The sequence below is a fragment of the Colias eurytheme genome, chromosome 3 (assembly GCF_061535395.1).
Source record: "Colias eurytheme isolate Ceu_HAF_F1 chromosome 3, ilColEury1 Martin Lab GWU primary, whole genome shotgun sequence".
Taxonomy (NCBI): Eukaryota; Metazoa; Arthropoda; class Insecta; order Lepidoptera; family Pieridae; genus Colias; species Colias eurytheme.
The window spans coordinates 3,444,174-3,588,352 of NC_142982.1; the positions used below are offsets into that span (position 1 = coordinate 3,444,174).

Consider the following 144,179-nt stretch of genomic DNA (forward strand, 5'->3'; position numbering starts at 1 on the left):
CTTATTCTCTACAATTTGACATTTGAGATTTATATTGAAGCTCACGTTATTATAAGATTATTTTTTAAATTCTAATTAATTTAATATGCTGGTATTTAGAGGTCGAGAGGAAATATTTATTGTTGTTGGTTTTGTGTTATTTATTGTTATTTATTTAACTTGCTACGGTTTCGGTTTAGTGAAAGAGGAAAATCATCACAGAAATCGCTTTATAAGTTATTTTTTTTTATAATTAAACAAATATTATATTCCAAGCTCGATAGATAACAAATAGGTACAAGAGTAAAGAAAAATAATATCTTACAAAGATCGTATATCACAAAAAGCGTCATACAACCTCTAAACACCACTTTTTGTGTGGTAAGCACATTTTTTCCCAGTCATTATAATAATATTAATTACAATCTTATCCATCGAACCTTCGTTAGGCGTTCTTCCTTTTAAGATGTTGGCATACAAGGTGAATTGAGGGTCAATGATTAAATCCATATAAGATGACTTGATTTCAGAATATTTACAGCTCTTTTTTGGAAGATGCACTGTCTGCAGTTTATTTATTGGGCAGGTCTGTCAATGTATGATAAAGCCTTGTATGAAATTGATGACATGCCTTTTCAGTTCCGTGACATCGATTTAGTGTTATGGCGATCGATTATTATGAACACTTCATCAATAATAATTTATTGTTATTGCTCCTTGCGTTTTCAATTTACTATTATAAAAATAAAAATATTTTTTGCGTAAAGTCGAAAATGATTTTTTGTGAAAACTTTTTTGTTTTTTTTTTGCACTTTTAGATAATGTGATGCGCGTACAACGAAATATTGATTGAATAATATATTTCCAAAGGATAGAGGCGTGCGGACGGGAGCTCGGCGCGCCGACGCAGGCACGATGCCACTTTTCACCGTCAGAACGTGTACGCAGCACACCTTCCCAATATAAAAGCGTCTACCGCCCATTCACCCGCCCGCAGTGTGTGCTTGAACGTTATAGTGTCCACTACTCCTGTGCAAGGACTTTGTTAAATCATGAATACACGGTGTTTATTAGTGCTAGCAGCCGCCCTCGGCGTGGGTACGTAGAATTTAAAATATTTAGGGTGCGGCGAACCGCGGAGTGACCGATCGAAAGTGAATGAGATGATTAGTTTTTTGGTTTGCCATTTTTCATGCCAATAAATTGGAAAGGAATTGATTTATTGTGAAAAAATTATTTTCCCATCGACGGTTTTTTCAGTGATTTTTTTTATTAATATAATAGAATGAGATGTCATCACAACAATTTTAAGTACCAAATTTACATTTGACATGTTAAAAAAATCAGTACCTAAATATTTGGTTACTGCATATTATAATTGTGTATGCAAGAGCTGTCCAAGTGAGATCAGTTTGTTACCTCATTGGAATTGTTGCACTGTGGTATTATGCAGGAAAGGGACTTAATTCAGCCTTGCCTTGATTTCATAATATTAACTGATTAATTTGAATGTGTTTTGTTTTTAATTGTGTAAACCTATAATTTTATTTGTTTTGGAAAATTTCAAGAAATCCTGGAAAACTCTTTCAAGAAAACTTTTTTCATTCTATTTTTTTCCTTTTCATTCTAGTTTCAATTAAACTGTCCTGGCTTTGAACAATAATTGAAAACTTTCAATAGATTATGATTTTATAACAATATAACTTTGTAAATCCAAAGGGTTGGAAAATAAAAAAAAGCTTTTAAGTTCACAAAGCGTCTGCGCTGTTTGTAAATATTTTTCTCTTGTATCGTTTCGTTTCTGATTATAATTATACTTTAAACTTAAATTAGATTCATCTACAGTCAAATATATGACTAGAAAAAACATTAAAATATACGTAATAGCGAGATGAATGAGGTAATTAGGCTCACGCCCTCATTAAACTTTCTAACCTTACGCTTAATGTTGCATAAGTGCAAATTGGCCCAGAAACATGCGTTCTCTCTTTTGTCTTACATATTTTAGGGGACGGAGTAATTAAAAAATTTATGCATTTGCATAATACGTACTCCTTCTATAGACAATTGCCTTTAACAATACTGTTGTAAAGTTTCTCTGCATTGCCATTCGTAACTGCGAAAAATTTCGGCAAATAATAAGTAGTACGTGAACTTTTGTATTTTGTGTACTTAGTCCTCTTTTATTATCTTAGGATTTTTTTATCGTAAATTTAATTAAAATCATAATTTTACGAAAGCTTTTTCATCTAAATCTCTTCTTCTTCTCGGAAGGCTTTCCTAAATTATAAAATATTTATTAGCGACAAATAGCTGAATTCATTGAAGCCTTACATATGCGAACATTTTTTTTCACACAGTAAATCATGACAATACATTTTTTCAATCATCACACTCAAGAAATAACACTTCCAACAAGGCCAATAAATACAAAAAAGAATACGCAATTTATGCACATTAGTGTATATTTTTAATGAGCTCATTAAAATAATAAAGGCATTATGAAATCTAGAATTGTTTTCTCCAGCCACGTTAGGACATCCTTCCCCCTATTCTTGCGAGGCGCCTCATTGTTTCATATTTTCAACACGTATTTTGTTCTCACGAGCCTAACTTGCATATTGCGTAAGCGTTTGAATATACTGATATAAAACCTAACATTATTTAAATCAAAGATACTAAATGTCATTTAGTTTTTATTACAAGGAGTGAAAAAAACTTATACGAAGTTTGAATATTGTAACTGTTATTTTTAAACGTCTTTACGGATCAACAAATAATAAATATACAATGGCATAGACCTAAACTATTTAAAAAAATATTATGAACTTCATTCGAAGTTTGTTGAAGAATGCGTTACATTATTGCTTCGCTTGAAAAGAAAGTGTCATCGCAAAGGCTGCCAAATACAAATAAATTATTAATATATAAAGAAAATATTTTTTCATATATATAGCACTCACATATTCATAATGTAATTGCGTGAAGGCATTCAATTATCCCGAGTCGTGGTGCGTGCGCAAATTTCACGAGAAGAAAATCCGGTGAAAATGATTTAACTGCTCGAGTGCGTGGCTGTGATCACTTTTGTGTTCGTTATTTATTATAGAATGGATTTAATAGGCAAGGACACTGAACTAGTACACGACTTTATACGATTAGAGATTTTGATTTCATTTCGCTCATGAATATCTGTAGCGTTCAGTTCAATGAATCCAAATTCATTTCGCTTTTTATTCTTCCTTTCACGGCTAACGGCTAAAGATGATCGATGTTCGATTCTAGAATAATCTAGAACATTCGAGCGATTATAATATTTTCACTAACTGTTTATATCTGCTTTGCGTATCAACTTCCATAACTGTCGCGCCTTCACCAGCTAAGGCATTGCTCCTAGGTAACGGCAATTCGTAGTAATTAGCATTATACTTAAACAATAAAACGGAAGTTTCTTTTTATGAGCATAGCACTTTTACAATTACGTCCCATGCCTAACAATACGTCGGGATTCCTACCGCATCCGTTTGCGTTCATATCTGAAGGCTAGATACGAGAATTCATACAAATTGATATAAAACACTTTTATTTATTTCCTGATGTTAATACTTAATTAAAAACAAGCAAATTTGATTTGTGATTTCGTGCAATAAATATTTTATTAGATACCGAAAGTAGGAAGTATAAACATATAAGATAATTATATGTACAAGTTCCGTTAATTAATTATTCTCTAATTCCATAAAATTTACCCTATTGTTTGATTGTACAAGACAAATCCGCGTAACAGTGATTTCATAATTATGTTTGAACTCTGATACATGAATCTTCTTATATATAAAAATGAATCGCAAAATGTGTTGGTAAGCGCATAACTCGAGAACGGGTGGACCGATTTCGATAATTCTTTTTTTCCTTGAAGTACGAGGATGGTTTTTATGTAGAGAAAACGTAAATATGCACCACGGGCGAAGCCGGGGCGGACCGCGAGTTAGATATAAACACACTCATCCTACAAAACGATCGTTTACGGTATTCAATCACAAATAATAACTGATGGAAACCGATTTGGTACTTAGTACTGACATTATACGATGCAGTGATTGTCTGTCCTTCGCAACGAGACATAAATAACTTCTCGGTGGCCCTATGTATCGTATTGTCTCGTTTTTATTCATACGAGTCTTCTAAAGTTACAACACACGCGTTTCGGGTACAATGAGGACGATTTATTTTCTCCATTCAGTTTATTTTATGTCCTTTTGTGAGACGTATTCGGGTATTGTATGAATTGTATTGAGGTCAATTTTATATACTTTTCAGTTGGATGTACATAGAGTATGTGTGCAACTGCATTAAGAGAGAATAAACTATTACTTGAATTATTCTGAATTTTCCATCAGGAATCAGGATATGAACTTTTTTCAAAATCGATTTCGCTCGCGTTGTGTACTTTTTTCGTAATTCGGTAAAATTTTAAACGTGAAAATTATTTAAAACAATTCAAGTATTAATGTCTCGTGCTAACTATTAACAGCTATTAGATCATTAATTGTAGTTTTATGTAACTTTGCTCTGAATTTGACTTTCTCTAGACACACTGCTTAAAAACGTTACCTAATAACATTTTTAATGTCATAATATAATCATAGCATTCGTGAACTCGTTTCAAGTGCACTAAAAAACTGTGTATTCTTTTTATTTCAATAATCGGCTTTTAAAAGTATTGGCCAATACGTAAGTATACTGCATTATTTCGGTTTTTCGAGACGATGAATATTATTTTTGCGATATCTTTATCATTTTATTTTCAAAACATGCTTTTTTTAAGTCTAGAAGAAAAACAAGAGACATTAAAATACCAATAAGAATTTATCGATAATCAATATATTTTGATCGACAATAAATAATATCGTAACCGTTATTTACGGCATAGTAACAGACGATAATCTAATGATCAACAAGATGCGCGGGCGCATGTTAACGAAATGGAAAGTACATAGTATCTCTCGTCGGTAGGTCAACTTTGGGCTTTCACCTGTATTACTTCACGGATTTTGACCTTTGTATTGAATAATGTTTATGTAACCGACTATGTTATAACATACTATAACGCATTATTTATCACCGACCCCATTGTGTTAAAATTTTTGTTTGTTGATAAAATTATACTGTATTATGTAATTTATTGCTACGAAAGTAGAATTAAATATATACATAATGGAATTAAAAAGAGAAGGAATTTCAAGAATTCCGTTAAGAAATAATTAGTTACTAAAATGAATATTTCCTTTGTAAAAAATGTTGCAGTAGTAACCTTAACTCTATTACGGTCTATAGGAAGTACAGAGAAGGATAATATATTATGTAATTTATACGAAATGTTTCATTTAAAATACTTCAAGAAAAGTTTAAATACATAGCTTAAACTTTTTCGCAAAGTTGCCCTAAATTCGGCAGTATTTAAAATAAATGACGAAATGTGAGCGACCTTACGTGTTTTATCAAATTAAACGTTGCACTAAAAAGTAATCAATTGAGGTTTTTTCACGAACGCAACCACGATCGATATCTTTTATTATTTGCGAGATTTAGTAACATGGTTCCACAAAAGTGGTTCACCTCGACTTCATTAAATGAAAGGTTGTCTCGATTATGCAGATGAGTTCATATTTACATGATTAATAAAAATTTATATGCAAAAATATTTTAACATAATTTTTATTACATTCTTAATATAAACCTGACATAGTTTACATTTAAATTGTATAATCGTTTTGCTTTTTACACAAATTCTTAGATAAATATGGCTCACGAATACTTTGTTAAAACTATCGTACTAACTACGTTTATACGCAAAAGCTTTGTATAAATGACAAACTTTCCAAGCTTATCTCGCCGTGAAAGCTGACAGTTCTCGAAGCAAATAGACGCAAGGAGAAAATCTAGAATAACTAGATATTTCGTTACACTAGCCGTAAGAGCAGTATCGATAACAAACGCGAAGATGCGAGTTGTATTGTGAAACCAGGATGCTGGCTCATGCTGGCTCGTTTTCAAATGTCAACCGGTACCGACATGACATAATCAAACGTGGAAGCGTATGCGTAAGACGAGTTGGCTTTGTGAAACAACCTATTGACATTACCGTTTCATGACCGGTTTTTCAAGCTTGCACATCACTAATCGCTCTGAAAATTGACAATGCCTTTGTTTGTGTATGTAGGATACATATTTCTGGGTCACTTTGTAAACCACGTTAAACCTTCATAGTAACGGAATAGATGTATTTTTAGAAAAATCGCGGTGTACTGTAGAGTTATTGATAACAATATTATTGATTGGTTAATACTAGTGCAAACAATGAGTAGGTTGATAGAACTAGTTGCAACTCACATTGCCTAACACAAGTTTGTCGCGTAGCATTCCATAGAGAAAGAGCGGCCCTGCTCGAGCAAGGGTGGTTGCGAAACTGTTGCGTGCTGTTGCCTATAACTGCCGCTTTGCAAACCCTGTGATGGTTTTGAAATTATAATCAAATTAATTAAGGCTGTCAAAACTGTATATTACATTAATCACCCACGCGTGAGGTGTTAGGGTGTAGGTATTCGTAGGCAAGGTTTTTCAAGCTCTAGAATGTTACTTTGATGTTATATTTTTAGGGTTTCCTTCGATTAAAAAAGATTTACTATTGTTATAAAAATATTTAGGTTTTAGGTTAATTAGTTCATGTTTTACGTAGCCGTATACTGTTTTAACTTAGTCTCTGTCATGTAAGGAAACACGACGATCGGTCATTACTTCATATTTTGTTAACAGTTATTTTATATTCAAAGAGTTTATAACTAAATGCCAATTTTATTTCCAGCGGTCGCACAGGAGTCGTTCAAGTGCCCAGATGACTTCGGCTTCTACCCCCACCACATCTCCTGTGACAAGTACTGGAAGTGTGACAACGGTGTCGCTGAACTGAAGACCTGCGGCAACGGTCTCGCCTTCGACGCCACTGACTCCAAATACCTGACAGAGAACTGTGACTACCTCCACAACGTTGAGTGCGGTGAAAGAACACAGCTTGGTAAGATACAGCTTTATGTAATAAACTGTGTTATTATTATCAATCGGATTAAATTTTAAAATATTCATAATGATATTTAATAATGTAGATTAAATAAATAAGGAAGTATATGCTAAAATTAAATGCGAATAAATTAACATAAAGGTTCCAAAATATTTAAATTATGCGAGGATGTCGTACAGACGAACGATTTGCGGTCAAGGTTGAAGGTTTCGCATAATAATATGCGTATAAGCTGTCGGTTTACTCTCGATCAGGATGTAAACCAAGGTCACCTAGCTTGTGCCTGACCACAGATATACCAAGAATACATGTCATTTTTACAATTGCAATTTTATAAAATTATATTATTATCCTTTGGTATAATTGATCATTCAATTATATTGGACTTGGTAAAGTTACTTTCGAATATAATCTCAAATAGATAATAATATTCTTCATTTTTCTTTAACAGAGCCACCAATTTCCACTCCTCACTGCTCAAGATTGTACGGTATCTTCGCTGATGAAGCTAAATGCGACGTTTTCTGGAACTGCTGGAACGGAGAAGCCTCTCGCTACCAGTGCAGCCCCGGACTTGCCTACGACAGAGAAGCGCGCGTGTGCATGTGGGCTGACCAAGTCCCAGAGTGCAGAAACGAAGGTACCTTTAACTTTAAAACACGCTTTTAAAATAAAATGGACAAGTTGAACCTCAAATATCCAAGCACATCACGAGTCATTTCTTATCTTATCTTATCTATCATAACTGTTTTCGTTTAGTCTTCCAAAACCGTAACTAACGCAACCATTTTCGGTGTTCCCCAGAGGTAGCCAACGGTTTCGCTTGCCCCAACCCCGGTGAAGTGTCCAACCTCGGATCCTTCAGCCGTCACGCCCACCCAGAAGACTGCCGTAAATACTACATCTGTCTCGAGGGAGTCGCCCGTGAATACGGTTGCCCCATCGGTACCGTCTTCAAAATCGGAGATGCTGACGGCACAGGCAACTGCGAAGACCCCGAAGATGTTCCCGGATGGTAAGACATACTTTACATTGCCATTTATATTAATATATGACGACTTTCCTTCAGTTCAAGTAAAACTATCTTGACTGAGTAACTTGAACTCTATTTCTATACTCACTGGTTGAATTAATCAGTAAATAACAATCTTTAATAATTTAAACCTGATAACACAAACGTCTTTTTCCTGTGACTAACCAATGCACTTTTAAAACTATTTACGAGGATATTACTGTACGTAATCGATACAGTTATAAGAAACGTTATGTAACGAGGTATGTAGGGCTCAGGAAGTTCGTTCGCTTAAATTCTTAGCATTAATGTGGCTAAGCGCAAACGCCAACACATTAGAGAATAGTTAGTTAATATGATGGAAACAAATTTTAAAAAGTTATGCATCATATGCAAGCAAAATTATAAAAAAAATCTGTGGAATCTGTGACATTCATTTGTATAATTCTTGGTCATTGCTATCTTTGTAAAGTTATTTCAATAAGTTTTTTGTATCCAGCCGAAAAATTGATAAAATTAAGTCATTTTAAAGCACTGAATTCTATTTAATTCTATTAATATCTATTTATATTATGAAAAAAAATGCATACTGTAACATAGTTAATTATACAAAACAATTTATAAATTAGAGCAAATATTTTTAGATCATATTGCAACATTCGTAGCTGTGAAAAACAGTATCAAACATAGCTTTGAATTAGAAAAGCGAGCGTTTATGTTTAATATTCTCATAGTCAATTCAAGGTAGTTCACTCGATATCTAATGTTTGAGCAAGCTCTTGTTACACAATTTTCGATTCTTAGTCACAACTAGTAGTGAGTAAAAGTTGCTAGGTATTAAGCCAGCCTTTTATGTCGACTCATGGAAGAACCCACACCGTAGAGTCTGTAGTAGAGTTAAGAACATTTAGATGTAGTCTTCAGCCAGTAAGGTTAGCGTCCATTTTCAGCGAGGACTACTACGGAGATTTGGACCTGAAGGCTATCCGCAAGAGCGAGCTGCTCGCCGGGATCAAGAGCAACGGTCAGGCCAGCTCCAACACGCCCAAGCAGCTCAAACCCCGCCCCCCAAAAGAAAACTAAACTAAATCTCCTTCGACTATACCTATAAATACTCACACGTAATTAGTTTGTACACATCGCGGGCTCTCTGTATTCACATTGAATGAATCCAATCGCCTTTTTATTTAAATCGCTCGCGATGTCTGCAGATGTACTTAATTCCAGTTTCAAATTGTTGTATAAGTGAGTGATACTAAATTGTTTTGTATTCATGTACAGTTGCCAAATACTCGTTGTAGCCTTAAACAGTTTCCAGCGACGATAAGTTAGTAAAATCATTCAGCGATAGAAATATTTATTTGTATACTGTTTGTTGTAAATAACGGCACTGACTTATTTCATCCGTGTAGATATTGAAATCGTTGATGAGTAACTTTACGTATGAATATATATGTTTTGCATTTATGAGATTAGGATCTGAAGGAACATTAAATACGTACATAATATGGAATCCGTTTAAACCCATGACTTTGTAAATATCTTACGTACTGAATTATTTGCTGCGACTGAGTGTTGTTGTTTGATATAGAAACTGTAATACTTAAGTTTTATTTTTAGTGATAAAATAAACAAAATATATAAAAATTACAATGTTGTGTTTATTGATCTGGCGTAGTACAGCACTGAGCACCTCCCTTCAACTATACTTTCACAAGCACTGTCTACTATTTCGATTGCATTCACTTTCTAATAACATTTTAATAACTTCTCTTACAGTATCTATCTTGTTTCTTGATCTATTTATACAAAACTAGTAACTATAACCAGGCAGCTCCTTTCTACAATATAGCATTGACCTCGATCTGTTTTCTGGTAAGTTTTATTTATTAAGAGATTTCAACATGCTGCGCAAAAATTTTAAGAATTTATTTGCACAAAAATGGTATTTATTTTCATTTGTTCAAGAAAATTGCTAAAGTTCATTTGTATCATAAATAATGCATAGAATCGTAAAAATCTAGATACTGAAATGGGTGGCGTTATTGTTTCTTTTAGATACTATTTCATAAGCTTCTGAGTCACATTTTAAGAGCATGCTTCATATCATTATATGTTTATCATTTCTTTAATATACATTTTCATTTTACAGCGAGGACTACTACGGAGACGTGGACCTCAAGGCGTTGAAGAAGCTGGGATTCTGAATGTCAAGGAGCGACTCAAAAGATAGACTGAAGTTCAATCTTTTTGATTTAGTATAATTTTGAGCATCTTCAGAGCGTTAGAGCTTTTTTAATATTATACGAAAAGAATATTGAACATTTTTAATGCCAGTATACTACAGAATTGGGTGTCACCCATTTATAAATAGTCATACCACTGAAAATATTTATTGTTTAAAGTTTAGTTCTTTCAAGAATTAAGATTTGGTAGCTAACGGAAAGTCTGTCTGAAGAGGCGCTCAGGGTGGCTCCAAATAAGATTTTCTCATATATTAAGTTACAATTTTTTGACAAAGAATTAAATATCGAAATGATAATTTAATTGTTGCCAAAAAATTGTTGGAATCTATACGTCTTTGACATGGTACCGTTTTCTCTGGTGCTTTGTTGAAACAAATTTAGTCATACTCAATAGATATAAGTTAGATTTAGTTACCGTCTTTATTACTTTTGTAAATAAAGTAATGACAAATCAATATTTGTTTTCTTCAACCTTTTTACTTGGGAAGTTGGGCAGCATGTTTGCATGTGAAATAAAATACAAATATACATAAGCTTTAAGTTTATTAATACTGACACAATATTCGAAAGAGTTTACATCTCCTTGGTAGTGTATTATAAAATTTTAAACATAATCAGATAAAGATTATGTTGATACCTTAGTATACACTGAGTTTTACACTGGTATCATTCATCATTGATATAAATACATACAGCGCATATAATAAACTGGTTAAATGCATTCTAGACCAACCTTTTTTTATTGGAAACGTAAGAGAAAGATCCAGGTTAATCAAATAAGGCGTGGTATACACTTCCTTGTAAACATGCTACCAAGTATGGAGATTGTGTACTACTGTTGAGAATAACCAGTGTTAATGTGTGCTATTTGCCCGAGTTGGAGTTGTTTTATAGCTTCTTGGCGAGACATCGCTACTTGTAGGGATTTCCAACCTGAAAGAGATTTTTCTTGAGTTAATGTTTTGTCAATGAATATACAACTTTCATTTAATAAAAATAGAAATTTCATGAGGGAGGATGTACCCGTAGATTGTAGTCTGGATGTAAAGCTTTAAAAAATAGAACATTGTGTGACGAGTTTAAAGCGACGTTTGACGCAATTACGTTGGGCTTTCTTAAATTGATTATTTGTTAAATGAGAAAATCATAATTAAATCCCTAATAATATACCCTGTTCTCGGTATGTTTATCTCAGATTCTTGGGCAAGTTGTTAGGTATCAGTTTCAGTTTGACACAAGGAAAATGAACTATGAATTTCAAACCACCTGGTGTTGGTATGACCCGGATTTTTTCTATTTCCACTAACAAAAATATATCAAATAAATATCGAATGTAAACTGCAGTCACAGATAACATAATACAACTAGTATAGTATTATATTATTTGTGATAATACTATTGCTACAGTCTACGTATTACATTAGGCGTTACATATTAGGTTTTATACTCACTGTGGCTATTAAATTCCGTGTGGCTGATCACCATATTCTTGTCAGGAGTAGATGTGGTGGTACTGGTTGGAATGTTCAGTTCATTGGATGTTGGTACTGTGGTCAGCTCGATAGGTGCAGTGGTTGGTACCTCAGCGCTTATATGTGTGGTACAGTTCACTTTGGATGGATAGTCGCATACACCCAGTTCCTGGAATTAAGTTTTAAACACGCTTTTATTAGTTTTATCTATAAATTTGTATATAACCGACGCGACCTCATTTTGAAACACTTAAAACGAACAGATTTCATTCAATCTTGGTATCAAGGATCGGTGGTAATACAATAATTACATGAGTTTAAGCGTGTTTTTTCAGTTTGCTTTAAAACTATAGGTATTAATTAATTTTATATCTAAGAGCGAGCAATCATAGTATTATGTTAAAAAACAAATCAAGAAAGAATAAGCATTTAGTATAAAATACCTAAATACTACGGTTAACTTGCAAATTTTAAACTTCCTTGTCATTACATTGTAAAGGTACGTTGACCTTTTCAAGAAATCCTTTACACATACGTCAACGGTGCTCAACACAAAAAAATAAACACAATGTACCTACATATTGAAAGGAGTGTGGATCATAAGTAAAATGCATAAAAATAAAATTAATATCATGTCATTACGAAGCATTTCTCATATCGCATCAATTGAAATATGATGTTCCCATCAAAATCAAACATAACAAGAACATTGGTCATTGAATGATAACAAGAGCAAAACTTCGAATGAATAGGTAATTTTTTTTGTTAATTTTTTTGTTAATATTATTTTCTGTGATAGATGTGATAGAAAGGGCAAACTGAATAGCGGTAAACTTTGATATTATTTTGATAATTTAAAAGTAAATAAAACGAATACCTCATTATAAGCAAGTTCGGCTGGACACTGGAACCTCACAGGATATCTGTGCACGCAGACGAAAAATTCATTGCAATTTGCATTATTTTTAAATGCCTCAAAGTCTTTGTTACACGCAGGTTGGGGTTCTGAAAAATGAAAATAAAAATTGTCTTTTAATATTAGGTACATTACGTTTTTATTAGGGCTCTTAGTACAATATATTTTTAAATGTAATTCATATATTATATTAGTAAGAAGATCTAGAGTTGTTTATTCAATTAATTTATTAAACTAATCATGACTGTCTTGATCATGTAATTAGTAATGACTAGTAACATACTATGCTCTACAAGTCTTTTATGATCTCGATACGTCCTTAAGAAGTGGATACATCCAAATTTGATGATCTACGATCTAAGAATGAACTAAGTTTCCGCAAGTTCTACATATTATAGACACTGCGAAACTTATCACAAAAATGGTTATTACATTTTTTGACATAAACGAAGTTACATTTAATTGCACATAATATTTTCAACGTATCGTGCAAACTGACGCGGTTTTAGTAAATTCTATCTATCTAGTACTATCAGTCACATATGTATAATATAATGATATCTTCATTCGAATCTACAAGATACTCAAAACACTATTCGATTGTGCAACACTATTTTACATAATATCCTATTTGACATTTGAGACATGTCAACACGTCGCAAGCTGCGGGCTAAATTACTTGTGAAAGAGTCGTAAAATAAAACCTTTACTGCTAATTAGTTAAATTAAACGTTTGTTATTAAATTAAATGTTAAACAAATAGTTACAGTTTACGACTAAGTGGAGCGTGATTAAATCAAATGTAGTTAGTAAAATAAATAATAACTATATATAGGTATGTTTGGTAAATTAGTGTTTTGTTTATTATGTTTATGGTGTTCAGTTTATTTTGATTACCCTATATTATATAATTGATTATTTAGTTAAAAGATTAGTAAGGTCAGTCGTATTTACGATGGATTGTGACAATAACTTTGTTTTATGTTTAATTGACGTCATATACTTAACGAGAAAGTGCAAGTTATAAGTATGACAGATCATAATATTAATTAATAAGTGCTTATTATTATTATTTATATAGTATTTAATTTTAATAAAAATAACTACGTTAAAAACAACCGACTTCAATTTTTTATTATTTAATACTTTTTAGTGAATCAAAGTTACGTTATCAAAGTTAAGTCATCGAGATCAGACAAAATGCTCATAAAATAAAAACTACTGGGCCTATCCGAATAAAATTTTTATGGGACCAATTCGACACTATGCCACATCAAACAAAAAAAGAATCACGTAAATCGGTTCAGAAACCTCGGAGTAATCGGTGTACATACATAAAAAAAGCATACCGGCCGAATTGATAACCTCCTCTTTTTATGAGATCGGTTTATAAACCATTAAAATTATGAAGATATAAAACATAAATCTAAATAAAGTCCAAAGTTGAGTGAGATTGTCATGGTTAGATAGGCGTTTAAAGACGTACGTACCATTTTTAGATAAACAATGTCACTTAATTTCATGAGCATGCAATGCCTAATAAGTAGCTCTATAAAAAGCAGTCTTTAACACAACCATTAAACGTAAAAGGTAAATAGGATCATATTATGTGGTCAATAGTCTCTGACCTTTAGTATTTAAAATAACTTTATGTACCTACCTTTATCCATACATTACATATGTGATTACATATCAGTTATCACATACTTACTGATATTAATATAATTCATAAAAACTACTAATTTTAAAAGGATTAAGGACAGGTTAAATGATATCAAATATTAATATGCCTTATATTTAAATCCCATAATTTTTTATATATTTTGTGCTCAATAAGTATTAAAAATAGAGACTTTAGAACTTGAGACAAATAACAAGTAAGCAAATATTGAAGAAAAAAAAACATTACAGAAATACATTCCGAAATTTTTCTAAAATAGGTTTAATATTAAACTTACCTTTCATAAGTCGGCTGCTACAATCCACGTTGTAAGCGTAGTCGCAATAACCTTCCTTTGAAAACAGCAAGCCAGCAGGACACTCCTGCTCAAAGGCCCAGCCATCCCAACAGTTTAGGAAGTTACTACACAACTTTGGAGAAGGTATTTGAGTCCGTCTTCCAGCACATAAAGGAGAGGATTCAACGACGGGGTGGTGGGTTGATAGAATAATTAGTTTGTTGTGATACAATGGGTCTATGTGGATCTGATGGAGAACTGCCTCAGATACGGGTATAGCATAGGCGATGGTTGATCCGAATAGGTTAGGCTGAAAATGACGTATTCTTATTAATAATTTTAAGTATAAAAGGATCGATAAGTTAAAGTTTTTTCGTAAGACACAGCTAAAAATATTTTAAAGATTGTATAATAGTCGTGTCTTAAATAGATTGTTAATTTGTGAGTAATATATAATATGATATAGTATTAAATCAATGAACTTACTTGTAAAACGCTGTAGAAAGGATTTAAAAAGTTCAACAGGAGCGGGTTCTTTTCTTCTATCGAATTTCCGTATTGATATGGGGTAGAGTAGGTTTTAACCAAAGTTCCTTGTTCATCAAAAACTGAAGAAAATTATAAAAAATACATTTTAAATATATATCCTATACAGGTACATTTTTAACATAACAATGCAGATAATATTAAACAATTTTTTAAAGGCATTAAAAATGAAATCCTTTAATAAACTAGACCATGTAAATAACTATATTATAAGTTCAACATTGTTATATTTAGGAAATTCTTCGAAATCGCTGGTTGAACCATCGGTGTTATTAATAAAATAAATAAGAATAAAATAAAATAAATTTAATACCGATTGTATCGAACATAAGGCATCAAACTGTCATATCAGTACAGTCTACACACTTTTAATTCCCAATAAGAAACATGAAGTGTAAGTGCTATTCATTTTCCATGTTATCATGCAGATTAATCGATTACAATGATTTACAGGTTCGATGTACATCGGACTTTCAATAGAGCCGCGGCAATTATTTACAGATTGCTGACACGCAATGCATATCGAAATTGCAAAGTGAACATGACAGAGCTTAATCCGTTCATTACGAAGCAGTAAATCTCTGAAGGACTTGAATATCGTGGTGCGGTCAGGAACCCCTTTGAGTTCGTTGTATCAAATACATCAATAGAATACATAATTTTCAATTACGTGTTAAACGTATTTTGAGGAAGTAATCTTGATTAGTCTGAAATCTGAATTAATTTCACCGTAAAAATTTGAGCGTTAGAGTAGAGAATAATGAAGATTTATGGTGTAATCAAGCCTACCGTTTTAATAATATTATAATACGTAAAGATGAAATAAGCGATATTTATTCCAAAATCTAAATGTATAATAAAAATGAATCGCCAAATGTGTTGGCAAGCGCAAATCTCGAGAACGGCTGAACCGATTTCCTTGTCTTGATACTTCAAGGATTTTATTTCAACGGGCGAAGCCGGGCCGTACTGCTAGGTAGTTATACGAATGTTATAAAATACCTATCACATGCGTATATGTAACTATGTTTGAAAAAACAAACTATAAAAAACTTTTATGACTTTATTTTTCAAATTCTTTTTTAGGTTCTTTTTGAGGTTGATAACATAACTATTGTTAAAATACCTAATTAGTAATAAGTAATAATGTACGTAAGGAAAAATATATATTTCAGTTTGCGATTACTTAATATTTAATCTAAGAAATATTTTCTGTGTTTATCTATGTTTTACGGGGTTTTGTCCTTTACTAATTAATGTATAATAAAATATGTATGAAAAGTAAAACTGACTTACTGACTGAATGGAATATAGACTGAGCCCAAATAACTATTTTTTGGTAACAGTAGAGAGCTATATTTTTGGTAGAGATTAGAATCCAACCATTTAAACTACATGACATACATGATACAATATACGCATTTAATAGAATGTAATAATAAATTACTCACACAATAGCCTTTTCTGTCTTCCATTAGTCAGCTTTTCCAAAAGCGGGTTCAGCTCAGCGCCGCAAAGCGAGATCAAAGCAAGAATCGCGAACTTCCACATCCTGCGAACCGAGTGAGACCGGCCAATGTCAGGGCTACAGTTCAATCCTAGCTTTTATAGCCGCACTTGAAAATATACCTATATACGGATCTATGTATGCTTCTACATCGTAAGGAACACTAAACTATATGGTCTATGTATGCTTCTACATAGTAAGGAACGCCAAAGGATGCGTTTGTTCTTCAATAAGGTAAGGAATGGGATTGATTGGGAGATGGAATGTTAGAATGCGCATATAAAATAGGGCGAAGAAACTAGGAAGTTTTCGTTATTTCATAGATTTTTGGTAACATAGACAAAAATTCTCTTTATAAAAAATTTTCTAATTATTTTCTCTTAATCTTATACTAACTTATTAAAAGCAAATTATAAAGATATTGTGATATAATGGCTATTTAGATACGTATTTGGTAATTGAAAATTAGTTCTAATGGCGTAAATTACGTAAATCAATGTCAATAATGATTGAATGTAATTGACTAACTGATACTCCTATACCTAATTGTATAATTTACAAATTACATGTCACCATTTACATACATTTAATGTGATTTACAAAACATATCTATTAGCACAGAATTTAATTAACAATATTTTTTATTTTGGTGTAAAACGTAATCACACTAAATTAAAATAATGTTATTATTTTTCATATTTTGAAAATTATAATCTTCAACTCTTTCAAAAGTAAGTAACAAATATAATACATGTCATATTCATTTTCTTATGTTTTGTCTTTTTATTGAATTGTAAACATGTCTATTGATAATTAAAATTAGGTAGAGCAATTTACCCAATGAAATATGCTTACTTTGCTAGAAAGTTTTATTTTTGTTGTCTTATAAGGTGTCTTCATTTACTTTATTTGACGACGCGGTTGGCGCAGTGGTAAAGTAACTGCCTACTGAGCCGACGGTCCCGGGTTCGATCCCCGGTCAGGGCAAATATTTGTGTGATGAACTCAATTATTTGTTCTTGGGTCTGGGTGTTATTATCTATATATGTATTTATTAAATATTATATTTGTCGTCGCCTAGTACCCACAACACAAGCCTTAATTGAGCTTACTGTGGGTCTAGGTCGATTTGTGTAATAATGTCCTATAATACAATAATATTCATTTAATCCATTCTTCTCGCACTAATATACTAAATTGATCGTAAAGCACCCTAAACTATGAAATCTCATATTATAGTTTTCGCATTAAATACGATTAGGATCCTCATACAACAAGTAAGAAATAGAATAGACCTATAAATTTAATATTAATAGCTCTATTATATTTATTAATTAGTAATAAAGATGTAATTGATCTAGATCGAATTATAACTATTTTTTTATCCCGATGTGATACTGGTTAAAATTAATCAAGCTTGAAGGAAAACCTTGGTGGTTAACACATGTATTTATTAAATGAAAAATATTATTTACAGTATAATTGATAAATAGAGAATATTTAATATCACATACATTACTACTAAATTTATACTACTTAAGCTTGACATAATGTTATCAGACAAAAATAATCCTTCTGGAAAAATGCAGGATATCTATTGAAAGGAAAACTACACAACACATAACTTATTACTCTATCTTGCTTTTCATCATGTAGACATGCATAAACGTTTATTTTCTGAATTCGAATCGGTAGTTTAATCTAAAAGCTATGCATCTCCGTCAAAGACAGGCATCGATTGTATTGAGATCTAATCTTCCAACATTACATTATATGAACGCATCAAAACTTGTTTGAATCGAATGCTTCCTTGCGCTGCATCGTAGCATGAAATGTCAATCACTCCTAGATAATAAGAAAAATAAGAAAACTAAGACGTGATATGAAATTCTATAACATCATCTAAGTGCACACAAAGGAATGTTAATTCTTATCTTCAATTTAGATGTGAAATTGCACGCGAATGTATCGTTGTTTAATACGTTAAAATGATTCATGATTATGCAGAAGCGTCAGTTAAGAGTTTATAATATAAGAGCTTTTGAGAATTTGAAAATCATCCATTCAACTAGGATAAGTCCACTACTGAAAATAGCCTTCCAAAAATGTGCAATTTGGTAATCTTTGGTTTTCTTAATCTGTCCGCCTGCAGATGTCATTCAAAATCCAGTTGTGGAATAACATACTAAAATTTGATTTCCTACTAAGACTTAACGTGTAAGGGAGCACATTAACATTTCAGTACTCCAAATGTCTTCACGTGGTACATCCTGATAAACAACGGACGAGGCTTTGACGAATGACGGAGGCTCTGAAGGATGGTCTCGCATAAGAAAATAATTTACCCTGACAAGATTAAGCCCAAAATTGACCATCGCTTATTTTATTTATTTCCTCATACTATAACCTGCAATTTGTACAAACAAATTATTATTAATATTATATAATGAAAACTTTAAATCTCTTAAAATGCAAACATTGTGGCATGCGCTAGTAGGTGGGCATCAGCATCAACGCCTTTTTGTTTCTACTCACGTTAACTTAATTATTTAAGGACAACACGCCAACGTCTTTCGCTAAACAATTTAAATCACGTAATCCATTTGCATATGCAGCTAACTAACACTCTTTTTGTATCTTTAGTTAACTTGAGCCTACGCAGTACCTTACAAACAAGTATCGATAAATTAGTCGCCAAGTTTATTAATATAGTCTACTGAAACGAGTATAATAAATTTCACGTTACAAACATTTTGTTGTTTAGAGTCCATTGAACTGAAAGTATAGTTTAATTTTTAGTTTGTTTATTTTATGTCATATGTGTAGTTCGTACGAAATGAGTTCTATGATTTTATTATTGTTTTCAGACTCTGCGTAGAATGCAATAGCAATTTTAGAGTCTTGTTTTGTACTCCTTATTGCTATAAGCAACTAAATTTATAAATGAATTTTCTTTGAATGAAGTTTGATATTGGAGTTGATTGATATTGGTTGGATTTTATCTGCTTGGATTGGAATAGGTTACAAGTATTACAAATTTGGAAAACTTGCAAAAAAAGACCATCCGGGCGGAGCCAGGGCAGTGTATAAATGAAAACTATTTTCCACCTTGGCACGCTTAACAATTATTATTCAGTTAACACACGTACTTAAATAATTTCTGTTAAGCGATTGTTTAAATATATATAACTTTACATTACATAATGTTAGAGTTACATAGATCTAGTGCAAAAAATGTATCTGACTGTAAGTTACTTTCTACCGAATGCGGATGAAGAAAGTATTTATATTATCACTTATTAATATTTGTATTATATAAGTGACACACTCTTAAATTTAATAAAAAGCATAGATATAGCCAGTACGACTTAAAATATATTTTATTAATGTGAGTCATAAGTTTGAGCAACGTTTTGAGATTTTTCCTTTACCACATGATAATAATGTTGATAAAGGTAATTTTTAAGCTTTATAAGTACATTGTATACAGAGTAACCAAACCTTCTCGTCAATATTTTTAGTTTCCTCACATCGTTTGCTATCAGAATATACCCCCATATATTATATCAGCCGATTTTTCCTAGTTTTAGAGTTATGATCTTATAAAGTATTCTTCGCGAAGAACTTCGGAGGTGAAGCAATTTACTTGTTAAATAAACGTTGATTTTTTAATGTTCCGTTTTGTAACATGATCCTGGAAAGTTCCAAAATAACTGTTTCTTATTATAAATACAGTTCATTCATAAGTTTCTTTAGAATATTTTTAGGGTAGCGCGCTGCATCTTAGGCCACTTCTCAGCCTACCATCAGGCGAGATCCTGGTCATGCGCTTACTTATCGTACAATAAAAAAAATTGTTCGATTGGATTCGTCGCGAAGGTCATTTTGTTATAATAATTAAAACAGAAAAATATGTCTGGACTGGTAATCATTTTATTATTTCCCTGAAATTATACGATTATTTCATTATGTAGTAGGAAATACATGGTTCTCAATTGATATAGATATTAGTACATAATCAATTAATTGGGTATTATATAAAAATTGAATAACGCCTCGAAAGTTATATACAGGGTGGAAATTTTCGATGGGCCCTGGAGGGAAAGTACTTGAAATATTGGAGTTATCAAGTGCAACGACAGCTTTCAAAAAAAGAAATAAACAAAATGCAATCTAAGATACAATCATTCTAAAAAGATTCCTCCTTTTTAGAATGATGCTAGATATAGAGAGATATAGATATATAGAGATATATATACACACGGATACATACAATTTCGTTGACCTTATTATATTTTCTTTCATCTATAAATAGTACAAAAAAAAAATTATAGATATTTATTAATATTATCTTCTTATGTTGTGTACCATGAGGAGCATGAATTACTAATCTATTATAAGGGTTCATGTTACAAGCAAGTACGATTAGCCAAAAGCCTTTCTGAGGTAGGTTCCGTTCAGAGCCAGAGATACCAAACCATTAAAGATGGGCTAAATGTGGGAAGTCAAAATACGACTTTTAGAATACTTCTTTCTTGACCTTAGAATGTTAAGAAACTAGATTTGGATTAAAATCATTAGAGATTATATAAAATAATAATAATAATCGACTGAAAAATGAATATTCTTTCAAGAGAATTTCTCGGAAAACTTTCTAGGAAATGGACCGATCATAAATTTTTAACTGCGCAACTGAATTCATTTCCTTATAACATTCTAAGAATTCACAAAAAAAATTCATTGGAATCTAATTATATCAATATTAGTGATAGATTAACAGTCATTATCATTAGGCTAATTCTTTTGCAGAACGCGTAAACCCATAACAGGATCCAAATGTTCGGAGAACTCGTGAGTGAGAAGTACGGCTGTATACTGATGTTCATTAGTGGGACAGAGATGGCGAAAGTAGTGTAGCCTTTCGCTTAAGTACTCAGCAGCTAAGAACAACGGACAAAAAGTGTTATTGTCAGTGCGCTATAGAGCGCAGTGCGAGTGGCAAGTTCCGATAAGTCACAGAGGTGACGAAAGTTGTGTAGTTCGGGAAAATAGCAGAAGATGGCGTTCAAGTGCAAGTTCATAGCTTTCGCGTGTTTAATCGGTGAGCTATTTACAAAACAGATTGATAATACCGTTATCTATTCATGATAGAGACATTGCATGAATTAATTCAATTGTTTTGTTTGTCTCTACATAAAGTTTGGATTAGACATTCATTTATTTAACATTTATAATGGGGCAACTGCCTGCTTCAAGTAACTAGAATTTCAACATATCTCACTATGTCCTTGACTTTTAAAGAACTTTATTATTTATTCAATTTAAATATTTTAATGTTTTAAACATTGCTTAACATTCGACTGCTTAAAATTTTATTTACGATAGTTGCTTAAGACTTAATTTTCCTTTTAAGCATTTTTCAGTTTATTAAATTTTCCTTCTATACTAACATGGATTGTTTTCTACATCTCTTACAAATAGTTATTATAAAAACCGTTCACTCGTAACAAAGTGCATGTGAAATTAATTAACTCATGACAGGTTTGTTTCATTGTAAGCAACCGCTGATACTTCAAGGAGAAATATGAAATTAGAGTGTTAAGTGGCGCTTGTGTTTGGCAAAAACTTTCGTATGCTACACTCGATTAGGTAACGGAGAAACTGGCACATTGCCAAACTTATGAAGGTTTAGCATCTTGTGATGACTTCATATTAGTAAACACAAAGCTCCATTTTTCGTGGCAAACAACAGAATTACGCAATGGTCACCTTCCTATATATACAGTATTATCTATGGGTCACCTTTCAAACTTTGTATGACCATAATACGTCGATTATCCACTTCATAATACCTCACTTAAACATATTGTTCATTGTAGTTTTGTTGAAAAATAAAAATATATAGTCAGATGGACAATTTAAGCAACAAAAAGATTGCATAAACATGCTTAAAATAACTAAGAAAGCTCCATTGACACGACCTTAAATATCGCATAAAAATAGGAAGTCCACGCCGGTCTCAAAGTGAACGACTTAATTATGTGCATACACACATTATGCAGGAAATGTACCGTATATGTCTGTTTAGTTTTAATTAAATTTTAACTTTGACCTTCTATACATATAAAACAAGCGAATATTTTGTTTTGATCAGGATATGTAAATGTACTGTTTTATTTCTGAATTGTTTCGTACACAATGCGGATTAGAAAGGTGACCAGTCGCTACCAAGAATAATAATACATACACATTATTATTCTTGCATAAACTACACAAGAAATCCATTTAATTCAATGAAATAAAAAGTAAGCGTTCCAGTTGGCATTAATTAGAATCGTAAATGTCGACAATGTTTATAACAATTATTTTAGAACAAGAATGTAATGAAAATAATTGATTATTTCAGCGTTAGCAACAGCAGCAGGTCCAAAGAACAGGAAAGCAGCGAGTACAGCAGCGCCAGCTCGCGTGGCCAGTTCAGATCCGGACACAGAAATCACAAGTTCCTGTCCTGAAGATGGCTTCTTCGCTGATGCCGAACAATGCGACAAATACTACGAGTGCAGGTTAATAAACTGCTTAATTATTCAAATACAAACAAGAAGATTAAATATTTACATATAAAGTTAGCAATAACCAGTACTATCAGCAAAACAAATATTTGACCTTCGGCGCCATATCTTTTTCGATCGGCTAATCACATATCCCATACATTTTTATTTATAAATCAAATCATCTTATTTTCTTATTTTATACATTCCAGAAACGGTGAAATAATTGAAAAGCTCTGCCCCGATGGTATGGTGTTCAACGATTACAACCCTAATGATGAGAAGTGCGACTTGCCATTCAACATCGACTGCTCTCAGCGCCCCAAATTACGTAAGTTATTTTTATTCTAGTTATGTTGTAAAGCTAGTAAATATCACTTGTAGCAAGCACTGTTATAATACTGGATAAAATCAAACAATGCAAAATTTCTGGCAAGAAAAGCTGTTCTGGATTTCGGCTTTTGATGGAACATTCTCGAGTCTTCTTCATAATTTATGATAAGCACACGATGGGAATGCTAAAGGTCAGGTTACACGTGAACGATGGCTGCACGTGCTTGCCATTTTAGTGTGACTGGTTGGTCGCATCAATTTAATCATTATTCAGAGCTAAAGGTTAACTTTGCTCAGAACAACTTTCCATTCTCAAGGGAACCGCGGCCTTGATGGCGCGCTGGAGGAATTTATTGATAACAGCTTTTGTAATCAATATAAAGTAGGGTTTTTACACAACACAGAATAGTGCCAATTTCCTGCCCTATTAAATTGTCATACATAACTAGACGTTGGAATTTAATTTCTTACAATTAACAAATAACCAGAAATTCTAGTTACTGACCTACGATGGATTTGGAGAGTTCAATCATTGAATTGGATTTAATAATATAAAAGCTTAGTCTATGAGACATGTTTTATTCCTTTATATTTTTACTCATTACTAATTTTAACATTACAGAAACACCCATCCCATCTCTACACTGTGTCCGCCAAAATGGTTACTTCTCGCACGAGGAACCTAGCGAATGTGGCAAATTCTACTTCTGCGTGGACGGCAAGTTCAACATGATCACCTGTCCCGAAGGCTTGGTGTACAACGAGAAGACTGGTATCTGCACATGGGCTGATGAAGCTAAAAAGAAGGGATGCGGTGCCGGTGGTGAGATATTTTCCGATTCAGAATATAGGAGGAGTAAAGTAAAGAAGCTTTAAGAAAGGCTGATCGTTTCTCCACATAACTCCATGTTCAATACTATTAACACAAAGCTTCCTAGAATTGAAATACTTACTGCATGAGTCCCAGTATAATAAAACCCAACATTAAACTCATTTAATCATCTCTTCCACAGACATATTCCAGTTCGACTGCCCACAAGTGAACGAAACCTTCGGTCTCACCCACCCACGTTACGCCGACCCTGAAGACTGCCAATTCTTCTACGTGTGCATCAACGGTAACACACCACGTCGCTCAGGATGCAAGCTCGGTCAGGCCTTCGACGATGTACAGAAGAAGTGTGAGTGGGCGAGGAAGGTCCCAGAATGGTAAGCATTCGAATAGATAATAATAATTATCATCAATACGATATTATGATCTAAATAATTTATATAAATTTATAAAGAATAGAAAAAATTCGATCACGAAATAATTTAGTAAAGTCAACTTATATTTGTAATTATACATAGAAAAGTATATTTTTGCTGAAATGGAAAATTTTCAGTAAAATTCTTTTACTACAAGTAAGTCGTAACAAGTAAGATAAAGTACACAAATTACAAGCGAACTCCTTTCAAAATCGTCAATCTGCAAAAAAAAAAAATCTCTAACAGTTTCCATAAACCTTTTACCCAATTTATGAAGAAATAAAGCCTATATACTCTTTTACTTTTTTACTAATCAACAAATATTTTTACAGCAAAGACTGGTACAAGGACCGTCTCACCGATGCTGAATTAGAGGCCCTAGAAAACCCCCCAGTAGCCAAGCCCAAACCCTCTGGTGCCCCATCTCGCCGTAAGCCACAGCGACCCAAAGGCAAAGTAGCTGAAGTCGTAGTAGAAGAAATTGTAGATTAGAAACATAGTATAAGTTAATTAAGTAGTCATTTAATAAATATTTTTTTACACATTTATTCAACGTTTTTAATTTTACCACAGTTTACAAGTTACTTTTATGAATCAAAATTATTTAAAGACTGTTGCACGTTAATAACTGAAGTGCTATTTTAAACTATAAGGAGATAATAAAGTGTTTGAAATTGCATTTTTTTTTTTCGACGAATTAGATGTAAGTTAAACGATAGTATTCAATAAACATATTCACAAATCATCGAATTTTTTAAAAATAGCATTTACTTCTCATAAGCATCTTAGTTATTTTTGTATTTCGTAGTAAATTTTATAATTTGAATCAAATTCGAATATGCATAGTATTTGTATAACTTGCCATATTCAGTAAAATATTTAATAAAATACTTTTACTACTTACCTTAGGGGTAAAAATGAAAAAGATTTTTCTCGTCGGAAATTTTTTACGCTAATTTCTATTTCAAGTAAAGTTATGCATCGTCCGACAAACGTCTTTTGTCTATCATTTTTAGGGTTCCGTACCCAAAGGATAAAACTTGTGCTGTGTGTTTGTCTCCAGGCTGTATCTCATAAACCGTGATAGCTAGAATGCTGAAATTTTCACAAATGATGTATTTCCGTTGCCGCTATAACAAAAAATACAAAAAAATATTTAGGGGGGTCCCCAACCACTTGGCCGGTTTTTTTGGTTCTCAACATTATGTTTTTATTTAACTTATATACTTTCTACGTATCACGTATATGTCCCAAGCTGCATGACTAGACTCATCGAATTTTCTTTTCACCAACATTTGGCATCAGTTCAAAAATGATTAGAAGATAATATTTTCATGATCAATATAAAATTATTTCAATCATAAAATCAGATTCTGGATTTCGCAAACTCAAATTACAATCTTTATCTAATAGTATTGTTATAAAATCAATCTACAAGGATTGCAAGTTGTTATTGCAAGAATATACGAGGGCTTATAATATACTTAGTTAAATTATAAATGCTGAGTAAATTTTAAAACATTTTATTTTTTCTCATATACAATATTTATCTATTTACATTTCAATCATTCTTTATTTACACTGAGTATTATGAAAATATATACACAAAGACTTTAATATAAACAATATAATATAATATATTGTTGAACTACGGTAACTAATATCACGCACAAATGAAAATATATTTGTTGTCATTTATTTTGTTTGAGAATTATATATTAGATTTCAGTGAATAGATTATTGATAAAATATATTAGATTTTATAAATAAATAGTAGGATTCGGTGGAAATATATTCCAATCGATGTTATATTACAAAACGAAAACGAAATTATCGACTGAATATATATTATAAAAGATACAAAAATCGAAGTTGTAGTATTTCTCTTGTACTTTATTGCTAAGTTAATTTTTTGGACTATATTTGAGTTTTAGTAAAGTCAAGTCAAATAATAATTAATCAGGAAATTATGTTTACATAGGTATTTGGGATAAATATGATAAGTAATTCTGAATCAGGGCGATCTCAGTCACTTATATCCAATTCTTGCGAGATTTTCAGAAGAATTTTCATTAGAATTATGGAGTAACAGCTTCATAGCGTTATTCTGTTATGTAAGAAGCATAACAGGATAACATGACCTATCTTAACCTATAAATTTGAAATAAAGTTCCACACTCATTCCAAAACTATGATTCGTTTTCGTTTTGTATAAAGGTGAACATTTACGCGTGACCACAGTGTGGCACGAGCTCAGGGTCTTCGCAGGTGAGGTTCTGGTCGTCAAAGACCTTGCCTTCCTCGCAGGTGATGAGACGAGGGTTGCCTTCGACGCAGGTGATCAGTCGGTGGCAGTCGCCGGGGACGGGGAAGCGGGGGAAAGGCCAGAACTTGGCTGACTGCGTGTTTGCGGGCACTTTGGTTGGGCATTTGAAACCGACGACCGCTGTAAAGACAGACAAACGATGATTAAAACTTAGTTAGCCTGTTAAATATGAGAATATAAAGTGATAAAATAATACTATAAATGATAAGACATAAAATACCGATACAATTAAAAATTGACATGTTGAAGGTAGGTACCATATCGTGTATTTTATACAAATCAAGGTTTTGCATCTTTTCAAATTTGAAAATAACTTCAATCAAATGTTTTTGAAATTAATATGTAAGATTCATGATTGTAAGTAAGTGTTAATTTTCATTTAGCTTTTAGCCACTATTTAAGTAGGTACATTATTTTTAATGTTAGATGCGTGTTAAATATTAACGTTCTAAAAACGGATAGTTATTTAAGCAACATTGTATGTAAAAATTAAGCTTATTCACCTTCAGGGTTACAGAAAGGTTGCAGCAGATCTGGCCAGTTGCAACCGTGGATCCTCTCGTCGTACACCAGTCCGGGGGTGCACGGCTCCTGGTTGGGGATCCCGAAGGCGCACTTCACATAGCTGGTGGAACACTCCGCGCTGTCTGGGTAGATGCCGAACTGATATTCGCAACCGGGCGTCGAGTAGGGCGTCACTGGAATATTAATATAGCAAAACTTACTAACTGTATATTTTTTGTAACTTTTTTACACTAAATAAGCCGTGATACTCTTACTCGTAACTTTATTTTTTCTACAACGAACAGAAATGAGCATACAGCATTTTCTATAAGGCATTTTCATTTGTGTAACAAGTATATTTTAAAAGAAATAATGCTTCATCTGATTAAATTTCGGTCATTCCCTAGATTAAGTATATCTACTGCAAAATATCATAAGCAAAAATAAGTGTACTTCTTATTTCTGCAAACAGATATCTTTTCAATAGATAGTATAAAGCTTGAAACTCACGGTCAGCTTTCCTCTCCCCACAGTCGACAGCCCAGTGGTAGTTGCAGTGGTTGTGCACAGCGCCCTTGCCGTCGAACAGCAGGCCGTTCTCACAGGTCTCCACCGTCAATGTGCCGTTCGTGCACAAGAAGAACTGGTCACACAATTCGGGGTGCGCGTACGCCTGTGGATTATAAGGATATAGTTTAGACAGATTTTTATATGACTGTGTTTCTTGATATAATATCAAGAGAAGAGGATATTCTATTCACGACTTTTCTCCTAACTTTTTATCATTATTGGAAATCATATAATGGAATAGGCTACTTGAATTTAATCTTTTTAAAAATGACTATATGGAAATGAGTCTATGATTATATTATGACTTCGACTCCAACACTGAGAAAGTATATGTGTGTAAACACAGAACATTAAATAAGGCGTAGTGTTGACGTGTTTTTTCATAAGTAAAGTCTATCTATGTAATTTTAATAAAGTCTTTACTGTCGATAATAACGTAATGTTTCTCTAATAGAATGTTACAGGTGTTATGTTTAAGTTGTATAATTAGATCAACTGATGGATTGGTTGTTTAGCATAGCACGAAATATACGGCACGAATTGGGTCGTGAGATGGTAAGTACTGCACGTAACATACTGATGAAGCGACACATAAATATATATCTTTACAAATATATAGGTATTCAATTTATTATTGAATTATATTTTAATCTTAACTAGGTACATTGCTTGCCCGCACAGAGTAGCATCGTTAATATTCTACGAATATTATTTAAATATTATATTAAAAACTAAAGTAGGTATAAAAAATGTAAAAGTTATGATTCGCTCCAACTCCGAAATAAAGCATGCCATTCAATTCAATAGTTTTTATTTAAACATTATATAATGTAAGTAATTTTTAATGTTTAATTATGGCCTACATTTTATTGCAAAAATTAAATAAATAATTACCTGTACGCCGTATTGCTCTGGACAAGCAGGTGCATTTTGTAATAATATGCCCGCGTTCACTGTAATCAAAAAATAATTTCATATGAATATTGAATTTTAAAAAAATCATACACATGCATAGGATCTATTTTGTCATTCTATTTATTATATTCAGCGTATTTTGTATCTAGTTAGATTTCTTTATTCTTTATTATTTTGGTCCATTCAACAAATAGATCTTCATTATCATTTTTATGTATTATGAGTAATCAAATTCATACTGCTTTTATCGTTTAAAAATGTTATATGCCACTTAAACACCCCATTTACAATTAAAACCGTGAAATCTTTTTTGAAACCGCGCAAAAACTTGATTGCAGGATAAATCAGGGCTAAACAATAATTAAAGATAACTTTCATGATAATAAACGACATTTACGTGAGGAGCTGAAGCGTGTCGGTTGCGCAAGCGCATATGAGGTCGGCTCCAACCAATCAGCTGTTGGGGTTACTTTTGATTATTAGCTGATTGATTGCAGTTAAACAGGCGTATGAAAGATGAAATAATTGACGCATTTTTGCGTTATTTATTTGCAAGTAGATAATGTATTTATTTTTTAGTAATTAAATAAATAAATTTATGCCTTTTTATAACATTTTTAGTAATAAATGTAGTGTAGAAGTAATTGCATCTTTCAATTATTTTGTAGTTATCTTAAAACTTTATACCTAATACTTGAATAAACGTTAAAACTGTTTTAAATGTTAAACGAAAACAAGATCAGATTGCAAAATAACCGTAACGTTGTTAAGATGGTATAATTATAGTATGATCACGATTTCGTGTGACGTTAAATAATAGAACCGTTTCTTATTACGTGTACGTATTCTAAGATAATCACGGTTACGTAAGTTTTCATTTACACGAAGTAATTTCACGACAGTACTTCACAATATTTCAGTAATGTAAACAAATATTTTAGTGAATTTCATAGAAAATGGAAAATATATTAATTGGTAATCGCTATTCGCTAAATATATTAATTTGTAATGAGTTTGATGGCAAGTTTGAGGGAGAAAATTTGTTAAAAGGGATTTTGTATGTGAAGGTTTAAATGAAAAAAATATAAGAATCAATTTCATGTAGCTTGGAAATCGATAAATACATTAAGTAGTCATTGAACTTGTTAGTAGATAAGTGATAAATATGAGGATATCAAATTAATAAAAACTGAGTAAATACCAGTGAAATTATTAATTACTACACTTATTATAATTATAGTCAGAGATAATTCTTCTGTGGATAGTGATAGTGAATACAGTTATATGTGTGTGTTAGCATTTTACATCTTTCGCTACCTATTTTCTTAAGCAAAAATAAAAATGTTTAAAGAAAGTATTAATTCGTTAAAGCATCGTTTAAAACGTTTCTAAGAAAGGGGCAGTATTTACCATATCCTTTTCCTTATTTTAATTCTGGCTATTATTGAATGGACAATGCGTTAAATGAATATGTATGCGGAAATTAATAATCATGATTGAAACGCAATTTTACGCGTGTTAACTGAACTTGAATTAAACTGGGTTATAATTCGATATAGCAATAATGACAATATCTATGTGAGTTTTTAAGGTCTTGAAGTGCTGTATTACAAAACATTATATGATGAAAAGTTCTGTACGGTTGAGTAATTTCCGCGACCTTGTGACATTTATTTAATGTTCTGAAATGTGTTCATTGTCGGTAATTATGAATGTTGAGGTAAAATGCTGCTGGTATTTTATAAATTGAAGGGGTGTTTTATAAGAAAGGAACAATCTATATGAATAATAAGGTAATTGGTAGAATTTAAACACAGTAAGAATAGGAGTTAGGAGTAAAAGCGATCTCTTGTATTTAGGATGGTTTTTATTAATCTATGCTATTAATGATAGTTTAGCCTGCTATTGACATTATTACCCCGGTCATTTCTGGATTAAAAAAGAATTCAGTCATCATTATATCATACTCATGGTTATTTGCAAGACGTGACGAGCAGAAAACTTGCATACCTCTTCAATGGGAATTTTGGAAACTATTTGCTATGGAACAAATACGTTTTAGTACTGCCAATTGCATTGAAAATAATCAAGAATAAGAGCAAACATTTTAGTGGCACATGTAGCGAGCGAAAGTCGTACGAGCGAGTGGTCAGCCTTGACGCGTATGCAACCGATAGCGGCTTGATTAGATCATTGATACTAGCATTACAATGGTCATTCTAGCGTTTTTTTATTTATTCGTTGTAACAAGATCATCGTACAACAGAGAATTTGGGCATGAAGTATGGCAACTGGACATTGGACAATTATTTGTATATCTATACTAATATTATAAAGCTGAAGAGTCTGTTTGTTTGAACGCGCTAATCTCAGGAACTAGTGGTCAGATTTGAAAAAATATTTCGGTGCTAGATAGCCCATTTATCGAAGAAGGCTATATAATATCATCATCCTAAGACCAACACGAGTGGAGCAAAGCGGATGAAACCGCGGAGCACAGCTAGGTACCTAATAAAGACCTAATATAAAGTAATAAATTCCAACTAGAGTGTTGTCAAGTAATAATTAAAAAAAACTAAACCGACTTCAAACTGTTGAATTGAAATGGGATCAGCCAGAAAGTTAACCCTTCCGGCTAATAGATAAAATAAAAAATAAATCATCAAAATTAGCCAGTCTTAAGTTTCGAAGAAACAAACCAAAAATATACAGACGAATTGAGGACCTCCTTTTTATAATGTCGGTTGAAAATATTATTGATATAATTAAAACGTTTCATCTGATACAACTAGTATTTTAATCTAAAGGATACCGCGTTAATAAAAACGATCAATCAGCATTATACATAGAAATTCGACCACCGAATAAAGAACTGTCAGTCATACCATAAATGAAGATTTATTGCTCAAGCGGAAACAGAACCTGTTCATCTCGCGACCCTTATGTAACACCATGCGCATGTTACATACGTGATTTATCCATTTATTTAAAACAAGATACAACTGATTCTTACGACTGTATGTATATAACGCATAATGAGAGTTTATCGAATACATAACTAGCGTGAGATAAACGTCATTAAAGTGATATATGGCTAAGCTATATCTTTTCAGGGCATCGAGCTTATCCAAATTTGGATGACGGTTCTGTTAGTATTCAACGAAGCAGTTAATACTTTAGTTACTGTTAAATAATTAATTCAAGCACCAGTTTTAGCTTCACTTAGCTTTATTAGAGAAAATAACAGTTTACACTTTTACATAATTAACATTGCTAACCGGCATCTGCCATCTTGCCTACTCGAATACAATACAGTGTTGCCAATATAAATGTACACATATTCTAAAAGTTACATTCATATTTTACAAATGAGAACTTACTTTTTTTGCGTTAGTTACTTAATTATTACATATTTATATACATTTAATATACACGGATATTTAATATTACAGACATTGTTAAATAAATAAATTTCTTCTTAATTGTATTTAACACTAGTTTCCGCCCACGACTTTGTACGTGCATCCCCTTTTTCTCCGTTCCCGCAAGAATTTCGGGAAATCCTTTCTTAGCGGATGCCTACGTCCTAACATCTACCTGCATGTCAAATTTCAGCCCGATACGTCCAGTGGTTTGGGCTGTGCGTTGATAGATCACTATATCAGTCACCTTTGAATTTTATATATATAGATTATTACTTAGAACAAATGCATTTAATGCGGATATCCTTAAAGTTTCTTGTATTTAATGTGAGAATGTTTTGAATTAAAGCTAGATTTAAGAGGAAGCGAATTGATAAAGTTAATCGTACCGCGGAAGAAGAGGCTTGTTACGTAAGTATTTGCTATTCTAGTCAGAGATGGAAGTGAAATTCTCAGTTTGTGGTCAGAGGCGTTAACCCCAGGGTGCATCCTTCAGTGCTCTGTGAATATTAATGTTGTTTAAGGTTATATAAAATTTAAATGTTTTGGTGAGAAGATTTTAGGTAATAATCCTACATGAACTATTGAATTATTATTTATACTTATTTTATTAAAGTCAGTCCTGAGTTATTAAAAATATCATGGTTAGAGAGCTCACTAGAATCGGAATAAGCTTATTCCGATTCTTTTTTATCGTTGTTTTTAAAAATGCGTCTTTAATTCATGTATAAAGTACGTAATCGAAAGTGTATTGATTTAGAGTTCTTGACTAAATATTTATTATTTGACGGATCATAGTAATATCAATACAATATCGATATTACAAGATAATATCGCATTTGATAGTTTATTCAAATTAAAAAAAAATCATTTACCTTGAAATGTCAAGAAATATTTTTTTTATAATACAAATCATAAGGAAGCAACAATATAGTACACACGGGAACAATGTACGGAATAAAGTATGACTAAATATTATACAATATAAACTTAAATTAATCAAGGTATTATTTAAAGTTTTTCATGCATAAGTTTATGAGCGACAGCACATTAATTTATTGTGTAGAGAATATTATAACGTTATATACAGACAAAACAATACTTGAATTTGATAGTTTTACGGCATTCAAATGTTCTATAAATATAAATTTATAAAGACTACAAAAAAATACGAACAGTAAGAACAATAGTTTTATTCCGCAGATATTATCAAATACAAATATTACGTGGAGTGATCACAACATGCGTAACATGACAACTTTCGCCACACAATAGCCACAAATATCTCCGGAGTCCACGACATCTGAATGGATATTATGTATAAATGATCTTTTATTCTTTTCAGTGTTGCTTCAATCAATCATTTTCAGTTGAATGGTAATGTAGAACCATTATAATTATTGTTTATATGATTTTGTTGATAAAAGATAACGTTATTATATTAAAATTATCGTCGCATTTAAGTTAGAATAAATATGTAGATCAGAAATAAAATTATAATGATATACAAAGTACATTGGGTAATATATGAGTATGAACTCAAGTCTCTAAATGTCATATATCTCTGGTATTAAACACGAATAAATATAAAAATGTACATCGCCACACTTTACATTTTTTATTGATTCATATATTAGAAACGATTCATATAATATTAACGCCAAAGAACTAATAACTATCACGATGTGCGATGTGTGACTATTACGCGCGTTTAACTCCCGCGCGTTGAACTCTTTCGTATGAATGATGGTATCGTCATAATTGTGGATGGCGCGTGCGCAGAGATCACGTCACATATCATACGATTTTTATGACAGACTTCCTGGCTTAATTCTCATGATATAGATTAATTAATTTATTTATCGTTGATGTCTCATTAGATTATAGATTTTCAAAATATGACCATTCATTTAACTATACTAGTACCTTTAAAATTATTTAGGTCATTCATTATTTTGGTAACATCAGTTAAATCAGTTTAATCTTACTATATTATTCGTATGAGCTACAAGTAGTCGCTTCTCCGTTTTAAATTTTCTACACATTACTCAATGAAAAATTAACAGATATTTCGATGTCTGTATAAGTAGAATAAATAAAAATTTAAGAATTATCAACGAACTGTTACTCTGAATACTTAACCTCTAAATGAATGAAACCTTTTCATTTACCAAGCAGTGAAAGTGCCAGCAATTATGTGGCAATTTCTGTACTCACAGTACTAAAGGTTATACTGTCTTGAATGATTAATATGATTTACGTGTTTCAACGTAAATTAGCACAAAACGATTTCATTTATATTGATAATTAATTATTATAATTAAACCAGAATTACTTGTATATAACGAGTAATATTAAATTAGAACTAGAAAAAATATGTCCGATGACAGGAATTTTGTTGGCCAAAGCCAATTTAGTATATAGGGTGTTAAGTGTGCACAGACGATTATCCGTAACTATAACAGATATCAAAAAACTGTAATCTGATATCGAAAGTACTATACCTAATGAGTAAAATAACAATAATAACTTTTTTTAAATAAAACGAGAAATATATATGAAGTACGGTTATTATCTAGAGTAAAGTCAGTCATTATATTTATATCTATCGATATACATACTTAAATAAAACTATATATAGTGATCTATCAACGCACAGCCCAAACCACTGGTCGTATCGGGTCTTTCTTGTGGGAACGGGGAAAAACTGGGATGCACGTACAAAGTCGTGGTTGGAAGTTAGTTACTTAATATGATTGAATAAAAAAAAATCACCCTTTTCTTAAACTGCTATGTAAAAGGAGATTGATATATGGAAAGCTTGGGTATCGAAATATACTCTATGTAAAGAGATAAATTGTATGAAATTTCCAACAATTTTTAACCGATATTAGTTGCTAACACCTGGTCACAATAATATAGAATTTGTAGTTTTTATAAATGTTCAACAACCACGAGCGTAAAAGCCTTGAATTTAACAAACGTTACGTTCCTTTCCAATGGCCGTTGGGCAACGCTCCACCAAATTGGCTCCAGTTATAATTCACCAAAACCACTTATGATATAAGAATATTAATTTAAACACAAAAAATCTTGGATATCGAGTTTTGCTATTTTGGCGCTATACAACTTATTTATGAAACTAATGTACTACAATCGTATAACACTACCAAAATGTCGTGTCCTTGCAATTTAAAAAATATTTCCTTAGAAATGAGTTTTTTGAACTAACTAATCTCAGACTAGTTTGAATTTAAAATTATGTTTGAATTGGTCCATTTATCTCGAGGAAAATATGACCAGTAAAAACTGACCGGCAATGTGGTATCAAAAATGGAGAAAAATATGCCTGTTGTGGACAGACGACGTTGCCCGATCGCTAGATCTTTGAATTGAGCAGCAAAAAGGACATTTCCATTTCTTATTTAACATTCATTTGCGTGGTAATCTTGTTATCATTTCCAGCTAAAATTCCAATCAATAATTTCGTAAATATCCTTAGTCTCAGAATACGCAATACTGTATTAAATATTGCGCAGTTGAAAACCTGTATACCAAAACATACCCAGGACCTTTCTAATCTTTTAGGTCTTAAGCAACTGTTTTAAAGTTGTTATATCCAGTTCCTTTGTCATAAATACCTGAGTTAATTGTAACATAATTTATTATTAAGTAGTCTGTGAAAACAAATCCACTTCGATATATGAATTTATCAAAGATAAAACAAGTCTAATTGAATAAATAGATACTTTAGTTTGAATTTAAGTATGAGGTAATCGGTCCAATGTCAATGTCCAGACGACGACTCAAAAATATAATAAAATTCGATTTTAAATCAATATAAAAACTTAATTCCTCACAGAGATGTTTCTCATACTTATGCAAATAAGGTATATTAATAATCACTTTATCTTGGAGTAATTATGCACTATGTAATGTTCTCATGTGTACAATAATGTGACAATATTGACTAGTTGATGATTCTATTAAAGAACTAAATTATTCACATTTCAATGAAAGGAACAACACTGATACACAAGTAGGTACTAACTTCTGTAAATTCATAATATATTAACGAATAATGGAATTAATTTTAAACGATAAATAATAAGAAAAGGACTATGAACAACAATGGATAGTAAAATATATCCCAACTACTACTATGGTTCAAAGGAGTACGTAGTATATTATGTATTGTATCTACTTTTATATAATTGAGATGCATCATGTAATTATCGTTTATTTACTGTGTATTAGAACTCGGATTCATAATTAACCTGACAGACATCTTTTGCATTAATAAACACTGTTAAGATAGTATTAATCAATTTTATGGATTTTAAAATGTCAGATTAAGGACGCTGTCACAAATCTGCGTTACTCAAATTTAGGTATCTAACGACGTAACTTTGTTCGCGGCAATATCACGCTCACGTAAACATAGCGCATTCCATTTTATAGACCATCTTCATACTTGATATTATTTTTAATTTTTGATATTATGTATTTTTATTGAAATTGATTCCAGAAGATTACTAGGAACTTTAAAAATTCATTTTGTTACTTTTATTGGTAGGTACGATCCTAATAAGTATGTTAGTATATTCAAACAACTTAAAAAAGTGTGACTATTTTACATCATTATTTCATTGAATAATAATCTATGAATTGTATACAATATCAAAGCTTTTTAGGAAATGTAGAATTATTATCATACATATGATGTTACCGGCACTGTATTAAATCCGGCATTGTATACAATTCTTAGTAAATGTATGTTATTCCGAAAAATAGTCGGAATGAAATAAATTATAGGTATTCGTCACATAACACATTACGCTAGGATACTCTTAAATCTGAACTTTTCCTACGTAGCAAACACATTTGCAAGTGTGGGTAGTTTTTGGGGTAGCTATTAACCAATATGAGGTCAAAACTAAAATCCAAGATGGCGCCGACGAAAATTTTACATCTTTTCGTCATGGGTGTCATTTTCAAGGTTTTGGAGTAGCTCTTAACAAATATGAGGTCAAAACTAAAATCCAAGATGGCGCCGACGAAAATTTGACTTTTTTCGTGATGGGTGTCATTTTCATGGTTTTTGGGGTAGCTATTAACGAATATGAGGTTAAAACCAAAATCCAAGATGGCGCCGACGAAAATTTGACATCTTTTCGTCATAGGTGTAATTTTCTTAATAATAAAGAAGTAAACTAAAATAAAATAACAAAGATTTTCGTCGGCGCCATCTTGGATTTTATTTTTGACCTCATATTGGTTAATAGCTACCCCAAAAACCATGAAAATGACACCCATGACGAAAATATGTAAAATTTTCGTCCACGCCATCTTGGATTTTAGTTTTGACCTCATATTGGTTAATAGCTACCCCAAAAACCATGAAAATGACACCCATGAAATGAAATGAAATGAAATGAAATGAAATAATTATGAAATAATTTATTTGCAGGAATTGTGGTTAATTACAAGGTTTACAATATATTACAATAAAGTCCGCACAATTCGCCATCAACTGGCATACAAATATTTTATGTGTATTTAACTAACTAAAATGCAATATATTTTTAGATTAATTTTAACATTTTACATTACAAATATTATTATTATCTACCTTTCCTATCTTTAATGTTTACAAGCAAAGAACTCATTTATATTAGAAAAGCAATGAGATTGCAGCCACTTTTTTAATTTAAGTTTAAACAATTGCATGGGCAATTCCTTAAATGCCATCGGGATTTTATTATATATCTTCGCACTCATAAAATGACTGTTTTTGCTACATAAAGCAGTGCGACAAATTGGAAGTTGCAATCTGTGAGGATCCCTGGTTGGGTACTGACTATTTTGACAACTTCTAATGTATATATAGGGATGCTGTTTCACAAATATTCCAACCTCCAAGATGTATAAGGAAGTAAGTGTTAAAAGTCCGAGTCGCTTAAATAAATCTCGACAACTTTCCAAGGGCCCTACTCCACATATTGCTCTGACACACCTTTTCTGAGCTATAAAAACTTTTTTTACGTTTGTAGAGTTGCCCCATAAAATAAGACCAAACCGAAGCAACGATGAAACATAACCATGATATGCAATGATTGCCGCTCTCTCATCAATAATCTGTTTAATTCTTCTGAGGGCAAATACAAACTTATTTACACGGGTACAAACAGAATCCGTGTGAGCTTTCCAATTTAAGTGGTTGTCTAATGTGATACCTAAAAATACCGTTTCAGTAACTTCGTCAATACGTTGTCCATTATAAGTTATGTCAAGGTTATGTCTAATGTTATGATAATTACAGAATTGCATTAGTTTTGTCTTTGTAATGTTAGGAGTTAAATTATTATATTTTAGCCATTCTGTTACATTTTTGATAGTCAAATAAATGTCTTCTTTGTAGGTGGTCAATTTGTTACGAGGTATGGTGATGGATACATCATCCGCGAACAGAGTACATTTATGTTCTGTAACGTTAGGATGAAATGATGTCAAATTTTCATTTAATTTTCACCCATGACGAAATGATGTCAAATTTTCGTCGGCGCCATTTTGGATTTTAGATTTGACCTCATATTGTTTAATAGCTACTCCAACTCCTTGAAAATGACACCCATGACGAAAAGATTTCAAATTTTCGTCGGCGCCATCTTGGATTTTAGTTTTGACCTCATATTGGTTAATAGATACCCCAATAACCATGAAAATGACACCCATGACGAAAATATGTAAAATTTTCGTCCACGCCATCTTGGATTTTAGTTTTGACCTCATATTGGTTAATAGCTACCCCAAAAACCATGAAAATGACACCCATGACGAAATGATGTCAAATTTTCGTCGGCGCCATTTTGGATTTTAGATTTGACCTCATATTGTTTAATAGCTACTCCAACTCCTTGAAAATGACACCCATGACGAAAAGATTTCAAATTTTCGTCGGCGCCATCTTGGATTTTAGTTTTGACCTCATATTGGTTAATAGCTACCCCAAAAACCATGAAAATGACACCCATGACGAAAAGATGTAAAATTTTCGTCGGCGCCATCTTGGATTTTAGTTTTGACCTCATATTAGTTAATAGCTACCCCAAAAACCATGAAAATGACACCCATGATGAAAAGATGTAAAATTTTCGTCGGCGCCATCTTGGATTTTATTTTTGACCTCATATTGGTTAATAGCTACCCCAAAAACCATGAAAATGACACCCATGACGAAAAGATGGCAAATTTTCGTCGGCGCCATTTTGGATTTAAGTTTTGTCAAATTGCTTTACCCCACCAATCCGTTCAACAACCCATAAAAAAAGAGGATCTCAGTCAACATAATTTTTAAAACATAATTTTAAATTACAAATAATTGGAATATGAAACTTATACAGTTTACTCTTATAAAGTATCAAATATTTCAAATCACGAAAACGACAGTATACGCACAATAATCTTTTTCTAATTCGTTTTTATTTTTGGGACGAGGAGCGATACACCCGTCCTTCCAAGAGCGCTTCTGAGCGCGGTCTGACGACCCGCGAGAGCAAAATGTATGAAGAAATCGACAAGTATTTTTAATTTAGCTTATAATTGAAATAAAATTTTGATTTAGATACAAAAAAATTATCACAATCTATAAAGGACTATATATCCCTCAATAATTTATAGGTAAGAAGATAGATTAGGCTTTTAATTTTCTTAAAAGTGTACCGGTTTAGACCCCATTTTTTTGCATTTTATGCCATCATTGTGCTGGGAAAATCGTATTTCAGTGACAATTTTGTATGACGTCGTACAATTTTTATAAGATGATCGTAGAACTGAATATATTATCTTTAAATTAAGATATTACTTTGTTCTCACGTGTAAGTGCTTTGGGTTAAAATTGTACCGTAAAATAGCGGTTTTTGTTAAAAATCTGTTATAGCACCCTTAAGTATTGTGATTTCTTAAAATCTCAAGCTACTATATTTGAGTTTATGTTTATAAAATAAATTCAGCATGTTTTTCTTGTTTTCTCTCATCTTTGTTTGTTTATACATATTGGAATATATTATTATGCGATTGATATTTCTCAACATACTTTTTCTACTAAAAAGCTACATTACTATTGACTGAAATTGTGATTTAGCTGTTCAGACACTGCTATGTATCGAAAGTAAGATATTTTAATGTGTAAACTTACTTATACTTTTACGAATTGTAAACGTTATGTTTTTTAGTTAAATTGTGTTTTTGTGTGTTAGGAATAAAATGATACATTATCCATTAAATAAATATTTAAACATGTAATAAATATTGAATCACTTGTTATTTTTTACACTGACGATTAAATATATGTATATCCTGTTCCAACCTCAATAATTTATTTGTCGAAACTCTAAAGGTCACCGTCATTTAAAGTGGGTTTAAAAATTAAATTAAAACTAGTTCGCATGAGCTGCGATAAATAATGATCGCAAAGTTTAGTAAATAAATTTAGTGAAGAATTTAGTGAACGTACTTATATTTCCTATTACTACTATAAGCATATAATATACCACCACTACCTATGACATTTTATTCTAATTGAAGAACCTTCCTGCAGTTGCAAAAAATAAATAATTGCAAAAAATAAATAATGTAGTATCTATGATAACTCTTTGATATTCTAAATAACGATGTAGTGCTTCCAATTAAAAGCATCTACTTAATATTCATCTACATTAGGTGTCCCTTACTTGTCCGCATTGTTTTGTTTTCATTGACACATTAGTCATATTGTATTTCTTTATCCTATTACTTCCGAATGTTTACGTTTCTGCCATCATAATAGTTATGAAGTAGGTACCTATTTGGGACAATATATTAAAGTGTAAAAAAAACACTTGTCATTTTTCAGTTTACATAATCACACTTGACCGTTATATTTATTCCTTATATGCCAGATATTATCATAAATACAAGCTTTGGGAATTGAAATTCCGGTTTTCAAAAATGGCGGTTAAATTGTTCCAAATTCAACTTTAAATTCGGTACCATTTTTTGTGGAAATTCGCGATAATGCGTATCACGTGTTATGTATTAGGTAAAAGAAAACAATATAAACGCTTACCATACGCGATGCAAGCAAAAAACGCGAACTGTGCACAAATCCTCATGTTGTATGTTTGACGTCCGCGCGTTACCTCAGCCCGGCAGAACTGTGCGCGACGGCCAGCGGCCACCGCTACCACCCTCCAGCGTATGTATAGTGCAGACTTTCAATTTGAAGTTTGGTTAAGACTTTGGGTGATGTATGCTTTTTATCAGAAAAATTACAAGAAATTGATTATAAAAAATAACATAATATATATGGTGAAGCTTATGTACTTAGTTGTTATAATGAGTGATTATAATGAGTGAGAGCAATTTGGAAATGTAGTATTTAATTCCAAATTGTGATATTTAGCGGATTATATTATAATGTTATTATATGAAATATACCGAATATTAGATCCCAAAAAATTCGATAAATACAAAAATATTTACATTAATATTTGCACAATTCGTGCTCTGCACAAACCTGGCTCTTAAAATATTTGTTAAGTACTTTAATGTAAAGGAACCTTATATGTTATTTGAAATAAAAAAACTATATTTTCCAAGTTAGTCATAAAAATAAATACATTCACTTAAAAGTAAACAGTCGCACACTTACAACTTTTAAATCTTATTTTTATTTGAGGTCTGGTCTATAACCTTACCATATGTCACATTCGAGTCACCTATTACGAAAACGGGCGCAACCTCGCATCGTGTTATGTGTGACAAATGACAATACAAACACGGACTGCAGTCTGGACAATACTAGATGAAGTTAAAAATGAATTAATAATAATTAGAACCTATAATTTTATGTAAATTATAAAACTATTGCTGTTTCAAAACATAATTAAAATAGCTAAAGATAAATAGATTAAATATTTTTTTCAATATTAAGTTTAAAATAATTATATACTAACGTTTATCCGCTATATGTATAAATAACGGATAATGCTTAAGTATAATAATAATAGTATAATATCCTTCATAGTGAAAAATACTGTCGGGTATTTATTTGTGTTATTCTGTGAATATGTTTTACTTGGTACTTAGGGGAAAAAAATCTTAATTTAAAAAAATATTTTGCCGCTACCACCGAATATTCGTTAATTAATAGGTGTGCCCGGATTTATCCGAAGGTGGCTATACCTACTTTGAGCTGACTAAGCATTGAAGTAGCGTAATATAAACAAACTTTTATAATAATATTAATATTAAAGAGTATAAGTTGCCACAGCCATTAATATATAGTGGGGGTCCTATATTTTCTATGTTGATTTTAAAATACATAATATATAGAGCCTAACCTACCATACTTTTGGCATAGAATACTTAATAGTAGCTAATGCTACTTTGGGTAAAGTAGCATAAGGGATAACCTGGGACATAAGCGATGCAAGAGTTATTATATAAAACTTATTCAGATTAAAATTGAATAAGGAACCATAATATCTAAAATTTACAACAGAAAATTAAATAATAAGGTATAAACAAACACTTTTAATTTCCTAAAGTGTTAGGTATAATTCACACACTCTTTTCTTATAACGCCTGCTCGTTTACAATTCAAACATAATACGCAATAGCTATAATCAATAAATTGTGCTGATGAAATTGTTTCATATAATTCCTTATAGCTTAGTGCGTATTCAGAATTGTGTCCAACAAATCGATACAACTCTTACGTTGTAATTACGTAACTGTTACAATTATTTGTAATTAGCTCACAATCGACGCACTTTTGATATCTTTTGAGATAAGGACATAATAAATAATAGCCACTAATTACTACAAAGTACTAAAGTAATACTTTCATTCGCTTTATAATCATATAGATTTAACAATTTAGCAATAAATATCGTTATAAGTTGCTGATTTAATTTTAATATCAATTTTAACTACGCCTGGCTTTTTTATAATCACCCGTATAAGCAAATGGAATTATACTTTGAACAAGGCGAGGGAAATTTACAAGATCTGATTCAACAAAATTATCTAAAAATAAATAGGTATACTAAATTTAAAAAACGCAAAAAACCCAAAATAAAGTCATGAAATTATAGCATTGTTACTGATCATTAATAAGTATAATCGGTCAAAATGGAAACTAAAGGAGTAAATAATGTACATAAAAATATACAATAAAATATACAATTAAATTTTTCTTTTACTAAACGCATACTAAGTAAATAAAGAACTAAGTATAATTACATATCAGTAAATACAATAATATGAGAATAAAGTTAAATTTCATCCAGAGGAATAAATGTTGTAATAATATAATGTTGTCCTTACATTTTAATTATCTTTTCAGACCCGGACTAAAAGTTTAGCCCAAAATCAACGTTGTGACAAGGTGACACATGCTTAGAACTTTTGCCTTTAATTACAATAAATTACTGTAGCTTGTACTTTTACATTTTATTTTGTGATGACGTTGATTAATTAATATGGTATATTATCTATCTTTTTACGTATAATATCTTAATACAACTTAATTGATTATTATATATTATGTAAATCAACCTATACGTTATAAAAATATGTAATAAATTGCTAACTATAGGACGAATTTAAACGACATGTACTGTGTCAGCTTATATGTTGTATTAAAGGTCATCTTAAAGCCGTAGCATATGTGTAATCGTTCTAGTTATAATACGAGATTTCATTAAATTCTTAACATGACGACCTAGTCAGTGCCGGAAATATTTTAATTTCTAACGCACATTGTTACTTTTGACATTGCTTTCAAGGTTTTTTTAACTACCGTTTAGAAATAGCCTGTAGGGGTTTATGCATTTTAGGCATAAAGCAAACTTGTTTTAATTCCTCAAATAAGCTTCCGTATAATATTTAGGACTGTAAACCTGATTTACTTAAATAGAACTCTTCAAAATCCAAGCGTCGCAAAAAATTTTCGTAGAGTCTCTCTATAGTTATGTATTTTCAGATGCTCTTTATAAGAAGAATACTTTAGTTAGTTGTGTACATTTAAGTGATATTACTAAGCGATATGCCTGTTTTGTATCGACATTTTACACTTATATTATACAAGCGGTCCGCCCCGGCTTCGCCCGTGGTACATAATTATTACGTTTTCTCTACAACCATCCTCGTACTTCAAGGAATATAATAAAAAAAGAATTATCGAAATCGGTTCAGCCGTTCTCGAGTTAACTGTGACTTAAATATTACCATCTAGGTATACCTCTGAGGTTTACTGTAATTTTAATTTATCTGTATTATTTAAAGGATAATAATAGGTAAATACAAGGAAATAAAACAATCACTTATTATTATTTATTTAATTTAAATACTAAATATACTTAATAGGACGTTCTTAACGACTACGAATTACGCTTTCTTCGGCAGTTTGTTCTTTTCTAATGGCTGGCCTTCGTAGTAGTTTTCACTGAAATAAAAAAATGTCAATTAAGAACAGGAAACAATGGCCACTAAATTATTTTCGAGAAAAAACTCAAACTAATTATTTTTAAACTTAACTTTTACTGTATATTTTCGTAATCACAGCAGTATTTAGTTAACAAGATCTCACTTAGTTTGGGAAATTTCTAATGTATGTTCATAATATATTACAACTGTTCTGATTTTGAATATTCCCTAGTAGAAAAATACATTATTCCTCTGTTCATCGGGTCCTAATAAAACATATAATTTATATTTATGATTGCCTTCATTAACTGGGGTTTAGTAAAGAGGACACTAATATATATTCTTACCATCCAGCCACTTTCTCGGGATCGTCGCACATGAAAGTATCCTCATTGTATACTTTCCCAGAAGGACAGCTGCCCTTCTGCGGCTGTACTCCGTTGCGACAGATGTAGAACTTCTGGCAGTCCTCTGGGTGAGGGAAGGTGGGGTGGGGGAGAGCGCGGCCGTTGGGGCCTTGGACCTCGCCGTCGGGGCAGGAGAATCCATCGTCGAGTACGTCTGGAGAGAGTAAATAGGTATAAGCTAGGATCTTTAAATAGGAGTAATGTAAACGTATAAAAAACTGGCTGAATAGAGCAATGGCTATGTGCTTATCCAGACTATTATTTATCTCTGTGCCAAAAATCATACAGATCTGCTGATCTGACTAGTTGCTTTTGCGTGGGGGTGTCGGACTTTGAAAAATTAACTATGTATTATAATATTTGTTTGATTATTTTACTTCAAAACAAAGGATTTAAAGTTTAAGCTATGCTTATAGATTTTGTTTAAGGATGTCGAATTTGCCAAATTTCGGAACTAATTACTAAAATATATCGAAATATCTTGTTATATTGAAACCTCGTTAGGTTAATTTAATTAACGGATATTTAGTAAAACTTGTCCAGAATATTTCATTTATTTGAACATTCGTTCGTCAGTTAATTAGTTAATTAGCGCGTAATTAAACAATTCTATTTCGTTAATTCAAGACATGCACACCCTGGATTACATTTAAAGAAGGAACCAACATTTCAAATTTAGACTGCTGCATTTTTTTTAGTTTAGACCAGAGACTAGAGAATATAAGTTGCTTGTAAAATTATGCTTCTTTTTAATTGGCGTGTCCAAGGAGGTTTTAGTTGGATTATATTTATTTATTTTGTTGTTCTATAATGACACGATAGCTCCGTGGGATATTTTTACCGGTTTTCAACCGATTGACGTGATTTTTTTTGTGTTTGATAGGAAATTATTCTCATTTGGTCCTAAAATCTGGGATGATACCTCACCAGAAAAGTTACCTCTTCGTAGATAATAATTACCTTTAGTGATTCTATCACACTGTCTCTGTACTACGTCTTTCCAGTCGCAGTTGGAGGTCTCCTCGTCGAAGTAAAGGCCGGGTGGGCAAGGGTGTTCGTTGGGGACACCGTCTGAGCAGAAGTAGAATTTGTCGCACGCTTGCGGGTCGGGGTGCTTGAAGTAGCCGTTTTGGCGCGGGCATCCCTTTGACGGTTTTGGCTCCTCTGTAAGTTGATTGTAGGTTAAATGATTACATTTTATATTATTATCCGTGTTCTGCTAGTGGTAAAATATATGTACGACTGCGATTCGATAAATTTTGTTGTGATATGAGAAATGGTTGTTCAAAGTTTATTTTAATTAATAATTAGCTATAATATAAAAAACACAAGTTTGATAGAATTTAATGAATATAAAAATTATGTAGAAGTTTTTGAAATACAAATAATACGTTACTACTACATAATTCGCTTAAATATAAATGAACTTACGCAATTCCTTTCTGTCACCACAGTCTACATTAGAGGGAATGTCGCACAATTCTTTGTTGGGGTTTTCATCAGCGAATACCAGACCATCTGGGCACAGCCTCGCTTCCGCCTTCCCTGTAAATATTTTGTTTATAAGCTTATATAATGTTTTGTATTCTTATAATATACACGCGCTATTTTAATAATAAAGAAACAATGAAAATATTTCTAATTAAATCACACTTGAGTACAATGCGTCATAAATACTTAATTATATAAGTTTAAGGATATGTATAGAATATATTTATATTAAAAGTTGTAGCTGTTTACATAATATTGCGATATATTAAAGGTATCAACGATAAATATTAAGTTTATCTTTAATTTATTTAAAAATTACGCAACCCTTAAACATTTATTGAATACTATTTATTTGTGTAACATGTGAATAAATTTCGCAAATACGATTTATGTTAACTTCCTTGTACGTGGGCTTTCGATAAACTTTCCTCTCGCATATATTATTTACTAAAATGTTGAAAATGTTTTTACAATTTCAAGCACTATTCTTTTGTTATACCATTTAAAATGCATTAAAAGCACCGTAAGTAATTTCAAATTGTTGTTATTACGAAACAGTCGAAAAGTAAAAGGAGCTCTAAGCCGTGAAAACATAAGTGTTGAATACTAATCAGCACCTTGTATCTCATGTACGATTTAAGAGACAACAAGATTTTAATGGGTTGCTTACGCATACATGTTTTTCTCAAGGTATGTTTATATTATACGATAGATCGTCACAGCTTTCGCTTCTAATGTTTGAGGTTGTTATGTGATTTTAAAAATATTTCCTTGACATAATATGTGAACAGAACTATTTTGTCAATATGTTGGTATGAATTAGAGTACAATAAAAGTATCCTAATTTTGTGCAAAATTTGTTACAAATCCGTGTTTACGTTTTTACGTGATCAAGAAACAAACGTATAAACTTTCACATTTATTTATAGCATATATTAAGTTTCGTTTGCTTTCTCAAGCATAACATATAGAGTTGCAAGATGAGCGAAAAAGCTACTCTAAGCAAAATGTCACCAAGATTCTAAAGTTTAGTTACGTCCGGGCTTATGCAAGCGCAAGGTTGACCTATTGAGTTTGCAAATGAGCATAGGTTATTGACGGAAAATTTTGATAGATAACATATGGCTACAGCATTAGAATAACAGCTATTAATCTATGTCGATTTTTTATTTTTATGCATCGAGAATTTGTTTATTTTCTATCTATGGATGGATTACTAGCTTATCCCGGCTTAGCCCTGGTTTAATCGGAATAAAAACTAAAAAAGGCTTGAGTCGCCCTGAAAGCTTTCTACTAGAGATAGTTGAATTCCTATTTTTTTTATTTCTAAACAAAAATCTTATCTGCCTCTTATAACATTAGTGTAGGGCGTAGGTGAACATGTTTATATGAAAAAATAATGTAAATATATATAAATGATATTCAAATGATATTCTAATAAGTTGTAAACATGATACAACATTAAGAATGAACAACGTGAAAACAATATGTAAAATTTAATTACTGTAGGTATGTGTGTTTAATGAGAACATAATACTTAAATTATACAGTGCGTGAAGGCAAGTGACATATTGCGTGACACTTCAAAGGAAACATGTCGACCTTTGGCACACGATACTGACCTTTGGTACATTTGTAATAAAGGTCACACTGGTAGGGATCAGCGTAGAAGCCACTCTTCTCTGGACAGTCGAAGTCCTGGCCGGCAACTGAAAGAAAAAGGTTGTATGATCTTTACTAGTCCTATATATTTGAATCTACTACACTACAAAGACGATTATTACTATAACTAATTACATCTACAGTATCTAATGTATTTTATGAGAATTTAAAGTTTTCACTTTTAATAGACTGGTTTGACAAATACAATTAATGAAAGTAACTCTAGCAATTTAAGTACCTCAACTAATGATATTGTCATTGTTCAAGTAATTATTATAATACATATGAGATCTTTCTAAGACAATAAAAAAACTGCAATTTGTATGCTCATTATGTTACTTTCTCAAATATCTACATAACACAATAAGAGAAACCCGTAAACAATGGTAATGTGCATTTAAGAGCAATTAAATAATAATTAAGTACGCATAACTTGTGCTATTTCCTATATTTTGATTGCAGTAATAAAAACGGATATCCATATTACAGCATGTTTTGAGTATTTCCCTCTGTTTTCTGAGAAACATTTAAATTCTCGGTGTCATCAACTTCCTTACGTGTACTAACTGAACTAACTAAACTGAACAGCTATTTTAGATTTTAATTATGATACCAAACATTATAATGATGTAGGTATGTTCAAAGGCTTGGCTCTATACTATAAATATACACATTTTATTAAGTCAATTAGTACTTGATCATTATTATTATGAAAATTTCACTTTGAAAATCTTATTTATTATCTTATACGGAAGAAGGTAGTAGCAGAGAGCGCATAGAGATATTTCCTCACTTTCTCCACTCTACCTTTTTATACAATGTTATGCCAGTTTGCAGTTTGGGTTTTATTCATAAAAGCAATTAAAGAGCGATTGCTGAATTTGCTCTATTTTACGGTTACACACTCCACTTAGCCATTAGCGTCGAGTTATAGGTTTCGAAAAACCGATATACCGTAACAGAGTTGAATAGTAAAATTGCCCTTGCAAAACATGTATTAGGCAATTACTGGAGCACCGAACTTTGTACGGTGAAAGGAGGACGAACGATTTGTTGATATGTTATGATTTATGACACGCGAGTTCATTTCAGTTTTTTACAATTTACAGTAATTAGATGTGAAAAAAAAATCGCGAAGCGTAGACAAGGCGTTGATAAACTCGGTCGACTGTGGTAGCGGTAGTGTATAATACTCGCGTAAAACCAAACACTAGAAAATACTATGTCGTATCTCAATTAGATATCTGATTTTTTGATATTTCATTGTTATTTGTATTTATAAGAATAGACGCATTGAATGATGAGAAAGTATCTAGACATTGGAACTCTTTAAATAATACGAAGTTACAGTGAGAGATATTATAATTTACAATTGAGTAATTTAATCAAGATTGATGATAAAGATTAATTTGCATTCTATATTAAGTACTCAATTATTCATGACTGAAAGATTAATTAATAATTTAAAGGTTGTAGGTGAACCTCTGCTTTTACTTTCTATTATCAGATGTTATTTTTCAAATTATAATAACTAATTATGCAACCAATAACCTATGTCAATAAGGAAGTGATGCAAGATAATAAATGAATAAATTGAATGGCATAAACTTAAAAAAAAATTGAATAAAAAGTTGTTTTTCACTTAGCCAAATCATCGAATGAGCACAGCGGAAAATTCCATATCCTTCAAACCGGATTTTTTGAAAACTGGATTGGAGACCAATAAATAACAATAATAATAAATTATCTAGTTGGTATTTAAGTACTTACACGAGAAGAGAAAACATTTATGTTACATAATATGACCAAAATCTACTTATGCTGTTTTGGAATTTTGCAATTAAATACCTAACATATTATGCATTAACAGGACTAAATGAAAATGTATTACTGTTACAGTACAAGTTTGATAATCATTAAAAAGAAAATTATAAATTTAAATTAGATTTTACATACATAATATTTCCATAAATAATGTTCTAAATTGTCTTTTGATTCAGTAAGGAAAAATTAAGAGTATTAACTTCACGGAGTATTTCTCTCGTTTGTAAATATACTTACCTATCAAAACCTACGTTAAAACTATATACTATGTTTACATTGTGGAAATTCTACGAAAGCTACGTAGCTAAGTATTGCGTAGTCTAGATACTGGTATATTTGCTCAGATTAGGCCACGAAGCCTTCCGCATTTGGTATAGCCGGTAATAGCTTGACAAAGGTGCAACTTGCTTACGCTATTGACAAATTTGTATCTCTAGTTTAAGAGAGGTAGGGCCTAGTAGGTCATATATCATACTGTAGTAATGACTTATAACTGTCATAACAGTCATTTATAATATCCTTTTAGGGCAATTATTTAAAAGTAGTATCTTGCTGTTTTTAAGTTACAAGAAAGATAAATATTTATATAATTTTCTAAGGATATGTTTAGTCCTTAAATATCTATGGAAAGTACATTATAATATGAATTTAAAGTACATAATATAGAAAATAACCTGCAAATAAAAATTTGTAACACAATTTGTTTTATTGTAAAGTGACAGTAACCACAATCCAATGGAATTTGTAATGTGTCCTTGAAAACCCTACCTTTACTTTCATAATCCTTAAATGTAACGTTTTACGTACTAAAGGGTTATGCAAAAATACCGAGAAGTTGATGTAAGAGAAAAATGCAGCGGCATATTCCAGTTTGCCGGCAATTTTAAATTACACCGTGAACTGTGATAATTTACGAAATTTTAAGGAATATGATACACTATTATTTTATTAAGTATGATATTGATATATTTCCAGCTATTTTAAGTTTTGTATTATTAATTACACAGCATTATTTAAACACACTATTATGAAATGTTTCTTTTTAAATAAGGGAGCTTTTATAAAAATCTGCAGCCCGACAATATAATTATTAAAAAATAATAAGTTTACGCTATTTAATACAATTAAACTAAAATATAACAATTTAAACATCAATCAATATAACAAATAATAAATATAAAATGTACTCACCAAAGCAAACAGCGAAACCGAATAGTATTAAAATTTTCATTTTGACAAACAAAACTTATACTAAATTAAAAATAAGTTTTTAAATGAAAGTACACGTGCGCCTCCCCTGAAAGGTTGTTCTGTATTGCCAAGTTAGTTACGAGAGCCGTGAACGACGCATGCGCGGAGCGAGTGTTGCAGGCTCATAGGAAAAGAGTGCAACTTTGAATTAAACAGCATGTTTTATTTACGGTGGTCACCATTAACGGTACATTAAATGTGGTACTTGGTATATGGTAATTAGTATGCCGTAGTTGTTAAACATAGAAAATTATGCTTTAATTAATATAGGTTTATTAGCATTAATCACTTCAAAAGAATTAGTGTCAGTGTTGGATTTACTTTTTTTCTTACAATATATAACTTGATGATGGTTTAAATAATTGCATTAAGTTTCTATTGTGTTATTGTCATTATTTTGTTAGATCTATTTTGTATTTTTCATATAATATTAGAAAACAACGTAAACAAAAGTGTAATAAAGCTAAGACATTCTATCTTACATCGGTGATGCTTTGGTCTAAATGAGTTTTTTAACAGTAATAATTGTAAAATAAACGACTTTACTTCTCGTTAAGACAACAATAGCCAGACTTCCTTATATTTTAATGTAAATAAAATTTTATTTTATTGCAAACATCGCAGTCATTCCTGTAGAATGAACCATTATAGTCGTGTGTACAATGAAGAGAAAAAGCCATAATACTTATAACTCTACATCTTAATAGCATTGAATACATTTTTCGTACCCGAAGCAGTCAGCCTCGAATACCAGGACATCATGGTCAGTCTCATGGATACGGTCAAATGTCGTATCCAATTTAACAGGCACTAAATATGGTTTAATGTCATCTTTCGTTATGTATCTTTTTGCTTCGAGCGTCTTCTTTTAACCTTTAAGAGGTACTTGGGGACTTATATCACAGAATGAATAAGTACTTTTTAAGTTCACTGTACATGTGGAATAAAACCAACCATATGTTATCTAACGGAAGTAATCTTATTGAAAATAATGTTACCAGATAAAATTGTTATATTATATTGTAAGTTCCTAACTGTCTTACTGTTTACATGGACTATTATTTAATTGATTGATTCATGCTTCAAATAAAAAGAAAAATGTATGTTTAAATAATGTACGATTGTGAAGCTTTTAAATTGTGTTTGTTTTCCGTTTACAAAATATCTCGTTGACATGAACTTTACAGTAACAGACCTACGTAGGTACTTATCGGAGTTAATCATTTAAATTTAAAAACTACATATTTACAAACATTTCTAATTTTTACGTTATATTTGGATATATGCTATATTTTTTAAATGAACACATAACTGCACGAACTTTTGCCGTTTACGCTTTGGCCGTTTGAATATTCCAAAAGGATACATAAACAGTGCACATTGTGAATATACTTTATTATTTGAGTCACGCGACCAATCAATGGCGCTTTCTTCTAAATCAGCATTGGAACAATATTTATTAGTTTCCTAGGACAATTCATGAAACACGTGCGTCGATTTACAATGAGTCATTCCGGGACACAGAGCCTACTCGCTATTGTTTCATCATGTCTTTGGTTCACTTCGGTTCTTGAACCCGTCTTACTTCCTAGTAAAAGTTCTATCGTGTTATATTGGTTTGTTTTTTTTTTATTCAAATCAATTGTACACTGAAGTCGGAAAACTATAGTCATGCTTACGGTATGCACCTAGGAGTAAGTTTAAGTGTGTAAGTTGTGTAAGTTGTGTTTTGGAAGCCTTACAAAAAAAGGTACTCACTATTAAAACTCTAAAAAATAAACTTACAAGAATCTTATTCGATTTTTTATAGCAAGATAAATTAAACTGTGAGGTTTAATGAGATTTTCATACTTACGACGATGTTTTTAACCAAAAATAGAAAAGTACGAAAAGTACGAAGTAGAAACGATATTTATTAAATTATAGGTGAACATTGAAATAAGTGAAAAAAATATATTTTGATTCACGTCGCAGTGAGTGAATTGAGGAATTTTAAGATTAAAGGAAGTGCTGTGTTTTTCAGAACCTTGTTGAATTATATTTTTATTATTCCAAGAATATATTGTAATAACGAAGATTTTGTGTAAAACTTTAAATAGCTGAATTAATATATCCTTAACGTTGTTTTTTGCCCGAAGTAATATTAAGTAGAAAATTCTGTTATATTTTTTCATAATTACATAAATGATATAATATGACACTTCAAAATCTTCAAATAGAAAGTAGTTTGACGAATGAAATACGCAACATTTCTTTTAGAAGTGGCATGCTAATGCGCAAGAATAAATTAAAAATAATTAGTAAATTCAATTAGAAATACCGATGAATCCTTTCACAAAAATTTTTGAAGGCTTAATATGACATTAGATTTAATATAATTATTGCAAAATTAGAATTTTTTAAAGTTTTTGTTGATGTAAACTAAGGTCATTTAAATCTAGCACGCATTATTTTTTTTCCACTGTAGAGTATTAAATATGCTAATTTTAGTGCTACTAACAAATTGTAATTCAATCGTTCTCATTTTTACAAATGGCTTTACTTGAAGTATAGCGGTTTGGTACGTTTTGTACTCTTCATGGATACGAAGAGATACTAATAACTATTTTGATTTTAAATTATATATTCAGACATCAAGATATTTTGAAGATTATAATTCCAAAACGAAAAAAGCTCCCCTCTTGCCAAATTGCTCTTAAAAAAAAAACTCCGTTTTCATGTGATTGCTGTAAGTACTACGAAATAACCGTAGCTACTGTTTTCAAGCTTCATTTTTCCCATAACTGTTACCAAGCATTATCTATTAGTATTCTAATCAGACAGCTATGGGATGCAACGTGCCTCTATTAATAGATAATAATAATAATAATAAGGGCGTAGGGATGTGACGACCCCATCGCCCGCGGTTGGAATATCTATTGTCTATGTGACAACAGATATTCCACCCGTGCAATCAGTCAACCCGCAGGACACCTTGTGGCGGGGTGTCGGGGAGTAGCGACCCCGCGGGAACCGAGTGCTCCCGGGGGAGGCCCCTGTCTTCATCTCCGGCTCGCCTTCACCGGCCGGTCGGAGTGAAGCCTGACGAGGACAGGACCCCCGCCTCTGGCTTGCCTTAACCGGCCGGCCAGAGTGGAGTCGCGAGAGCTTTTAGCTCGAAGGGTGGATGCGAAGCGTAAGTGGCGAGTGGGCACGTGATGCTGGACCCTCAGAGAGCGCGTGATCGTAGTTTAAAGTCCAGGGACGCCTCTCCACCCTTAGCTGCTCACAATATGTTGCCCCCTTGTCGCACTATTGCAGCGACTTATTTCGGGGGCCCATACAGTGAGAGGGCGAGTCACCACCTGCCAACATATTTTTACTTTATTTTAGTAGAAAGGCAGGTGCCATAGTTTCCAATAGTCCCCAAATACCGGCCCATTTAACATCCCACTCCATAGCCCAGTTTATTTTGTTTTTCCATATCTTGAAATAGTCCTACATCGGCCGCGGACTGCCCAGGATTGTATCTCTATAGTGCAGTCATGGGCAGGCTGCGGCTGGTGTCCCACAACACAGTAAAGTTCTCTAAAGGGCCTCTGCGTGTTGGATCCGTGTCCCCACGTAAGCCTTCCAAAGGACCGGGTGCCTTCCTTATGATGGTACCCGAGTATTATGGAAGTGAGATACACATAATAATAAAAATCTTTATTTATCCATACCTTCAATTACACTGTGTATTCCACTCAATTTATATAAACACAATACTTAAAACTATGGACATTATCGTCTAAACTAGGCCGAGCCTGTATCTTAGACGATAATATCTTCCCACTATGTAATATAAACTAATTATTCACAATAATACAAGCGTTCACAAAGTTACAAAAATTATCATAACAAAGACGGTGATTTGACATTTGCGTACTTAATAATTCTAAGAATAATGTACCTTATTAACCGATCGTTGATGACGAGTAAAACAACAACGAAAGTTATGGACTTAAGCTCAATTTAACACATTTAAGTTTTAAAAAAAATGTATATTATATGTATTATATTTATTTTGTTTGTAGCGATTGTGATTAGATTTTTTTTTATGTATTGTTATTAAAATTTGCATAAAAAAAAAATATATATAATATGTTAAAATTAAAATCACTTATGTTAAAATTAAATTCAGTAAAAATTTATGTTGATTACATAATATTATTTTATTTGTTTGAAGATAAGTAGATCGTTGTAATAATGTACTTATTCCAAGGTTTTGAATAAATTTTCAATTTGTGTATAATTTTGTGATTTTAGCCAATTATGTATTTTATTTTTGCATTGAGTATATGTGGTACGATATATATCAATTTGTTTATTTATTTTATTATATAACATGGGACCGAGAAAGCATTGGAATTTTCGAATAGAATATGACTTGAATTTATTCGTGGGACAAACATTACGTTGACGTCCTAAGAGCGAGCGCCCACGAGCAACTTAGTTGCCCGGCAACTATTTTGTCTCTGTCGCTGTCTCCTCGCAAAGTTTTGAACGATGCGCTCACGAAAGCGACAGCAACGCAACTTTTTCTTTAAAATTTTCTGCATTTATCAACATGGTTTTCGAAGAGACGGTTGTGGTCTGTGCTCTTGTCCCGCATAGTTCCCATTCCCGTGGGATTTCCGGGATAAAACCTATCCTATGTGTTAATCCAAGTTATCCTCTATATGTGTGCTAAATTTCATTGTAATCGGTTCAGAAGTTTATGCGTGAAAACTGAAAAACCTTTTTATAATATTAGTATAGATATGTAATTGTAATTGAAAAAAGTTCAGTAAATGTGCAGTTCTAACAAAACGAAATAACATATTTTTTATGGCGTCGTTACTAGATTACGTTGCTGAATTTTGTTGAACTGTCAATGTTTCCTATTAAAATGGCTCTACTATAGACAGAAAAACTACTAATAATAACAATAACTTCATTAAAAACAATATTATTAATTATTATTAATTTATTACATAGGTTTGAAGTCGGTGCCAAGCACTAAGCACTTAGTAAAGCCCGTGCACCGACATCAAACCTTTGTAGTAAATAACACATCTAGGTAAATAATATGTAGTAATTAATAATATCAAATCTTTTTTATTTTTTACTTTTCCGTCTTTGAGGTCGGTTGTTTTTAACGAAGTTATTTTTATTTAATATTTTTTAGTGTATTTTTCAACACGAATCAAACGAGCCCAAACTCGATAAAGCTGAGACAATATATTATTACTAAGCCACCTTCCGATTCCATCATCAAATCAGCTCTACGTCATAATAATGTTTCATCGCTATCCAATTTACATACGTATACAAAATTTCAGCTCAATCGGTTACTTGGAAATGAATCAAAGTTACTTGAAATGTACATTTCAATTAAGTCATCGAGATCAGACAAAAATGCTCACAAAATAAAAACTACTGGGCTTATCCGAATAAAATTTATGGGACCAATTCCACACCATTCCGCATCAAACTAAAAAAGAATCACGTAAACCGGTTCAAAAACCTCCGAGTAATCGGTGTACATACATAAAAAATATACTGGCAGAATTGATAACCTCCTCCTTTTTTTTGAAGTCGGTTAAAAACTACCGAGTACGAGAATAAATACGATGACACAAATACGTACTATCGCTACGCCGGTTACGCGGCAACTGGCCGGCGGCCGCCGACAGGCAACATTTTTGTCGCCGTGCGCGCACTTGCATTGAAACCAATAGATAGGGCGACAGTTGCGTCGCGGGCTTGTCTCCGAACCCGCGGACAAAAAAGTCTCCCGGGAGTTGCGTCGCTACGTACGCGCACTTTCATACTAGCCCATGGCTGGAGAGACAAAATAGTTGCGGAGACAAAATAGTTGCGGAGACAAAGTTGCTCGTGGGCGCTCGCTCTAAGGTTTTTTGATGATCAATATTTGTATGTTGCTCCATGATACAGGCTTTAATGAATAGCTGTCTGATAGTCAATACGTCACAATCAGTATAGATGTCGGATGTAGGGTATAATATAGGTTTGAAACGCATCACTTTGAGCAGAGCTCGCTGTGCTCTTTCTAGACTTATTATGTGAGACTTTTTTGCACCGCCCCATGAAGTAATACAGTATGTCAAAATAGATTGCGCGAGAGCATAGTACACTTGTTTTAAGAGAGGGTAGTCTGCAACGTGTCTTAGCTTTTTAAAAATATATATCATCTTTCTTGTTCTTTGTGTTAGTTGGTTAATATGTGGTATCCATGTCATTTTATGGTCAATAATAACACCTAGATATTTAATTTCTTGGGTTAAATCTATAGTGGGACAGTCACAAGTGTTGTCGCTGGTGGTTTTGCACGTGTGTAATTTTATATCAAGCGGTTCTTTTGGGAATGATCTTATATTGTTCGCAAAAAGCATAGCTTTCGTTTTAGTTACATTAAGAGTGAGTAAATTACGGAGCAGCCAGCGTGCAACTATTTTTAGACCATCTTCGGCATATAATTTTGCTTGTTTCCAATCTTTGCCATAGAAAATAAGTGCTGTATCGTCAGCAAATGCAAACAACTTACAATTTTTTAGTTTGATTTTACAGAGATTATTTAAATAGATTAGAAAAAGTGAAGGAGCCAAGACACTTCCTTGCGGGAGCCCATATGTAATTGGGACTTCTCTACTATAGGTGCCGCTGATTACGACGGTTTGTGATCTATCGGTTAAATAATCATGGAATAACTCCAAGGGTTCTCCTCTTATACCGATATCCGACATTGACTGTAGTAAAATAGGAACGGAGACTGTGTCAAACGCTTTGGCCAAGTCTAAAAAGACTCCAATACATTTATTTTTACTGTCAACCTGCTTCGCAACGAGATTTGTAAGGTCTAAAACAGCTTGAGATGTTGATTTGCCTTTTCTGAAACCGTATTGATTGTCTGCGAGAATACCAAATTTTTCCAAGTATGAGAGTAGTCTACTGTTCAAAATTTTTTCAACTATTTTGGAAAGCGCTGGTAGCACCGAGATAGGTCTATAGTTGCCTACACAGTCTCTATCCCCTGACTTAAAAATTGGGTGAACGACAGATCTCTTGAATATACGGGGGAAGACCCTTGATTGAATGCAGAGGTTTATAATATGACACATTAGGGGCGAAATTATACTTTTTGACAATTTAATAAGTTTCATAGGTATATTATCCAGTCCGGTGGAGGAATCGGTTTTTAGGTTATTTATTATGGAGTCTACTTCAAGTACTGTTGTTTCTAGAATTACCATTGAGTTCGCAGGTGAATGTAGTTGTAGAGAATCAATGGTATTTGGATCATTTATGACGGGGAATTTTTTTGCCAGGTTTTCTGCAACGTTCACAAAGTAATTGTTAACTACGTCAAGAGCATCTTCTTTCGTATCTCCTAATTTAAACAAGGCCTCAGTAGATGGTTTTGATTTATGCCTATCAGTAATTGAATTTATAATTTTCCATTTCATTTTAGGGTTATTTGCATATTTTTCTAGTTCGGACTTTTCGTGATTTCTTTTTAGACGTTTTAACAAGTTATTGCAGTGATTTTTATATCTATTGTATGTTATTTTCATAATTTCATTCAAGGGTTCTTTTTTACATTTTAAATGCATGCGGTCTCGATTTCGTATACATCGAATGAGACCGGGCGTAATCCAAGGCTTTAAACAACGTATTCTTCTTGGTGTCATTACTTTGAGTGTGTTACTAAGAATTAAATTATTTAATATTGACACTAATTGTTCGGCAGACCAGTTTGCGTCAGAAGATTCAAGTATGTCTTTAAAATCAACATTTTTTAACTCGGAAACAATTGAGTCATATTTTATTAATTTATTAGTGGTGTTATTTTTTGGTTGTATTTTATTTTCTAGAACAATACAAGTAAGAACTAGTGCATGATCAGTCAACGGGGCGTCCAAGACTATTGTTTTTGACTGGTATATTGATTTAATCATAACGTGGTCCAGACAGTTGCTATCTCTTGTCGGGTACAAATGTCCGGGTAAAAGACCATGACTAAATAATAAATTTAAGTATTCGCTAGCGCTGGTGTCAATACTATATTGGCTTATATTTATATTTAAATCCCCTATAAGAACTATATTACTAAATGTTTTTGCACCTATTAGAAAATTATGTAAAGATTTTAAGAAGTTGTTTGTGTTTTTAAAGGATGGAGACCTGTATATACCCAGAATAGCAATGTCGTTTTTTATAGTTATAAGTATGCTTGTTGCATCCGAAATGTTTACTTCTTCAACTGTGCAGTTTATGCCTTGCTTAACATATGCAACTATTCCGTCATTTTGATTCAAGTTATTCTTGGTGTAATGAGTGTCATAAGACTTTAATTTTGGGGGGTATTCCGTTTTAATATTCCAGGTTTCGGTAAGTACAAGAATTTCAGTATCAATAGCTAATCTCGAGAGTAATATTTCAAAGTCTGCGAAGTTTTTGCTAATGCTTCTTATATTTTGTGTGAGGATTTTTAAATTTTTGTTTTCTGATAGTTCGGATGATAAGATTTTTTTACAGGATTCTGGATTGCACAAAAAAGAGGGCCCTGATGCAATTTAAAACAATTTAATGCATTTAGATTAATTTATCTACATCAGCATATCAGATCGAATGCAACAAACACTGGAGCTTGCCTTTATTCAAGGACTCTCCGACCACGACAAGATGGGCCTTTTACTTTTACGACTAGTATGATTTATCTGCTGTATGTTAAAAGCGACTACAAAGCCTTATTTGGGAATGTGTTTGAATAGCAGCAGGGTATATACCATACATAAATATTTTTTGTGTCACGCTATTACTTACGCAGTTTTTGAGTAATAAGGATCTTGTCAATATATAAAAAGTATTACGTAATCATCATTGTGTAACTAACTTGTACTGAATAATAAAAGCTCATTATTTAATGATAGAAAGTATTTCGCTGTAAAATATACAAATGACAATAAATTCGTAATAATTAACGTATTACTTCATTTGATTTTGTGCCATTATATTATATTACTTGTGATTGAATAATTTCAGTCTTTAGAATATTATACATAATAATAATATCTTGTTTATATTTATAGGTCTCTGTAAGACAATGCGCTTTCTTTTAGTCTGACAGACGATGAAATATTCAAACTGCACGTCTATAGATTTAAATGTCTGATATCAGCAATTAAGCAATTTAAGCAACAATATAGGTTGGGTAACGGAATGACTATCGAAAACTGGTCTTATAAGTTGTAATACCTAGTGTCTAGTACTCTGGGTCAGCTGGGTGACGAAAATTGACATAGCATAATTAGACAAGCCTACGCAAAACTGATTGCAAAAATTGTCTTACATACTCTCACTTGAGACAATGGGTATTTATTAACGTCAATCTCAAAACGGTTCACATCTCCAATTATGAACGGCGCCTTTTGTCGTAACAAATATTTTGCTAATAGGCGAGAGGTATTCCAATCTTATCTGTGCAATACTAATAGTGTATGAATCACCTTATTAGAGTTAAATTATGTTCAAATAAGGCGCACTTGATATTGCTATTTATAATAATTTTAGCATCTTTTATTACTTTATTATCTCCCTAGTATAATGAAACCTATGTTATTTTTAATTGGGGCGTCGGAATTGTAAAAATAAATATTTTAATTATATTATTTCGACGTGATGACGTAAGTTGTGGTATGCAGTTTCGTTTTTTGCATTCTATAATAAATCTTATTTATAGTCTTATAAATTCTACCTTGGGAATTATTATAAATCACTTTCCGTATTCAGTTTGGATAATGAATGGCTTGTCCTGTAATAAATCAAAACTACTAAAAATATTCTTATGACAGGAATTCAAAGCTTTTCAATTTTCAAAACGTTTTTAATAAAATAAAGTTTGTTGTGAAAACAAGAAATACGCAATAGGTTTAACACCTTTTCATTGCAAATTCGAAATCGACAGTTAAAAAACTTGATCAATAATATTCATATTTGATAATACCCTTCACAGTTAGTCATTGTTCAGGACAATAGATCTATTGTTTGTAAATAATACAATGAGTGCATTTTCGATGAGAATTTTGATAAATCTTTATCAATATTTAGAATCATAAACGTGAGTGTAACAGACTGTAGTGTGACCGAATAAAAAAGGGTTTTAATTTGTTTCATTGGGGAGATTTTTTTTAGAAACGTCTGAAATTGTTCTGAGAAATCTGTCACAAAACAGATCACGAGACAAGAAGAGCTCTAGTATTTAAAACCAATGAAATAATACAGAAAAATGCGATGATTATAATAATTAAATTTAAAATTTTCAAGTGTCTATTCTTGAGATGAATCCTATCTAGTAGTGTACCTAATATGTATTGATTGAGTTCAATGTTAAATCATTATACTAAATTTTATGGGGAATATTTTATCTAAAATCGTAAATACAAAATATATTTTCATTGTGCTAAATTAAAATATATGCTTCAATTATTTGTACCTATATTCATAACAATATCGACAGATATTTGTTATTTAATAAACATTCACTAAGTTATTAATATAATATTTAGAGCAGTGCGCTCGTTGAATACAATTATTAACATACTTTAATATTATGTACAAGGACGGAGTTTTTAATGATATAGAATGAACACGTCATATATTGTCTTGTATACTAGTTTGTATACAGAAAATAAAAGATTAACGTCAGACTAGCAGAACAATACGCACACCATAAAAGCTCAGCGTAGCAACAAGCTTTCAAGAATAACCATAAATTTTGGTTCGTTAGCATTCATATTTAAAACATTTGGATAAAGACAATATCAGATTATTGCATTCTATGTATTCTTATAAATAAATGGAGACGTTGCAAAGATTTCAAAACTTATATGTTAATTCGGTATATATAGCTACAAAACTGCCAAGAGTCATAAAAATATGTTCTGTAGTTTTGGCGATATTGAGAAACAAATATCCAAAAATCCAAAGTTTCGCATATATTTTAATAATAAATTCAAGTTGGCTAAGATGCTGTTAATGTTATTTATGTTGCCTAAATTCCAATTAAGTACACGTTAAGCAATGATAGAGGATCGAATGTCAAGGGAAATGCCTTATTTAATGCACGTCGTTAATATGCGATTAACCTTACGAAGTATGTGTCTAACTGGCTACTTTTTTACATTCTATGAATATTTGAAATTCGTTAATAATATATTAACGTAATTATATACTTATATGGGCATATGTTAGCTGCATGGGCATATTGTCTATTGATATAAAATGGTAACGTAAAAAGTAATGATTAAGCTCTCTGGTGATCGGCCTTAAGAGTAAATATATTGTGTCTAACAACTTTTCTTAAAATAAAGTTGTCTATTATGATTTATTATGAAAGTATAATATAAGATGTTTATCGTGATGTTTTGGAAATGTTTACTTTAGCAGGTAAAACTCTTGTTTGCGTTTTTGTACCTTATAAGAGCTTTTTGCATTGGCAAACATCAACGATTTGAAAATAGTCGTTTTACTTGTGTGAAAAGTGAGCAAACTGATTTACGTTTTTGAATTGATAATAGCATACTTATTATGTGTGTCCTATTTTAACTATGAAATCATTGAATTTATAAAAAAGTATGTATAATATTATAGGAGGAGGTAAATAAAAGATCACACATCCGTGGTTTATCTTAAAGTATATTTAACTTATCAAGTCTTAGGTGTAACTTATATTATATCACTCAAAGCTTAAGACCTTCCCTTGGGGCTGGGGGCGGCTTCTTCCGCATCCTTGTACCAGTCCTCGCTGCAAAGAAAATATTATTATTATCTATTACAAAGTCAATAGTCATATATGTATGTACCTATTACATGAATCATAGTATGGTTCTAATTAAATGAGTGATTCACGAAGCGAAGGTAGAGCAAGGTTAATATTTTCTTCGCCAATGTAGAGTTCAATGATGTTGTCGTATTTCAACGTAATGGGATTTAAAATAACAGCTTTTTATATGCAATTTAAATGATTTTCTTGGAAGAGGCTTTAAAGAAAACAAGCATTGCAAATTATTTACGGAACTAATGCATGCACTATAAATAAAACTCAAGCATTCTTTATTGGGAATGCGACAAATTGTGTCACAAAGTTAAATAGTACGGTACGTTTTAACGTTTTTTATTGAACTTACCATCCACGGACGTTCTCAGGGGCGTCACACTTTTGTGTCTCTTCGTTGTAGACCTCTCCGACTTGGCAGCCGAGGTCACGGGGTTCGATACCGTTGAGGCACACGTAGAAACGTTGGCAGTCGTTGGGGTGGGGGAATTTGGGGTGAGCCACGGTTTGACCTTGAGGGTCTACTAACTGGTCTTTGGGGCACTCGAAACCGTCCTTGAGTTTCTCTGGAGAAAGAAATTGTGGTTAGATCTTACAGTAACTGCATATTATGTCTAAGCGTATAGAAGCTCGTTAATAATCCTGATTGACATGCTTTTCAATTAGTCAGTAAATGTGGATATTATGAGGAAATGCTTGGGAAGTTACAATTAAGTGTCAATAAAGTGAGCACAATAGTTCATAACCAGAAACAGCAAGAATTCCAAAAATGGCAGTGAACGCAAGGAACATGAGTCCGTGGAAGGGCATATCGATCACCGAACCTCTCACTGTATACATTACACACGACTAAAACTTGCTCTTTGTGTTATCTGTGCCACTGACCGGTTAAGTGAGAGGGCTAGTTGCCACGCCAATCTACATCAATATCATTAACAAATTCTTGACGTATTGACCTTCAAATTACTCCATATTAATTCAGCTAAAAGACTATTTGCGATTAAGGAACTGCGATCGTGGTAGTAAATGTCCACTCGCTGGAGTTATTCGAGCGATCTTGTTACAAATTAAGCAGTCAATTACCAATTTTAGCGCTGTTTTATCATGTTTTACACTCAATTTTAGCGTGTTCTGGTCCTAACACATTTATAACAAGTGGAAGTATGAAATAACTTGTAAATTAGGTTGTAATTGGTTAAGTCACACGTAATATTTATTACCTAGGCATCATCTTTTAAAGTTGTACTTACTGTCTTGTGTGGCGCATCCTTGTCTTCCAATGGAGTCGGGCCAGACACAGGTACCGGAGTACTCGTCGAAGTGGAGTCCGGCTGTGCACTTGACCTCGATGGCGTCACCCTCGATACAGTTGAAGAAAGCGTTGCACACTGTTGGGTCGGGGTGGGCGAAGAAACCGTTTCTACGGGGGCATTGTGCGTTGGGCTTGGGGGGTTCTGTAAAGGGACAGCTTGTTAGATCTGGAGGTATTGGTTTTAATATTGAGCATCACTGAAACACAATATGACTGGTAAATCAAAGAGGTTTAATAGATGAAATTCCTTAAAATTCTACGTTTAACAATAGGTCCTATTTGTTTGTGCACTGAGTCAGATATATTTTTGCGTAGTCTAGAACGGAATCTAGTTATGTAATTACGGATAGTATTCATTCATATCTGAAACTCTGACTTTCTATATAAACATTACATTTAAATTAAACAAAAATTCTATGTTAGTAGCCCATTTATTTACAAACTTACATTTTATTGATTGATTCCAATCTTTATTATCAATATTTCCATAAGCGATAAGTGCCATAATTACATCATTTCAGAGTTATATACAAATATATTGCCCGTAAAATACAAGTTTTACTACGAAATGTTATTTGCTGTTAAAAGAAACTGAATTACGTATAAAAATAAAAGCGTCAAGGTGAATTGTCGAAAGTTACTTTTGAAATCGAATTATTAAATAAAACGAACACATTGCATCACACTAGAAATGGGAATTATATATAAGTAAAATGTTGAAATCCTTGAAAATTCTTGATTATTCGTAAGGCTGATTTCTAGGAAACAGTTCTCTTTATTCTACAAAACAGGAAGTTAGATTTCTCTTGGGTTAATAGACTTTAACATTATATATATACTTCTTGTTCCGGCGTAGAAATAATATCTTCGTATTTAGCACATTCTTTTAAATTAATTAAATTTGATAAAATCTAGATGAGTGCTAGATAAACATTTACTTCATATCAAATTAAATTTAAAGTTATTTTAATCTGCTATGGATGCTAATAATTTAATATGTGGCATCCTTTTAATATTGGTGTTCAATTCAGTAGCGTGACCTAGGCGGTCAAAGGTAGACAGGATACTTTCATGTCTGGCACAGAAAAACGACCTTGGGACATTCATTGTGCATATATGCATTAAAGATATATATGAAATTGTAAGTATATAAAATTTAATGATTTCGCTGGACCTATTAAAAACACTAACTAATGGACATTGATTTATTGTTTGCGTTTACGTTCACATTGGTATATTTTATTATTTCCTATGAAATAATAACTTTTATTAAAACAACTAGTGTGGTACAGTGTAAATACTACCTGTGTAAATACTAAATACTACACGTTGAACATTTATACTTCCATGTTTTTTATTCGCGTTCAATTCCTATCGTTACGTACTCTCATAAATTATCTAATTAAAATACTACTTACGAAGTTCAGTCCTGTCTCCACAGTCGACGTTGAAGGGCTGGTCACATTTGTTGATCTTCCTGATAGTAGGGTCGAAAACTAAACCGTCTGGGCAGAGCTTGGTGGTGGCGACACCATCTACACATTCGTAGAATTTGTCGCACTGCCTATCATCTTCGTATTGACCGTCCTTGTTGGGGCATTTGAATTGGGCATCTAGAAGAAACAAACGAACAATTAGAATATAGCTGAGGTTGGGATTATGTTTGGATTATGTCGTTTGTTCGTTATTAATTTAGTGGATGTAGATCTTGTATTGTTAAGAGACGTAATGGAAAGATAATTTATACCGTTTTTTCTTCATATTAAATGAATATAACTACAATATTAAAATATTGTATTCGAAGTAATTTGTACCTGCTCTACCTCCTCTATTTGGAATAGATCGTGGTGACAAAGAGTGTGAAAGCGAATCAATCAAACCGAGAAGTAGAACAGTTGTATTTGTTACTTTAAAGAACGGGTCAGCATTATATAACAACGCACTATTATGTAAGCCCAGTGAACGTCAGCGACACATTATTGGTTTACAATACTTGCTCTTACGATTGCTTCGGTTAGCAATAGGTACTTAATTGATTGACAACGTGTTAGGGTCGTGTTGCACTGCATGTTGTAACAGAGTTGCATATCAGACTTTGACGCACGCAAATAACAATATAAAGGTCTAAATATTTGCCTGCGAAATTGCTAGAAGTGTATTGCATTTATAGCTTAGCTGTATTGATAGTGCGGTTTGAGATACAGTTAATCTCGGGCCTATTGCATGAGATATTACGACAAGACACGCGGCTCTATTGCATATAATACGAATGAATAGATATAATAGAAAAATATTTACAAAGAAGAAACTCAGTCACGTCGTCACGTGTAAATAACACGTTTTGTTTGCAAAATCTTTGAAGAGCGACATTTGATTTAATTAAAAAATATTTAGCATTTTGCAATTCAAATTTTAGCGAATTGTCAAGGCCGTGGCACGTGAACTAGTAAACTTTACGTTTATTTTTTAAATATTTTAATTTCTATCAATATATTTAAAATAGCGTATGTATAATTAGTCATCCTATCAGATTTATACAAAACACATCTCTATTACGACACTATTGGGTCCTCATTGTATAACTTAACATTAGATTTGTATCTTGCTAATAATTACATATGTAAATGAATTGCCGGAATGAGTGGGCAGCCGGTCTTGTGTTACCTAATGACCTTTTAGATGCCTCTCATGGAGGGGTTACATTCTCAACCTACTTCTGCTACTATGAGGAAGAACATTAACAATTATGTCTCTATCTTCTATTTTTAATTTCATATTAAGCTTTAGATCAGTGTAAAAGACGATAAAACGTATTTTGACGTTATTATACTGAACCAATGTAGTGTAAGAAATTAATTTTGTAACTACTAATAAAATTGTCACCTTCCGACACTAAAAAAAAAGTACAAAACAATACAAGAACGACTCAATCAGCATCTAATCCGTCTATTGTTTACGAAGATCCACGGCCGTGCACGTGGGATACAAGATGGCATGCGACGCCCGCGCACCGTACCGCGACGAGCGGGGGCGGGTGACGCAACAAGTGAAAGTGAGGTGACGGTTACAACATCTTGGTGCATCGCTTGGATGCATCAGGGGTCGTGGGCTGACCCACAGATTCTGTTGAGCTGTGGAATCTTCTCGTGTTAGAATTTATAGGTAATTTTCCGATGTTTATCTTGTTTTCAGAATGTAGAGTTTATTGAATGATAGACCCTTTTCATATTAGAATTTATTGTAACGTAAAAATGGTGAACATATTTTTTCTGAATTCACATTCAATGAATACCCACGAGTATACAAATAGTAAAGCTGTCAGTTGAATATAAATAAAAGGAAAAAGGACCATTCAACCAAAAAGTGTACTTTCTTTGATTATTTATTATTAATAATAATAAATACATACAACATTGCGTTTATTATGTTATTATAATTACGCAAGTTTTTAATAAATCAGGACACTAAGCTAATTTGATACAATAAAACAACATTAATTTAAATTATTATGTTTAAATTAATAATTAATTATAATTAATGTATTCAAATAAACTATTAACAACACGTCGTATCATGTAGAGCAAATCAGGATATTTTATTTTAAACAGTAACTGCAAAAATTACTTACTATTTAACAGCTAATGATCTTATATCCGAAATAATAAATTTTATAATGTTTGTTTTTTATTCCTAAATGTAAAAAATAAAGCTCGTTTTCCTATTAGCTTTTAAAAAACACAGACTTAGTCTTGTGAAAGAATTATTAGTAGCCATAATGTATTCTTATTGCCTCATCTTTCGAAGTAGAACTATTACAGCTATGGCATGTTCCGGCCTATATTTGATCCAAGGGTAAATATTTAAACTTGAAGATATCTTGCTTAATGGTCATAACCTTTCATGGAACAACCTGTTGTTTCGATACTACATATTCTGTGTAATTAATTCAGTTTCTTTCTCTAGTTTGAGTTTTCATGAAATTATACAAACGGTATAATTATGTGGATTTGTTAAAATGAATTCAAAGCTTATTTGTCAATAAACGAAAGAAAGTGTATGTGATGACAAGGAAAAATTAATTAAATTTTCATATTAACGTCGAATTAACGATAATTACCGATATTGAAATTTTAATCGCATTAACACTGTAAAGAATTTGTTTGCAATTGCTGTAAAATACTATTCGTGACTTGTGTAAAGTATTGCAAAAGATAATCAAGAATTTGCGTAAATTTTAATATTATGGTGTGTCAAAACATTATTTGCGTAATAAGTGGAAAAATTGAGTGAACACTACCGGTGAATGTCAATGTCATACCTTTAGAAACGCAGTGAAGAGTATACTCGGAATTAATGTGTTTTTTTATTAACTAATGCAATAATAAATTAGCATTAAATTAAGGAAAGGTTGTTAGAGACATTATGAAATTATAGAAATCACTATTACGATAAATTATGCCCACTTTTAATGAGCCTTCCAATCGGCTAAAGAGCAAAGGGTGACGTGTGAACTGTGAACTATATAGAAAGACATAGAGCTTATTTTTAAAGAAAGATTAATCTTATTTTATATAAAAGCTTTTGTGACATTTACATTATGTAATTACATTATGTATAAATAGGTATATACATTTTTAACACTTATAAATTTTTTTTCACTTCTTTCGAATTAAATTTTTTAAAATAAACTTTATACTGATCGATTATTTCTATTCTAAACTATCAATTTTTAAATGGAATCTTATTAGACTATAAAATATATTTAATTATAACCTTCAGATTTCGAAATATCCTAAACAAGTGTAAAAAAAGAGACAATTTCAATATATTTAGTACAGATAAACAACTTTTGAATACTAATCGGAAAAGTTGGCTCTACTGAATACAAATTTTTACGTGTTTAGTGGTGAAAATGCATACTTGTGGATTCGCCCTCGGTTGTGAATAGAATTTATTATTAATCTTAGTATTTTTTCACACGATCAAAGTGAACTGATTTTTGATCCGGGTTCTTTTCTTATCTTTTGTATTTTGGACATTCCAAATAAGTCAAGGAAAGTAGAGAAGGCAAAAGTTACCGTACGTAACTTTTTCAGTTCAAAATTAATTTGTTTTATTGTCTCTTTTTGGACACTTGTACTAGTCTATGACCAATATTAATTCACTATTATATTTAATAATATAATATATTACTTAAATCTGAAGGCACTAAAGTTTAATATAAATTTTCCTTACTTGCAAGAGCGGCAACCGCTGCCAACACGATGAACACTTTCATGATGACCTTTTGATAATCGATTTTTATAAAAATTTAAATTACTATGACTAGATTGATGTCCGACCCCACTGGCAACCCTGGTGCAACTGACAGATTCAAGCAACGCGCGCGCCTTTTCTTCACCCGACCTGCGTATGCGCATAAACCGGTACGAAGTCTTAGGTGTAATTTTAAAAGTCTCCTATCTGTAAAACAATTGTGATTCTAATAAGAAAGAATAGCCTTCTTAACATGTAAAATATGTGACGCATTGAGCTGTCATCAGCTAAGACTAAGATCGCACGCAGTTATTTCATAATTTGAGGACAAATGGATAACACTTGGATTTAACGCCATAGAAGGGTAACTTTAGTGAAGGGAGAAGAATTTGATTTATTTCCAGTTAATAATTATTTTTGTATTGTTCTAGTTTATCTAGAAATAAGAGTTACAGAAACGTTCGCATGAAATTGGATAATTTTCCTCAACATGAAATTTACGGATTATTTGTGTTTTAGGAACATACAACATTACACAACTTTATGAGTTTCTTGTTAAAATGAAGACATCACTGGGGAAATGGTATTAATGTCTTAAATGTAAACGGCATTTAAAATAGTATTTGTACCAGCTTGTTAAACGCGATTAAAGCTTTCGAGTGAGCATAAGCTAGCAAGCAAATATGTTTCGATCTTTCAGTTTATTGTCTTAACATCGTGCGTGAGAATTAAAGCGTAAGAGCACCTACATAATATGTACATCGATATAAATCTTTGGAAAATCTTCTTTACAGCGAAGGCATATTGTTTTTCTTGGTCCAATTATTTATTCAATTTTAATAATTTTGCTTTATTACATATAACATTTCTAAACATCACAAAACGGTAAATTCTTAATAGGCATGCGGCACTTTCTGTATGCAGGTCGGACTTATACGCTACTATGAAACAATGATAATAATTGAACTTAAAACTTAAACTACATACACATATAAGTATTTAACTGTACATTCCATAGAACTCAGACGGTCAACGATATGATGTGCATATTAAATAGTCACCTGTTTTTGTTTAAGACCTTTTTTTGTGATAAATGTAACATGAACAAACCACAATTCACTTTAGCAAGTTTCGATTATTAATTGCATGATATTCAATATTCGATTGGCCATACATTTTTGTCTTGCTACGAATAATAGAGTAGGTATATTTATTTTGTCACCTTAATATTAGGCAGTTATAGGTATGTTATTTTTAAATGATCATAATATGAAATCATACGGGATAGTGATATAATACAGTGCCGGTGTAAGGGCCATTGACACCCCGGGCGAAAATATTGTGGCGCCCACTTGAGGTGTTCTGAAGGTTTGCACCAGGAGAGGCTCCAACTTCAGACTTTGGCGCCCCCCAGAATTTGTCGCCCTGGGCCATCGCCCCCTCTCGCCCCCCCCCCCCCCCCCCCCAACGCCGGCACTGCGTGTGATTATAATATTTGCATACATTATTGTACATAATATTATTTCTACAGTACATGACCTTTATAATATGATCGCTACAATTTACAAATATTATCTATTGATTTATACCCCAAACTATCATTCATACGCCTTAAAATTCTGGGCCAGGGCCATGCTTAAAAGATGTTTATTTATATAGAAACACATTAAAAACTATGAATATTAACACAGAATCTTTTATTCGTAGCTTTCAAGTGATAATATGAAGAATAATTTACATAATAATATTAGTTATGTGCATCTGGCAAAAACATCAATTTTTATTTTTTACTTAAGTATGTGTTATGTTGAATGTTTCATAATATGTATATTGTGTCTGTCACTTCCCATGAATTCAAGATGACCCACTTTTCCTACCGTTATCTAAAGTTTAGGTTCCACATTATATCACGGCATTACATATGATATATTATTGTTATCTATAGAAGTTCAAAAGAACATAATTATTACAAAATTGACCTTTGCACAACATTTGCAACCGGAACCTAAAAATAAAAAATCGCATAACATTATCACTCTTGATTATATTATAACTTTCATATTGTATAATTCTATAGCCGCTTAAATGTACAATGTACATTGCTCTTGCTATTGTCCCGTTTAAAAGATAAAAAAATGAATCAAAAACTATGATGCCTTTTGTATATACCTATCCCTACCGTGAATAAAATAATAGTACCCTTATAGTCCCCATTTAGTTTGTTAGCCACTCTCTCACCCTTACAATAGTAGCGATACATAGAGCTATAGTAGCGATATCCAGACAGAGTATAGAGACATACCATATCTCATAGTAGCGATACCCAGTCAGAGTATAGAGACATACCATATCTCATAGTAGCGATACCCAGTCAGAGTATAGAGACATACCATATCTCATAGTAGCGATACCCAGTCAGAGTATAGAGACATACCATATCTCATAGTAGCGATACCTAGTCAGAGTATTGAGCCATGACGTCGTTGATAGAGACTTTAGCGTGCTTTAGCATTGTCATACTCGTACATGTAGTTAGGGCTATTTCTTATCACGAGATGTTTTAGTTTAAATGTGTGCAAATATAAAAAAAAAATAATGTAAAGAAAAGCATTTGTTGCGTTAAATTTGTGAGATTATTAAATTTAACACTTTTACCATTAAAAGTTATATTATATAGGTTTTTATTTGTATCTAGTATAAGGTACTTACTTGCGTAAACTTATTAATTAGAATCCCAAATATTAATTTCGTAACTGCTAAATGTATTAAATAATTAGCAGTTAAGTACTTAACGCTTATAACATTAACTTATTGCTCTAAGCCTTAACGTCATCGTTAGCTAAACTCTATAATAGAGCCACCGCAAATTAGGACTAATCAGGGTGCTGTATGCCGCAATGCAAAAATTTGCAATTCCCGCAATAATATTATACCTAATAATTAACTGCAGTTACAAGTGCGACGTCATATTAATATCAATTTGTCTTCAAAATATATTTTTTACTATAAAAAATATCACCAATGTTCCTGAACCTATAAGTTAAAACAACTCACACAATTTTGCAGAATAAATCGGCTTTATAGAGTTCTTTTATCACATTAACAGAAGAAGTAAGCGCGTAGAGAAAAATGCGATATGATTTAGAAACATATAGGTCATTTAAAATGACTCATTTTCTTTATTTTGCTTACCAAATTAATAGATATACCCATGGACCTTCCATGGACGTATAAAAAAAGACGGACGGTATATCGCCTAAACCTTAGCCTAAACATTGAGTGAAGCATAGTAATGGCGGCGACACATCTATGTGTGTGTGACATGTTGCCATGGCAACACTATGGCAACAGCTGTCCATGACAATGGCGGCTGTATTTTTTTTCTATAAATTTTGCCATTAATGAAATAACTTGCTTCCCTGTGGAATGTGATCCATTGTGTTTTGTTATTTAAAATTGTACCTTTGCGACACCATTTAACTACGCAAGACGGCATTTTAAATATTTTTTGTGAAACAGTGACGCAGTTAATCGGTCGGTAGTTCACGACGTAATGGCGGCCGACTAGCTTACTATGGTGAGAGTGTGTGCGTGTTCATTGTCTTTACACGATCGCTAGCTTACTATGGTGGCTTCACGTTGTTTGTTCATAATACGACGTCCGTCTTTTTTTATACGTCCATGGATATACCTAATATCTAACGACTAGGTACCCTGTAACCAACTTTTGTTTAGTATTCAACATAATCGAACCCGTTAGATGACCATGATCCAGATTACATTGAGATACATCACAGATAATAATGCTGCCATAATGGCTTCTATTTATATTTGGCAATATTAAACTTTCGCTAGTTACTTTGTCAAAGGAAGCATAATGTTAATTATTATCGTTCCGCGTACCGACACTATCGTTGTCGCATTAATTTATTTCCGTAGAGCAAGTCTGGTACAGCTGCAATGTTGAGTCAGCTTAGGAATATAATTTATAGTTGTCTGCATGAATAATAAAGATGATTAGGTATAATATCAATTTATTTTAAGTATCTTGACTTATCCAAGCCTTCAAGTATTTTTTTTTTTCACCCCACACAGTTCAATTTACAATACTATGATAGCTAGGACATAATATAATAAGATACGTCTCTCGCACATTATAATATTATCTCTCGCATGTTTTGTATGCGCAAAAACCTAGATCTGCGGAGCCATTTCCACCAGAGCTGTGCTGAGCGAGGCGAGGTAAATGAAGCGATACTATTGGTTCTTTAAAAAACATTCCTCGCCTCGTTACACAATATTATCTTCGCACATTATTGGTGGATTGATGTGTGATTCTAACATTGATGTACGTAAAAGAGCCATCTGGTTGATTTTTGAACTAAGTAATCTATCTATTTACAGCACTTACTAATGCTGGTTAATTTAATATCGAAATATTGGCGACATTCACACAATATACTTAGATCAACGACTTAGATCGGTACCTGACATAAAATGGATCAGACAAAATATAATAATTATTATATCTATAACATGATTTTTTATATTTTTTTTTTCCATTTACATAATACATGATGGTTTATATTTTATAAAATCTATTATCTCTTAGTAAACCTACGATAGGAATTATTGATTACAATTTTGGTTTATCTTATTATAGTATTATATAAATCTCGTGTCACAATGTTTATCCTCAATGGACTCCTAGTTCTAAACCACTTAACCACTCAAGTGCTGAACGACCGGGAGCCGGTCGATCCACATTCAGGGGCTTGTGCGTTGCGACCGGCTCCCGGTCGATCAACAGTCGTGGGTTTTGCGTTCGCTTTATAAAACGGTCTAATAACCTTCCTCTTTCTAACTTATATGACATGTTAAGGAAAGAACAGGCTAGCTATAAATCAAGATAACAACATAACCACATGATTTAAGTGGCCCACTTTTCATGACACATTGAGTAGGTAGTTTTTTGTACAAAAAAATAAACAAGGAATGTGTAAAAAAAATGTATGGGAGGGTATGATGTTTTTATTTTCTCGTAAGAAGAGTGTAACAAAGGATCAATAAATATTAAAATCTCACTGAACAGCTGTTTTAATTTTTTATTAGCAGACAAAATGTAACAAAAATTACAAGGGTACATTTGCTTTGACTTACAAGTTGTTTTTATTTATTTAAATGTTACCATGTTTTGACAAGGCATAGACTATTTTATTATCTATGAATATACATATATACTTGCAAATGTGCTAGATAAAGGAATCTGAGATAATCGACTTTAAAAAAATATTGGACCGCCAAAAACCCCAACTGCGGCGGCACCGGGAACCGGTTCCGCACAAGACCCGATTTTTGCAAAATGGCTCCCGCACTTGAGTGGTTAACCGATTATAATAAAATTCGCACACCATGTGCAGTTCGACCCAACTTGAGAGATAGGATAGTTTATACATGTAGGTACCACGGGCGAAGCCGGGGCGGACCACTAGTATTGATATAAGGTACTTTTTAGATCATAGGTAAATTCATTTCTGTGCAGTAAATAATAAAATTAATTTACATATGTTTTAATAGTACTGAGTTACGAAGAAAGGAGAATTATCTCGTATTTCTATTAGGGGGCAACTTGAACAAGTTCCAAGTTTCATCTGGTGGTTATTCCTGTTATAAATTGATCCATGAGTGGAGATATAGGTCTACCAGAATCTGATGGCATATTTATATTTAAAAAATAAAAGATTTTCATGTGGCAACTTTATTTGACAATTCTATCAAATTGGTTTTCAAATTATTTGTGTTGATGATTAATTTTTAGGATTTTGTCTTCAAAATCTTCAAAATGTCGATAAAACCGCTGCGATCACAAGCAGCAAGCAAGAGGTGTTGTTTACAATGTGTATAGAAAAATATTCGATGAAGAAGGGTCAAACACATCACAATTTTCAATTTTTATGCGCGTGAAAGATTTTATTGCTAAGTTGGACTTACCCGTTTTGAGACTTTAAATTAAAATTGTTATAAATAGGTATATAATATTGTTTGTTGATTAAAATATAATTTTATGAAAACTTATAACAGGAGTTTCCAATTTGGCTATTTGTCAAATCCCAGGTGTACATTTCAATTTTATAATGTGTTAATACTAACGAAAATAAACATGATTCTATTTTATTATTGTTTTATTTTATAAAAAAATATAAACAATCATTAAATAAAGTAACTAAGTTTTGATCTGCATTATCATTACATCCATATTTTCACATGCCATAATGATATTATATATTCAAATATAGGTATGTGTAAATACATAATATTATGTATTCAAAATACCTTTAGAAAAGTAATATACGTATATTAAACATGTAATAAGTACCTACATAATATTACGTGGATATCTCATTATTAAATACAGTATTATCCACTTGTGTAATATAACTAATGATATTGAGGACAAAATAAAAAATACGCAGTATCAAGATCGTTCAGTCCATTTTCCCTAGGGTTGCACACTCAAAATTTTGATTTCCCTAATTGCCATCAGATTCTGGTTTACCTATAACAGATAACTGCAACAAAAGATATACATTTATCTGTAAGTGAAAATTAAAAAATAACAATAAAATCAAAGAATAGACTATAAGTTTTCTTGTTTACGGCCACAACGGCATTTCTCGCGGTATTTACTGAATGTGACGATTCTGGCGGGAATTTGAAAAAGCGCGGTTCATAGTTTTGAAATTTAAATTAAATTAAATACAATTTCTTCATAAATAAGTGTAAATAAGTTAAAAATTAGAACATTAATATAGCGTATTCATAAAAAATGGATGGAAATGAGGGGGGCGGCGATAACCCGCCCAAATCAAAGAAGAGGCCACGACATCCAGAAGATCGAGATGTTTCGGGTACTGGCGGCGGTGGTGAGAGTGACTCCTCTTTTCTACCTTTCCGTAAACCAAATTATAAAAGACTCTATCCGGACAGTAACATAAACATGCAATACAAAGTATTTGTGGAAAGTAAAAACAAAGAAGAAAGAATAGGAAATAAAAGTCCAGTCTATTTAAATCATATATTTAGTAATATTAAAGGTGTGACGGCACTGAGGCGTATTAGCGCGAATAAAATAGTTGTGATCTTCAACCAGCACAATACAGCTAATAATTTTCTCAACCACGGCAACTTCCTGGAAAAATACAATATAAAAGCATACATTCCAGCAGCACAAATAGAAAAGACTGGTATAATCAGATTTGTACCAACTAATCTATCAAATAAAGAATTGTTTACAAAGTTAACCTCAGTATATGAAATAATTGCAGTTAGGCGATTTATGAAAAAAGTAGGACATGAGTTAGTAGGAACACAAACTGTCAGTATCACATTTCTGACAAATTCCTTACCGGAGAACGTACAATATGATTTATTCTCATATAGAGTTTTTGATTATATTCCTCCTCTTCAACAATGTTACAAATGTTTTAAATTTAATCATTCTGCTAATATATGTAATGGCAAACAGCGGTGTTCAATCTGTTCAGGTGATCACTCATATAAAGAATGCAATAGACCAGATGAGATTTGCTGTGTGAATTGCAGTGGACCTCATTTAGCTATTTCTAAAGTATGTCCCATTAAAATGAATAAAATATTAGAGAAGAAAAATAAAATTACCTATGCTAGTGTTGCTAAGACAAAAGAAAGTACTGACTTCCCTTCTCTGCCATCACGTGGCATCCCTGTAAATAAAAATGTAAATATTGTACAAAAACCTGTAAATAAGTCTGTAAATATTAAACCTGTATTAAAGAATGTAAATATTCACGATATAAAATCACAAATCATTGGAAACAGTGATGTACTTATGGCCCTGGTACACACACTGGTCCAAATAGGCAATAAAAGTGATAACGAACCAATTACTTCTTCATTAATTAAAGATGTCCTCATCAAAAATTTGTCAACATAATGGATACACAAACTCATAGAACTCCCTCTTTACGTATTGCGCAATTCAATGTCCAAGGTGCAAATCACAAAAAACCTCTTCTTACAAAATTTTTAAATGAAAAAGATATTGATATATGTTTATTAAATGAGACATGGTTGAAAGATCATCAATCATTTCATATTCCTAATTACAATTTTTACAACAGAAATTCTAAAAATGCTCGTAATGGTGTGGGAATATTAGTTAAGGAACATTTGAAATACAACGTTTTAAATACCTCTTTTTATGAAGATATACAAAATATAGCAATAAGTTTATATACAGAAAATACTACACTATCTATTCTTTGTGTGTATTGCCCTCCCTCAAGCGGACATATAAGAATGAATAGATTGCGCAATATTATAAGAGATTTACCAAAACCTCTTTTTGTGAGTGGTGATTTCAATGCACATCATATTGCTTTTGGATGTCTATCTACTAAAGCTCGTGGTCAAAACTTGTATGATATAATTGATGAATATGATTTATGTATTTTGAATAATGGTAGCTTCACTACTGTAAATTATCCTACACGCAATCCTTCAGCAATAGATGTCAGTTTTATTAGCCCCGAATTGACCCCACTTTGTGAGTGGTCTGTGTATGATGATCCTATGGGTAGTTATCATTACCCAACCATCACAGACATTACTATGTGCATTGAAAGATACACAATCAATAAACATGTTGACAAATTTTTATATAACAAAACTGATTGGACTCATTATGCAGAAACCTCATATTCAGTCTTCCAAGACATGAGAGTCAGTGCAGAGAACCCGATGAAATCTTATGAGGAGTTCTGTAATCGGCTTGATAAACTCAAAGAAATTGTGATTCCTAGATTCACCAGGACCAACTTCAGGAGTAGACCACCAGCTCCCTGGTGGAACAGCATCTGTGAACAATCTGTTATTAAATCTTATGAAGCATTGAAATTGTACAGAAATGATCCAACCATTAATAATTACATTAACTATAAAAAATTAGATGCTTTAAAAAAAAGGACTATCAAGGAGCAAAAAAGAATTAGCTGGAATAGTTTCTGTAACAGTTTCAATAGAACTACTCCCATCAGTCAAATCTGGAATCTGATTAAAAGATTTAAGAATATCAGAATTAGTAATAAGTCATATAAAGATGAATTTGTGCAACCACTACTGGATAGACTATCAGATAGCACCAATTTGACTGACCGGGTTCAATTAGACGATTATTTTAATATTAATAATGAAAATCCGCAATCACGGTTTTTATTGGATCCTTTTTCATGGTCTGAATTCCTAATGAGTTTACAATCTAGGAGAAATACTAGTCCTGGTTTAGATGGTTTTCCATATTTATTGATTAAACATCTACCTGAATCAATACAAAATTTATTTTTGAATATTCTTAATAATCTTTGGCATAAAAAGTTAATACCAAGTTCATGGAAAACTCAATGTGTTCTACCTATACTTAAAAAAGATAAACCACCTGAACAGGCTAGTTCCTATCGTCCAATTTCACTGTCGTCATGTCTTGGAAAGATATTTGAAAACATGGTGAAAACTCGCCTTGATTGGTATGCAGAATCGAACAGTGTTATCCCTTATGTTCAATATGGATTCCGCAGAGGACGAAGTTGTGCTGACAGTTTCGTTTCTCTTATAAGTGATCTGAAAAATGCAAAAGACAAGAGATTACACACAGTTTGTGTATTTCTAGATGTGCAAGGTGCATTTGATAATGTAGATCCTGGCATACTGGTCAAGGTTTTAAGCAATGCAGGTGTACCTGGACAATTGTGTAAATGGATTTATGATTTTCTTAGTAATAGAATATTATATGTTAAGCATAACAATATCTTACATGGACCCAAAACTGTCTCAAAGGGTACTATGCAGGGTGCAACTTTATCACCCTTATTATATAATTTGTATACTTGTGAGATATGTAAATATGTAAATACTAAAAATGTAAATATACTTCAGTTTGCAGATGATTTAGCATTGTACAGTTCAGATGTGAATTTAACCGTAGCCATTAGTAATGTTAACATTGCTCTAAGGCAGTTGAGTAACTACTATCACCACAAATTAAATTTAAAAATAAATGTTGCTAAAAGTAGTGTAATGATATTTGGTAAGGATTCACCACTAATCAATGTTGTTTTTAATGGTGAAATTATTCCAAGAGTAATGTCCCACAAATTCTTAGGTATCGTAATTGATCACAAGCTTTCATTTGAAGAACATATTAAACATATATCTAGAAATGCATTAAATGGTGTTAACATTTTGAGATGTCTAGCAGGTGTAGCATGGGGTGCTGATCCCAAAATACTTTCAATTTTATATAAATCCATAGTCAGAAGTCATTTTGACTATAGTTCCTTGGCATATTTAAATAGCACTCATACTCATAAACTGGATATAATACAGAACAAAGCTTTGAGGATCATATCAGGGGCAATGTGTTCGACTCCCATAAGGGCCATGGAAGTTGAAACAAATATTATGCCTCTGTTATTGAGACGAATCAAACTTGCAAAAAGATATTGTTTAAAACTACTATCATCAAATAATCTCCTTATTATAAATAAAATCACCTCACCTCATTTAATAAGCACAGATGGTCCACTGACTTCACCTAATGATCTGCTAAAAGGTATATGCCCAACTTTGTGCCATATTTTCCTGGAAATAAAATCTCAATGTTCAAATATCAAAAAACAATCTCACTGGTCATGTTACACTCATTCATTCAATAGTATTATACATCCAATGTCAATTTTATCTAGGACAATTGATAACAACTCTGATTTTCTAGCATTCTTAGAAGAGAACCAAAACTATTATACAGTCTACACTGATGGTAGTAAAGGTACAGGTTATGTGAGAAGTGCAGTGTATGATCCCCAAAGGGGTACTGCTCAAAGCTTTGTTCTACATCAACAGTGCTCTATTTATACAGCAGAGGCATATGCAGTTTTTGAAGCTTTAAGATTGATTAGTTGTGTAAATAATTGTAAATATTTTCTAATCTTAACAGATTCTTTAAGTCTTATAAATAGTCTGAAACTTGTAAATCTTAATTTTAAAAGTAATTATATTATCTATTTTATTAAGGATTTTGTATGGCGGTTACATAATAAAGGAGCTACAGTTGCCTTTATGTGGGTTCCTTCACATAAAGGTATTTTGGGCAATGAAATAGCGGACAAAACTGCTTATGTAGGGGTCGATGCTATTGACGTCAGAAATGTGGTACATGTTCCTATGACTGATTATTATTATGATGTAAATGTTTCATTAAATAGTATATGGTTAGAATTCTGGAAGGAGGATCAGAAATTTAAAGGAAAATGGTATGGAAATATTCAAGAGGATTTACAGAGAAGGCCTTGGTATGATGAGCTGGATATAGCTAGTCGTGAGTTTATCACCACAATCAATAGACTAAGATTTGGCCACAATAAAACACCCTCACACCTTGCAAGACTGAACATAATTAATAGCAATATATGCACTTTTTGTAATGAGAGGATTGCCGATATGAACCATATATTTTTCAACTGTCAAAACCATATGTTCATATTTCATAGACTAGTATTGGCAAGTGAAATAGTAGAAGTAAGTGATTCCTCCCGCCGCCAGTTGAGTGATTTATTGAAAAACAAGAAGTGTTATAGGGCATTGTACAGATACATTAAAGGCACTGTCGGAGCGATCTGATTACGGACAAGCATGAAAAATATCTCGAACATTATTGATAGATAAATAAGAATTGGCTTAAAGGTCTAGTAACCAGGCCATTAAATATTAAAAAAAAAAAAAAAAAAAAAAAAAAACTGAATGTGACATTGACATAGGATATGTCAAATATTTATGACAATAACATGACATTTGTGAAAAACAAAACAAAAACACCGGCGTCGGACAACGAAAACAAACATGTGAACATCATGAATGTCGGTGTTCCTTCCCATTGCGATATGAACTGAGTCACTTTTGAAATCCTCAGTTTTATTTATGTAAAATGATAATTGCACTGCAAACTCTTATTTTCTTTCGAGAAGCGCTGGTACGAGTGCTGGACAGCTTTCTAAGACCATACTACAAAAACTTCCGATTGACTTTCAATGGCAATGAAGATCTGTCTGACGATGAAGATTCTGAGGAACAGGTATTTGCAGAATATCATGATGAGAAGGGCGTTGTTTTCTTTCCTCCTGTGTACGTCCAAAGATATGCCGCAGTCAGTGACTGTCTAATGGACGAAAAATGGAGTGGAAAACTAGAAAAGGTACACTTACTTATAATATTTAAAAAATCTGACACTATATAAACTAAATGATTCAATTTTTGCTATCAAACAACTCCTACATACTTTTAAAATTCTTATAAATATATTGCTATTCCTTTGTGTATACTTCATAATATTATCACCTTAATTTACAGGTTGTGGACTTCGGTTATCATGATATGAGCTTCATCAAATACCTGAAAGAAGTTCCTGGTATCAAGCACATCTTGGGTGTTGATATAGAGACAATACCGTTGCAGTGCTCATCTGATCTTTTTAGATGTGATGATTACATACCAAAGAGGGAAAATCCACTTAAAGTTACAGTAAGTTTAATTTTTCGTTTAATATACATACCTAAGTATCATTTTATCTTTATTTTAAAATTAATAGATGTAATGGTATTCTTTTTAAAAATTTTATGAAATATGTAGATCTGAAATACACAAATATTTTATATAACATAAATTAGATTGACCAATTACATACTGCATTACTAAAAACTAATATTCATCTTGATTATAAAATCCTGTTATGGTGTTTTAGCTATTCCAAGGTAATGCAGCCGATCCAGACTATAGGCTAATAGGCTGTGACGCAGTGGTAGCCATAGAGATGATTGAACATATGCTCCCACATGACCTTGAAAGATTCATTCACACAGTGTTTGGTTTTATCAAGCCCTGGGTTGTAATTCTCACTACACCTAATGGAGATTTCAATGTTCTGTTCAAATCTTTAGAGAAAAATGGCCTGAGACGATTGGATCATTTCTTTGAATGGAGCAGAGAGCAGTTTAATGACTGGTGTGTGACTGTAAAATTTGTTAGTTTTATTATTAACAGTATTAAACCTTTATTATAAATTTTTATATACCTAAATATATAAAAAAAGTTTCATTAATGAAGTTAATAGCTTTCATACAATTCATACTTAAATAACATTTTTAAAATAATACTTCTATACCATCAAAATAAAATCAAAGTATAAATAGAGTAAGCTATTTTTTAAAGTTATCCATATCTATATTTATCATAAGTAATTCTAATATTTTCATATTTTTGTGTCCAGGTGCAGTAACATAGTGGTAAGGTATCCACAATACACTGTGTCCTGTAAAGGGATAGGGCCTGGTCCACCAGACACACTGCATCTGGGTTGTTGCAGTCAAATGGCAGTGTTTGTCGCTAAGGACTATGAGAAACAGAGAGACTTGAATATTAATAGCTTGGCTTTGGTTGCTAGTCAAGGTAATTGTTAATGTTTTTTGCTAGAACGGTCTCTGTAAGTGTTCTTACAGACGAACGGCAAGTTGTGAATGGCAGAGGCTACTTCAGCCGTCGCCACCTGACGTCGTCAACGCAAACTGCAAGCGTCGCCACCTGTTGACTGCAGCCGTCGTCATGCTTCCCCCGCGTTTTCAAGGAAAAACCCGCATAGTTCCCGTTCCTGTGGGATTTCCGGGATAGAAAGTAGCCTATATCTTATTCTGCATCTTAAGCTACCTAATTTCATTGTAATTTCTTTAGTAGTATTTTTGTGAAAGAGTAACAAACATTCATCCATCTATCCATTCATCCTCATAAACTTTCGCATTTATAATATTAGTAGGATAGGATAGGATGACTTAACATTAATTTAAAACAGCTTTAAAATAAATTAAATATGATTAAACATTGTGAAATGTTGAAATTAATTTATATAAAATGAATTATGTTGTAATTGTATTATTTCAGATGTACCAAATAATACCAACTTTGAAGATATGTCATCGAGTTATGAGTGTATACCCGATAACAACATGCTGTACTTAACAAATGAGTAAGTCAAACATCTTAAGGCTGCAGTCTAGCAAAATTGCGTTTTCAACAAGTTATTTGACAATTTTTTCCCGGCTAATGAAATGATAAACTGAATTTTTTTTTCTTGTTTATCAATTAGTGTTATATACGCAATGCGCGTGAATTTTTTCACATTTATAAAGTTACTTTATGTTACCTTAATCAGGCCTTCAAGATAAGTCTCTTTCCCCCAAAATCATTTCGAGCTAAGTTTGTGCACTCACTACGTTGCAACCGATTACAATTTACATAATCTGATCAGCGCATTATTATCCTTATATAGTCGTTATTAAAAACTGCTGAATACAATTGCCGAAAAACTTATGATTTTCTTAATTAGAGCGTTATAAATTCATTAAATTTCCCATTTTTTGCCTTACAAAATCGATTGATAAATACTGCTAAAAGTTATTTTTTCCATTAATGTTTTCGAGTTGGTTGAAGACCAATGAGTATTAATCCTTTAAAAAAATTTTTTTTTGAATTTTGATAATTTTTTAAATATTAAAAAAATATTTAAAATAATAAGGAAAAATCCTAGCGAATTTCTTTAGTCGCGCTCCTTGGGCCGGAGCGTTCTGACGTGTGCTCTACGCTCGATTTTCCTTCATACCGAAGTGAAAGTTGCTCTACTTCATTAAATTTAATATTTTTGTTAATTGATTATTTTTATCTTAGTTTTGTGCAAATATTCGTATTTATAAACATTTGATTTCGATATGGAAAATAAACGAAAAAAATACGCGTGTAACTATGTACTTACTAGAAAAAAAATTATCTTCGAACATAAAGTTAATGAAACCAAATAGATTGCAAAGGTGATTGGCAACAATTTCTTTATTTTACGGGGTGTCAGTAAAGGGATGTATATTTCTTTAAAACTAAAGTAAGCTCATAAATTTTCTTATAATATAATTTTTTTGAAGTTCCAAAAATGTTTATTTTTCGTTTGAGAAATACGAAATATAATATTAACTTGTATTGAGAACTTGAACTTCCCAAGTTCATCCGGGGAAATCCCCATACGGGGAAAATGATTTGTTTACTCCAAAATTGATCCGAGGTGTTTTAATTTTTTCTTCTAGTCATTTTCAACGTAGCGGCATGTTGTTTGATTATTAATTTTGTAACTTAAATACAGGATGTTGGTTTTATATTCTGATCTTACAGACGCGCTGACAAATTTAGTCCACCATTTCTAGTTTAGTCTAACTACAAAACTACCAAAAAACTCTAAGTACCAACTAGTTGAGAACTAAACAAACAGAAGTAACAGAGACGCGAAGAATAAAAAAAGAGGACGAAAACGATAATTCGTTGATGCTTTCCCTTTTCGACGTATTGTTAGGGTACATCACCAATCTGCAAAAAACAAAACTGATGATTCCCAATTGCTGATTAAAAATAAAAAAACAAATAATCGACAACAGTGGTGAAAATTTGCTGATCACAATGAAACATCCTTCAGTGGTAGCAGATTTACTCATTTAAAATGTATCGGTGAACAGCGTTAAGGAGAGGAGGACAGGAAAACATTATGAATGTGGATGGTGGATTGTATACAGGGTGTAATCGATAAGTATGTGCAGGCGATTATGACGTTATTATTGCAGGTATCAAAAAACTTAAAACTGATATCGAAATTACTTTACCTAATGAGCAAAATGACAATAATAACTTTTTAAAAGTATAACGAGAAATATCTAAAAAATTTACTTTATACACTCCCATATCAAAAAGGGAAAATGGGACTAGTAGAAGTTAAATGTCTAATTCCGGCAAAAGACATGAATGCGGAAGATGCGGTTAAAAAAAAATTTAACATTTGAAATACAATGCAAAAAATAACACTTTTGTCATAGATAAGAATCATGACTATTTTTTCCAAATTCAGGGACAACTAAACGTTGCAGAAGCAGAAGTCTGCTTATTTGCTGTTTGGACTGGAGTGAATCATTCGTTAAAAATAGAATATATAAAATAGAATATATAAAAAAGTATGTAACGTAAAAGTATGCAAAATAAAATGATGGACCATTATTGGATTTTACATAAATTGCCTACTGTCAGAATTGATTGATTCGAGACTTCAGCATTCGATGCCCATCAAGGACCCATCCTATATCATTCAAGCGATTGAAAAAAAAGAGATAAATCCAGTGCAACCGATAAAGCATCAGAATGCTAGCAAAAGATTTATTAGGTTTATCAATATAAATCTATATATTATACATAATATAATAAATCTGTAGAAGACGCGAAGACTGACATCCGCGCGGACGGAGTCGCGGGCGGAAGCTAGTCAGAAATCTTTTGTTTTCATTTGCGTATTTTTCTATTTTATAATTTTTTAACACAAACATTACATTTTTTTTATTAAATACAAAATTTGTTTATCCGTTTTATTAGTTAAACTGAACAACTTTCACTAAGAAACTTAGGTCGAAAAAAATGTATAGAGTTATGCATTTTGTATGGAAAGCTTATTTTTTTTATATTTCGTCCAAATTTCTTTGTAAAAGATGATCAGTTATATAAACATGAAGTTGAAGATATCAATAGAAAGTATTCGCAAATTTTGTGTACTTACTGATAAAAAAAAATCACCCGGTGTAATTTTCACGAAAATTGTTTCAAATTGTCATTTTTGGTACTTATTACGAATATTAAATTATACGAATGATTTAATTTTTAAAAATTAAGTGGAGCAACTATCCCTTAGTACATTTGTATTATTTACATATAGGATGACAGGATGCATTTGTTTGCACTACTAGACCAAGCCCTTAATTGTTAGCAATTTGAATTCATTCATTTGCATTAATTTTCATAATTTAGTTGTTCTTATTATCAAACCTTAATAGTTATATTGTATAACAAGCCTCATTTGAACTTTCCCTAACTTTCTAACGCACTCATTTAAGTGACTAAAATCTTTTTTTTACTTCTTAGACTGTGCATTTTAATTAAACTATTCAAGTTCTGTAATTACATGTTCTTATCTTGTCTTGCATAATCAAACAAGATGTAGAGAGATTAAAGAGTATCTACTAGTTGGTAGTTGCTCACTGGTTCTTAGTTAGTTTCAGTTTCAAAATCGGTTTATAGTTTTAAGTTTATACAAAATTCAGTTACAGTGTCTGTAAACAAACTCCTTTAAAAGGATGTGACTGATATTTTTATAATGCTTTTTGGTGTATATTATCTAGTTGCGAGAGAAATAAACTATTTTTATACTCTTAAAACATAAGGGTGTTGATAGAACAACTCGGTCATAGAAATCAAGAGATTTCATTGCGAAATTATCAGATAAACCTACTACAATTCAAAAAATGCTTTAAAAAACCTTTTTTCCATATTACCCAGGCCCGAAACATATTCCGAAAATCCCTCCATCAAACAATCCTGTGTGACCATCATCCTGTCTTCCCCTATGTATTCCTATCATTCAATCGATTATCAAGACAAAACATTTCAATGTAATCTAGAGACAGAGTGGGGAAAAGACTTCCTCTTTGAACAAGAATCTTGCAATATTTTGGAACCGAGGAGGAAGAAACTGTATAGGATATATGAATTTGAAGATGTTAATAACAGGTTTAATTATAATGTTCACTGAAGTATTATTAATTTTAAATAAGAAGTAACTTTTTTTTATTTTTTAACAGTGAGTAATTTATTCTTTAGGGTATGATATTATAATGAATTTTCGGAGTAAGTATTTAATGATATGGTTAGTACTCAGTAGTATGTAGTAGTAGTATCTAGTGTTATCAATTTATTATATTTTTAGGTCATCCTTTATATCCAACGCTTTTCCTTTATCCAAATATTCCCACAAGCCTATTGTAGATCATAATTAGTAGAAATTCACTTCATTAAATTTACCTTTTTAACAATTTTAGGTTAAACTGTTCCACACTACAAGTGAAGAAGTTCTCAAAAACAACCCAAAACTTGATGGCCAAGAACAAAGGGGACGCTCTCGTACACACGCGCGAAGTGGTCGACGAAATTAGGCATTTGACGAAAATGCTTAACTTTAATAAGGGAAGCTGCACCCAGTATGGAGGGGATCATATTTGGTGTAATATCAATTGGGGGGATAATGCGCCGTATTGGAATCAGTACTATAAAGTTGTTAGGGACTATAGTTATCCGTTTGAGGTGAGATATTTTTATATTCTAACGCGAAAATCATATATTGCATCTGTATGCGTATCATAGATTTAGTGTACTATGATCAAAGAGACGTGTTTTTCATACTCTGATAGTAGAAATCCCCGACGCTTCATTTTCTATTTGTGAAATTCTATAAGTTCCAATGATCACAGTACACTTTTTGTTGGACATCCTTTATAAATTGAACTAACAAAATGATATTTTTTATAGACTAAATCAGACGACTGTCGCATTCTAGACCTTATTTCTGAGGAAATAAACCGTCTAATAGACAATCAGTGGGAAGAAGATTTAACGGCTGATGTGAACAAACTCGAGATACCGATTCAGCAATTGATGCACGTCGTGCAACATATCACACAAGATGTTGAAAAAGTCAAGTAAGTACGAATATTTTTGATTTGTTATAAGTTGTCTCACTTACTTGTTGGTGATAGGTTATAATATGCTATTTCACTTTAGCTTTGACGGTTAAATATGGGTTTATGAAAATGTTTGTTTATGTTAAAAAAATATTATTACTAGAAATATTAACAACTAGCGGTCCGCCCCGGCTTCGCCCGTGGTAGTCCGGGATACATCGCCCATTTTTGCAAGTGATTACTATCAAGCTAATTTTTCGTGAGTAGCTTTATTTTGATGAGATGCCCAATAATTTCATGTACGAAACTCTCGATTGTGGTAGCTTACAGAGGTAACAAGGATAAAAATTTTTGATTTGACGGTTCTCAAATATTTATTACGCAATTTGTAGGACAATATGTCTGTTGAATTATATAAGTATTAAATAAGTGAAAATAAAAAAATCTGCTGGCATCATTTATGATGACTTCGTTATCGATACACATTGGAAAGGGGGACTCTTTGATCAAACCATAGATTTTGTAGGACAAATATTTTTTCGAATAATTTAGATAATTATCTTGAGATTGAACAAAAAAAAAACATTCAGTTAGTAATTAATATTTGAGAACCATCAAATCAAAATATTTTATCCTTGTTTCCTCTGGTAGCTACCACAATCGAGAGTTTTGTACATGAAATTAATGGGCATCTCATCAAAATAAAGCTACTCACGAAAAATTAGCTTGATAGTAATCACTTGCAAAAATGGGCGATGTATCCCGGACTATGGTACATATTTCGCAATAATAGGTAGCCTATGTTCCTTCTCAGGGTCTAAAGATTGTCTGTGCCAAATTTCATCAAAATCGGTCGAGAGGTTTAAGCGGGAAAGCGTAACAGACAAACAGACAGACAGACTTTCGCATTTATAATATTATATAATATAACTAGCGGTCCGCCCCGGCTTCGCCCGTGGTACCTACATGTTTAAACTATCCTATCTCTCAAGTTGGATCGAACTGCACATGGTGTGCGAATTTTATTATAATCGGTTAAGTGGTTTAGGAGTCCATTGAGGACAAACATTGTGACACGAGATTTTGTATATTAAGATAGATTAGTAGGGATTCATTTTCAACGTCACTTGCTAACTTTTTTTCGTTTCTTGGAAATGGAAAATTGTGTTTACACTTTGGCCGATCTTTGGGCTCTGTGTATTGTGACTTATTATTCTTCTAGCATTCAAGTTTCTCACAAATAATAATTTGTTCCAGGGAGCTATTAGAATGGAACGGGTATCAAATAGTAGACGACGTAGTGATACATTCCCGTCTAGTAGTTGATACTACCTCAGTGGTTACGCAAGAGGACGACTGGCTAGATAACGATACTATTTCTGATGTACATAAAGATTTTGTTCATTTGTAGTGTCCGTATTCTCTCATTGTATATAGTTTTAATGTTTAACTATCGTTTGTAGGTCACAGTATTGAAGACTGACGTGTTATACGTATTACATGTATTGTTTGCTTCTTACCTACATAGAGGTACATCTATTATTTAGTTATTCTTTGATAGAAACACATTTGTTGGTCTTTTTTGTCGTTTCTTTATTTAAAAGTGTATTGATGTGTTTGTGTTTGTTTAATTATTATAACTGAAATTGTTTAAATAAGAAATATTTTGTTTCGTTAGTATTAATATACTAGAGTAGATAATTTTTGAAACAAAAAAAAATCGCAGTCGGATGAAACCCATTAGAAAAGGAGGGGAATATGATAAAAATGTAAGGAAAAATAAATTACGGTCAATCCGAGTTCGGGAAGCGGGAGGGGGGAGCTTTTAAGAGAAAAAAATGGTTTCTCTCGATTTCCGACAAAACTACAAGTCCTATAGAAAAAAGTTCAATGGCAAAGTTATAGGTAATGAAAAGTTCTACAACTTTTGTATTCACAATTTTTTCACATAACCTAAAAATTTAGGTGAAAAATTCAAAAAACCAAGTTTTTGGTCTTTTATTTCTATCAACTTCAAAATTTATTTTTTTTCTACGAAATTTGGTGGAAACTTACTTTATTATGTCCCAAATACACTGTAATTTATTTGATTGAAAATATTTATTTTTTCGCCTTATTTTGAATGGAATACCAAAAAAACAACCTAATTTTCAATCGAAAAGTCACCCGTCAAAATATCAGCTTTTTTCAAAAACTTGGGGTGCCTTTTATTCATTGAAATCTCTACTTTCATATGGTGTAAAAAAAATAAACACCACCATAGTAAATGTTCTCAGGAAATGCATACAAACAGTCTGAAAATTAGCTTTTACTAAATCAGGCACACTTCTCGAACTACCTGAAATGTTTTTATCGACATCATTTTGCTTTTGAATATGCTGTAAAATATTAAACTTAGAACAGATAATTATTTTTCTTTTGAAATATTACCGAAAAGCCGATACAAGAGAAGATATAGAGTTCAAGAAGTGTGCCTGATTTATTAAAAGCTCATTATCACACTGTTTGTATGCATTTCCTGAGAACATTTACTATGGTGGTGTTTATTTTTTTTACACCATATGAAAGTAGAGATTTCAATGAATAAAAGGCACCCCAAGTTTTTGAAAAAAACTGATATTTTGACGGGTGACTTTTCGATTGAAAATTAGGTTGTTTTTTTGGTATAATTTCAAAATAAGGCGAAAAAATAAATATTTTCAATCAAATAAATTACAGTGTATTTGGGACATAATAAAGTAAGTTTCCACCAAATTTCGTAGAAAAAAAATAAATTTTGAAGTAGATACAAATAAAAGACCAAAAACTTGGTTTTTTGAATTTTTCACCTAAATTTTTAGGTTATGTGAAAAAATTGTGAATACAAAAGTTGTAGAACTTTTAATTACCTATAACTTTGCCATTGAACTTTTTTCTATAGGACTTGTAGTTTTGTCGGAAATCGAGAGAAACCATTTTTTTCTCTTAAAAGCTCCCCCCTCCCGCTTCCCGAACTCGGATTGACCGTAATTTATTTTTCTTTACATTTTTATCATATTCCCCTCCTTTTCTAATAGGTTTCATCCGACTGCGATTTTTTTTATCTTTTCATTATTTTCAAAGGCTTCTACCCCAGTCTATAAGTCCAGTAAGTTAAGTATAAGTAGCGTAAGAATAAATTGTATTTTTTAAATAGTTGTTTGTATCATTTTCTCATCTCATTAGATTCCTACCATTTTCCGTATCGTAAAGTTTCATAAATCTTTACCAAAATTTCTAGTGAACTATGCACTGTATGAACTGTGGGTAATCAGATAATCACTACTATCAAAGGGTTCGTCTGTTTAAAAAGCATTATTTATTACGTTTTGCATAAATGAAGTTGGATTAAAAATTGTCAAGCTAACTTGACAGACGGAGTAAAAATAAAATAAATATACAATAAATAATATTTCAGTGGGACACGTCGGATCTGCGTTCAACGTCGCTTTCTGATGGAAGCACGAACGTACCGGAATTTTACGGTTTGAGTCCTTTGCATTTATTAATATGCATAATACCAATATAGTCGACTAGATTTCCGCCCGCGGCTTCGCCCGCGTTTTCAAAGGAAAACCCGCATAGTTCCCGTTCCCGTGGGATTTCCGGGATAAAACCTATCCTATGTGTTAATCCAAGTTACCCTCTATATGTGTGCTAAATTTCATTGTAATCGGTTTAGTAGTTTTTACGTGAAAGAGTAACAAACATCCATACATCCATACATCCATACAAACTTTCGCCTTTATAATAGTATTAAGATATAACATATTCGTGTACAGCAAGACTGTTTGTCTTGGTTCACGTTTCATATAGATATTACCATGTCCAGTACTTTCACATAATGCATTTAAATCGTTACTAGTAATCCCTCTAGGTCGGTGTTTACGACGTGCTTTAGACCAAAAGGTTCGAAAGTTGCGCAAATTGCTATCAGCGGACGAAGATATAACAAGTGAATTGGATCGAGTGGTCTGTCGTCTCATGAAACTGGCTCTCCACACGAGTAGAAACAGACAGACTCCAGTACCAGCTACCTGGATGCAATGCAAGCTATACGATCTATTAGCTTTGACCGAGAAAGCGATTGAAAGAAGGAAGAAACACTATTTAGAAGAATATACGATGAGAGCTATCGAGTATGGTAATTTTAGACACTTAATGATCAACGTTCTAGAATATCTACACATATCTATGAACTTATAGGCCAACGAAGACTGTTTTTCAGTGTACGAACATTATTTCAGATAAAGGAGACAATGATAGTCAGGGTAAGCTAGCATTATGCAATATAGAAGAGGATAATAGAATCACGTAAGTATATAATTTAATAAATTGACTCGAGCCTTCCCTGTGTTACCCCACCAATTTTTTTTCAGAGATAAAATTATGCACGAGTACCAAGATTTAGTACAGCCATTGGGTTAGTAAAATGCTTATAATATAGGTAATTATTGATCATTCTAAAATACTAATTAAAATTGTACTTTACACAGACGAGGAAACGTATAATCTTCAGTCTGAATCTTATGTGAAGTTACAGGTAGAAGATGAAAATGAAAATGATTTTTATCATGGTATGCCTTAAATAATTAATTTTATTGTGTTTGAATCGAACATAATATGTCAATATCCAATTGAGTTCCAGGCGATACCAAGGAAACAAGTTTAGATCGAGTAAGACATGAAGAAATTTATCCACAATGCGAAAGTTTTACCCAGAAAACTAAGCTAGAAATTGTTCGAGAGTGGGTAGATGACGAATATGGATCTTTTCCGTATAACGCAGATAAAAATCACCAGGAACATACAGATGTTCCGAGCAGTGTAAATAATTATAAAAATAAAGACAATAAATCGGAATTATCTTCAAGGTCCAGTTCTGCTTCTCATAAAAGTATGAAATCTAAAAGCAAACATTTAATAATTCCAAAAAGCGAAATAAAAATTACTAAAAAGGCCTCGAGGAAAAAACTAAACTTTAGTATCTTACTCAAAAATTATTTTATCAAAAGTGGTTTATTAGATACGAAACCTAAAAAGAAAACGAAAGGGCAAAAAAAGTTGCAATCTTCTGTAGCTCCAGTGAGTATGACTTTTTTGAGTAATTTTATAAATTTTTCGTGATATTCACTAATTATATATTCACTCTTTTAGATTCCTGATAGTTTAATCGAACTTTGTCAAACTAATGCAGCTGACCAAAACAAATCGAAAGAGATAAATCACAACATGGACAAAATTAAAAGCATAGAATATAGCTTAGCAGTTTGTGATGTTCAAGATGATAAGTTTGAAAACGTGGCAGCTACACAAAATAGTTGCATAATTAGTATTGTTACTCACGACGCAGAGGAACAAGTAGCTCTCAAACGTTCTATTGCAACCGAACCCGATCTGAATATCATAGACCAAGAAGCTATTGTTGAACAAGTTATTAGTATTACAAAAGAAGACAGTCTCAATTTCTCGAAAGTAAACGATAACGAAGATGAACAATCGCAAACAATATTTCTCACTGGTACATTAAATAGATTTAAATAATTAATTAAATTGGTTTGGTTTAATTTCTCTCACTATTACATTATTAATTTCTAGATATTAATGAACCGAGTACATCAAAAGGAATTCGCCATACAAGATTAGATGTTCAATGTGGTCCTGATGAAATACAGGATTGTGCTGAACTTTCCGCAAGTACTTCTTTCACAAAGTTACCAAAACTTTTTTCAAAGGGTATAAAAATAGGACGATCGCATACAAATTTATTAAGGAAAACTACTTTTGAAACGGGTACATCTCCTGACTGTCCGGCTTGTTGCAATGATATACCCAAGATTAAGAGTCCCGGCATATGGATTCACGATTCAGATACAAATACGGAGCTTACAAATCATAGAAAACCTGAATGTTCTACTACGACATCATGTGACACAAAGGAAATAGTTTGCTCTGAAATCATCTATAGCGAGGTAGAATCAAAGACTGAATCGACTTTAATTAAACCGATAACTACCGCTGTGAAACTCGATTGCTGTGGATCAGAACTCGGTTGTAGCATAAGTACTATGAAAATAAAATCTCCCCAGCGGCTTACATCTCCTATAAAGAATACGAGTAGTGTTCAGATTCAATCTTGTTCCAGTAAAAGCGACTTACAAAATTCGTCTCCAACCAGACACGTAAAGCCGAAATTGAGTTGTGGCGGAATTTGTGTTCATAGTTTTAGAGATAGAGAAGTATCGCAAGATGTCGTTTTTCAAGGCGGATGGAATGAAATAATTCCTAAAACAGCACCTAAAAAAACTTTTAGAAAAGCTCCCTTTAAAAAGGGAGGCTTGATATCTAGAAAATTGAAAAGGAGTTCCAGTACATCGGTTCGTAACACGTTGAATAAAAAAGAAATTAACAACGTGAATAGAAGAACAACTTATAAGAGATCGGTGAAGCAAAAAGTGGATAAGGAACAACCGAATAAAACTTCAAAAACTGCAACTATGAAAAAACCAGATTCATCTTTAAAAAATAAATATAACAAAACTAATAAACCCACCAAAGAGGTGCGTATTTTAAACCACGACTAGCGATATCGTAATATTAGGTAGGTACATATATTATTTACATAACAATGCGATTTTAAAATATTATTATTTCAGGTTCTACCCAAGGACACTTTAAGGTAAAAAAACACTTTGAGCTAATATGCTCACTAATATTATTATGTATTCGTTCATAGTCCTGTACATAAAAAAAAAAAAAAAACACTGGAGTCAAATTTTGGTGGAGACCGTGGGTTCCCTATAGGTTCCCTGTAGGTATAGGGGGGTGCAATATAATATTTAAACTTCATCTTTGCATCACATGTAGACATTGTTCCTAAAACGATAGAGGAAAATGCAATCCATTCGGCCCTATGACATTGGCTTAAAACAAGTCTATTAAAACACTTGTATAGCAGGATGCAGCGAAGCACTTGTGCGGAGTTTTGATTATGATAGTGAATCACAAATATAAATTATCAAACAAAGTAGATGTCATATTATAGATCTATATTATTTTTTGTTAAATTGAATAAGTATAATATTACTGTACTCAGTACTGTCCTGGCGTACATAAAGTATAATAACATTTCAGGTTAATTGTATTTGTTTTGATGGTCATTATACTATTATACTAATACTAATCTAAATAAGTTAATCAATACTTCCATCTTACACAGTTTTAAATGGGGGGACGGCGCGTACGCAGTCCCCACTACCAAAAATTACGCGTCCGAGTTATCCACATTAGGGATAATCGCAGAGGTCAACCCCGCCGCAGTGCAATGGAGGGGCCTCGCTCTGGGGGAACCGCCTTCCTGATCACGGTGTCCCCTACGCCAGGTAAGTATGCTTTGGCACGGTTAACCCGAACTATATATGTGTTCAGAAAAAAATTTCTCTAGCGCGATTTAAGAAAAAAGTAGCGACATCTGGTTACTCTGCGCGTATGAAATGTGATGTATATGATAATAGGGGAAAACCGGTACGCCGCGCCGCGCTGGTATTATTATCGTTAGGTGACTTGACGCATACTCCGATTGCGTTAGTTTCATATGCATTTAAAAGATGGCGCTTTAGACAGTATTTGAAATTGACTACTATTAAAACTGCAATAATGCTATTTTAATAAGGTTCTGATCTCTCTTGATCTACTTATTTCTAATTTTTATCTACTTACCATTCAGATAATAGTAACGATTAATAATTATGACCAGGATTGGCAGGTGTAGAAATACAATTAATTATATGCAGTTTGGGTGGCAAGGCTGACAGATTTTGCTTATGAAAACCTGTTTAAGAATTTAAGTTTTATTGTTATGTATAGACTGTTCTAAAATGTGGGGTATATGACGTCTGAGAAGTCTTATTTGTCAAAGATTACTTATGGTATTATGGAGCAATAGGGACATCTATGAATTTAAATCTTCAATATGCAGAACGACGCTCTTTCAAAATTTTGAATCATTGTAATATTTCAAGAGAAAGTGATTTTGAAAAAATAGTAAAAATATAATTAGGTTTCCGTAGTCCGACAAGGAATCCAAATAATTTTTGTAGCACACTCAGGATCGCAAGGGACTTTTGACACTTCATAGTTCATACCCAAGATCTCCACCAAAATATGGGTCTCTATTTTTTTTTATATTTCAAAGTCTATTTTACCGGACTATTCATTCCTCCATAAATTTCATGATTTTATATATTTTTATAGCGCTAAGAGTGCTAAATGTATGAGGGAAAGACATAATATATCACCAAATCCATTGGGAAAAGAAAATTTCTTTGAAAGGCCCAGTATACAAAACTACTTACCTCCCTATCTAAAAAGAAAACCTCATAAAAGTGGAAGTATAAAAAATAATTTGTCTAAAAGTATTGACTCGGCCAAACCATTAAGCAGCTTGAAACCTGCATTAGTGAGATCAAACACTGAAGAAATAAAAACACATGCATTTAAAGAAAACCCCCGAATGTTTGTGAGTTATCAAGTTTTCCGAAACGAAATCGAAAACAAAAACTACACTGATAATGTTGGTCATGTAGATTATAACGATGTTAGTAGCAATAGCATGCAACGAAGGAGTTCTAGCCCTATATCTCAACAAAGTTCATGTTCTACTCCCAATAGTATTGCAACCATTCGTGCTATGACATCTACAAATAAACTTGAAGCTAGTAGAATGTCGTCATCGAATAGATGCGGAATTACAAAGAGCACAATGACTACGTTTGGAAGTTCTTTGGGATCAAAAGTTAAAAATTCCATTATAAAAAATATAAATATAAAAAGAAATGAAAATAAAGAAAACATTCCAACTGCTAAAGAATGGAAAAATCCTAATTGTGGAATCGTTGGATCGACGAATTCTATTTTAAAACCACATACTCCAAGTATTAAAAACTCGTATGTACACTCAAAGCCTTTGAATATATCCAAAAGTAAAATGATTTGCAAGAAATCGACTGTAAAATTACCAAGTATAAAAAGTACTCATAGGCTGGCATTAAAAACTTCAAGTTCAATGCTTCTAAGGAAATCACCCACAGAGAGCGGGTCTTCAACTGAAAAATATAGTTTCCAAAGCAGCCCGTCCGATACGGTCATCGTTTTAGAACCTTACAAAGATGAACTTTTAAAAGGATTGAACGAAATTTCTCTAGCAACTAAATTAGAAAACAATGAAAATGAAGGCGAAAAACTTAATGACACTACACAAAGTACAACAAGTGATTGCACGGAATCAAAAAGTATTGATAGTAATTTGGAGGAATCGTTAAGAAAACTTTTTGATGAAAACATCGAATTTGCAAGCACACCAAAGAGCAATCAAGAGTATTTGAATTCTGATGTTATTGGATTTCTAAATCCTGATAGTGAAAGTAATATTTTCAATACAACATCTTCGCCGGCAAGCTTTAAAACTGTTATTGAGAACAAAAATTCATGTACTTTTAAAAATGAGTTAAATGCTGCTTTGAATAATTCGTTAAATAGGGAATCTAGTTCAGTAGATGAAGTAAACAGTAACGTCACCATAAATTTAACAGAGTATTCACGAGCAGTAGAATTTACATCATTAGAATCTATGGGTTCTTTATCCAAACCCTCGGAATACTTTTTAGCTGATAACCAAGTAGTAGATCTATCTGAAGATATTATAAATAAGGAACCCAGTGATGTGTCCGTGAAAGGTTTATTTGAAAGAAAGGATCTCAATACTGCAACGGTAATAAGCAAGCACTGCTATTTCAATATATATGACGGTTTTGATTATTTATTTATGTGATTAAAATCTTTATAGAATGTTGTGGGACCCATAACTTTGCAAGCATTTAGTGGTTACTCTATGAACTTGGTACCTCTAGCGGGCGATCAACCAGAGTACATTAACCTAGTTGATCCAGAAACTGGTAGCCTTCGCCAGGAAGTTAACAGACAAGCTGTAAGTTTCAGTACTAGCGCATAGCTAATGACCTACTGTTTTTGTATTAAAATAAAAACTTTCAGACTTCCGAAGAGATACTGGTATCAGGACGATCATCGGATACCTACGAATCGTGTTATGTAGAAGATGATTCTTTTGTACCTAGCTGGTTGTTTCATATAATCAGTCAACAACAATCGGTAAGATAATTCTTTATTGCAGTAATTGCTGAGTATTACTTAATTTATTAATTACTAATTTTCTTTTAAAGATGGATGAATCAGAAGAAGATGACGAAGATCGACTCCCTCTTCCAATGCCAATAGTTGAGCCAATTTTTGACCTAAATGGTGATGTTGGGGAGCCTGGCGTAGGGGCAGGCGCTGGAGCGGGTGATGGCAGAGGCATGCACAGTGATCAATCGCAAGACAGCTCAGGTCGTGGAACTTCTTTAAGTTCGAGTGATACTTCATCAGATGAGCATAGTGAGGTATATAACATGAATTTAATGCTTATATGTTAAAGTTAATGCAATCTAAGATAAATAACAAAAACTCTAAATGTACAAGCAGCTAGCAGTGGTTAATTTTTTACCACTTCAGATTTTGCACCTCACCTCACCTCAGTCAAGGATTTAGCGAGCTTGCTATTAAATATAAATTTTAAGTTTTTCTGTATATCATTGAATAAAATATCAATGAAGCTATTCATTATAAATTACAGGCAATATTGATCGACCCGTCTGCATATGTGGCTCAATTTGAATTTGCACGGGAGAATGCTGCTGCCTCAAATGTGGATAGACCCAATGAATCGCCTGATACTTCCTTCACCACAGCTGAAGGTAAGGCTTTTAACAGAAAACTTTAAATTTTCCAGATAGAGACATTCGTTTATTACGTGCATTCTAGATTAAGATTTATGAATAGTGATAAAAGGTAAATGAGAAATAAAACTCAAGAAAGTTTCTTTAATTTTTATTATTGTATTTCCATACACATGACACATTGATATAGATATTCTAAGAGTTCTGTTTCTTTGTCGTCCAAGCGCAGTTCATTTCGCAGCCTCTTCATTATTCGAACCTTAGGAATTGTTCTAGAACAATCGATGTAGGTTTCATAGAAATCCTTTGTTTCAGCGGATAACGGTTTCGATAATCGTCCCAGACCAATTAGTAGGACTATGGCTAGTGATATTGACGCTGATGTTAGCTCTTTGGACACCGACGTAGCTGATTCGGACGCTTAATATTTATTTCAAGTTAAAATGGAAAGTTTGGTCTTTAAGAATGAAATTCAAAATGATGAAGCTCAAATGTTTTTTGAAAATTGAGTCGTATTTGATGTGTAGATAAATATGGTTTTGAATAAATTATTGTTTGTTTGGAAAATTTTTTGTTATTTATTCAAACGACTATCAAATATCATTGAAATCTTAAATTATCTTATTATTCGGCATTAAGCTTATAAAGACAATTATCGTACGAAATAAAACTTGTTAAATAAATTCTTATTTTATACCATTTTATTAAAGTGGGATCGTAAATCAAAGTGAACACAAAGTATCGAGGAAATGTCTTCTTGCATTTATTCATATTGTACAATTCTTATAATATGATCCATTCTGCAAAATTTTACAGGCGAGCAAGAATTCATATATAAAACATTAGCTCCTTTGTATTGTACATAACCATTTTTACCAGTATAGTGAAAACATGCGTATAGTTTTTTTTAGTTTTAGGATAATAAATTACTTAAATACTAATTTAAATTTGGTTCTTTATTAATACAATATCATTAGGATGCACTATCCTGCAAAGTTATTTGAAACGTACCAAAAACATACTATGGTGCTCTCGACGCCGATGAACTTTCTATGCTAAATATATAATTTTATAAATGTAATACAAAATACAATTGAAACGACAATCATATAAACAGCCGAGCGAGATCGAGCCGACAGGGCGTAACTCGCTTTGCTTTCCTTTCAAATAAATATTCAAGTATTTCATCTAGTCTCATTTCATTATTTCCTGTAAGCATACATGCGTGTACAACGAAATACAAGGTTTATATATAATTAATTAGTAAAAACATTCGTATTTTTTAAAGATACGCGTAGCACAATAGCCTGAACACGATTATTTATTTGCCATATTATACATAATTTACATTTTTTATAATCTAGCTCAACTAGCGTTATCTCCGAAACGAAATGAGATAAAACAGTCCATTTAACGTGTTATTTGTTAAACGATATAACAAATGAACGTCACTTAATCGATAAATTAAGGAATAATATCAAAAATAACCAAAGAAAACGCTAATACATTGAAAATGATAAACTTATACAGACAATCGATGCGTAATCAAATAGAATGATAAAAAAGTATAAGAATATTGTATTGAAATGTCACTTATCTGTAGTAGTTAAGGTAACTATTACATTCATCATAATTATTTTAAGGCAGTGAAACACCCAACTTAAACTCAAGGACAGTTGGGAACGAGTTTACCTAGCTAACATTAATATTAACTAGTACATATCACTAGACATTTTCACATGCGACCTTCTACATCGGCCGCGTTATATATTACAATATTTACATGTCTTAAACACGTATGCTGCGACGTAGAAACAAGGATTCACGAACACTAAAGCGGGACGCACTCTGCAACTCTAACCAGTAACCACTCAGTCATCGAAAGTCCATCGGCTTATTGTATCCTAACACCCCAAACGCAAATGTCCAAATTAAACTCCGTACGTCTATACAGTAACGATATAAATATTCTTTGTGAGACAATCGTGATAAATGATAAACCTACGTAGAAGAAATCTAACATCTTTATATATGGAATAACGAGATAAAAATGTGGCATCAACTATCACAAAACAAAATAAAATATAAAATTACTAACAATTTAATTATTACTACTAATATCAGAGTCGATTCGATCAGCGATTGGAGCATCTTTTCTATTCAAATATAAAGCATATAAACAATTGAATAGTGATTCACATATTAAATAACAATAGCATAATTTAACAAAATCACCTTTGAATTTTCTACTATAAACAATACAAGTATACTATGAAGGGGAAACAACACATATAGAATATCAATTGGACTAAACAAATTGAGAGAGTAGAACAGTAGAGCCTAATAATTGAAGGTTTTCACAAAGTATAGGAGTAGCTTTAGGTTATTGGTCCTCTCTCTACAAAATAATTACAACAAATCCAAACATTTACAATAATTGCACGGTAAATCATTTTAGATCTTAAAAAAAGTTGGAAAGTTATAAAATATCGTTAATCGAAATCATCAGAAAAACGTGATTCGTATTTAGTCACAAGACATGCGTGATTTTAATTAGTCGATACATCACAATATAAATATTGAATTAACATTAAAAAGTTTACACAAGCAGTAATAAACACTTGAAAGTGAATATATTTCATTCTTAACACAGCGTCTCTGCGAAATAAATAACTTTTCTATGCAATCACACAGTTCTAATAATAATTTTTATATCATGTTATCACAGAAAATTATTTATTTACAATTTTGTAATACGTAACCTACAGCATGCCTCGCAACAATGTTCGATGGTGATTAACGATTCCTTCAAACATTCACTATTTTCTATAACATTTTCCAAGAACTCTGTTCTCAGCGTCTCGCTCGATGGACTTGGAAAATTGTAAATTAAAGACAATAGCAACGTCTAAGGGGAGACTCGAATGTGTAGGCAAATGTGACGATTATTGAACGCTTTAAAGGACGATGATTTATTAACATTGGGAGATAAACTTTTGCTCCTATGACTATTTTAAATATGAACATTGAACGTATTTGAAATGGAAGTTTAGTTGTAAACCAATTCAAGAGTCATAAGATTATGCACCTGGTTAAACATCACGTTCGGCGTTAATTGCCGCTGGGAACTAAGTTATATGAAACATTACTGAATTATCTTATACCAGGCGACAGAATCATTTTGCATAATACTTAGCCAACTGTTGGTAGAGTCACTCTTGTCACATTTGGTTTTGACCTTTTTATAAAATATTATTTGTAATACGTATTTTTCCATATCCAACTCCGTACAAACATTTTTGTTGTATCCTCAATTAAACATCTCACATATTTATGTTACAATCGATCTGTTATAATATATTTATTTCAATATTATTCAGTTACAAAAGTGAACGAACAATGCTATCGAATTGTTAAAAACGAATGGACGTGGCATCTATACATTAGAATATAACGGGTTTTATTAAAAATCTGTTTACAGTTTCTTTCGCTAAATTACAACCTTCATCACCAAATGTAACAAAACACTAGGTACAGCTATCGACCGGCCTACACACGATTTAACAATTTAGGTATTAATATGCAGAAATATATCATCAAAGTTTACATACGATCCGTATTATTTATTTAATTGTATTTAAATTTAAATAACGTAGATATAAAGCACTTGGGGGAAGGACAGCAAATTCAATAAAAATTTAATTATTTATTTAGTACATATTATTAACTAAGTAAAAATTATTTTGCTATGTAAATATATCATACAATACTAGTATCAATCTGTCTGACGATGAAACGCTAGATCTTCCAACGTCTAACTGGAACGTGAAGCGAGTAGAGCGAGGTCTTGGCGCGCCGGACCTCGCTCCGCGCGCTTCGGCAGGCGGTATATGATGTAAATTTTAGTGCAAATTTAATATAGAAAGTTACTTTTACAATACAGACTAATAACTTTTTTATGTAAAAATCCTAGCACAAACGAGTTGCCTGGCACTGTTTTATACTTCGATTACCTTAACCGTAATATAAATCAAAGAGTAAAATTTTAGCGAATTAAAAATTAAATTTTCCAAAACTTTGTAAATACTAGAATTTGGATAGTCGCAGCTCGCGAACGCCCTCCGCGGACGGGGGCCGGCCGGGCGCCGAGCGACGAGAGTCGTCTATCTATACATCACACGCGTCGACACACGAGAGAACGTCCGCGCGGCGCGTCAGTAGGTGTGCGCGTGCGCGGCGCGGCTGCGGGCGGCGGGGGCGGGGGCGGGGGCGGGGGCGGGCGCGCGCACGTCCCGCTGCGAGCGCGCGCGGCGCGAGCGCTAGCACCAGTCGTCCTCGTCCGAGTCGGAGTGCCGCGCGCGCGGCTTGTACCCGTTGGGCAGCCGCGGCGCCGCGCCCGCCGCGCCCGCGCTGCCGCCGCGCCCCATCGCCAGCGCCGCCTCGTAGCTCAGCGGCGCCTCATAGCTCCGCGCTCCACGCTCCGCTTCGTAGCCCCAACCGCGCCTACAATCATACGCGCCCCTTTAATCGATCCCCTCGGACGCAAGGTTACGCCCTCGTAGCGAGCGGAAACTAGGCGCCCTGGCGGCGAATTGCAGCTACGCTAATGTCTATCTCGGTTAAGCTTCTAATCTTACCTCTCCCTAGATCTATAATCTCGGTGTATCAGTCTTTCAACTTCCCGGCCATATTCGTACTCATCGTGTAAAGGCTCTAAAGGTTCTCGCACAGTGGGCCTTAACGATAACTGTCAAAGAAATTCAATCGATAGGTAAATGCGTCGCGTAGATAGGAAAAAGTGGAGAGAGAGATGCGGGGGTGACTTACGTGCGACGGGCTGTGGCTAATTCTGGTGAACGGCGGCTGCTGCTTGACCTGTAAGGTGGACGGCTTGGTGGGCGTGGGCGGCAGCTGGCGGCCGCGACCGCGGCGCGCGCCCTCGCGCTCCCACGAGCGGTCGCGCCACTCGCGCCACTCGCGCTCGCGGTCCCGCTCCCGGTCGCCACCTATGGGTGCCCAGACTGTCCTTTGAATAATTGGGTTGTTCCGAGCCCGACTGCGGGCGTTCGAACCGAGCGCGAGTCGTACGTGAACGTTGAATTCGAACGTGATGATCGAAAAGCGAGGAAAATAAACATTGTAATGAAAAATATATAGCGAGGTTAACAATAAACAGATGTGCAAACAATTTTCTTATGATAACAACACACGATTTAATTTGCACGTATCTCACAATAGTAGCGCACGGATATCGACGCGTTGACAAGTAATCGTGCAAATATGGGTATGTTGGTTTACGCAGCAAAAGGTCCTTCGAGTGAATGTTATTATTGCCAATTTCAGCTGTTGAATTGGACCTTTTGCTTTACAAATTTTCCATTATTCAATATCGGGACTTACAGGTAAGGGAACATATCGACCAGGGTGAATAGTGCCAAGTTTTATTCTGGTTATGAGTATCCTATCTCATGAATAGTTTGCGTGTGTTTCGTTGCAAAGTTTTAATGACTTCGATTGTGAAATGCAATGAAAGTTTATTTGAAGAGCCAGGACTGAACGCATGTTTTGACATGGTGTTTGACATTGTCATTCAGTGCCCGCTCTGGAGTTGTTGTACTGATAGCTCAAGCGCAGCATATACGGTAGATGCTATGTGGTCCGGTGTGTGTGGCGAGTGGATCTCACCGTAGGTGTGGTGTGGCGGGCTGGGCGACCGCGAGGGCAGGCTCAGGCTGGTCGTAGGATAGGGCGCCCTCCACTCCTTCCCTGCTGTCAGGAATACCTTCATGTACCTTTCACCACGCTTTACCCTAAGCCCGTCGGTTTACCGACCCATATCACATTTAACAATTTTTACTTTTGCTCATGAAAGTGACGCTAAAAGTTTTGGATTAAGGACAGGAGTTCTTGTTTCTACTTTCGAAATCATCTTATGCTGATTCGCTAATTAAATCTGTGTGTTAAATATTTGTCGTCATTCTACAATCAATACAATAAATCGATTAAATATAAAATTCTACTTTAAAGTATATAACATGTCAATTTGTTTAAACTAAAATTTATCTATTAAGCGTTTGCATGCTGCATGATACAGTTGCAGTCGATGTGCATGCGATCGAGGCATCTTTTGAGAGCTTATCGACGAAGCGTAATATAACTGTGCAGCCGATGCAAACTCCGATGTAATATTTATGTGAACATGCAGCAGGCAAATCAATTCATTTTTACAAAATATCTATATTACAAAATTATCACAAACCAATTATTTCAACTCGTGTCTAAACAGGCCCTGATTATATATAGCCGGTTACATGTTACTTATTCTAGTCTATATATTTTATATAATATAGCCTGATAAACTGGATAATGGTTTCACTAAATGAGCAACAGGGAGACAAAGTTTATTAAAGGAATTAATTAGCTACTCATTGTACAAATCTAGTTGATTATCATGGGTCTTCGATATAACTAAGGTACAATTGTTTACTAAATGTACTAACTTAATATTAAATAGCTTTGCTGTATAAATCTTATAGCTACATCTACAAGTTATGGAAATCTACGACTACTTGTAAGCTAAAATTCCAATCTTCTCACAAAACTTTCAGAGTAACTTCATGAGAAGAAAAATGTTTGCAAAACTGTTGGGTCACAAAAACTGAATCTAAATGAAATATAATATTATGATTATGATAAAACAATATTATTATGTGTGAATACTATTATGATATAATTGATAAATAAATTAAACGACAGAAGATAGAAGTGGAACCTCGGAAAATATATTCAATTCGATTGTATGTTGTTAAAACGCTCGAGAGTTAAGAATATTTGCTTTAGCAACAAGCCAGAATGAATCTGTCGATGTAACAAGTTTAGCGACTTAGTTATGGTAACTTTAATATTTTTTCTAAATTCATCAATTATAACTGCAATGCAATGTGCATTAGACCGACATACTACCGTCAGATTCATGTGAACTATACTGGGATATATTTCAATGGATTTCAGTACCACTTAGCATTTAGCTGGAAGAGACATGAAAACGGCACCTACCATGTGGATGGTAATGATGTGGAGCCCTATGTGGACGTCCGTGCCTGTGGTGTTCGTGTTTCACTATTTCCACGACATTATTCACTGTGTCGGAGAAGCCGATTTCGTGATGGTAGCCCCCGTAATGCCGCCTTCTCGGACTTGGTGTACGTCTAAATATACAAACATTATTTCAATCAAGAACATCTTCAAAATTATCCAAAGTTACCATAGTCATGCTAACGGTAGGTATCATGCAAAAGAAGGTTAGTAGAGATACATTTAGTATATGAATAAAATTAGTCGACAAATCTCTGCATAGGTAACATACCCCCTTCTACTACGATTAATTTCAGAGCAATGACCTCTTCGACGGCTCTACAAATAAAAGAAAATAAAAATAAAATCATAAAATAAAAGTGAAATAAATTGGCAACACTTGTTGTGTTGAGATTGAGCTGAAAACGGAATATTTGGGTCTTACTGATATGATTTCCAAAGGGTAAAACGCGCCTACGAGTAAATTAATAGTATAATGGATAATTTAACATTACCTTAAACTAGATGATCTGCCGTGGTGACCATTTTGATACGCATGAGGTGCTTGTAACCTGCCCTCATCTAGAGATTCCATTGAGGCGTGGTGTGATCCCACATCCTGCAACTCCAAGACCTAGAGGATTTATAAAATATAATTAGATAATATTCAACGAGTCTAGTACTAACGAATAATGGCAAAAATTGTATGATACATGGAAAAAATTCTGTCCCATATTTACAAAATGTTGTAGGGAAGCAACATTCATAGGTTCTGTTAAAAATTAAAATTTTGAACCTAAGTTGCTAATCATGCAATCGTGCTCGTGCATTAAATTGAAAATTCACGTACTTACCGGTATTTCTGTAAAGTTACTACCTTAGAGCTCTAAAGAAAGGAAAAGCTAAGATATTTAAGAGAGTGGCATGCAGTTGTATTACTGTATATCTATTTGTCATGCACAGATCACGCATCATGTTTAGAATTTATTGTTTTTGTTGGTTTGCGTATGAAATGCATGTCATGTCAGATTTGTAAGTACTGGTTGTTATGAGTGTTGTGTCTAACAAACAATATTACAGTTAATTTATTTTTAATTACAGTAAAACATTTACCATCCACTAATTAACAAATACAAAATCATAGTTTATAGACATTCAAAGTCCACTACTTTAAAAATCCTATCATACTGAAAATATTACCTAAACATGAATAACCATCTGTAAAAATTCAAATTAAAATTAATATCAGACAACACAATCTATCTCGATATCATTACTGAAACACTTAACGGGCCTAAGGCCTTAAATAGGTTTATTACACAATTAACCTAAAGTAACAAATGTTAATGGACACAACAAATAAACATCGATTTATGATAAAATATTATCCATCAAATTCAATACCGCAACAGAGATCTAACAAAGTTACAACATCAACTATCTATAACAAAGTGCATCAATATGATTTTCTATAGCACACCAAAACTATATTTATACATTGCCACAAATTTTCTGTAATTCATATAGAACCTTCACTGCTTAATGCAAACAAATTAGGGACACTTATCCATAGCCATCTTACACAACAATTATGCGTTTTTTATTATCTATTCATCCTTTACGAAAGGTATTCACCTTTTTGTTGTTTCTGAAACAAAATAAACTCAATTTAGAAGACTTTTCAAGGTTCATGAAATTATAAATTTTAATCATGGGCTTAATGCCTTTCAGAGAATTAAGAAAAGATTATTATTCTATTGAAAGCACTGGTCTTGATTTTTCATTTTCATGAAAAAGCCTCCCTGATGAAAAGCTACATTTCTAACACAAATTCAGACTATAAACGTTTCCTTACTTGTGAGACTTCCGTGTGCTGCGTCTTGCGAGGTCAGCTAAAGTGTGCGGATCATCTATATGACCTTCAGTGGTCGGTACAGTGATAGCCTGTCCCTCTTGACTTAGCGAGCCTGTCCTGGAGCCGTGGTTCAGGCCCGTCGCAGCCACATCCAGCAAGCAGTTAAAGAAGGACGCCTTCTGTACCAGCCATTTAACTTCACGTTCTCCCTCCGTTATTCACTTGCGCAATCTCATGTTTTCGCCAAAGTTACTCTTTGGCATCAACAGATCTTAAATTATACTAAACTACCATGAGCCTGCGCAAATGATTCACATAACGCCGGCACAAAACCTCACTAACAAATCTCATTTTAACGCTAATTGCCAACACTCTAAAATGGGCGCATGTCGACTGTTGTTATGTTCATGGCGTTTATGTGATGTAGGTATGCTGCTAGATATCTGGGGAAATACTAATTAGAATATCATGTTAGTTGTAGGCGTGTTACGCATGTAGTTGATACTTGTTGAGTGTCCGATATATATCCAGTATGCTGAAAGTAAATGTTGAGAGTCTTTGTGAAGAATGCAGAGCTTTAAAGTAAAAGCGACTGTGAGATATTTATTACAGCTGATTAGTTTAGGTGCAATATAAGTTTGAAGCCAGAGGCAGTTTGTTTGAAGACCAACATGAATTTATTACATGTATTTATGTAGTACACATATATTACATATTTAGTATATAATTTATGTCTGTCTTTATATTGTTAGTATATGCATGCACAATATTTTATTGTGACTTCATGACCAAAATGCAAATGTTAAGTTAGGGGTAAATGCAGCAGATCATAGAAAGCATTTAATCATATCACATATCACATACGGCTTCTATAATGAATGAACAAATATTGAGCCAAAATGTAATTTAAAACACTAAATGTGAAAGTGTGTATATCAAAACTGGACACAGAAACTCTCAAATCAAACTCCATGCAAAATTCATAAAATAATTATTAATTAAAACTATGTAAAAATCATTCCAAAGAAAATTTAAAGTGTGTAGCAAAAACGTCACAAAATAGAAAACAAAATCTACAAAGGACACATTAATCTAACTCTACCAAAAATTCAAAACACTGCTTAACACGGACACAAATCTCTAGATGCTGCTATTTATGTATTTTGCAACTATAGGACAGGTTACTAGGTACATTTCTGATAGAAGCCTGGACCGGCTATAGAACTGATCATTACATGGACAAAATTGTGCACTCATCTAGCACAGGTTTGTCCAAGCTACCAGTGAGGTGCGATTTTATGTAACTAAATCTTATGGGTTATTAGAACAACTAAATGTGTCATTTACGGGAAGTGAGACTATAAATTATCGACCATCGTGTCCGTGGATTCATTTAATTTACTTTTATATAAAATTATTAATCAAACACGATGCGGAAGAAATTCATGATAAACAAAAACCAAAATCTAAATAGTGCAAGAAAAAGGTAGTTAAAACTTTCGTTCCGTAAAATATTTAATACTACCGGCTGATTGGCCGTAGGGCTATTCTCGCTGAATGCCTGAAAAGTAAACCACCAATGTAGTCGACTCGTAAGAGTCGATTTCAACTAAGTGATCCTGTATTGTTGTACTTGTTCCGATAATGGAATAGCTAACACAAAGCCAATCAGTGCTCATGAAACACTTTCAACACGAATATATACATACATGGTAATTTAAATGGAACATCAATATTCACAACAATACATCCACAAAACAACACAACGCTAGGTTGCTAACTATAACGTGTCAGTCATCATCTAAATATAAAGGAGATAAGGGATATTTAACAGTCACTACATCTTTAAACAGTGTAATTATACCTATTCATCAAATTTTACATTTGGCTCAAAGTTACAATTGCTATGAAAAATATAATATTATCTTTATTAAGCATACTATTTATATCTCTGGCTTCATTTGGGGCCTACGTACCTCAATAGAATATAAAACATTTATATCATTTCAAATTAATAACAGAATTGTGCAGATATATTATATTCAAAAAATGATTTCTTACCGGAACGCCCTGTGGTTCAGTCTGGCCAAACCTAGTCGATCTCCAACTCTCCAGGATCAGAAGTCCTGCGTATATTTTGCCCACAGTAAGTTTTCCAGCATTGAGAACATCACTACGAGGCACCAGCAAGTCAAGCATTTTCTTCGCTTGGAGCGGCCAAATGCGGGTTATTGTTTCCCTAAGTTCTTCGTCGGCTTGGTCCATTTCTTCCGCTATTTTATTTATTTTATCAATATTTGAAAACTATCCGTTACCTTTACTAATTTCAATAGTTAATATAATCCGAAACTTACCTGATCTCATTTTTATACTCAAATTTTCGCGAATCAACGCGAAAAGGGTTGTTGTAAAATTTACTTTCCCTTCTTCGTCTAGTGGCATATTCATCCTAATTAATTTTTTATATGCTAATCTATTGGGACATTTGTTACCGAACCCAAGTGGTGGATCCATGTTTTTTAACATATCATACATCTCTGTATAATGTATTTTCCCCCTGCAATGAAGTTAAAGGACATTTTGAAGAATTGATAAAACACACATTTTTTTAGTACAATTATTAAACAGATGATAAATAACTTACGTTGCATTTGGATCGTATTCAGCCCATATCCTAACGAACTCGTCAAGATGATGGGCTCCGAGGATTGAAGAATCTCTTGTCAAGTAGTCGAAATTATCCATAATGACGGCAACGAACAAGTTCAACATCTAAAACAAAAATGATTATTTATATTTCCCAATTAGTGAAGAAAATCAAAGTTATACAAATAAATATACTTACCAGAAACGAACAGAAGAAAATGAAGGATACAAAATATGCGTAGGCGAGTGTGCTTCCACACACTTCGCTCGGTGGTTTTCCGGCTTCCCTATCACATTTGGCAGGTTTGAGACACGCCAACATAATATTTGGCCAAGATTCTCCCGTTGCACATCTAAATCACAAACAAAACCATTATAAAATAACTTGGTAATATCTACGGAAATAAAGAACGTCTTAGTATTTTTTATTATGACCATGCAATTATTTACCATTAAACTAAATGACTCAACATCGTTAACTAAAGAACAAAAGCACTTACCTAAATAATAACATAAGAGCTTGGATGAAACTCCGAAAATTATTGTGTCTATTCATATCAGACTCTGCTGCTAATTCTATATTTCCAAACACCTGTAAACAATGATAAATAAATCAACATATAAGCAAGAAAACATAAGGACAAACAGATTCAATTAAAGGAAATGAGAGCATACCTGCATTCCAATGATGGCATAGATGAAAAATAACATCGCGATGAGAAGGCACACATAGGGTAAGGCTTTGAAACTCTGCACGAATGTCCAGAGAAGTATTCGGATGGTGTAGCCCTGTCGGAGCAGCTTGATCAGTCGCGCGGCTCGGAACAGGCGGAGGAAACCAACGTTGAACGTGTTTTCCTATAAGTATCACCGAGTTTTAGTGATAGAAAAACATCTGGAGGAAGGACAAGCACCCTTCTGTAATTATCCAATTAAATTGTATCAAAATTTATCTGAACTCGAATAAGTTTAAGATTCGTTGATTACAGAAAGTTACTCGTAGAAGATATGAAAAATCTATCCAAATTTCTATTATAATTTTAAAATACTCTATTCTATGGGTAAATTATCTACGCGTTTAGTCACATCGTGTTTTTAGATTCATTCACTATCATCGTTATTTTCCGCTTTTAGATATGTAGTACTTTACGTATTTCTACGACAATAAATAAAATTGACAATCGAAAAGGTTTACCATTCGCCTGTTAACAATACCACATAAAGCAAAATAAATATCGTAGGAACTGATAACCTCATCTGAAACGACTAAATTGAATTACGTTTATAACTAAAAAATGTCTGATAAAAATGTAATTCACATAGTCTATCATAAATAATGTCTATTTCATAATATTATACAAGAATATATTTAAATTTAACAGATATACGAAGACGTGTGAATTACAAAGAAACGACAAATTGCGACAAATCAATTAAACTATTATTTGAAGCTCTTCAATTTCGAATTCTATTAAATAATCAAAGAAAGACTAATTCTTATTAATCAACAGTTTACTTATCATTTTAAAATAACTACGTCGAATTATTACTGGTCATAATACCATTGACTCAAATAGGTACAACGTTGCTAAATCTAGCAAAAATACTAAAGATGAATTATCTAAACTTTTCCATAAACAAACTTAATGACATGAGAATAAATACCTAGCCTATCGAAATACTTCCAATCTACGAGACTATGAAAACTTGGTAATCTAGCTCTACAAACACTGAATTTTTATAGACAAAATCTAAATCACACGACTCTTTTGAAAATCTAAAACTTGTAGTAAACCACACATTTCCGTTACCTGCTGACAGGATATGTCAGCACAGTTTTCAGCAAGGTCACTCTGTAATCAGGATACAGATCTTACATTTAATGATATAAAAATTGAAAGAAAACTGAATGTTCCTTTCCATCGCTGAGAACAAAGAATGTAAACAGAAAAAAAAACAAAAATATAGATGGTATGAAAAGGTAAAAAATATAAAATACTCACGCCGAATTCCATGATTAGGGCATCAATTATACTTCCAATGACCGTTATGAAATCAAATGTATTCCATGGGTCTTTGAAAAAATTCTGAAAATTATAAAATTATGCTTTATTTCTTTTTCACATGTGTATTGTAACTATTGAATCTGATATAATATCATTTACAAAATTTATAAAATGTTCAACTTTAAAATGTGCAAACATAAAATCAATCTTATTAAAACAAATGTACGCCGTCTCGTTCTTTTTTTACATTGTAATAGAATTAAACATGAACTAATACTGGAGGCAACTCTCTTTGATTAAAGTCAAACGATTAAAATATTTTACTAAAATGATTAGACTATTTAAAAATTAATACCTAAATATGAAAAAGCTGCATTTCAAAACTTTAGATACAATAAATTCTATATAATAAAATATATATATTCATGTCCACATTGAATATTATTAGCTAAACTAAAAATTCAAGAGATTAAAAACGTGACGAAGAGATTTTGATGTTATTCGATAGCTTGAGGTTATAAATAAAATATGTAATAGTAATAATCGAGTAACATTAAAATCAACTTCAAAATTTCCAACACGTCATATCCATTTTCATAAACAATAATATTTATAATAATGATCATGGAGATGATGTTGAATGGTATTGTGCTAAGTTAAAATGGGTGATTCTTACCGCACATCCGAATGCAATTAACTTCAGAACGGTCTCGAGTAGGAAGAAGAACGTAAAGACAATGTTCATGACTGTTAACACGTCCATGAGTACTGTCGGAGCCTCGTGAAACTAATATAAAACCAATACCAATACTTTTAGATTTACATCAGTAACGCCGTCAGTCTAAACTAGTATCAAAACATATGAGCATATTCCCAATCCTAAACATTAGCCAAAACTTTCTAGTATGTAGCTTATTACAAAAATATAAGACTACCCACTATCATAATCGCAAGACGTCTTGTTTTTCGTATCATTGTGTATGTGTGTGTGATTTGTTTGTCATTTTATACTGATAACTGGTCTGTTATCTTTCGTTGTGAAGTGCACGTGCAACATGCTTAGGCTTTGGGCATGCCGGCGAACATTAAACATACGCCTTCATTCAATAATAATAAAGTCTTTGTGTACTTACCTTGTAAAGAAAAGCATAGAAAAGTTAGTCCTGCCTTACCTTATTGTTAGAGCTTCTGGCAAAGGCTGAGAAATATCACATTTAAAACATTGGTGACACAGCGAAGGGTGTATTAAGCATCGAATAGGTGACAAGTGGTTGTAAGGTTCACATGCATCAACACCGAATTCATGCAAATACGACGCAACAAAACATTTACAGACTTAACTTTCTTCAAAGAGAATTGCTATAGGACACTCGGGAAGGACAATATTTACTTGGTTTCACAATATCCCATACAGTCATGTAAGTATAAAAGTTATGTTAGTAGCAGAAAGAGTACATTTGTATTATTGTTTATGTTTTTATGAATACTGCAGTGTCTGCTCAAACAGTGTAAGGTGTGTACTTACTTTGACACCGTAAGCGATGATTTTCAACACAGTTTCCACGGAAAACATACCAGTGAACCCCATATTTGAATACTTTAGGATATCCGCGTAGAGGTCATTTTGGTTATAGTACTGCCATTTTGTGATGAGAAGTCGGATAATCCCGTGACAAAGAAAATATATTCATTTATTATAAAGTTTGATTTTCTAAACATTACTTTTTAATGGGACATGGATTTTTAATCAAACTAATCGAGCGTTAACGTAAAACTAAATAAATATTCAATAAATGATGTGCAATACATAAATAATATCGTAAAACTGGATTCGTGATTTGGAACAAGAGGAACTGAGGAGAAGATTGACAAATTTGGAAAATATAAATTTTCAATTAGCAGTTTTAAGCTTTTCACGATGAGGACTATTCCTTTTTAGAAATTTAAAGAATTCGGATTAAGATCAAGCAGCACAAAGCCCCACCACATATTGCTTGGCTTAAGGCCGTACTTCGATCATGCATTTTCCACATAAAGACAGATAGGTCTTATTATAAAATCATGCAACACGAACAACACGTATGGCTCATGCCACGTAATTGATTTTGAAAGTTGTGCATTCACAAGCACGTCGGACCGAATAAATTGTAACCAGTCTGGTGCAGCGAGTGTGCAGGATGGATAGGTTATCGTGCAAACACATTTATACGGACATATAAATATATTAAAAAATAGCAAGCCAGGAAGAAAGAAACACCGAACATAAAACACGTAATGAGAACATAAATAATATTGGCGACACACTTGACGATAATGCTGGTATAATTTGGAAAACGGCACATTCCGATGCTGTGTACATTGACGCCGAAAGAGACTAGCGTTCTGTGTTGTGTTTGTGTGTGTGTTTGTAGCTTTGGCAGTACTAACATTTGCCAATTATCTGTTTGATCATGTCTACGTTTTACTAATGTTTGAATTGCACATTGTATACTTTGTTCCGACCAACAAAAGGGACGATACACATTACTAATTTGGTTTAGTGCATTGTTGTGAGCTTGAGGGATCTAAACCAAATAAGCCTTGTGTCGACTTACATCTTACTAAATTACACGTGAAATTCTAAACCACATTTAGTGCGTTTTGTTAGTTTTTCCTTTGTATGTTCCTAGCTTTGCCATAGATCGGTCAAGTTATATTAAAAATGTTTACATTATGGATGTAGCATCTAATATGCTTAATATACTTGGAGTTTTAAGCGAAAAATTAATAGTAGCACCTTATAAAAGAATCCTTAAATATTTTAATTAATTAGGTAATTAATGGTTAGACTATAGTTGTAGCAATACATACCTTCATCATAAGCAATAATGTGTTGAGAACAATTAGCGCCATGATGAAATACTCGAAAGGCGTGGAGACAACTATTCTCCACACTTTGTACTTAAGACTCCCCCGTTTACTTGGCATATACCTCTCTAGAGGTCGTGCTTCTATTGTGAAATCTATACACGATTTCTGTAATCACATTGTCATTATGTACCTTATTTCTTATTTCCTCGATTTTACCAAGTACTGAATTTATATTCCAGATTCTTTACCTGATTTTTATCTATTTCGCCATCTTGCAATTCAGCTTCACCCTGTTCTTGAAACGTAATAATAATCAAAGCTACGAATATGTTAACGAAGAAGAACGGAAACACCACAAAGTAAACTATATAAAATATGGACATTTCTATTCGAAAATTTTGTATAGGTCCCCGATCTTCGTATGTGGCGGCCATCGAATTTTGTAATACTCTGAAAACAAAAGAGAATATTTGTTAAAATTATTACCTGAGACAAATTCAATTTTGTCGTCGATAAAGCTTTATAAAGCTAAAACTCAAAATAGATGCGGTTACCGTAGTTTGATAATAAAGTCTAGATCACCTGAGATATTTTTACAATCATCTACTAACTGGGAAAGAAAATTAATTCTGTAAAACAGATGAAGATTGTGTATTTTCCATGCATTGCTGTGAATATAAGTAGCACACGCTGTTGCCTATCTAATACTTTTTTTGCTAACGATCCCAAAAAGGGAAGAATTTCTTAATTCCTTTCGTACATTTTTGACATAATATTCAAACATACACCATTTCAACAGACAAATTAACCAAATCAAATCCAGAACCTGCAAATTCTATAAAAAATTCAATAATAAAATAAATAATACACGTACTGCGGCCACCCTTCCCCAGTCTGCACCGCAAAGAGCGTGAGCATGGCGCTGGCCACGTTGTCGTAGTGGAACGATTGCGTCGTCCACTGGCGCTTGCTCACGCGCGGCAGCAGGCTGTTCGACTCGTATTCGAAATACGACCCTCTGCAAATGGATATGTTAGTTAGGGAAATAAATAAATTAGAGAAATATGATTTGAATGGAGAATTAATTAATTATGGCTAATTTTAGACCATATTTATTATATCTATGGGATTTTAAAATTAAAAGAATAGATAGTTATAGTTCGGTAATGAGAAGAAGAAGACGAAGACGCGGATCGAATTCCAAGAATCAAACTGCGTCTTCGTCTCATCGTGGATATTTTTTACATTAACACTTTTTTAATCTGGAAATTATGATTCAAATGATGTAGGTACGTTTTAAAAAACTACTTCAGGATTATTTTTAAAATTATTTGGACTAGAAATATATTTCTAAATATCAAACGGACTACTTTTTCTAATTACATCTAGCTTACACCTAAAAAATATAATCAAAAACCAATACTCACTGGCAGTCTTCAAAAGTATTCTTACTAATATCGTTGCAGTGAAAAAATTTACCATTAAAAAGTTGAACTGCAATTACAGCGAATATGAATTGAAACAATATATACACAATGAGAATGTTTATGACATTTTTCAAAGAGTTCACAACACAGTCAAACACTGCTTTTAACTTGGGAACACGTTTAATAGTTTTTAAAGGTCTGAGCACTCTTAACACTCTTAACGACTTTATTGTGGACAGATTCTGCCCCGCCCCTTTCTTTATGCCTCTGTAACAAAAACAACATATCATTAAAATTTCGATACTGACTCTATAGCTTTCTGTATTCCTATTTGAGAGATGATTATGATATCCATTCTAATTAGGAAAGTAAGAAATCTTTATTTATTTTACGAATTGCAAAAATTTCAAGTAAGTACCTAAAAAAGACAAAAATCTGATAAGAATTATATCTTGAAAGATTTTTGTTCGATAGTTATGAACTAACATGAATATTATATTTCAAAATAAAATCAGCGACAATAACAAGTGCCGATAAACGGAATACCTGATATTACATAGATCAGAAAAAAAAATCAAATCAGCTCAATACAGAAACTTTAGTTATATCTGTAAGTGCACTGTATAAATCACAAAAGTAATTAAATCAGCAGTAAGAAAAACATTAGTTCAATCTAAAACACACTAACCCGATCTCAAAACCGAAGCTGACAAGGGCGCATATAACGACGGCGGCGTCCATGATGTTCCACAGGTCGCGCAGGTACGCGCCCGGGTGGAACAGGATGCCGAGGTCCACGATCTTCAGTAGCATCTCCACGGTGAACACGCCCGTGAACGCGTAGTCGAAGTAGTTTAGTACTTTGTTTCTGGGGATGGTGGTGACAATAGTGAAGTAAATGATAAAAGAAGTGCACAATACGAAGAAGAATTTAGTTAAAAACATTGAGTAAAGCAAATGATTGACAACATAAGTACAAACGAAAATGTATAAGTGTTGATATATGGAATGATACCAAATTGTACGAGAATAATTAAGATTTTAGACACGTTATTTATGTGAATCGTAAATATATTGACGGAATGTATAGCAAAAGTACAACTAAGGAATGTGTGTAAATTTTGCTCAATTAAATCTAAAGTCATTCGTAAAGAATTGAAATGAAGATGGTATAATAGTATCAGCATAGTCATAATATGAAAGAGAATGAAGATGTAAACAATGGTCGCCTCAATAACAATAAAAGAGTATCTAATGATTAAGGTTGAAGATCCCTAGAAGAGTTATCAATGAGTTTATAATTCACATTGAAAAATATGAAATATCATCATACCTGTCACTATCTTCAACTACGGGATCCTCTGCTGCTAACGCCACGGAACTCATACATATAACTACCATGATAAAAAAATCAAAATATCTTAAATTTACAATCCAGTGTGCGCCTCGTCTAATTCTGAAAATAAAAACAAGTATTAAGGTAATATTACTAAACTCAGATAAAATTATAAAATACAAATAATTAAATTGCAACACTTACGGATTCGTAGGTGACAAAATAAACATGGACGAATATGGCAGCATTGGTTTTGGTCCATCTGGTACTTCCTCATCCTCTTTTTTGGCCTCTTCCTTCTAAAAAAGGCATACATTTTAAAAATTACCGAAGCAAATTGATGCATTTTCATAGTTATTTAATTGACGTATCTCAAATAAAAAGGTTCACCGATTTAATATTTTTTATAAATATACCTACATTTAATTTTCCAATGATGATAATCATTTAACACTATTTGAAATAATAATCAATTTGTTTAATAAAATTTGAGTGATTTTTTATCCCTCAACATGCATTTCTAGAAATTAAATGATAATTGAAATGGTATGAATAAACTGTACTCGTGAATTCGATAAATGAAAAAATATGTATAATGGTACAGTTTTCTAGAACTATGTTCCTAAAATTGAAAATCATATTAGAATCCTAAAAATAATCGGCCCACAGAAGCAACATCGATCCGATAATGAACGAATTAACTTAAAATATTGTTGGATTTTCTACAATACAGAAAAATAAAGTTAAGATGTGTGTGAAGAAAAAAAAAACATGTATAGTATTATTAAAATTTGCCGTCGCTGGCTGAACTTTGCTGCTGGGTACGATAAGTGGCGATGAACCATAAAAGTCAACAATATTTTAAGTCGCCAAAACCAATGAGCACGGTAAGCACAGCTTAGCACCACCACTGATCTTCTTTACCTTCCTAGCCGATGCTGGACTTTTTTCACTTGGAGCTCCATCAACCGCGTGTAACGCATCCATTTCTTTCTGCAATTCCTAATTAGCCGAAAAATTTGTTGTTGTATGTAAATTTTAAATTTTGCAAACCAATCGCGTCCATACAACAACTACTACACTTAGGCTACGAGTCTCGACTGTGGCACAAAGCATATTCCTAACGTAAAGTGCTGTGATTCAGAAACCAATTACCTGAGATTGTTTCTCCTTGTCCTCCTCGCCCTGTTCCTCCTCAGCTGCGGTCAATTCCTGTAAATACAGAACGCGACATTTACACGCAAGCAGCGTCAAATATACAGGAGGGCGGAAACAGTCAACACACAACATTATAGTGCTGTATTTTATCGTAGATTCTACTTTAGTCGATACCACATTAAATATAACATGTAACGTTAACTCGACTGAAGTATCATCTATTTTCATGTATTTGAAAATATAATTGTAAATACTGTACCTGAGCATTGGCCAAGTTATCAACAGCGATAGCAAGGAACACGTTTAGCAGCGTATAGTTCCCGAACAGTACAAGGATGACAAAATATAACGAATACAACATCCCCTTTTGAATACCTCCTTGAGATTGGATACCATAATACATTACTTCGTTCCAATCCTCCCCTGTTAAGATCTGGAAATATAAAAATGGTTATAGTAAAGTAATATTTCCATATAAAAATTCATTTACATTTGTATCACCCAAAGTTACCTGGAAGACAGTGAGTAAAGCAATTGGGAACGTGTTGAAGTTGGTTGGTGGTGTACCTTCTTCGAAATTAAACTGTCCACCAAATAACTGCATTCCGAGAAGTGCAAATATAAGAATGAACAAGAATAGGAGAAACAATAGAGAGATGATTGATCTCATTGAGTTCAGAAGAGATATCACAAGGTTACGAAGAGACGACCAATATTTTGTGACCTGTAAAATAAATAGTGAATTATAATATTGATTAAAAACCAAATCATATGTAAATAGTAAAATTCAATCTTACCTTAAATATCCTTAACAACCTTAAAGCCCTAAGGACTGACAGACCAAATGATCCTCCTTTTACTTCGGACCAGACCACTTCGAAAATGGAGCCCGAAATGACAACACAATCGAAGCGGTTAAATGACGATTCGAAGTAAATACGAGGACCTAAAGCATACATTTTTACCCACATCTCCATCATAAATAACCCCAAGAACACAAATTCGGCATAGTCTGAAACAAAATCAAAGTTGAATAAACAGAACAATTAGGATACATCACGGTAAAATAATCATGATGAATACTCACATAAAAACGAAGTAAGCCACTTAGGTTGCCTATAGTGCTCGACAGCTACACATATTGTATTGAAGAGCACCAACACGATGACGAACCAATAGAACCACTGCGTCTTAACAGTGTGCCGGATCCAGAAGCGAAACCTTTTTTCCGCTCTCCAGAAGTCCGCACACTTGCCGGCTGATCGCGTTTTGCTTTTCAAAAACCCTGCAGTAATAATCGCACATGTATTATAATGGTTGGTCACTAAGCTTAAAAACTATATTCTACTGTAAAGATATTTTTCATTTAAATAAGCATGTCAAGTCTAGTCCATTATAGTTTTAGTTGGTAAGGTTATTTATTTTAATCGAAGCCAAATTTAGATCCGTGCGAGTAATTGGACTTATCGCGTTGGATATCGAAATTCAATCTCGGTTGCAACATGAACCTTGTGTCACATATAAATCTCGTTCAACTACCCCCGTGGGACGTCTAATATATATTTAACATTCAGAAAATTACTTTAAATGTTACGTTTTAAGGTAACTTTCTTTTTTATATAGCTTATGGTAGTAAAGCTTTACACTAAGGGTAAGGTGATCTTTTGTGGCTATAGAAATTGGATAAACTTTGGTAAAATAAAATGTATCTATTTTAAATTAAATAAAAAAGGGTAGAACTGTAATTGAACTTTATGATTATTGAATAGGGATCACTAAAATCCTACATCTATTTCTAATCTAGTTAAACTACATAGAAGATGAAAAGGAATATTCTACCAGCGCCACGCTTGATCCCATACCTTGCTTTTTCTTTGGAACTGTAAACAACCAACACACAAAATACAGTACGAGTACGTAATGACGGATGAGTTAAAGATTTTTAGATATTGGCAATAGATAAGGCATGCAACATTCATTTTTATGATGTTTGAAAATGACAAACTAAATTAGAATTCGTATTTACAATACCTAATAGTAATAGATCAGAAGTTAGTTTACTTTTCCTTAATTGGAATTAAAATTTACTCGACAATAGAAGAGCCATTAAATAAAAACCTTTCAAATCGTCACTACTGAAATGAATTTAGTTCAACAAGGTGAAATAAAACAAACTAAAATGTCGTCGATGATCTACCACAACACAACAATAACGAGTGATCGGGAAAGTTGTCAACTGACCGTCATCTCCACAATCTTCATCCTGTTCCTCCTCTTCTGTATCTGTACTTTTACTTTTTCCTAGATTTTTTAACTTTTTCTTTGCTGCTGCTCTTCTTCGAGCTGGAAATCAGTAAAGTGCATATTATGAAGAATCATAAACGTTTCTTAAGCCTACTTGTGAAGTCTGATGTGATGATTTCTTTTTGTAAAATAACATTGAGTTAATAATATAACCTTTACCTTCAATTATATGCATCCTTTCTTCTTCTGTTGTTCTTTCTTCTGCTAATATTACTTCCTCTGTAAGATATAATTTCTTGTTAAAATGTTAACAACAGCATGCGCTGTGTCAAATTCTATAACATTAAAAATATCTTACCTGCTTTACAAATCCACTCAACATAACCGTTGAGTTCTCTCTCTAGCATTTGCTGTCTTCTTATTTTAAGAAATTCTTGTCTATTTTCTACTTTCTCTCTTTCTTTAGCAAACTCACTGGAAAAATAGCGACATGATACACATGCTACGGGTCTAACTAGAATGATTTTAGCATAAATAATGTTAAAAAACGTTGTTTCATTAAATATTTCATTAGAACAAGTGAAGTCTTAAAAATCTAATATTAATGAACGAATGTTAATGATAATAAAACGGAAACAGACAAAACTGAAAATAGATTAAAAACTTAGTTTTAAATGGCGTTATAATTAGACAATAATTAGTATTGAATGTCATAGAGCACAATATTAGCACGGTAGCAAAACAAAATCACCGAGCGTCATACAAATCACACTTCACACCTGCTTCTGTTATCCAGTTAATGTACCCGGTGAAGTCTTGATTGAACATTTGCCTCGCTCTTTCCTTTTGAAACTGAGCTCGACGTTCGACTCGAGTTCTTTCATTAGAGAACTCTCTAAACATCATAAAACTCAATAAATCGAACAGAAAGATAACAAAAACAATAAAAATAAAGCATGAAGGCGTTAACCTGATGATTCTACTGACGATGCTGTATACATACCCGCTAAGAACACCGAGAACTAAGTTGAGCATAAAGAATGAACCCAATACTATGAGAGGCACAAAGTAAATCCAGTTGAACGTACTACCTAATGCGTCATTCGTCTGAAACAAAGCATTAACTTGTAGTATCACAATCAGGTTATTGAAAGAAAATCACCTCAAGTAACAATTAAGGAATTAATATTCAATTTCCTTACAGCTAGAAACCTGACACATATTACAGTAAAGTCAATAAAGGATAATACAAGTGATTTATGACTAACAGTTACTTAAGCAACAGTAGAAACAGATAACAGCAAAGTTGAATGTAATCCTTGCTGTAGAAAAACGGATGATGTGTAGAATTGTCACCGATCTTAATGTTGCTAGTTACCCAATAAAGTATAGCAGTCCAGCCCTCCATAGTGATGCACTGGAAGACGGTGAGCATAGCGAAGCCGATGTTGTCGAAGGACGTGATGCCGCGGTTGGGCCCCTCCCACTTCTCGAGGCACGTGCTCTTGTCGTACGTGCACACGTGCGCGCCGTACGGGGCCAGCGTCTCGTTGTCCGCGTTGCACGGCGTTGGGTTGTCGCCGTCGTTCACTATTTCATCTGGAATTAGTGTTTCGGTTAGATATGTGTTTTTTTTTCATCTCCGTCGTTCACTATTTCATCTAATCAAATCAAAATCAAATTAAATCAAATATGTTTATTTGATCGTATATTATGGTAATTTAAAGGTGTTATAACCAATATTTTTCTCACATAAAATAAAAATACCAGTAGTATTTTGCCATCTACAATATTGTTGAAGTTATTATAGTGTTCTGTGTATTGTGTTGTTTAGTAGATATTAAATGCATTTGTTGTTGTGTTTCCGTTGTTCACTATTTCATCTAGAATTTAGTGTTTCAGTTATAATGATCTGTGTATTGAGTTGTTTAGTAGTCACAGATATGTGGACTTTCATAGAAGGCCCGTTTCCCTGCGATGGGAACATAATATATGGGATGATAATGATGATGATATGTGTTGTTTATTAGTTATAAATCGAAGGCGAAGATACTTATTATTAATCTATAGTCTTTGTGAGAAGCATTTTATAAATTACGTTTAATTTAGGATTCAAATATAGCGTGATTGTGATGTTTTCATAAACTACTCTGGATATAAATAAATAAGTAGTCTAACGGGTAGAATGTATGATGATGAGGAACTTTTTAGCTACAAACGTACTTTGGTTAATAACGTGTCATTTTGATTAATAATAATTATCTTTATGTGAATAAATTAGCACTAATTATAGTGACTATAATTAGTGCTAATTGTTGATAATTAAAGAGATAATCCCTTAAACCGATCCAACAAAATGAAAAATGTCTATTTTAATTGAAACAATTAATTCATTAAAAAGGAAACGAGCTTTGAATTCTTAATTTGGAAATGGGTACCATGAAATTATAAACTGATAAATATAGGACAAAGAAAACTTTTTAATATTTACAATTAACGATAAGTAAGTTGGTGCTTGGATCGAAGTAATACTGACTTCATTAAGCAACTAAGCAAAGTAGGTCAATACCTAATGTTTACGTCGAGTGCACACAACGCGACAAATGTAATAACTTGTTTTGTAATAAACTTGAGCTGTCGTCTTTATTCAAATAATTATTACATTTGGTGGTAATTATTATGTTTATGATTTTAAATGGAATATTTAGATACAATAAATACCAGTCTTTACACTAAACAGAGCTTATTTTATGTAACAATTTATGAATACTCACTAATATCTTCTAAACTATAGCAAGTCTTATGGAGAGCCCCAGAATAAAACTCGAGGCCAATAATGGCGAATATGACAATTGCGAAAAGCACCAAGAGGCCTATCTGTAGCAACGGGGCCATCGCCTTGATGATGGACTTCAACACAACTTGCAGACCTGCGTAGAAAAACATTAATAATATGCATCAAGAAGATCTTTCAAAATATATTTTGATGACCGATTCAAGGAAAACTTTATATGAATGTGGAGAAGTTGATAAACTTTTGAAATATCGCATGTCTAAATGATACTATAAGTAATTTTGATGATCAAATCAAATAAATTAAGCCAATCGAGGACAGATAATTTCTCTTAATTTTTCTATTTAATATAAATCGAAGACGAGATACAATAATAATAAAAGCATTACAGGTAAATAATCACTAATCGTGATGAAACGTCGCTAGTTTTGCAAAATATCAAAAGTGAAGAATACGTGGTCAGACATTAGTTTCAAAGCTAGAATGGTAATTATGGTAAGATATGGTAATATTTTGCAGAACGTAGGACTATAGACAAACAACTAGTGCCAGTGATGCTAAAGGTGCTAAACTAAAAATGAACTATAAACTCACTAGGAACGCCCGATACTAATTTAAGGGGCCTCAGCACCCTAATGGCACGCAAGGTCCTGAAGTCGACGTCGGGCGCGACCACCGGCATCTGCGTGATGATACTGCCAAACACATATCACTCGATACTATAGCTTGTACTAGCATCTAACTTAACGATAAAATTACTACAAAAGAATATGCTTGTTTAGACAAACTAAAAACAAACTACTTACGCATCGTAAAGAACTTTTTATATGTCTTCGTCTCGCAAGTGCGTAAATAAAAACGAACTGGAACATTCAGTGTATTCAGAAAATAAAAAACAAGCACATTCCTCTATGTAAAACAAATCTACGATCTATGGTCGTATAGCTAGTTACATCATTATCGTTTAGCTAAACACACTTTATTCGGTACAAACTTTTAATCTAAATGCGTTACATTTAATCACACCTATGTAAATCGTGTTTTAACTAAATTCTTACATAATATTAGCTTTTAATCTGTAAACACCTACAAACACAATAAACGTAACAAATATTTCTCTATTATGCAACATTTATTAGACATAATTTGAAGTACATTTAGCATCGTCCAAAATCCACAAAAATTTAAAACCACGCATCTATTTTATGACAATTTTTTAAATCTTGCAAATGGCAGGAACTCGACGCTACATTCGTCACTAAAAAAGTCAAAAGTTCTATTTTTAAAACTAGCGCTTAATTCTACGTCAAAGAGTTCGGAATCGAAAAACTAGCGAAAATTCTAGAACAATATAGTAACAATAATAAGGTTATATGTGAACTTTTCGCCAATTACTGTGAATTACTTGGTATCCGCGAGACGAGCTTGAGCGGTCGAAGCACTCTGAACGAGCGCAGCATCCGCAGGTCAACGTCCACGTTGTATTCGGCGAAAATCGTCATCGACCTAGTTTTTGTTATTGAATATTTAAATTGAGTCACCCCAACCTTACCTAACTTAACTATTCTATTCTGCGCCAATTCTGTGTTACGATCGCCTTTTTGGCACCTATGTTAAGTGTAAACAAGTGGCAACTTTAAGTCGGCACCTTCCAAATCGTAACTTTTCAGACATGCTATGAAGTGATGATTAAGATAGTAAATAAAACAAACAATACTTACCCAGTTACTACAACGAAAAAATCCATTATGTTCCAAATGTTTCTAAGATACGATCCCCTGTGTAAAACAAAACCTAAGGCTAAAATTTTTAACGAGGCTTCTACACAAAATATTCCTAAAAAGTACGCCTCGGTCTTTTCCTGTAACAAACGAAAAACAATTTATTAGAAATATATGCATATGTGGAATAATATAGCATCTCTTAGTTTTCAGCATAAACTCAGATTATGGAATATCTGTACGTGGAATAGCCGAAGAAAAGGCTTGTTTCAGTTTTTCAGGAAATTATTATATGGGCTAAATATGTAGTAAACGCAATAATTAATAATTATTGTCTCCTATGGAGATACTTTTAAAAACATTAACAACAGAGAATAACACAAAAGTTATAAGATATACACATTCTTAAGTTTTTCGAATACATCTTACTAGTTCATTCTGATTCGAAAACGGTCTGTCTCTAATAAACGTCACTTTTTACACTATCACATTAAAAAAAAACATAACAGTCCAAAATCTTAAATTGTATAATAAACATAGTTTATTCGTACGTACCAGATTCTGTGCTAAGATGGTCTTATCGCCGTTTGGCAGATGCTCCTCCAGCGCCAGCACCACGCAGTTGGCGATGATGGTGAGCAGCACCGCGTACTCGAAAGGCGGCCACTCGATAATGAACTTTGTATACCTGGAATTGATAACAGTTTTGATAATACTCGAATTGAAGTATAGCGGTTTTGAAAATGTTCAAGTTGAACTATTCTAGCTGTGGTACTAGGTATGTAATATTTCTTAGAATCAAGAAAAATGAAATTCATTTTTAAATACGCATAATATCATGTCCGTCTAGTAATATTATCCAAAAGTATATAATATTAAGTTGTACAAATATAAATTATTATTAAGTCACAAAAAAGTAAACTATCAGTTAGTGTTAAATATGATAAATGTAAAAATCTACAATTTCTTGTATTTTTCTTGTGATTAGATCTCACAAAAACACCATACATTTATCGGACGTGAGACGTCTTAACGAAACTCATAATAGTGACAAACATCTCACACATTTTAACACAGTCCACTAAAATTTTAATTCATATTAAAACCTAGTCAAGAGGGTTCTCAGTGATTTTATCCCGACATATTTACTACGTTACGCTAGATTTAAATTGGATGTCATTTCCTACTCAACGTTGAATGTAATTACGCTGGTAATGAGACCGTGAGGCTCGCGATTGCATTACTTTCCGATTATACGAGGTTTATGCTATTAAATGAAGCGTCAATGGATCGAATATGTTACAATCGGGGGAACATAATTCAGTTCGAAGGAAACGTGTTGGTGGTTTCAAATTATGGTAAGATGTTTAAAATAAGTGGAATATGTGTAGATTAAAGCCTGAGGATAGAGTTTTTATAATCTTCATCATCATCCCGAGAAATAGACATTAAGTCAGGTACAATAATTTTGTTATGTTGATGTTTCGTTGGATTCTTCTGCACGATACATCCTCGTCATGCCATCCATCATGCCATCCATCTTATAATTTTTGTTTAAATTTGAAGTAATAATTCAAATCCTCCTAAAGATAGCATTAAACATCAACATTAAACATAAAATAATAAATAAATAATAATTAAAGCTCTCAATATACTAATTATTTTACTTAATTCACAACATTTTATTCTATCTAAGAGATGATAATTACAACTCACCCTTACCCTAAACTCTACCCTTTCACATTAAAAACAGTTACAACGTGACGAAAGAAGTATAACAGAAAAGAAAAAGTCGTAGCGTAAAAGCAAAATAGTTGGCTTCTGTAGACGTACAAAGACACTCGCAAAGCTTTGTTTACAAAATGCATGCGAAAAACGACGCTTGTTAAATATGTATTAAGCATTAAGGATTCCTATCGCGTGGGTATGTCATGTTAATCTGTACTGATGGTGAACCAGGGTCTAGTTAATATTAATATTCACAAGTTTCTAGCTAAAATCTTTAAGAGAAGAAGTTATTATTTAGCTGACAAATTATGTAGATATTGTATGATGTGGTGACACGTCATGTATTTGTGAATTGCATTTTATTATTACCTACCTATACATAAATACTACGTTTATAACACCTCTAGTATGTAAAAATTAATAATGATGCGTTTTCTTTTGATAATTTATATAAGTTATATAATAAATTACAACAACAATCAGTTTCAAATCTTTGCCAATTCATAAAAAACTACCTAATACGTGTTTTATAGCAAAGTCTGTGCCAGTCAGTTCTATGTCTATTTATCTAAAATGCGGCTTATTTTATCATTACATAGTTGTTCAGATAATCACCTCCGTATAGGATTTTCGTCGGAGAATATAAAGAGCGAGCTGGGCCCCGGAGTAGCGGGCTGGTGCGCGCCGCCCATGGTATCAGCTGGCGCCGCGCGAGCCTGCGCGCCCGCCGCCTCCTGCGCTGCCGCCAACCTGGAAATGTTTGGTGGTATATAAGAAAATGTCACTATTTTCACCAGCATCATAATTGAAAATATTTGTCATGTTTGGGGACACCCCAGGTGGTAAATAGGAATATGTTGAAGTTGTATCGACGACACCATAATAGTAAACATTATGTCAAGTTTGGGGAGACCCCAGGTATATAAGAATATTATGTACAAGTTTTATCATCATCATAATTGGTTAAAAACATTATCACCATTAAGTCATGTTTGGGGTTTGAGTGTTGAAATCACCAAAACAATGTTTAAATATAATAAAGAACATAGTTATCAGCATCATTATTAGACCTAATTTATTAAGGCTTTTACATGCGCTAATAACCTTGACCATACTTGACGGATCTCAAACCTCTCCCGCTGCACCTTCTTTTTTCCTCGCATTTTGTATTTAAAAAGATACTAATCAGTGAAACAAAATATCCTCGTCAGGGACTGTTGTGTAACTGATAATTTATCAAACATAAAATTTTCAGAGCTCTAAGTCAGCAGGTTACGAAGTTTATAGAGTATTTGCGGAAAAATCGATGACCACGGCACATTTTTTTTCTAGAAATCTATTAACTTTGGAAAAAAGTCCTCGCGAGCAATTAAAGATCAAAGACCATCCTATTTTATATATTTTTTTCGGTATTGTGCTTTATGTTGTACCAGACTTTATAGAGGTTGAACATAGTCGAAATTGCCGGGTAGCGCCTTAAGGAATGCCTGTGAGGGTAAAACAAGACATAAACAAGACATAGACATAACAGATAACAAGACATAGCATGTCCACGAAGCTGGTTGGTAGATTTCACAAGTCGATGAACTTTTTGGTTCCTCAATAGCTCAGTTTCGATGTTTATTCCCTGATTAGAACAGTGATTATTTAGATAATTTGTAAAATGATTCATGTTTATGTTCACTCGGTCACAAGAAGGAAATTGATTTTCCTTAGAATAGTATCTAAAGGGTGTCCGCCGGCAGATTTTACACTTTAAAAAATAAAATAAAATGAACCATGAATACTATCAAAGTCATTTATTAATTATCTTACAGAAGAATAATGCGGATTTTATTTTTTTAAAAGCACTCCACTCAAATGGCGTCCTTCTAGCTGCAAACATTCTTGTAACCTTTCCTTCATGTTGGCGAAAACTCGCTTACAAAGTTCCGGATTGATCGCCGCAACCTCGCGTCGTATATTTTCTTGGAGGGCCAGTATTGTTGATGGTGAATTGCTGTATACGCGAGACTTTAAATATCCCCCCATAGGAAAAAGTCGCAAGGTGTCAGATCTGGTGATCTAGGGGGCCAGGCTATGTCGCCAAAGCGACTTATTATTAATTTTCCGGGAAAAAGTTTTGCTCTTTTGCTATTGAGTCCCTAGCAGTGTGTGCCGTGGCCCCATCCTGCTGAAAATTGGTCCTATTATTGTCACTAACATGACGATGCAGCTTCGGTATAAAAAAGTTGTCTAGCATTGCGCAGTAACGTTCAGCAATCTTCCGAATAGACTTACGCGGATTACGTAAAATTTCTCTTCTCACGTGTTCTACGTTTTCAGGCGTAGTAACAGACGTTGAAGGTCCAGGCCGAGGCTCATTTTAAGTGAGCCAGAACCTCTAAACTTCTGTACCCACGACCATATTAATTGTTTTGATGGCCCATCGTTTAGTCGTCGGATTTCATAGCGTGAACAAAAAGGACGCCTCGCCACATTGGTCGAATTATTGTTCGCGAAATACGCCTCAACCGCAAAAGCGCGGTTTGCTCCTGTCCACTGACTCATGGCTACTAAATAATCCGCAACTCTGGCGCGTCGAATGATACCCATATCCCCACCCTTCCGCATTATTAGTCGCCGTAAACACAATTCAAAGTGTAAAATCTGCCGGCGGACACCCTGTATAAGTATTAGTCAATGTAATGAATAATTCGAACGTATTAATTTGGGATAGGTCACAAGAGAAATATTAGGTATATTCGTAGTACTCAGGAACGTAAAAATAAAGAAAACACGGAAACACTTCGTTACATTGAGTAAAGTGTATCTAGGTACTGTAGGTATGTTATTCTATATTGAAAAGTACATTGATTTTATTCTACGCTGCTTTTAAATATTTAGCTACACTAATTTATGTATATTGAATATTTACAATACCTATATGTATGTGATATTTTAGGTTTATATTTTGTTTATAATGTAGATATAAATTTTAAACGAAAACATTCATGCATTATTTATTTTATTTATTAAATATGAAAGGTAAGACATAGATACAAAATACGCGAATAACTGCTATTTTCTAAACTTCCATTAACAATAAGTACAAAACCGTATCGTAAAGTATCGAAATATATTACAAATAATCGACGGGCAAATTATAACCATACCGAACATACATGTGGACATAGTCCATAGATTACTAGTTACACTAGGCGGGTGAGCGTCTAGCGTCAAAGGCAGTAATCGATTCGTTTTAAACAGCATATAAAGCCTTGCTGAAAAGACTTATTTGAGCGTTTATTCATTTAATTAACTACAGTAGCGTGTCACAACATTGTAACAATCGTCATGTCCGTCGTACCGCTTAGCAAAATTATCATTAATTGTAACATAATGTACCGGAAACATTAATTTTGTGATACTGGACTTTCATGAAGGTGATATAAAAACATATTAAATGTTAAAGATGAAATTTGTTAAACGATGAGTCGCGTTTTATCTAACTCATTATTTAAAACTTCGAGCTTTTTGAGATAGATGTAAAGACGAAGATTGGTCTTATTATTACTGTTATTAATTAATTAAGTCTTTAAAATGGATTTGGATAAATTTGTGTATATAGATCAATAATGAAATAAAATAAAGCTACAATAAACCGATAATAGATAAAAATAAGAATACTTTTTACCAAAATACCGCGGGAGCGGTTATGTATCCAAAAAATTGTAGTGATTGTATGTGAAATTAGTTTATGTTATAAAGTAGGTTAAGTAACTTTTTCAATTCAATAAATCGTCTAGATTTTGATAGTAAACGTTCCAATATACAAATATTTAACTCAATATGCCTAACCAAGAAGGACTTGGATTCTAAGCATAATATCAAATAAAACAACGCTAGAATATATCATAATATGAAAGCCTCTAACCACCAAATACGCCACAATCCCAGGAGCTTTTTATCGTAATTTAAACCGTATGTGTATGACAGTATTAATTAATTTAATGCACTCTTTGACTCCCCTTCTATTTAGCGGGATTCACAAGCCACTGACCTACATTTCGCTTGTCTATTAAATTCTTATGGTTTTGTTGTGAACGCAAAGGCTTCGTAACTATCGACGATTTCGCATTACATTACAGTTTGACGTCAATGGCTATTGTGTAGAATATAAGCTGTATATGTAGCTGAGTTTGCATGTAAAACTAGATTTGATTATAGTCCTGATTTAAAGTAGTGACACTGTTGTTTGAGGTAAATTACATATTTTGTTATTTATGTTTATTATTTTTCAGACTACGAAACAAAATCAAATCAACTTAGTGAAAAAAATTCTACAAAATTTGCAACTGTTTACTATGCTAGATTTATCAACAACTTATAAATTGTATAGATAATCAAATTTATACGAAATTAATTTATTTTTTTAAACATACAAGAACATTTTTAATATGAAACAAATTTATAATAATACCACACGATAGCTGTACAAAAATAATAAAATTTTATTTTACTTGTAGTAAGGTACATAGTACAGAAATTACATCGCTTATGTCGTCTTGTGCGATTCATTAATTCTATATAATATGCTATGCGATTACTTACATAAATGAGCTTCAATAATCAATAAAATACACATTTGAACTGTCCCCTTTGATATCACTTTTAACAATTAAAGAACGACCCCGACGCTCATTATAAACATCTTCATTACGAATAGATACTTGTGTCAAGAAATATTCCAATTACCTTCAAATAAAAATTAATTTAAAGATTTGACTGCACCACATCCACAGAGTATCTAGAAGATTTTCTGTTGATATGTAAAATAGTTTTATTTCTTTTTTTAAGTCAATTTAAAATGACTTCTTTTATTAATTTCCTTAAAAACATTAAACTAGCCAAATCTTATTGTCAATCCCATCAATAGGTAAACAAAGTTTTTCTGTATGGTCTACTATAAATAGCTTTTAATATTAATAGTACAAACTTTTAAATAAGAGTAAGTAGGTAGGTACTTACAGTCAATTATTTCATCGCAAAGTAAGTATAGACAAAATAAATAATGATTTAATGTGACCACGCGTTCTGTTGTTCGAGTGAACAATAATATAGGTATTAATATCGTTCAAATAATTAATACGTCGCTAGATAATTAGAATACCCTATTATTATGATAGCAAATTAATTTGCCTATAAATAAAATTTGTTTAATATTGTTCGACATAATGTAAATGTCATGAAGCCGCGAAATACACATGAATGAAATACAACTAGTGTACAGTAATCGAGACAGTAATATTCAAAATATTATATTATGTATTACGTAGTGAAACTCGCAATAAGCCGACTTCAATAAAGAGGAAGTGATCAAATTGTCATTGTTTAAGTACCAATGTGTGTGTACCTAATGGTGTACCTACACTTTTTTATCGTTTTAATTGTGTTTTAATTATTTTATATTATTTTGAAAGCGTGTACATCCGGTGAATTGGTAATCCTTTATAATCCCATATAATAAGGCGTACAATAATTTATTTCGTCTGCATCACAAGGTACTTGAAGCTTCAGTTTCCTGACAAAAAAATGTTACGTTTTACTCATAGGTCCTATGTCTATTCATTCCATTTATTGCTTAAATTGAATGAATAGACTTTATATTCAAAGACTAAACTATATTGAACTTTTATTAGTTTATTAAATTAATGTTAATGTGAATAAATAAATAGGTACTACTTTAATAATTAGGAGAATGAGAGAGTGAACATTTAATCAATATACGGAACCAGCTTATTGAAAATGGTCACTAATTATATTGAAATAATGATATAAGGTATCATTATTTCAATGATATTGTAATTAAACATATTTGACGTAAGATAAATGCATATTTTGTTTGTTTATATAGGCGATTAAGTAGTTTATACATATAATTATATTATAAAGTTTATTCTAACCGTTATCAATGTAATTATTATTTGTAAAGATATTATTGACATAGCTTATTAACAGTTTATTAGATATTACATATACACCTCTCTGGAACGATTTTGGAAATTACATTTCCTAAGCCAGTTTCATTAACAAGCATAAGTTTCAAATTATAGACTAGCTCTTCACCTTAGCTTTATTACCTACCACAATTTGCTATAAATTTATGAGACAGTGGAGTAGTTATTTATGAGGTTACTGAAGTAAAATATTAATGGCATTGACATATGAGTTTTTGATGGTTCGTTACAGTCATTCTCAATCCATACTAACTTGTTTAATTTATTCACTTATTATTACTAGACCTTTATTTAAATAGGATTTTTGGTACATTTAAGATATCATACTTATAAAGTTAGTTTTTAATTTGGTGGTGCGTTTAATCTTTTTTTATTGCATATACTGTTCATCATAACGACTTGCTTTGAAAAAACTATCAGCCTAACAAGTGCAATTATGTGCTTTATTTGTGAGGCGGGAGCGACGTATATTCTGCCGTAACACAGTCTTAGACTAGCACGGAGTGTATATCTGCTATCGTCTACAGTAACGTACTAATAATTATTCTACCCACATTTACGTACACATTTTGTTTCAATCTGGTTAGTGCATGATTTGCAATAAGTTATCGTATGAAATGTTATAAGTCTTATTAACCATGTATTAGTAAAATATAATTTAATTTGGAGACAAAACAATTTAAATATAGGAACGTAAATAATTTTTTTAAAGCATACTGAGATAAGTTTGTTTTCAATTCGTATTGTCGTGTAGTAATCGCCGTGAATTTTTTTTTTTTTTTAGCTAGTTTTCTTGTAATAAATATGTTAAAGATTACAAAATCAAAATCCACGAAAGAACACTTGTAATGTATGTTTTATTAATGTTATTAATAAAATATTTGGCCTGTAACTATTATAAAATGTAACAATGTTTTAATGTGTAATATAACTGAAGGTCATCAAATGTTATCTCAGTGAGAAGTGTTAGAAGTCATCGTAATTACATCTTTTCTTATATTCAGATAATTGTCATAAAAAATAAACTGTTTTAATGTAATCTCCAAAAAAGAAATTTATCATGTATAAATCATTAAAAAAGATGTTTTTTAATATATATGTATACTATGTATATAAGGCATTAAGAAAGACAAATTGCATTGTTATTTTGTAAGATTTTTATTGTATGTGTACAAAAAAGTTTTTTTTTTTTTTTAATAAAGTATAAAGTTTAAGTTTATTAGTTCAAATACTATTATTTTTTTAGATCAACAATGAAAATACTGTGACAATTTATTGCAGTTGCACACACTGTCTGACGAACCGCGTCATGTGACAGATTCAGAAATCTCATAAAATCCTAACGTACTATGTTCGTAAACCTTTGTTTGAAACATTAACTATTTACTGATCCTTGATCCGAAGCCGAAACAAAACATATAAAAATATGCACACACTTATAACTGCACGTTGGCCGTGACATCGCCAAGTTTCTTTATTTTACGTTAGGTACACTTACCGCATTCTAGTTGGCTATTTTCCATTTTGCCGATTTATAGAGTCACAATTCTCACATAACATGTTATTAGCCCGGATTACCGGAATATATTGTGGCAGATAACTTAGCCAAACCTTTTTCAGTGTTTTCAAATATTTACGTGAAAAATTTTTACTCGAGCTTTTCATTTCTTCGTTCCGTTATTGGAATTTGAATTATTGACTCTACGAATAATTATAAATTCATGGAAATACTGTTATTGTTGTAAACCTCAAAGTTTAAATTGTTGGCTCTTTTAAATTTCATGGATAATGGAAAGTGATGAATATTCGCGCCAATTTTTTAATCGTCTTTTTTTAATTGCCAGTTTTACGAAATGTGTTCGAATATATTTTATGCTAGGAGTAGGTACGAGCAAAATGATTGCTTATTTATAGAGTAATTTAAATGATTATTTTTTTAGTATAAATTTAATTAGGTAGTAAAGGTTACAGATAAACCCAATATTGTATCTGTAGATTATGTTCCACAACAATGTTTTCCCGCCATTTCTTGGCGGGCTTGTTTCTTTTTTTTACAGTTACTACAGCTTATAATTTATATGCGATATTATTTTCGGTGATGATTGTATATTTCATTGAATTCATAACTAATAACAGTTATAACATACAAGATACAACACTTATTTTATTGGAGCCTAATTTATTTTTTTTATAGTTTTCAACACTTATTATTATTAAGGAGATTTTATGTTTTGTATTAACTACATAAAAATTAAAAATATCTTGTGTTTCTAACTTTCTTGTGATTTTAAAATACCTATTGTCTTTTTTTTGTTAAAAAAAGTTTTTACTGAGTATTTTGTTTTTAATCCCGGGTCAATAGGGGCCTAATCAGGACAGTGGTAAAATAAAAAGTAAAAAATAAAAAATCGACGTTTTTGAAAAAAAAAAAAATAATGTAATAGGTATAAAAACCCAGTTATATAAACAACAATACCTGTAACCTGTTTGATCTTTCCCATATAGCTGTAATCTTTTACTTGCCTTCAGTCCATGGTTGTTGGAATTGTATATTATTGTATTAAAAAGTACTTATTTCTTCATTGTTCGACCATAAACTACATTAAAAGTTAATGGCATGGTTCTATTGTAAATTAGCAAAAGCACGACACTATAAAATATACTTTTAAAATTCTTTTTATCTTTTAATACGCTCTATAGCATTATACATTAGATATTTTATAAGTTAATTATCATTATTGTAAATCGCCAAGACATCCTACAGTCTGTACAAGACACTGACAAATTATAACAACACACTACGGGGTTTTCCAACAGATGCCCATTATCATAACGGCCGGGGATGACCTCGATGCCTACATCAATAGGAAAAAATAATCTCTGGGCGGGTTCCAAGAGGCTTTGGCTGAAATGACAGACGCGACGGCGCCGGTCTCCGCCCGACTTTGTGGCGCCTACAGATACCATTGCGATGGGATGCGGATTCTCTATCTAGACTACTACTTCATTCATCTTGAGTTTACATTTGTCGATATGATCATTGATCATATTAAATAATTATAGACGATTGCGTTAAATATAGATGTTGAATGATGTCTTTCAGAGAGAACAAAATTATTTTGATACGAGTCTTTGAAACTTATAATCATCGCATCCACAAATTGACTGCTCGTGAAAATTTGCAACGGAACCTGTATCTCAAAAAATAGAGCTGCTTCAAAAATCTGAGTACCTATATATACGCAATAAACGCACCAAAATTAGTGCAAAAGAAAAGAAAACGATCCTACGACGATTAAAACGCAGTAGGTAATAATACCAAATCTTACAACAGCAAACGAAATAAGTAGAATAAATATTGTGAAAGACATCAACATTTTGTCTCACTATGACTAATGGACACAAACTAACAGTCATTCTTCCCAGCACGTGAATCATATTCTCGAAAACACGGTTTTGCTGAAACCATTAACCGTTCTACGAACAGACTACGTAGCTGGAATTGTTCATAACTAATTATGCAGCTCTGATTTAAACTAGACTAATAAGCAAGCTAGATATTATTTGATTTAATTATTTGATTTTGAAATAGTGATAGAGTTGTGTCGAATAAAAATTTGTTAATATTAAATAGGTAAACATTTAGGTTGGTAACAAATGGTCCACTTAAATATATTTACGTAACATTAATGACAATTTTTTGATAATAACATAATATTAAGTGGATGAAAGTGTTAACATAACAAAAATATCTGTATATACCGACGTCTTTAGATTTAAAATAAAACAAAAAATATAACCAAAACTGTACATCATGTCATCAAGACAGTGAATAACTGTATTCAATATCTTAGAATATCACCTCAAATAAAAATAAGATCATAATAGCTCAAGCACTAAACCCACAAGAAGCGAGAGCGTTAATTAAAAAACCCTTGGTATTTTAATCGGATTCAAAACAAACACTGCGAAACTTGTTAATGAACCTACGTGTTACGATTAAGTTACATAACTCCTGCAGCTTTGTTCTTTGGAGGGTAGCCAGAATTATGTCCTTGGTCCTTTCGATAGATGGCGCCGACGCGACGGGACCCGGTTATTATACTATTCTACAGAGGTCGATTCGGGGACGGAATACGCACTGTCAACAATATTCCGCCCTGCTGATAGACTGCGAAACAACATTGTTTGATAGCCATCAAGTTATAACGCTCTTTAAGCTGTGTTTTTTAATATTTGTCTTCTTGGTGTACCTATGTAGGTTATTGTATTGTATCGATTGATTACTTTTAATTTATAAGTACTTAATAATTGTTAAATATTGCATATCATGCTAATTATTCTGTGTTTACTGTCTGAACAGTTTATTATTAATAATATTCATTGTTTTTGTTGTTTCATCTAGCCTAATCTACTCTTTTACTATATTATGTGACGTCACAGTTATTCATTTTTATTTAACCTTTCCTCGCGTAAATTATCAAATGGGCGTTTACAATTTCGTATAATCGTACACCTACGCATATCTTTTAAATAGACCATCAACACAATCTGACCTTTGTACTCATAATGATATTAAATTATCAAATTAGGCATTTACTTTAATGAATGTAGTTTTTATCGCTTAAAATATTTCACGCTAAAAGGATAATAGTTTTATTAATAACTACGATTTTCATCATACCTACTACGAAAGTCTGTTGAAAGTATCCTATTACTATTATATAGGCGAAAGTTTGTATGGATGTTTGTTACTCTTTCACGTAAAAACTACTGAACCGATTACAATGAAATTTAGCACACATATAGAAGGTAACTTGGATTAACACATAGGGTAGGTTTTATCCCGAAAATCCCACGGGAACGGGAACTATGCGGGTTTTCCTTTGAAAACGCGGGCGAAGCCGCGGGCGGAAATCTAGTTTTATTATAAATTTGTAATCACTCATAGCATAGATAATACTATACATACTAGAATTCGTAGCTTATATCGATACAACAAAAAACCCATCCAAAAACATAGAATCACCATTTTATTCGAAACCTCGTACACTTAGTCGGATCTTTGTTTAAACCTGATAGCATTTGGTACGGCAATAATTGTAGTATACAAGCTCATCTCATAAGCTCGTATTGAAACACCCAGACACAGGGGTAATTAGGTGTAAATAAACACTTTAGCACGGTGAGCTGGCTTTGATATATTTATAGGCGTTCGCCGGCTAGCATAGGGTTGATATGAAACCCCTGTAATATTCATTGTTATTATATTTATATACCGGTTCATAATATTATCATAATTTTATTAACTGTTGTCTAATATTTATAGCGACTGTTAATAAATAGTAAAGATATCCTATTAATATTATAAATGTGAAAGTTTGTAAGTATGGATGTATGGATGTTTGTTACTCTTTCACGCAAAAACTACTGAACCGATTACAATGAATTTTAGCACACATATAGAGGGTAACTTGGATTAACACATAGGATAGGTTTTATCCCGGAAATCCCACGGGAACGGGAACTATGCGGGTTTATCTTTGAAAATGCGGGCGAAGCCGCGGGCGGAAAGCTAGTATGAGTATAAAAATGGTGATCGGATAGTTTATTATTTTAGTCTTCTTCGCTCTCACATTTATGTTTCTATAAAATAATTGTTCTATTGATCTTTTCTACATTTTATTATAATTTATTTAGTATCAAATAAGTGTGTTAAAGTAACTTTTACCCAAGCTTGAGCGAATTTATGGAACGCCTGATGGAAATATATTTTTTAATTCGTTTTAAAATTTATCGAGGAAGACTATATTATTATGTCACAACCAATAGGATACGGACCATGAGACACTTCAGGTAAATACGAAACATAATACGAACGATTTTGTGATATATTATTATAGGTATTCGAATTTATTTTTTTAGTTTTAGAGATTGTGGCTGCCACGAAAGATGCTCTAAGTTTAAAAAAAAATTGTTGGAGAATGTAGAGTTTTGGGTATTGCTGTTATGTCTTTATAGTTTTTATTTTTTTAGATTTTAAAAGGATGCAATCGCAGTACCTATAAACCACTATCTTTATTTTATAAATAATTGGATTGGATTTGTATATACAACTAGTGGTCCGCCCCGGCTTCGCCCGTGGTACATGTTTACGTTTTCTCTACATAAAAACCATCCTCGTACTTCAAGGAATATAATAAAAAAAGAATTATCGAAATCGGTTCAGCCGTTCTCGAGTTATGCGCTTACCAACACATTTTGCGTTTCATTTTTATAAGTATACTAGCAGTCCGCCCCGGCTTCGCCCGTGGTACATATTTACGTTTTCTCTACATAAAAACCATCCTCGTACTTCAAGGAATATAATAAAAAAATAATTATCGAAATCGGTTCAGCCGTTCTCGAGTTATGCGCTTACCAACACATTTTGCGATTCATTTTTATATATAAGATAAAGAATATGCCAATAATATCTCAAAGAATCAGTCACAAACGTTACTACAGCTCCGAAGCTATATTTTACAACCAGGAATTCACAAGTATAATAAAAGTACACTTACATAATACCCTTTTATCGAAGTTATTACTTAAAATAACGGCATGTAAAAGACAAAGAATTTCCCCCTAAAACTCTTTACGTTTAACAACATATTTTCATCAGAGAATTTTCGAGAAAATTGAGCTTTCGCAACAAATATTGCAGTCTTTTATTACAGAAATAACCTTTGAGATATGCAGATGTTAAAGATAATATATAGTCCAGTCTGTGGGGAAATGTAAAAGCCTCTGCTCTACAAAAGGTGGCGTAGAAAATGTTTTGAAACAATATTGTTTAGGTATAAAAGGTTAATAAAAATCCAAGTTTTCGACCTTGACGGACCCAGGCGCTAGCCGCCATCTTGAATTAAAGGTGCTAAAATTAGGTATATTTTAAATAACTTCTCAATTGTTTACTAAATCACAAAAGTGTCTATGAGGGGTTCAAAGAAGACAAAATTACCTACATTTTTTGCATACATGATTATTCTGTAAGTCTTAAAGGTAAAAAGTTACAAGCGACGGAAATAATAATATTTACAGAAATCATATAATATAAATTTTGTTTAAAAATTGTGCAGCTATCATTTTTTAATTCTTTTTGATGGCCCGGGCTGGTCAATGGTGGCTTCTTCATTATCGTCGCTGAAATTTTCTGTTTCATTGTCTGTATTTTTAGTTTCCAACCATGAAATTTCGTCGTCATCACAGTCTTCGGTATCTATCTAAATTTCTACTGCATTTTCACACAGCTGACCACTACAGAATCCACAAACAATAGAGCATTTTAATCCAGCTTTTCTGCAACTACATGCTTTGCTGCATCCTTTTTTACAGTGGCAAGAAATTACACTTAAAAGCATCTGAGGTGCTGCTTTCTCTGTCGTTGTTATTGGAGTGAGCCTATTGGTGTCATATCTCCAGCCCCAGTTTTCTGGACTTTTTTCAATTCCATACCATTTTTGGAGTTGGTGGTATGTCCTAAACGCATGATACCATGCAGCGTCCTTTGTTGGCGGCAAAGAAGCATGTTTAAATTTACTTTTTATTGATAACTAAGGATTCCTTATCCATGTCCCCTCTGTACAAAGTTACTAGAAAGCGTGCTCCAGCGTCTTCGATTTCTTCTGGTCATGACGACGAAATTTCATGGTTGGAAACTAAAAATACAGACAATGAAACAGAAAATTTCAGCGACGATAATGAAGAAGCCACCATTGACCAGCCCGGGCCATCAAAAAGAATTAAAAAATGATAGCTGCACAATTTTTAAACAAAATTAAAATTATATGATTTCTGTAAATATTATTATTTCTGTCACTTGTAGCTTTTTACCTTTAAGACTTACAGAATAATCATGTATCCAAAAAATGTAGGTAATTTTATCTTCTTTGAACCCCTCATAGACATTTTTGTGATTTAGTAAACAATTGAGAAGTTATTTAAAATATACCTAATTTTAGCACCTTTAATTCAAGATGGCGGCTAGCGCCTGGGTCCGTCAAGGTCGAAAACTTGGATTTTTATTAACCTTTCATACCTAAACAATATCGTTTCAAAACATTTTCTACGCCACCTTTTGCAGAGCATAAATACCTACAGACTGGATTAATAGGTATTTATCTCATAATAAAATATTTTTATGTAAGATATTACGAAATTGTCATGAGTAAGTGTGAAGGATTATTAATTATTTTTTATATAATTTGACAAATGGTAAATTATATTCTTTCTTTTTTTATGTATTAGGATAACAAGTCTATTCAAATCAATGCAAACTTTCAGATTTATAGTATTTGGGGGATATAATATAGAAGTTACAATTGTACCTACTATGTAAGATAACATCAATCGCATAACGATTATTAACAATATCAACATAGAAACTGAAAGGATTGTAGTGAACAATGGATGTGTAGGTACTTTGTTTACTACTAAATGAAAACTTTTATCACGTACAATACAAAAATATTAATTCACGATAAGGCACTAAATTAACAAATGCAGCGACTTTAATATCAAGCGTGAAACGGAAGCTTAATATTTAGAATTTAGAAATGGTTATAAATTCAGATATCATTCATGATATAGCTCGATTTACAGATGTAAGAAAAAACTGAATGCAAAGAGGTATCGCGATGGGATCGGATATAGGCCAATTTCCCGCCAAAAATGACCACAGAGGCGTTAACAACTTTAACGCCATGCTCGCTTTCAAAGGTTTTATTGCTATATTTAGCAGTTTTAATTTTGAGAATAAGAATATAAATTGACGAATTATTCTATGATGGCTAATTATTTTTAACTAAAAGGAGGGAAATTATTAATTTTTATTAATAAACATGTATGATTTCATTCTTGTCTCAGCCCGTAAATAACGAATAATAGCTGTGTTATGTCCATAAAACAATAACAAAAGGATTCTGAACATACAAGTTCGAATTCTCAAAAAAATTGTGTCGCCGCAACTAAAAATAAAATTTAAAAAATGACATACCTAAACTTTTCAAACATTGCAGTGTCCTGCCAATTAATTATAAATTTGAATTTCAGTTGCTCAAAGAAAACTTCTTCAACACAAAATATCGAACATTAAATTCACACTCTTACCATACACGGAACACTACTCTTAATAAATTAATTAAACCATTCTCAAAAAACATGTATGGCCAACGACGTACCGCGTTCTTGATACCAGATATCTTGAATGGGTTGGATATTAATTTAAGAAATTGTATTACCAAAATAAACATAAAACGTAAACTTAAGCAATATTATCTAGACAAACTGTAGTTGATGTTATAGTTATAAGTATCTATAAAAAAAAACTGTTATTTTTGTGCAATCTTTAGACTCAATTTATGTATTCTACAGTTAAACCGAAATTGTTTTGTTTATAAATTATTGTATACGAACATTACTAATAAACCTCAGTGGTTTTTTAATTCACAACTGTACACTAATATGTCTGTAAACCTTTTTTGTTTCTGACAATAAAATAAAATAAAAAAAAATTAATACAGGATTTCGCTACAGAGTTTTACTAAGCTGTATAAAATCTAGAGATCATAGGATGCGAATTTATCCAACCATTTCGTCATTAAAAAATACATAACTATAATTTATTTGATACAGCATAATTCACTTATTGCATTACAGCAAAATTTAATCAAACAAAATATCATTATTTGTCAGCCGAGTGGTTAAA

At 32.5% G+C, this 144,179-nt stretch overlaps 9 protein-coding genes and 1 non-coding gene across 11 annotated transcripts; 4 read left to right on the forward strand and 6 right to left on the reverse strand.

Annotated features, from left to right (window-relative positions):
- The first annotated feature begins 917 nt into the window (after nucleotides 1–917).
- Nucleotides 918–10,360, forward strand: Gasp (Chitin binding Peritrophin-A domain-containing protein Gasp). Of its 2 annotated transcripts, none has more exons than XM_090119429.1 (5): nucleotides 918–1,077; nucleotides 6,845–7,054; nucleotides 7,509–7,697; nucleotides 7,862–8,072; nucleotides 10,222–10,360. In XM_090119429.1, exons 1-5 carry the CDS (start codon nucleotides 1,032–1,034, stop codon nucleotides 10,274–10,276), a joined length of 711 nt encoding a protein of 236 aa, XP_089975555.1. In that variant the 5' UTR covers nucleotides 918–1,031; the 3' UTR covers nucleotides 10,277–10,360. The 2 variants fall into 2 exon arrangements, with proteins under 2 accessions (XP_089975555.1, XP_089975554.1); XM_090119428.1 differs by lacking the exon at nucleotides 10,222–10,360 and adding an exon at nucleotides 9,020–9,722.
- A 595-nt stretch (nucleotides 10,361–10,955) lies between these two features.
- On the reverse strand, nucleotides 10,956–16,778 carry LOC149909448 (uncharacterized). The gene is made up of 6 exons (XM_090119427.1): nucleotides 16,659–16,778; nucleotides 15,148–15,269; nucleotides 14,662–14,971; nucleotides 12,665–12,792; nucleotides 11,767–11,956; nucleotides 10,956–11,248 (listed from the first exon to the last, which is right to left on the reverse strand). The coding sequence occupies exons 1-6, from the start codon at nucleotides 16,756–16,758 to the stop codon at nucleotides 11,148–11,150; spliced, it is 951 nt and encodes a 316-aa protein (XP_089975553.1). The 5' UTR covers nucleotides 16,759–16,778; the 3' UTR covers nucleotides 10,956–11,147.
- Nucleotides 16,779–21,655: 4,877 nt separating this feature from the next.
- On the forward strand, nucleotides 21,656–25,394 carry obst-B (obstructor-B). Its single transcript, XM_090119422.1, has 6 exons — nucleotides 21,656–21,815; nucleotides 23,121–23,280; nucleotides 23,478–23,596; nucleotides 24,221–24,421; nucleotides 24,612–24,807; nucleotides 25,179–25,394. Exons 1-6 carry the CDS (start codon nucleotides 21,773–21,775, stop codon nucleotides 25,336–25,338), a joined length of 879 nt encoding a protein of 292 aa, XP_089975548.1. The 5' UTR covers nucleotides 21,656–21,772; the 3' UTR covers nucleotides 25,339–25,394.
- Nucleotides 25,395–26,353: 959 nt separating this feature from the next.
- Peritrophin-A (Peritrophin A) lies at nucleotides 26,354–41,834 on the reverse strand. The gene is made up of 5 exons (XM_090119423.1): nucleotides 41,690–41,834; nucleotides 29,141–29,199; nucleotides 28,187–28,349; nucleotides 27,676–27,870; nucleotides 26,354–27,292 (listed from the first exon to the last, which is right to left on the reverse strand). Exons 1-5 carry the CDS (start codon nucleotides 41,733–41,735, stop codon nucleotides 27,072–27,074), a joined length of 684 nt encoding a protein of 227 aa, XP_089975549.1. The 5' UTR covers nucleotides 41,736–41,834; the 3' UTR covers nucleotides 26,354–27,071.
- A 3,117-nt stretch (nucleotides 41,835–44,951) lies between these two features.
- LOC149909451 (protein obstructor-E-like) lies at nucleotides 44,952–51,807 on the reverse strand. Its single transcript, XM_090119424.1, has 6 exons — nucleotides 51,630–51,807; nucleotides 48,575–48,661; nucleotides 46,893–47,006; nucleotides 46,422–46,625; nucleotides 45,402–45,615; nucleotides 44,952–45,073 (listed from the first exon to the last, which is right to left on the reverse strand). The coding sequence occupies exons 1-6, from the start codon at nucleotides 51,667–51,669 to the stop codon at nucleotides 45,016–45,018; spliced, it is 717 nt and encodes a 238-aa protein (XP_089975550.1). The 5' UTR covers nucleotides 51,670–51,807; the 3' UTR covers nucleotides 44,952–45,015.
- Nucleotides 51,808–63,387: 11,580 nt separating this feature from the next.
- LOC149909452 (protein obstructor-E-like) lies at nucleotides 63,388–70,255 on the reverse strand. The gene is made up of 5 exons (XM_090119425.1): nucleotides 70,094–70,255; nucleotides 66,277–66,471; nucleotides 64,797–65,000; nucleotides 63,899–64,112; nucleotides 63,388–63,516 (listed from the first exon to the last, which is right to left on the reverse strand). The coding sequence occupies exons 1-5, from the start codon at nucleotides 70,134–70,136 to the stop codon at nucleotides 63,459–63,461; spliced, it is 714 nt and encodes a 237-aa protein (XP_089975551.1). The 5' UTR covers nucleotides 70,137–70,255; the 3' UTR covers nucleotides 63,388–63,458.
- Nucleotides 70,256–76,826: 6,571 nt separating this feature from the next.
- Nucleotides 76,827–78,086, forward strand: LOC149909453 (uncharacterized). Its single transcript, XM_090119426.1, has one exon. The coding sequence runs from the start codon at nucleotides 76,941–76,943 to the stop codon at nucleotides 78,084–78,086; it is 1,146 nt and encodes a 381-aa protein (XP_089975552.1). The 5' UTR covers nucleotides 76,827–76,940.
- A 3,861-nt stretch (nucleotides 78,087–81,947) lies between these two features.
- Hen1 (Hen1 methyltransferase) lies at nucleotides 81,948–100,033 on the forward strand. The gene is made up of 22 exons (XM_090120175.1): nucleotides 81,948–82,397; nucleotides 82,553–82,723; nucleotides 82,944–83,203; nucleotides 83,469–83,647; nucleotides 84,134–84,218; nucleotides 87,605–87,835; nucleotides 88,144–88,405; nucleotides 88,631–88,800; nucleotides 90,040–90,166; nucleotides 92,219–92,285; nucleotides 92,678–92,944; nucleotides 93,297–93,377; nucleotides 93,449–93,627; nucleotides 93,958–94,321; nucleotides 94,399–95,360; nucleotides 96,103–96,182; nucleotides 97,054–98,569; nucleotides 98,645–98,785; nucleotides 98,851–98,967; nucleotides 99,039–99,257; nucleotides 99,491–99,611; nucleotides 99,909–100,033. The coding sequence occupies exons 1-22, from the start codon at nucleotides 82,131–82,133 to the stop codon at nucleotides 100,016–100,018; spliced, it is 5,976 nt and encodes a 1,991-aa protein (XP_089976301.1). The 5' UTR covers nucleotides 81,948–82,130; the 3' UTR covers nucleotides 100,019–100,033.
- Nucleotides 96,029–96,190, reverse strand: LOC149909455 (U1 spliceosomal RNA). The gene has a single exon (XR_016458632.1). It is a non-coding gene; the product is annotated as a U1 spliceosomal RNA (small nuclear RNA).
- Nucleotides 100,034–103,912: 3,879 nt separating the features above from the next.
- Nucleotides 103,913–131,045, reverse strand: cac (calcium voltage-gated channel subunit cacophony). The gene is made up of 40 exons (XM_090120176.1): nucleotides 130,750–131,045; nucleotides 130,327–130,431; nucleotides 129,048–129,182; nucleotides 127,260–127,392; nucleotides 126,705–126,844; nucleotides 125,578–125,678; nucleotides 124,964–125,119; nucleotides 123,568–123,788; nucleotides 123,193–123,296; nucleotides 122,548–122,663; nucleotides 122,409–122,468; nucleotides 122,187–122,288; nucleotides 121,033–121,230; nucleotides 120,743–120,957; nucleotides 120,457–120,669; nucleotides 120,205–120,378; nucleotides 119,943–119,999; nucleotides 118,992–119,086; nucleotides 118,785–118,907; nucleotides 118,140–118,319; nucleotides 117,452–117,718; nucleotides 116,899–117,042; nucleotides 116,273–116,474; nucleotides 116,025–116,189; nucleotides 113,851–113,961; nucleotides 113,172–113,255; nucleotides 111,844–112,026; nucleotides 111,669–111,760; nucleotides 111,368–111,521; nucleotides 111,167–111,294; nucleotides 110,877–111,079; nucleotides 110,584–110,795; nucleotides 108,523–108,701; nucleotides 108,303–108,315; nucleotides 107,183–107,301; nucleotides 106,650–106,801; nucleotides 105,279–105,359; nucleotides 104,421–104,614; nucleotides 104,231–104,340; nucleotides 103,913–104,096 (listed from the first exon to the last, which is right to left on the reverse strand). The coding sequence occupies exons 1-40, from the start codon at nucleotides 131,043–131,045 to the stop codon at nucleotides 103,913–103,915; spliced, it is 5,901 nt and encodes a 1,966-aa protein (XP_089976302.1).
- Between the last annotated feature and the right edge of the window lie 13,134 nt (nucleotides 131,046–144,179).

Bases quoted from the DNA above. Each gene is read 5' to 3' on its own strand.
- Gasp (XM_090119428.1), top strand. From the start codon at position 1,032: ATGAATACACGGTGTTTATTAGTGCTAGCAGCCGCCCTCGGCGTGG. The intron at 1,078-6,844 runs GTACGTAGAATT...TTTTATTTCCAG, and splicing joins AGCAGCCGCCCTCGGCGTGG to CGGTCGCACAGGAGTCGTTC. The intron at 8,073-9,019 runs GTAAGACATACT...GTCCATTTTCAG, and splicing joins CCCGAAGATGTTCCCGGATG to CGAGGACTACTACGGAGATT.
- LOC149909448 (XM_090119427.1), bottom strand. From the start codon at position 16,758: ATGTGGAAGTTCGCGATTCTTGCTTTGATCTCGCTTTGCGGCGCTGAG. The intron at 11,957-12,664 runs GTATTCGTTTTA...ACTTAATTCCAG, and splicing joins CCGAACTTGCTTATAATGAG to GAACTGGGTGTATGCGACTA. The intron at 11,249-11,766 runs GTGAGTATAAAA...AATCTCTTTCAG, and splicing joins CACGGAATTTAATAGCCACA to GTTGGAAATCCCTACAAGTA.
- obst-B (XM_090119422.1), top strand. From the start codon at position 21,773: ATGGCGTTCAAGTGCAAGTTCATAGCTTTCGCGTGTTTAATCG. The intron at 21,816-23,120 runs GTGAGCTATTTA...TGATTATTTCAG, and splicing joins AGCTTTCGCGTGTTTAATCG to CGTTAGCAACAGCAGCAGGT. The intron at 23,281-23,477 runs GTTAATAAACTG...TATACATTCCAG, and splicing joins GACAAATACTACGAGTGCAG to AAACGGTGAAATAATTGAAA.
- Peritrophin-A (XM_090119423.1), bottom strand. From the start codon at position 41,735: ATGAGGATTTGTGCACAGTTCGCGTTTTTTGCTTGCATCGCGTATG. The intron at 28,350-29,140 runs GTAATTATTTAT...TATAATCCACAG, and splicing joins CAGAGCAATACGGCGTACAG to GCGTACGCGCACCCCGAATT. The intron at 27,871-28,186 runs GTGAGTTTCAAG...TTAATATTCCAG, and splicing joins TGGGGAGAGGAAAGCTGACC to TGACGCCCTACTCGACGCCC.
- LOC149909451 (XM_090119424.1), bottom strand. From the start codon at position 51,669: ATGAAAATTTTAATACTATTCGGTTTCGCTGTTTGCTTTG. The intron at 47,007-48,574 runs GTCAGTATCGTG...AAATATTTACAG, and splicing joins TTATTACAAATGTACCAAAG to GGAAGGCGGAAGCGAGGCTG. The intron at 45,074-45,401 runs GTAAGAATATAT...TTTTTATTTCAG, and splicing joins CCCGAGAAAGTGGCTGGATG to TGAAAACTACTACGAAGGCC.
- LOC149909452 (XM_090119425.1), bottom strand. From the start codon at position 70,136: ATGAAAGTGTTCATCGTGTTGGCAGCGGTTGCCGCTCTTGCAA. The intron at 65,001-66,276 runs GTAAGTAGTATT...GTCCCTTTACAG, and splicing joins TGGAGACAGGACTGAACTTC to AACCCCCCAAGCCCAACGCA. The intron at 63,517-63,898 runs GTAAGTTCAATA...TTTTCTTTGCAG, and splicing joins CCTGAGAACGTCCGTGGATG to CGAGGACTGGTACAAGGATG.
- LOC149909453 (XM_090119426.1), top strand. From the start codon at position 76,941: ATGGATGGAAATGAGGGGGGCGGCGATAACCCGCCCAAATCAAAGAAG.
- Hen1 (XM_090120175.1), top strand. From the start codon at position 82,131: ATGATAATTGCACTGCAAACTCTTATTTTCTTTCGAGAAGCGCTGGTA. The intron at 98,786-98,850 runs GTAAGTTTCAGT...AAAAACTTTCAG, and splicing joins AGGAAGTTAACAGACAAGCT to ACTTCCGAAGAGATACTGGT. The intron at 99,612-99,908 runs GTAAGGCTTTTA...CCTTTGTTTCAG, and splicing joins TTCCTTCACCACAGCTGAAG to CGGATAACGGTTTCGATAAT.
- cac (XM_090120176.1), bottom strand. From the start codon at position 131,045: ATGCGGAAGGGTGGGGATATGGGTATCATTCGACGCGCCAGAGTTGCG. The intron at 129,183-130,326 runs GTTACAAGAATG...AAACATTTCCAG, and splicing joins TTCGCCAACATGAAGGAAAG to GTTGGCGGCAGCGCAGGAGG. The intron at 122,664-123,192 runs GTATGTATACAG...CTATTTTTCCAG, and splicing joins GTTCTCGGTGTTCTTAGCGG to TGAGTTTGCTAAAGAAAGAG.